This window comes from Hyaena hyaena, unplaced genomic scaffold, assembly GCF_003009895.1.
Source record: "Hyaena hyaena isolate Hyena2069 unplaced genomic scaffold, ASM300989v1 scaffold_1045, whole genome shotgun sequence".
NCBI classification, from domain to species: Eukaryota; Metazoa; Chordata; class Mammalia; order Carnivora; family Hyaenidae; genus Hyaena; species Hyaena hyaena.
Genome location: NW_024081679.1, coordinates 70569 through 214747, shown reverse-complemented (window position 1 = coordinate 214747; position 144179 = coordinate 70569). Strand labels below are relative to the sequence as shown.

At 36.8% G+C, this 144179-nt stretch overlaps 1 protein-coding gene and 1 non-coding gene across 3 annotated transcripts; one reads left to right on the top strand and one right to left on the bottom strand.

Moving 5' to 3' along the window:
- The first annotated feature begins 45931 nt into the window (after nucleotides 1-45931).
- Nucleotides 45932-137250, top strand: FAM83B (family with sequence similarity 83 member B). Of its 2 annotated transcripts, none has more exons than XM_039222050.1 (5): nucleotides 45932-46269; nucleotides 65693-66213; nucleotides 122686-122850; nucleotides 123605-123729; nucleotides 130693-137250. In XM_039222050.1, the coding sequence occupies exons 2-5, from the start codon at nucleotides 65758-65760 to the stop codon at nucleotides 132992-132994; spliced, it is 3048 nt and encodes a 1015-aa protein (XP_039077981.1). In that variant the 5' UTR covers nucleotides 45932-46269; nucleotides 65693-65757; the 3' UTR covers nucleotides 132995-137250. The 2 variants fall into 2 exon arrangements, with proteins under 2 accessions (XP_039077981.1, XP_039077980.1); XM_039222049.1 differs by lacking the exon at nucleotides 45932-46269 and adding an exon at nucleotides 46316-46369.
- On the bottom strand, nucleotides 119675-119805 carry LOC120223820. The gene has a single exon (XR_005526374.1). It is a non-coding gene; the product is annotated as a small nucleolar RNA SNORA51 (small nucleolar RNA).
- Nucleotides 137251-144179: the final 6929 nt, after the last annotated feature.

Sequence of the window (144179 nt, the reverse complement as noted above, 5' to 3'; positions counted from 1 at the left end):
TCACTCTTTTTCATCTTCTTGTGAATTGTCTTCCTTCCTTTTGAAGTCCCAAAACGCTATCTTCTGCTTAGCTCTGGATGACCTATAAGCCTCAATTGCCTGACTACCTATAGGCCTCATATTCTTATGGTGCCTCTACATATATAATTAAATTTTATTTTCTCTTGTTAATCTGTCTTATGCCAATTTAATTCTTAGACAAGCCAAAAGGACCTTGAAGGATAGGAACATTTTCCAACCTAACACTATCTTTGTTAAAATGAGGTTAATTACATGGCACTGTCTTATAAGAGTACTACTCAAGGGTTAGCTAATTACTTGTCTTAAAATGGATATAATATTTCAAATAAAAGAGGCTAGGACCACAGTTCCTGGGTAGCTCAGTTGGTTAAGTGTCTGACTTCAACTCAGGTCATGATCTCACAGTTTGAGTTTGAGCCTTGCATCGGACTCTGTAAGCTCAGAGCCTGGAGCCTGGTTCAAATTCTGTGGGTCTCTCTCTCTGCCCCTCCCCTGATCATACTCTCTCTCTTTCAAAAGTAAATAAACATAAAAAAAGAAGCTATGACCTTAATGTAATTTAGAAACCACAGGAAAATTTATATATATATATATATATAAGAATATATATTATATATAAGAATATATATATAAGAATATATATTATATATAAGAATATATATATAAGAATATATATTATATATAAGAATATATATATAAGAATATATATTATATATAAGAATATATATATAAGAATATATATTATATATAAGAATATATATATATATATAAGAATATATATATTAAGATCAATATCTTCTACTCTGACTTTTTTGACAAGGGACTGGAGGAAAAAGTTTCTATCCTAGTATACGTTTTGCATAGTCTTAAAGTGGGAATGTTCCAACCCTGAAGGCATCTCTATCCTTGATGCCTTTCTACTGCTTTCTTTACATCTTTAGCACTGCTGAGATATGCTCTTTTCTTTATTTACTATCAAAAGTCATGAAACTTATGTCACTTCAGTAGAACCCTTGACAGGGGCTGTATATGTTGTTTGATTTAAGAAGGTTGAAAAATCCTGCTGCCAGAAATGCCTTTGTAGTGCCAGAGATGCTAGCATTCAGATCAACTCTTTGGATCAAGTACACCTTCCAACTGACTCCTAATCAAACACATGCAAGTTGCGATGATGAAGATGAGGAGCCTGGAGAAAGAGCACTCAGTTGTACACATTTTGACCAGAACTTTGAAAAAAAAAAAATAACTCTGAGTGAACTTGACATAGAACTATAATTGGATGGCCTGGTACATAGGACACTATGTGGGGAAGGTAAGACAGCCAGAAGCATGATAAAGTTGGCTGTAGCAAGCAAGAAAGTAATATGGAGACTATGGAAAGAGAAAGAACCCAACTATTCAGACAACTCACTAGAAAGAGAATTTCTTAGGAGGTTGCCTGAGAATTGTGGCCAACTAACATTCCACACATTTGTGTCAAATTCTCAGTTTCTAAAGGGCGTCAATATCATCTGGATGCAATTCCTTAATTAGAAAAGGCATAATTAAATTCCAACAAAGGAAGGGAGACACCAGTTAAATAGAAATAGGTGTAAATTGACTTTGAGTAGCAAATGTCACAGTGTCCCTAGGGGCTGTTTCAGGCTTTTAAAATAGTCTTGAGTTTTTTATAGCTAAACTTAATATGCAAGTATTCCCATGAAGCCAAATTATTATTTTATAAGTTAAACATAAACAGTATTGAATATGCAAAGTTAAATAATAACACAAGTCAGTGCTTAATTCAGGACCAAGCAGGTCATAGAGCTAAGGTAACTGAGTATTATAGTCACAGACAGACTGAGAATTGAATCCTAATCCCATCCCTCACTAGCTTTGCTATATTGGGAAGGTTGCTTAGCCTGTATGATTCTGAGTTCCTCATTTTTAAAATAGTTAAAATAAAATCTACCCATCAGGGTTAAAGATATATATGAATTTGCATAGTACAGTGCTCAATAAAATGGTAAATGATTATTATTGTTGTTGCTGTTACAACTACCACTTTAATTTTTTAAACTATTAAATGCATATTTTTTTCTTTCATAGTTTATTGTCAAATTGGTTTCCATACAACACCCAGTGCTCATCCCAACAAGTGCCCTCCCCCATGCCCATCACTGCCCTTCCCCTCTCTCCCCCCATCAGCCCTCAGTTTGTTCTCAGCATTCAAGACTCTCTCATGGTTTGCCTCCCTCTCCCCAAATATTTTTTCTCCTTATCCTCCCCCATGGTCCTCTGTTAAGTTTTTCCTGATCCACTTATAAGTGAAAACATATGGTATCTGTCTTTCTCTGCCTGACTTATTTCACTCAGCATAACACCCTCAAGTTCCATCCATGTTGCTACAAATGGCCAGATTTCATTCTTTCTCATTGCCATGTAGTATTCCATTGTATAGATAAACCATATCTTCTTGATCCATTCATCTGTTGATGGACATTTAGGCTCTTTCCATGGTTTGGCTGTTGTACAACTGCCACTTTTAGAGAATAAATGTAACCAGTATTGAAAGAAAGTATAAGGTTCTGTGAAATTCAGCATCCTGGGTCAGTTTCACAGAAGAGATAGCTTTGTGCCACTGTTTGAATATTGAGTAGATTATGTATAGGCAGAAGGGATTCTGTGAATAGGAGGAGACTTCATTCCATTAAAGGGGTGATAGTATAACTGTGCAGATAGAAATATCCCTGACATGATTTAAGAAGAGTAGACTGATCTAATAAGGAATTCATTTTAGGGAGGTATGGATAATAAAGAAGGAAAGGTTAACTTGGGAACTAATTATATTATCTTAAATATCTGTCATCCCTTGGGGTCTTTGTGAATAATTGATAACAGGTTGGGTTATGATTAATGGACCAGTGTAAACCAGAAGAGAGATGTGTGGTCATAATCTCTAAGACTGTTCTCATCACTGACATTTTGAGTGGGTTTTCAAAGACCTAGCCTGCCATAATTAGGCAGAGACTCTCTCTGGAGCAAAAGAATTGAGAGCTCCATTCTGTTCCTCACTGAATAGACCACAGTTGAAGCGGGGGAGCACATCCATAAAAGAATGAACGTAATAATTAAGAAACTATAAACCTTTGTCATTGAAAGATCAAAAGGTTTGGGTATTGTCAGAGAAGAAATTCAGAGATAATTTTGGAGAGCTGAGTAAAAGTTTTTTTCTTCTTAATATATAACAAATGTGAGGGAATCCAGATTTCAAAATAAAATAAAATAAAAATAAATAAAAATAAAATAAAATAAAAAGAGAAGTATTTAAACCATTTATAGTATAAATATATATCATATGTATTATATTTTATATGTGCTATAGCTTATATAGAATATTATAGTACTTCTGCTCTGTATTTGTCCTTCAAATCATTAAAGTAAAATATTCCAGCTGTGTTCTGTTCCAGTTATTTTGATATAGACCAGGCATCCCTGTGTTTGATAAAAAGAAACAAGTATTTTCTGGCTTGTGTAATGATCCAAAGCCCTCTGAGTCTGTTTGTAAACTGTGCCTTTCAGGAATGCAAGTCATTTAGAAGTGTAAATTTTTTCTGAGCTATAGAATGTGACAAGTTCTATGCCTGGCCAGGGATGGGCTAGGCTATCAGCAAACCATCAGTTTTTCTTTTTCTTTTTCTTTTTTTTTTCTTTTTTAATTCTATATGTTTAGCTAGGGGGAAAGAATCCTCAGGAAGCCCATGTTAGCAAATATTCAAGAAATTAGGTTGTCATGTGAAAAAGGATAAATTTATTTGCAATGTCACAGGATAGAACTAGTTCTGTGTGTATAGATAGATAAAGGCCAAGTTTAGCTTTACATAGGAAATATTTTATATAATTGGCTGAAAATAGCTTAGCTTGCTTCAGGACGATGGAAATAGTGAAGCCAAATGTAGATGATCAGTTGTTTGAGAGGTAAGAAGGAGCTATCAATTAACTCAGTAATTTTCATTCTGGCTGCACATCAGCATCACCTGAACGTTTTTTGTTACAACTACATTGACACTGGCCCCCTTCCCTGGACCAATTCATCAAAATCTCTGATAGTAAGCCTATGGGCATTGACATTTTCATTAAGCAGCAGGGTTGTGAACAACTACATCAGCTTAAGGTAAGTTCAGGTGGTCCCCCAACATCCATCCTTTCTATAACATTAATTAGGAGAGTGCCAAGGAGAGTCTGTTAGCATGGGCACTCATGGTATGGTGTGAAGAGTGGATTGAGGGTAATCCAGTTTTGAGGCAAGTGAGACAAGGAAGGGGCTGCTGTGAGTACAGCTGATACATCGTGAAGAGTTCTGCAATAAATATGCATTACTTAATAATCAGAAAAGTAACTTTGAACTTTTTAATGTCTAGTTAGTTTTGAGAGAGAGAGAGACAAAGTATGAGTGTGGGACAGGCAGACAGAGAGGGAGGCACAGGTTCTGAAGCATGTTCCAGGCTCTGAGCAGTCAGCACAGAGACTAATGGGGGGCTCAAACTCATGAACTGTGAGACTGACCATGAGCTGAGTCAGTCAGACACTTAAGTGACTGAGCCACCCAGGTGCTCCAGAAAAGTAACTTTAAAAAAAAATTAACAATAATATTAAAGAAAAAAATGAAAATTTGGAAGTGTTTTCTAGCTTTATCTTCAGTCTCTCATGAACTCCCGCCTCTTCCCCCAACATATTCTTGTGTTCAGCTGCAATGGATTCCTTAAGTTTCTGGGAACACTAGATTTTCAATTGTTGAGACTTGTCTCCTTGAGTAATTGCCCTCCTTCACCACTTGGTAAAATTACTTTTCTCCAAGACCTTGTTCAACCATCACCTCCTCAAATTTTCCCTGGAAAATTTGGAATTACTTGTTTACTCTTTTTCTATAGTATTTTTAACATAGTCCAATGTATTTATTGCATTGCATTTTAGTTATTTTTATTCATGGTTGTTTTCCTATATTTTTGCTTTGCTCTTCTGAGCAACAAAGAAGAGAGAGAATTTTTTTTAAATTAAGCTTTTCTTCAGGGAACTATAAAATCACTGATGGAATCACAGAAGTTAATTGAAGATATTTTAGTTTTGAGGCAGTGGTTGTGTGCGCATACAAATATACCCTGTAAGTGCTTGGAAACTCATTTCTGAAGAGCTTTTGAGAAATGCCAGGGACAGAAATCTAGGCTCAGGATTTATTCACAGAGAAGAAACAGTTAAAAGTCACTTATGTATATATTCAACAATTTTATTCATTGCCTTCTATATTTAAAAGTACGGTGCTAGCAGCTAAGGATACATTGGAAAACATATGACTGGATGATACTCTTCTTTGGAGCCTGTATTTCAGGGCAAGGGGGTGAGAGGGTGGAAATGAATTTCTGAGGCTGAGTATGCATGCAGAAAATAGCAGATGGCTACTATGTGGACACTAGGAAATGCTCACTTTAATAAGCAAGAGGAGGAAAATGAATTATTCACAGTGGAGTAAGAATAGAAAAACAGTTGAGGAAGAGTCATAAACTTTAAAAAATAATGAAAACCTATTAGAGAATAAAAGATCATAGTTCTATTAGCTTAGAGATTGTTAGAAATAGATTTTTCAATGTAGGAATACTTGTGTGCAATATAGACGTGATTATTGTTTTTCTCTTAATCCTTTCCTCTTAACTTCTCTCTTTCTTTCTTTTCATTTTGATAGGCCTACCAAGTTTTCCTTGTTCTTATTTGTGGCCCTGTGGTAATTCCCTGAACCAACCTCCATATGTGTTTGGAAAGGGTGTCTATTCAGGCACGATCCCCTCTTAAGCTTTGCAGCTTTCCTATGAGGATTTTAATTCTTCTTACAGATACTTTAACTATGGAAGCATTTGGTACTTGCTGTATTCAGCAACTTAAAAGAACTCTAATCCAAAACTCAACACTGGCTTTACTGCTACTAGATAGAGGACTGGCCACATAATTTGTGGATTCCAGTGAAAAATGATAATGTTACATGTCTTATTCAAAATCTTAAAATTAAATCTTTGAAATTAAAATTTTAAGATGGTGACTAAAAAGCATTAAACAAGTATGAATGAACCTCTACACGACTATACAGATCACTTGATCCAGCCCTGAGTGGATGGTTGCCAAAAACTCAGTTGAAGAATATTCTTTAGGCCATTCAATCCACTACCCTTCCTTCAACACTGTAACATATTTCTCTGGATTAAGCATGGCCAACTGAGAACTTTATGCCAAGTAGAGTAGTTACATAAAATATTGCCAGTCCAGTTAAAGTAATTTTCAGATAAATGAAAAATGATCTTTTTAGTATGTCACATGAAATATTTGGGGGCATACTTAAACTAAAATTTATTTGTTGTTTGTCTGAAATCTATATTTAACTGGGAATCCTATATTATTAGTTGCTAATTTTGTGAACCCTAATTCCAAGATCACATCATTTGACTCTTTGTAAAGTATGTTTAATATATTTTTCTTCAGACTATTGTCCTATATATAGATAAATTATGAGGGGCAAAGCTAGTAATTTGACACAGTAGCTTTTATAAGTTTCCTATTAAAGATATTGTTTCTTCCATTATAAAATGTTGTTAAGGGAATCCAAAAGAAAACTCTTTCAGTAATCATTTTTACATACATTTATGCCTTATCAGTGTGTTTGTATCTTTAAGACATAAATGAGATACCTGACACCATCATGACCATTTGGAAAACTTATTTCCTGATTTTATCTCATCACTCTTGTGGTTGTATTATCTTCTTTCCAATATGCTCATTTATTTTTTTATAATTTTATTTTATATCATCATTTTGTGTGTGTGTGTGCATATATGTATAGGCAGTCTTTTCTGGAAAACAGCAGGTAGTGATTAACAAATCAAATACTTAATAAACAAAGAGACTTCCTGGAAGATTTACATATTGTTAGTAATATTAAATTTCTTACTAACTCTAAAAGTATTCACCAAAAACAGAGTTTCAAATAATAGGAAAATCAAATTGAGCAATATTATTTAATGGAAGACCTTTAACTTGAAGTTTAGATATTTGATTGATGTTATAAACTCATAAAAATTATACCTGTATGTGATTATTCACTCAACAAATACTTATTATTGATTTTATTAGAAGAGTTCTAAGTCAGTAAGAACATCAAATATTTACATAAATTTTAAAAAGCTACTCAATAATACTCAATAATACAACTTTATTGTTCATCATGTAGAATTGAGTTGGTCTATGTTATGTAAAATAAAAATAGCTGTTTAGACCAAATTATTCATTCTCTGTCCCAACAAGATTGGTACAAATCGTTAGCTTTTGAATTGAATTTTATTTCACTCTATATCCTAGCCAAATATTAATAAATTACACATATTGGCTCATTTATAACAGACGTTTGCTGAATAAAAATTTTTATTCATCAGGCAGATTTCTGCCACAGTTAGCAATACACAATTTTAATTAATCTTATTACCAAAGAATCTTACCATCTAGGAGAAGAATGTTTGCAACCTTTCAGCTGTAAGAATAAATCTCTCCTATATAAGAACAAATAGATTTTTTAATGTTTATTTATTTATTTTGAAATAGAAAGTGAGAGCTCACACATGTACAGATGAGGGAGGGGCAGAGAGAGAGGGAGGGAGAGAATCCCAACCAAGTTCCATGCTGTCAGTGTAAGGACCTACACAGGGCTTAATCTCACAAACGTGAGATCATGACATGAGCTGAAATCAAAAGTGGGATGCTTAACTAACTGAGCTACCCAGGCACCCCATGAACAAATAGAATCTTAAACTAAAAACATAATGCCATTTACATTAGCATACCACAATGAAGTATTAGGTATAAAGTCCAACATATATACAGGTTCTATATGAAGAAAACTATAAAACTCTGAGAAAAAAATCAAAGAAAAATTAAATAAATGAAGAGATATCACATGATTATGGATAGGAGGACCAAATATGGTCAAGATTCAATTCTTTCCAAATTGATACATGGATTCACTGCGATCCCAATTAAAATCCCAGGAAATTATATTATATATATATCCACAAATTGATTCTAAAATTTATTAGGAGAAGCAAAAGACCCAGAATAGGGAATATAATATTGAAGGAGAAGAATACAATTGGAGGATTGATGCTACCTGATTTCAAGACTAACTATAAAGCTATAGTTATTAACACAATGTGGTACTGGCAAAAGAATAGGCAAATAGATCATGGAACAGAATAAAGAATCTCAAAATAGACATAAATATAGTCAATTGATCTTTGGCAAAGGAGCAAAAGCAATACAATGGAGCAAAGATAGTCTCTTCAACAAATAGTGCTGGAACACTTGGACATCCGCATGCAGAAAAATGACTTGACACAGACTTCACACTCTTCACAAAAATTAACTAAAAGTAATCATCACCTAAATGTAAAACACAAAACTATAGCTCTACTAGGAAATAACATAAGAGAAAATTTAAATGTTCTTGGATATGGTGATGCCTTTTTAGACACAACACCATAGACACAATACATGTAAGAAATATTCATAAAACTTGGACTTCATTAAAATGAAAAAACTTTGGCTCTACAAAAGAAAATATCAAGAGAATTAAAAGACAAGTCATAGATCAGGAAAAATGTTTCAAAAGTCACATCTGATAAATAGCTGTTATCTAAAATATAGAGAATTCCTAAAGCTCAACAATAAGAAAACAAATAGCTCATGTAAAATGACTATATGACATTAATAGACACATCACGAAAAACGATATATATGGCAATTAAGCCTATCATGATCTACATCGTATGTGATAATGGATATATAAATTAAAACAATGAGATACCAATGCATAACTATTAGAATGGCTAAAATGTGGAAGACAGATGACACTACAACACTAGTGAGGATGCAGAGCAACAGAAATTCTCATACATTTCTGGTGGACATACAAAATGGTATACCCACTTTGAAAAACAAGTCAGAAGTTTCTTATAAAACCAAATACACCTTAGCCATATGATCCAGCAATTATGTTTCTTGGCATTTACCCAAAGGGGTTGAAAAGTTACTGTTCACACAAAAACTTGCATGCTGACATTTATAGCAACTTTATTCATAATTCCCCAAATTTTAAAGCAATCAAGCTCTCCTTCAGGAGGTAAATGGATAAATAAACTGTGGTACATCTAGACAGTGGAATATTATTGAACAATAAAAAGAAATGAGTTCTCAAGTTCTGAAAAGAAATGAAGAAATCTTAAATGCATATTACTAAGTGAAAGAAGATAATCTAAGAAGGCTATGTGGTGTATTAAATGAAAATGGGACATTCTGGAAAAAGCAAAATATGGATATAGTAAAAGGATTAGTGACTGGGGGATGGGACAGGAAGGGGCAGGAGAGATGAATTGGCAATACAGAGAGAATTTTTATGAATGAAAATGTATGATATTGTAATTGTGGATATGTATCATTATATATTTGTACCAAACTATTTAATGTTCAACACCAAGAATGAATCCTTAGACAAACTATGGACTTGGGTAATTATGATGTGTCAATGTAGGTTCATCTTTGGTAAAAAATATAACATTTGGTGAGTAATGTTGATAATTGGAGAGTCTATGCATGTGGGAAAACAGAGAGTATATGGAGAATCTCTGTACATTTTTCTCAATTTCATTGTAAACCTAAATTGCTCTAAAGATCATAGTCTTTAAAACAAAGAATAAATCTCCTATTTAATTTTTATTTATTATTGAAGTAGAGTTGACATGTTGTATTAATTCAAGGTATACAACATAGTGATACATTACTCAGTGATCACCATAAGTGTAATCTCCATCTGTCACCATACACCACTATTAACAATATTCCCTTTATTATACTTTTCATCTCCATAATTTGTTTATTTTATAATTGGGAGTTTGTACCTCTTAATCCTTTTTATCTATTTCACTTATACCCCTAACCACCTCCCCTTTGGCAACCACAGTTTATTCTTTGCATCTGAGCCTGTCTGGGTTTTTTTTGTTTTTTTTTTATGTTTTTTAGATTCTACATATAAATGAAATCATATGGTATTTGTCTTTCTCTGAGTTATTTCACTTAGCATAATACCTTACATGTCTATCCATGCTGTCACATATGGCAAGATCTCATTCTATTTTATAACTGAGTAATATTCCATTGTGTGTATATGTATATATACATGTATAAACACATATTTTTTCATATATACACATATATTTGTACATGTATATGTATATATAAATATATCATATCTATATCCATTTGTTACTGATGGACACTTGGATTGGTTCTATATCTTGGCTATTGCAAATAATGCTGCAATAAACATAGGGCTATATATATCTTTTCCAATTAGTATTTTCATTTTCTTTGGGTAAAGATTCTGTAGTGGAATTACTGGATCATAGGGTATTTCCATTTTTAATTTTTTGAGAAACCTCCATACTTCTTTCCACAATGGCTGCACAATATACATTCTCATCCACAGTACACTAGGGTTCCACTTTCTCCACATTCTTGCCAACACTTATTTTTTCTTGTCTTTTTGATACTAGCCATTCTGACTGGTGGGAGGTGATATCTCATTGTGATTTTGATTTGCATTTCCCTGATGATTAGTGATATTGAGCATCTTATCATGTGTCTATTACACATCTATAAGTCTTCTTTGGGGAAATGTCTGTTCATGTCTTCTGCCCATTTTTTCATTGGATTATTTGTTTTTTTAGCTCTGAGTTGTATAAGTTGTTAACATATTTTGTATATTAACCTCTTATCAGATATATCATCTGCAAATAACTTCTCCTGTTAAGTAGGTTGCCTTTTCATTTGTTGATGGTTTCTTTTGCTATGCACAACAAAGAATAAAATACCTAGGAGTAAATTTAAGCAAGGAGGTGAAAGACTCAGTCTCAGAAAACTATAATACATTGATGAAAAAAATTGCAGATGACACAAACAAATGGAAAGATATTCCATGCTCATGGATTGGAAGAGTTAATATGGTGGGTTGTTTTTTAAATTCCAGCATAATTAATGTACAAACTTATACTAGTTTCAGTGTAGAATATAGTGATTCAACAATTCTATACATTTCTCAGTGCTCATCAAGATAAGCGTACTCTTAATCCCCTTTACCTATTTCATGTATTCCTCCACCCACCTCCTCTCTGGGAACCACCAGTTCATTCTTGAGTATTTTTGTTTGTTTGTTTATCTGTTTTTTCTTTGTTTTTTTGTTTCTTAAATTCTACGCATAAGTGAAATCATGTGGTATTTTTCTTTCTCTGACTTATTTCGCTTAACATTATACTCTTCAGATCCATCCATGTTGTTGCAAATGGCAAGACTTCATTCTTTTGGAAGAGTTAATATTGTTAATATATCCATAATACCCAAAACAGTCAATTTACGGATTCAGTATAATACCTATCAAAACACCAACAGTATTTCACCAAACTAGAATGAATAATATACAAATGTTTATGAAACCACAGAAGACCTCTAATAGCCACAGTAATCTCAAAAAAGAAGAAGAGGGGTGCCTGGGTGGCTCAGTCATTTGAGCATCTGACTTCAGCTCTGGTCATGATCTCACAACTCATGAGTTCAAGCCCCACATCGGGATCTGTGCTGACAGCTTGCTCAGAGCCTGGGTCTCCTTCTCTCTCTGCCCTTCCTCTGCTCATGCTCTGTCTCTCTCTGTCTCTCAAAAATAAATAAATGTTAAAAATTTTTTAAAAAGAGACAAAGAAAAACAAAGCTGGAGATATCACAATTCCAGATTTCAAGGTAAACATGAAGCTATAATAATCAAAATAATATGGTACTCACACAAAAATAGACATATTAATGGAACAGGATGGAAAACCCAGAAATGAGCCTCTACTCATATGATAAGTCAATCTATTGAAAAGGAGATAATAATATACAATAGGGAAAATATAATCTTTTCAATAAATGGTATTGGTAAAATTGGACAGCTACATGTAAAAGAATAAAGCAAGGTCACACTCTCACACCATACACAAAAATAAACTCAAAATGGATTAAAAATCTAAATGTGAGACTTGAAACTATAAACCTTCTTGAAGAAAACATAGTGATCTCTTGTATAAGAGCTTTGACAGCATTTTAATAGAGGTCTCCTTGAGCCATAGGTGGGCATGGGGAACTATTTGGGACTACACCAAAATAAAGATTTTACTATTTGAAGTTATTAAAATAGGAAGATAGATTTCTACAAACTCACTATATGTTAAGAAATTTAAATGTTATATCACTAATTATAAGAATAAACACATTCTTTACCTGTCAGTCTTTATCATATCTATGCGTGCTAGAAGCATCTTATTTTTTCCCCAGAAGAGATTCTTTAATGTCAGTATAAGCACAAAGTGAGACTACTTTTTAAAAAAATGAAGATTCTTTAGACATTCTAATCCATTCAACCTTAAGGCAATAACTAGGAACCTGTATCTCAATAAGCACAAATCACTTGGCTTATAGTCATTCTCCAAGTGAATTTCAGATTGCCTGGGAGAAACATAGCTCTGCAAGTATGAATCATGTTTGTAAAATATCTTCAGTATCAAAGTCAGTATGCTTCTCTGTGAAAACAGCATACAGTTGACCCTTGAACATGGGTTTGAACTGTGCAGGTTCACTTATACATGGATTTTTTTTTAAATAAATACAATACAATATTGTAAATGTATGTTCTCTTCCTTATGATTTTTCTTTTTTTAATGCTTATTTATTTTTGAGAAAGAAAGAGGCAGAGAGGGAGACAGGATCTGAAGTGGGCTCTGCACTGACAGCAGAGAGCCAGATGTGGGGCTCAAACTCAGGAATCATGAGATCATGACTTGAGCTGAAGTTGGATGCCTAACTGATCAACCCACTCAGGTGCCCCATCTTCCTTATGATTTTCTTAACATTTTCTTTTTTCTACCTGACATTATTGTAAGAATATATAGTACATAATGCATCTACAAAGTATGTGTTAATTGATTGTTTGTGTTATCAGCATGGCTTTGGATCAACAGTAGGCTATTAGTAGTTAAGTTTTGGGGTCAAAACTTATTACATTGGTCTTTGACTGCATGGGTGTCATGTTCTTCGAGGGCCAACTATAACCCAAAAATATTGATATTTTTTCACGAGATTTCTTTGACCAACCATATTTATAATATTCTTAAAAGTATTGTAATGAGTTAACTATTTTAAATTTTTATGTAATGTTCAATTTATTTCATTATTCTGTAATGCTATGATTTTGGTTTTCATTACTTTCCTATCCAGCTAGGGTAAGGATCCATAGATGAACAAAACTTCCCACCCCAAAATGTGTCTCTTTGGAATGTGGATTGTTTAAGCTGATTATTTTTAAGAAACAGAGCCTTTGACCTTTCCCTTAACTGCCTAAAAGAACTTAGATAGAGGACCTACTATGCCAGGAAGGATAACACCATAGATAACAATTGCATACATTTGACCCTTGAGCAATGTAGAGGTTAGGGATGCTGACCACCAGGGGGTCAGCCGTTGAAAATCAGCATTTAACTTTTGAATCTCCACAAATTAACTAAGGCTATCATTGGCTTAAAGCTTTACCGATGCCATAAAAAAGTCCATTAATACATATTTTGTATGTTATATGTATTATATGTATTATATGCTGTATTTTTACAATAAAATAAACTACAGAAGGGAAAATGTTATCAGGCAAATCATAGGAAGAAGAGAATACATTTACAGTACTGCACGGTAAAAAATCCACATATAAGTGGATTCAAACCCATGTTGTTCAAGGGTTAACTGTTGTTCAAGGGTTAACTGTAATATGAACTAGGTGTGGTAGACAGGGAGGAACTAAGGAGAATCTTAAAATTCCTCTTTATGTCCCGTTGTTTCTGTATGGTCTCACAGCAGACATATGTTTACCAAATATTTAATCTTTTTCATCTTCCCACGAATTGCCCTTTGAAGTCCTGGACCCCTACCCCTTTCTCTCTTAGTTCAAGATGATACATACACTTCACTTTCCCACTGTCTTTCAATTCTTTCATGTTTATGTGGATTTCCTATATGTATGTAATTAAATTTGACTTTCTCATATTAATCTGTCTCATGCCAATTTCATTCTTAGACCACCCAAAAGAACCTTGAAAGGTAGAGAAATATCTTTTTTCCCTTACAAGTCATACCCATAATTTAGGGTAACTGACAGGCCTTTATGATCCAAATAAAATATAGAAAGACAGGCCAACTATTTTAGAATAAAGTAATTGGGCAGGAAACTTTCACTTTCACTGAGATAAAAGGCCTGATTATCTTAATGCTTCACCCTGAGAGTTATTTTTCATTGTATTTGGCTTTCATCAGACATATTTAAAGACCTTTTCACCTCAACGGGGTAAAATTTAAAAAAACCGAGCAGCTGACAAACCAAGTGAAAGGTTTGAATTGGGCCAAGACAATGACATATGTGTGGAAGCAAACAAAGTCATTTATATGAGAAGAAAGTGTCACTACAAAGAATCTTCTGGAAAGATCTGGATAGAGACAATCAAAGGAACTACTACTCAAAGTGTCATAACAGAAGCTACTAGTGGAATGAGCTGGATGGTTTATAACAGTCACTCCTTATTTCTGCTCAAGGTGGACTCTGTAGATGACAATAAAGGTTTTGAACTTGAGATAAAAGATAGTTCAACACAGCTTTCTGGACTCCATCTGAGAGCTTGGTCACTTCAGGATTTTTGTTTTGTTTTGTTTAAAATAGACTACATGATTTGGCCATATAGGTTAAGAAAATAGTAAAGGAATAATGTTTCTTATCAGGAAAGACTGATTAGCCAACTTGTTAAATTAAGATCATATCACAAATTAGCAATAATATATTGAGTAGTGGTGATACTACTTAGATATTAATACTATTTGGAGTAGTAATGTTAAATTATTGATAGTTTCTGCTTAAGGATCTGCTATATGATTCTCATTAAATGCATCATATTAAATCCAGTTACATTTAAATCAAGCATTTATGGTTTCAGGCTAGAAGAGCAATGAAATATGATGTAATATGACTCAGAGTCCTAGATTCTAGCCTTACTGCTAAGATTTTATTCTAATTAGTTGTGTGACCTTTGGCAAAGTATTTCACATTTCTTGAGATTGTTTCCTCGTGTATAAGAGATAACATCACTTTGCTCATTTTTCAGACATATTACCAATATGACACAAGATCATTTACACAAAAATGTTTGTGAGCTATAGAAAGCTCTACACATGTAAGTTATTATTTTGACAACAAGCAATGTAAGCTATATATAAAGAGAAGATTTTTCATGCATTTTTTTATTTTAATCATTTAAAAATAATTAGCTATTCCAAGTTAGAAAAGCTTTCTTGGAATAACTAGTTATTTTAAAATGTTTATGAAGGGCACCTGAGTGGCTTACCTAGTTAAGTGACTGACTCTTGACTTCGGCTCATGTCATGATCTTACGTTTTGTGAGTTCAAGCCCGACATTGGGCTTTGTGCTGATGGTACAGAGCCAGCTTGGGATTCTCTCTCCCTCTCTTTCCCCCACTCCCCTGGGCAAGGGCTCAAATTCATGTTCTGTGAAAGCATGATCTGAGATGAAGTCGGACGCTTAACCAACTGAGCCTCCCAGGTGCCCCAGGTACATCCATTGTTCATGGCCAGTTCTTTAACTTAGGACCTTATAAGAATCACAAAAAAATTCATTGAAAAAAAACTGAGTAGAATATAAATAATCCTCAGAGACCACCGTGGAAAGTCCCATAAATAACTTGGAGAGACAAAGTGTGGGATTGGGTGAGACTCTACTTTCATTAAGGTTGAGGCTACCATATATTTAAAAAAAAAAATTAAATATTTTATTTATATCTGAGAGAGAGACAGCGTGAGCAGGGGAGGGTCAGAGAGAGAGGGAGACACAGAAACCGAAGCAGGCTTCAGGCTCTGAGCCAGACATCAGCACAGAGCCCGATATGGGGCTTGAACCCACTAACTGTGAGATCATGACCTGAGCCAAAGTCGGAGGCTTAACCGCTTAACCGACTGAGCCACCCAGGTGCCCCAAGGCTACCATATTTTGTAAGTAATAGTTATGTGGCTTTCCTCATTTCCACTCATTGGTGAAGAGGAGTTTACCTACATACAGTAAATTCTATGGACTATAAAATGTGTTATTTTATCAGTCTGTAGTGCTTCCTTATAATAGACCTTCAGAAAAGTCTCACCTAAAGTGATAGTCATATCTGGTTTAATTCCCTTTCCCAGATGTCTCATACAAGTCTTGCTTTATGCCACTTGGTCTATTGAAGGTATATCAGCTCTTTCTTTTCAGACTTTTACATCTACTTTTTTTTTAAAATTTTTAATGTTTTATTTATTTTTGAGAGGGAGAGAGACAGTGTAAGGAGAGTCAGAGAGAGAGGGAGACAGAATCTGAAGACAGGCTCCAGACTCTGAGCTAGCTGTCAGCACAGAGCCCAATGTGGGGCTCGAACCCATGAACCATGAGATCATGACCTGAGCTGAAGTCAGACGCTTAACCAACTGAGCCACCCAGGTGCCCAACATGTACGTTTTTCAATGGATTTATTCAAAGTGGTCATTAGCAGGTTTCCTCAGAAGTCTTTCTGTCTCTCCAAAGTGATCTGACATATACTGGGTATGGCTGTGGGTGCTGCAGCTCTCTGCATCTCTGAGACGAGAGCCCTTGAGTAGTAGTTTACAACATAGAGGGAAAGGGTTGCAGTACAAAGAAAAGATTAACCCCCTTTGGCTAAGCAGTTCACTTCCCAAAAGAAGTGGTATCAGAAAATAAGTGTGCCATTATACAAGCTTATTGAAGCATGACCCGAGAGCCCAAGCCATGCACCACCATGGTGAAGTTTAGACCTGAGTGTTAAGAGTCACAGGTGGAGCTGTCCAACTGAATGGGTACCACTTGTTTGGACTGGAAGCTGGGAAAGACCCCCACATTAGATGCAGCTTCAGCACTGTACAAGACAACAGACTCGTCAGGATAGTCTTCATCCACTAGGAACCGAGATTGCTATGGAAACTATGGAACTATTTTCTGAACCAAATAAGCACTTCAGACTGCATGGCTGTACAAACTCAGGGATAGAGAAGGAGCTCCTGAAAAAATATGGATAGAGGTAGTGCCAGTTATATTAAACTTGATTTGGACAATCCAAAAACACTGTGTGACACCACTTTCATTGTTGTTGTTGTTGTTGTTGTTATTTGTGGTAAGAACACTTAAATTGAGATCTACCCTTTAAATGTTCAGTACAGTATTATTAACTATAAACACGAGTTTCTACAGTAGATCTCTAGAACTTTCTTATTTGCTCTTTTAATGTTATGAGGTTATAATAAACTAAGATTAAAAATGAAATACATTTTTCATCCATAATATTGGCAAGAATAATAAAGACTTATAATATTTAATATTGATAATGGTGAGAGGAAATCGGTATTATTATGCATTTTTGGTGAAAGTGGTATATTTTGAAACGTAATGTTCTGGGTTACTAATATGGATCTATCACAGTTATCCCAATAGGACCCCCTGCCTTGGACCTCTCCCATCAAAATTTTTAAATATTGGAAATAGGAATTACTCACCTAGATGGCTCCTTGACAGGAACTCAGTATGTTGGAGAACATGGTTTCAAAGACAGTATATTGCTGGCTTATTTTCCTCCAGGCTCATTACTGTTACCCATCTGTTAGAAATGTGGTGAGAGCTGGCCATACCAGCTTTATCTTATTCAATGCAATGTTCTTATAATGTTAATTTTTAAATTTTCTTTACATGTTCTGTTTTCCTAAAATTATATTCATAGAAGTGAAAACAGCTTGACACTGATTTTCCCTTTTCTGAATTGAATAGGTCATGTTTCCTATTAATTTGTCCTGTATATTAAGCAAGTATGAAAGCCAAAGAAAGTCCACATTGCCCAGTATCCCCATGGACCCAACCCAGTTATGACTCTAAGAGTCAGTTTCACTTCCCACATTCTTTAAATTTCCACAATTACCAATGCATTTGGTTACAATATGGTTTATTAAAATTAGACGAGATATTAACAATCTGACAATAATATTGAGTGAAATAAATATGAAAAATCAGCATGTTCTTTTACGGTCTATAAAATTTGATTGTATCTAAAAATGTATAAGGCACAGCGTAAAGTGCTGTATAAACATAATACTATTCCAACTTCTTTCGATTAGTTACTATTTGCATGAAATAGCTTTTTCACATTCTGTCACTTTCAGTCCATTTGTCTAAGATGAATCTTTTGAAGAGCATAAAAATGAATCATGAGAGATTTTCTTGTTTCTTTGGGGTTTTTTGTAAGCCATTCTTCCAATTTGGACCTTTTTATTGAAGTGTTTAATCCATTTAAACTTATAGTAAATATTGGTAAAGAAGGATTTACAATTGCAAAAATATACTTTATTACAAATTTTATATTTGGGTTTTACTTACATGATTGTCTTCAGTCATTGAAATTTGCCTAGTTAACATTGACATTTTCTGATGAGAGGACTTACTCTTTCATTTTAAAAATATTTTTGTCTATTTTTTACAAATATTAAAGATCTCTAAAGCATAATCATGTTATATAAATTATATCTGTTGAATAACATTTCCCCATTTCCCCCTTCCCTCTTCCTCTGGCAACTACTATTCTCTGCTTCAATGTTTTTGACTATTTTATATATTTCATCTAAGTGGTATCACACAGTATTTGTCTTTCTGTGACTGATTTATTTCACTTAACATAATGTCCTCAGGAGTCATCTATGTTACCACGTACGGTGGGATTATCTTCCTTTATTTTTAAGGCCAAATAATGTTCTATTGTATGTTTATACCACATTTCCTCTGTCCATGCAGCTGTTGATGGAAATTTGGATTGTTTCCACATCATCACTATTATAAATAATCCTGCAATGAATATGGGAGTACAAATATTTTTTTCAAGATCCTGATTGCAATTCTTCTGGATAAATGCCCAGAAATGGGATTACAGGATCATATTTTTAATTTTTTTGTGGAATTTCTGTTTTGTTTTCCATAGTGACTACACCATTTCACATCCCCAAAAATAGTATACAAGAAAAACAAAATAGTATACAAGTGTTCCAATTTCTCCACATCCTCATCGACACTGTTGTCCTTTGCTTTTTTGATAAGTATTGTAACAAATGTGACATGATATCTCATTGTATTTTTATGATTTATTTTATTTTGAGAGAGACAGCTTGTGAACAGGGGAGGGGGCAGAAGGAGAGAGAGAGGTTCTTTTTTATTTTTTTTTAAATTTTTAAATGTTTTATTTATTTCTGAGAGAGAGAGAGAGAGATAGCAGGGGAGGGTCAGAGAGAAAGGGAGGCACAGAATCTGAAATAGGCTCCAGGCTCTGAGCTAGCTGTCAGCACAGATCCAGATGCAGGGCTTGAACCCATAAACCATGAGATCATGACCTGAGCAGAAGTCGGATGCTTCACCGACGGAGCCACCCAGGCACCCGGAGAGAGAGAGAGGTTCTTAAGCAGGCTCCCAACACCACCTCAATACCATGACTCTGGGATCATGACCTGAGCCAAAATCAAGAGACACTCAACTGACTGAGCCACCCAAGTTCCCCCTCATTGTAATTTTGTTTTGCATTTCCCAGATGGTTAGTGATGTTTAGTATATTTTAATATATCTACAGGCCATTATGTATTTTTTGAAGAAACGTCTATTCATTCATTCACTCATTCATTTATTCTATTCATTAGTTCATTTGTGTGTATGTGTGCTTCTGAGTTAAAGAAGATTTCTTTGGATATTACCCCTTGTATGATTAATACATCAGCTAATATATCATATATACTCTCTTTATGGTTTTCAAATGTTTTCTCCCACTCCTTAAGTTGTATTTTCACTATTAACTGTTTCCTTTTTGTGCAGAAGGTTTTAGATTGACATAATCACAATTGTCTATTTTTACTTTGGTTTCCTGTGCTTTTGATTTGATATCCAATAAATCATTGCCAAGACCAATGTCATGAAGGTTTTCCTATATGTTTCTCTTAAAAGTTTGATAGTTTCAGGTACTGTGTTTAAGACTTAAATCCATTTTGAGTTGATTTTTGTGTAAAAGTTAAGATAAAGATCCAGTTAATTATTTCAGACATGAATATTCAGAACACCATTTTTTGAAGAGGCTGTCTTTGTTCCATTGTGCCCTCCTGTCACCTTTGTCAAAGACGTGTTGACTTTAAGCCTTTCCACGTTGTATTAAACAAAGGATACACTCTCTGAAAATCTTCATGAATTTTAGGGCTTGTGATATTATTGATTTTATTGATAATGCCTAGAGGTATAAAACAGAGATTAAAATATTGGTAAGCACAGCATCCACAGCGCTGACAGTCTACTGCCACCAGTGGGTAATTTATGGCTTTTTCTGATCTAATTAATCCCTCTGCCTTTTTTCCCCACATATAATTGAGATAATGTATAGACCGTGCTCTGGGATACTCAGATGAAAGATGTTATTAAATGTATAGAATATTTTACAGATATAATCTAACTAACCACCACTTCACTTCTTGGGTTAAGTGTCCCTAATTATTTCTTTGTAAATTTGTAATCTAGAAATGATGAGGTTAAGTGATGTGCTGAAGGTAATGTTGTAAATTACGCACAGTGTTAGAAATACAGCCTAGTGTTATATAAGTTACTGTTATAAATCTGAACAGAATCAAAGAAATCCCTTGACTCTGTTAGCTAGATTTTTCTGACTGGCTTGGTTTAACAAGAATGTCACTGTAATGTAATAAACAAGAGTATTATAAAACTTTTTTTTTCTTGCAAAGTTCTTATATTTAATATTCACTGCTATTATAGTTATGCCAAATTTGGGGAAATTCTAGAGACAGAATGAGATAGTAATCCAGGAAAGGAGTTAAAATGAAAATGCTCTTGGGGCACCTGGATAACTCAGCTGGAAGAGAATGCAACTCTTGATCTCAGAGTCATGAATTCGAGCCCCATGTTGGGTGTAGTTAAATAAAACGAACATGCTCTGGGTGCTAATGTGAACAGTGAGTTTAACATCTAACTTCTATTCCCCTGTTGAGAAAAATCATGAATTTTATACATCCTGAACTAAAATATTCGTTCTCCATCCTTTTTATCTCCTGAATGTCTTCTTCAACTTTATTCTGTACATTTTTGGAATGTCTCTTTTATATACTATTTTTCTATTGCTGTAGCAACAAATTACCACAAATTTAGTGGCTAAGAACAACACAGATTTATTGTCTTACAGTTCTGGAGCTCATGAGTCTAAAATGGGTTTCACTGGCCTAAAAGCAATCTGTCAACAAAGCTTTGTTCTCTCTGGAGTCTCTAGCGGAGAGCCTCGCCTCTTCCAGCTTCTTTTTTTTTTTTTTTTAATTTTTTTTAATGTTTTATTTATTTCTAGGAGAGAGAGAGAGAGAGAGAGAGAGAGAGGGCCAGAGAGAGAGGGAGTCACAGACTGAAACAGGCTCCAGGCTCTGAGCTGGCAGTTAGCACAGAGCCCGACGCGGGGCTCGAACCCATGAACCGCGAGATCATGACCTAAGTGAAAGTCGGACGCTTAACCAACTAAGCCACCCAGGCGCCCCGACCTTTTCCAGCTTCTAGACGCTGCCCACAGTTCTTGCCTTATGGCCCACTTCCATCTTAAAATCCAGCAATGGCTGGTGTAATCTTTTCCATGTTGCTGTCTTCCTGGTTATCCCTCTTTTGTATCTCTCTTACACCTATAATAACCCTTCTGATTACACAGTGACCCCTCATAGGTAAAGAAGGATAATCTCCCCATCTCAAGGTGAAGTGATTAGCAACTTTAATTCTATCTGATTCCTAATATCTCTTTGCCATGTAAGGTAACATATATTCCGCAATTCTTGGAATTAAAACATAAACATCTTTGGAAGACCATTATTCTGCCCACCACAGATGCTAAGAAATAAAGACCCTCCAATGAATAGTAGATATAGCAAACTGTTGCCATAACTAATCTTATTAATCTCAAAAGTTTTAAGTTCTTTTTAGCATGCCTAAATATCATTTTAGTTACTTAGGAAATATTTTTTGAATATCAAGCTTTTGTTTCTTAATTTTTTATTATTAAGCAAGATGAAAATATTTCTGGCTGATAATTATCTGAAAATATGCAACAAATTAAATCATGTAATTATATGTGACTGATAACAATATCAGCTTGTCAGCATACATACATAGAATTCGTAGATATGACCAGTAATAAGAATAAAATCTTAATCCAGGAGAAAAGTGGGAATTTTAAAACAGAAAACATAGCCTTCTAATAATGGTGAATGGTTCCTTTCTTACAAAATTATATTTGAAAGTGATCACACACACTTCATGCACCTTGATAACTGTTTTTCGTCTCCTTTTTATTTTTCTAATCAATAAATCTCTGCATTCAAGCAAGAGAGAAACTTTGTTATAGGCAATTACAGAATTATTTTAATTATAAATGTAATTTGTGTCCATATGATTACCAAAAAATATCGATTGAAATAAATACATTTCCAAAGAAATTTGCCAAATTACCCTTTTAAAAACATGAGTCAGGGGTGCCTGGCTGGCTCAGTCCACAGAACACATGACTCTTGATCTCAGGGTTGTGAGTTCAAGCCCCATGTTGGGTATAGAGCTTACTTAAAAAATAATAATAAAATAAAATATGCTAAGCTCTAAGGTATTTGATATTCAAAAAAAGTAGGTCCTTTCTGAATGTCATCATTGTTTGTTGAGGATTGCCATCTTCTTCTAGACACTCAGCGTCAGCATGTACACATTTGTTTCCTTTGTCCAAGTATCAAATTTTTTTATTCTTGTTCTGGGGGAACGACATTATCACAGTTGCCTTTCATGAACCTTAATCAGTCTATACCAAGATTACTATAAGAACATGTCTAAAGGATTAGTCTACATCGATTTTTTTATTTGAAGGCAAAGGGAAAAAATCATCTTACATATATTGAACATTTTACCATGTCCTAGGCTGCATTCCAAATGCTTTAAAATATAAAACTCATTTAATGCTCACCTGGCCCTATGAGTTAAGTGTCCTTTTAACCTTGTTTACAGATGAGAAAACTAAGATACAGGGAAGTAAAATAATTTGCTCAAGCTCGGGCAAATATAAGTAGTAAAGCCAGAATTCAAAATCAGATAGTCTGGCCTGAGTTTTCACCACCCTGCTCATGATGCTATCTGGAAAATTCTATAAGAGGCAAGTGACTCTCTTTGTGTGTTGGGGGGTTTGTGTGGCCAACCATACTAATTCCAATATGGTCTCACTCCAACAAATTCCACAGGGAACTGGAGGGCATATTTAATAGAGACAAGGATCCACTGGATGAGAGGGCCTCCATTACCAAGGGAGGAAAGAGGAGGAACAAGTCTTACCTCAGTCAGACACAGACCAGCAGGTCCTGCCTCGTTCTCCTCCTCTGAGCCTGTTAGACAGTGCTGCCAGGTGCTCCCATAGCACCTCTTACATCATGTTATTCTCCTACCCAGTAATCTAAACTGACTTGGTAATGCTTACAGGAGCAAGTCTGAACTACTCATCTGGCAGGAAACATTCTTATTATTCAGATGCATTGTATTTATCTAATCTTCCACTTCTTTCAAACACAGATTTTGTAATTCCAAAACCTGAGTCATCTTCCACTCCTCTCTGTCTCTTACATCTCATAGCCAATCTATCAGCAAATCCCACTGACTCTAACTTCGAAGCATAGCCCAAATTCAATCATTTCCCAACACCTTCACTGCCACCACCCTACACCATATAACTATCGTATCTTATTTGGACCATTGACGTAGCTGCCTAACTGGTCCAGCTGCTTCTTGCCCTTACCTTTCTACAGAATCTTCCAAAGACTTCACTGGAAACACTGCTTTAATATAAATTACTCCTCTGCTAAAACCCCTCAAGTATCTTCCTATATCAACTGTATAAAAATCTAAAGACCTTACCAGAGGGTGAAAGGCTTTGCATAATCTGGCCCCAGCAATCTACATGACTTGATCTCTTTCCACTCTTATGCTTGATTACTTTGTATTAGTAATCTGGTAATGGTTTTGTTAGTAGATGTATATTTAGGAGCAAATTATGAAAATAGAAAATCACTCCCTGGAGTGTTAGGATAAAATAAAATGGAAACCTTGAGTTTTATATAAAATTATTGGCTGAAAATTCTAGGGGTAAAAACAATTATCATTACAGTTGAACTAGTAGTCTTTGAAGAAATATAGTTTTTTATACAGTTCTGTTTATGAAAAAAACGGGTTAAAAGTCATCCTGAAACTCTCATCTAAATTATAAAAAAATATATTTTAGCTAGATATAGTGTATTAAGGAAGAAAAAACATAACATGAGATGTGTTAATAAATTTTCATTTTCTGAAGGGAGAGAACTTATGAAAAGAAAAATCTGACCCTGACTTATCTTTTATCCAGTTTGAATTTTGGTAATACCTAGCACAAAATGAGCCATGTGGGTAGCCCCTCCTTTTCCTTTTCTGAAGTAAAATTACTATTAAAATTAATAAAAGCGGATTTTTCTTATCTGCCTCTAAAATAGACATTTCGGAAAAGTCTTCATAATTTTTTAAACATTTAAAAAATAAATTCCATTTTAATGCTAAATGCATTAGTACAACTCTGAATAAATAAATATCATTAGCATTTATTATTCAAAATTGGCCTGGTTCTTGCAACTGAACAATGGATCCAATATTGAAATCAACAAAATGAAACTATAAAGCTTATTAAATGATATGAGAGAGTAATTCTGCTTTTTTAGTTGTGGTAAATATGCATAATATAAATTTTAGAATTGTTATTATTTTAAGTGTATAATTCAGTAGAATTAAGTGCATTCACATGGGTGCCACTTAATTCCATTTTCAGAACTTTTTATCATCCCAAACCAAAACTGTACTCACTAAACAGTAACTTCCCAGCTCCCTCCTACCAGCCCGTGGCAAACACTACTGTACTTTCCATGTCTGTGAATTTGCCTATTCTAATTACTGCACATAAGTAGAATCATATAACAGTTGTCCTTTTGTTCCTGGCTTATATCACTTGGCAGGATGTTTTCAAGGCTTATCCATGTTGTATCACGTATCAGAATTTCTTCCCAAGACGCCTGGATGGCTCAGTCAGTTAAGCATCTGACTTCAGCTCAGGTCATGATCTCATGGTTCATGAGTTTGTGCCCTGCATCGGTCTCTCTGCTGTTAGCACAAAGCCTGCTTTAGATCTTCAGTACCTCCCCTCTCTCTGCCCCTCTCCTGCTGTCTCTCTTTCTCATAAATAAGTAAACATTAAAAAAAAATTCATCCCTTGTTAATGCTGAATGATATTCTATTGTATGGACATACCACATTTTGTTTATGTATTCATGTGTTGATGGACATTTGAGTTTTTCCACTTTTTGGCTATTGTGAATAATGTTCCTTAAATATCATTCAGATTTTTTATTTTAATTCCTCTGTGTATATACCTAGACGTGGACTTACTGGATTACATGTTAATTCTCTGCTTAATTTTTTGAGGAAATGCCGTATTGTTTTCTATCGAATGCTTCATATTCCCATGAGCAAATGCACAGTGGGTCCAGTTTCTCCATATCTTCTTCAACACTTACTCTTTTCTGTTTTTTTTTTTTTTTTTAATAGCCACCGTAAGTGGTATAGGAATGATTCTCTTTTTTTTTATCCAGTTTTCTTGGGAAACAATTGGCATACATCACTATATATGTTTAAGGTGTACAACATTATGATTTGATTTACATATATTGTGAAATGATTACCATAATAGGTTCAGCTAACATCCATTTTTTCATAAAGATACAATAAAAAAGAAACAAAAAGGAAAACAAAATTCTTCTTGCTTTGAAAACTCAAAATTAACTCTCTTACCTTTGCTATATATCATCCAACAGTGTTAGCTATAAGTCATCATGCTGTACGTTAATCCCTAGTCCTTATTTATCTTATAACTGGAAGTTTTACACCTTTTAGCTACCGTCTTCCAACTCTCCCTGCCCTATTTCTCCACCTCTAGTAACCACAAGTCTAATCTCTTTTTCTATTAATTTGTTTGGTATGTTTTCTTTTTTTTAGATTCCACATATAAGTGAGATCATACCACATCTTTCTCTGCCTCACTTAATTTACTTAACACTTATGTCACTCAATGGCCTTAGATCCACTCAGGTTGTCAAAAATGGTAGGATATCCTTGTTTTTCAGTGCTTAATAATATTTTATTATTTATGTATACTACAACTTCTTTATTTATTTGTTGATGGACACTTGGTTGTTTCCATGTCTTGGCTATTATGGACATGGGGGTGCAAATATCTTTTTCAGTTAGTGTTTTCATTTTCGTTTCCTTTGGATAGATTCCCAGAAGTGGAATTGCTGGATCATATGGTAGTTCTAATTTTAATTTTTTAAGGATGCTCCATACTGTTTTCCATGGTGGCTGTAGCAGTTTACAATCCCACCAACAGTGCACATGGTTCCCTTTTCACCACATCCTATCCAGCATTTGTTATCTCTTGTCATTTTGTTCATGGCCACTCTAACAGGTATCTCACTGGGGTTTTCGGATAATTTTTTTTTAATCTGAGAATGAGAAAGACTCTTTCAAATATAATACAAAAAAAACCCCAGAAGACATGAAATAATATATTGATGAATTTCATTACTTTAATATAAATAAATTAGAAAATTATTGTAACTTTCAAAGAGTTAATTTCCCTAATTAAAAAAAAACTCTTCAAACAAATAAGGAAATAATCATCAACCAATTGAAAGGTGAAAGTTAGAATAAAAAAGGCTAGCAGAAAAAGAAATGCAAATGGATCTTAAGTATATGAAAAGATAGTATGTGTCTCAGGTATCTAGTTCAAAATTGTCTAATGATATTAATTGCATTAGGCTAATATACAGAATCAATGGTAAGTATTCAATAAATTTTGTAAGTTTTATTTTTTAAAAAGTTTTAATGTTTGTTTATTTTTGAGAGAGAGCATGAGGCAGGTAAGGAGCAAAGAGAGGGAGACACAGAATCCAAAGCTGGCTCCAGTATCTGAGAGGTCAGCACAGAGGCAGATGTGGGACTGAAACCCACCATGGTGAGATCATGACCTGAGCCAAAGTCAGACACTCAACTGACTGAGCCACCCAGGTTCCCCTTGTATATTTTAATTAACAATCTAGAGTCTACAGGAAATAGAGCCACACAATCTACTTAGGACTAGGACAAAAGAAAATAAAAATTCTGAACTTGGAACTCGGCTTAAAAAAAATAATTTCCTTAGAAGCAAGGTAAGAGATAAACAACAACTCTAAGGTCTTAAAATATGAGCCAGATTACTGATTTCGATTAAGTCAGGATAGTTTCAGTATAGTTGTAATTACAGAACAGAAAGAATATGGGGGAATTTTTAACCAAACATCTGTTTCTAGAAGAAACCTTGAACTTCTTAGATATTAGGAATAGAAAATTATTGGAAGGAGAACCATAAAAATCTCATTCAATACTCTTATCATCAAAGGTTGAAATACTTAATCACATCATTCATATACGTGAAGATTTCTAAAATCTTTTGCTTACCATAAAATGTGGCATTAGTGAGTCTGACTATTTAAATATAATTCTAAGAATCCTCATTAACTTTGAAAATGATTTCTTCTTGAGCAAAACTTCTTGGTAAGGAAAATCTATTTAAATTTCATAAATATTTGATATGGGAGGTATGTGTTTAACTGTCTTATTCCACATCAGGAGATCAGAATGATCAAAAGCATTAACATGGCAGCACTTCTAATCTCACCCATGAAACCATTATTAAATCAGTAATTAATATTCTTATAAGTGTATACAGAAAAGCAAAGTTAATGGACTCAAAAAATTATTTTCTCCAACAGATTTTAACTTTTCCCCACCTCCCATTAATAAACTTAATTTACTCTCTCATTATATCCTGAATGCCTTCTTTGTACCAAATGTGATTCGTCACAAACGTGATAAAGTCCCTGTCCTTGAAAAGACTACACACTAATAGGAAGAGATCACAAAAATAAAAAAGGAACAAGAAAATAGTAATATAGGAGTAGGTTTATAAAGAAAAGTAAAGGAGGGTGAAAGCAACAAATAAATGAGTGAGGATTGTTCTCTTGTATAAAGTGGTTGGGAAAGACCTCACTAATGAGGTCAGATGTAGGAAGCCATGTGAAATGTTTTTCATAGGGAAGCATAGTCTAGCCAGAAAGAATCCTGGGTTCAGAGGCACTGCAGTAAGGCTATGTTGTGGGATGTATGAGCAACAGCAAGGAGGATACTGCATGCGTAGAATAGTGAGCATGGGGAGAAAGCCAATGGAAAATTAAAACATAGAGGTAACCATAGGAAAATGTTTATATGACCTTTCAGGTTATTGTGAGAACATGAGCTGCTACTCTGAGTGGGATGAGATGACATTAGAAAGTTTTACGATGAAGAATGATATGATCAGATATATTGTTAAAATTTCATTCTAGCTGCTCTGTGCGCATAGCCATTAGGGGGGCAAGAGTAGGGAGACTGGCTAAGAGGTTCTTCCAGTAATTAACGTGATAATCTCTTTCCAGTCATACAGTGACTAGGTATCTGGATGGTTGTTTCCAAAAACAGCTACAAGTGCTAAAGAATACTCTATAGGAAAGTGTGGCAGAAACTGTTAGATGCCTCCCAATAATTACTTTCCTCTTATTCTTCAGTAATAGATCATTAGCTCAACACATCCATGGAAGAATGCACATACTTCTCCACTTCTCTTATAATTAAGCATGGCCAAATGACAAAATTTTGGCTAATAATAAGTGAAATTTGATGTGAAACTCCTTAAGGAGTAGGAATAAGGTCTTTTTTGTAATTCCCTCCACCCCCACATCCCACCCCTGCTCCTCAGAATACAGACTGGTGCCAAGGCTGAAGCAGACATCTTAAATTGTGCAGCAATTCTCCTAATATGGTGGAACAGTGTGATAGAAGTCCCTGGTAACTGTGGAACTTCCTGGAAATTTCTATCTTGTTCATACCACTGCTTGTGTATTCCTATTAAATATACTGGAATCTAAGCTTAGTGACCATAGGAGCATAGGTTATTCCAAATAAGAAATGACCAGAATTAGAGACAGTAGAATATCACTGTCCACTCTATACTAGAAAATAAGTGGAGAGATTCAGAATATATTTTAAAGAACAATCCAATAATATTTGTTGGTGGATTGAATACAAATTATACTATAAAAGGAGAAATCAAACACAAATCCATATTTTTAGCTGAAATAAAAAGAAATGGAGTTACTATATACTAATTTGAGGAAGATTACAAGTAGGGCAGAATTTTGTTTCATTTCATTTTGTTTTTGAAGTCTTAAAATAACCAAGACTTTATTTTGAATATGTTGGTTTTAGATGCTTTTATATTCCCAAATTGAAAGATGGTGGGGGCATCTGATAAATAATTCTATAGTTCAAGAGAGAGGACTATGCTGGAGATAAAATTATGGACTCATCAGAGATCACTAGGGAATAAGTATAGATAAAGAAATGATCAAAGGATTAGCTGAGAAGCATCAGTGTACATGAATACAAAATATGAGGATGAAGCCACAAAGAAAAATGAAAAGGAACAGCCAAGGAGGTGTCTTAGGGCCAAAAGGCATGGGGTAGGGGATAATGTTCCAAGGAGACTAGAGTCACCAACTGTGACAAATGCTGCTGATTGAGCCAGTTAAATGTAAATCAAGAATTGACAATTGGAACTGGCAGCACGTATGACATGGACATCATGGACATGGATGATTTTGTCAAGAGCTGTTTTTGTTAAGTGGGGTGGGTGAATGGTGGGTCGGGGTGGGGTCCTCATTGGAATGGATTTCATAAAGAATAAGACAGGCATTAGAGACTCCTGGTACAGACCACTCTTTGTAGTACCTTTGTTATAACGAGGAACAGAGAAATGAGGAAGTCACTTTTTCTTAGTCTTCTTTCATATGAGAAATACTATAACGTGTATATGTTCACAGAAAAGATTCAATAGAGAGAATCAGTAGAAAGAATGAAGCAGCGGAGAGAGAGGAAGGATGTCCTGCCTTTGAGTGGGTGTCAGGGGTTGGAATCCAGTGCACATGTGGAGGAATTGGCCTTTACCAGCAATAAAAATAGCTCATCCAAAGGTTAGAGCAGGATTTTATTTTTAAGTTTTTAATATTTGGTTGCTGGAATGTTGGGACATTTTCTTCATATTTCTTCAGTTCTCTCAGTAAAGTAGAGAAAATGTCATTAGTCAAGATTGGAAAGGTATTTGAGGTTCAGGGAGAGGGAGAACATGGGAAATAAAAATATAGTGTGGAATGAATGATAGAAGGGGAGTAGGGGAGTTGTTCTAGGTGTTTCTGGAAGTTAATAATCATAAAGGTAAACAGGGACCAGTCAGCATGGTGGTGAGTTTTTCTCCAGCTGTAGTTTCTCATTGGTGTAGGTGTAGAATAGGTGTAGGGTTGTATTCACTCAGGATTGAGCTCTTGGCCAGGATAATACAATGGAGGGAAAGAGGGCAAGGGAACTGGGAGTCTTCATAAGGAACAACTGTAATGATGGACTACAGAATCTAAACTGGAAGGAGAAAAGTGAGGGATGAGGAGGCAAAGAAGAAGAAGGTGTTGGAGTTGATGAACTGAAGGTCTACTAGAGTTAGAGTCTTAGATATCAGAGGTGTAGTGGGAAGAAACAGAAGAATGAAGGTAGTGGTTAGAGAGTATGATGTCTGGCACTGATATTATGGAGGGGGCATCATTGAGGGCAATGGCAAAGTGCAAGGTATGACCATGAGAGTGGTTACTTTAGGTAAATTGAAGGCTAATATTATTGGAAAAGTGATTATAAACCTAGTTACCAGCAGTCATTAGAAAGTTGCTCTATGTGGATATTCATTCACCAAAGAATTAGAGAGCAAAGAGGTGCTAGAATCTTCAAAGAATTAGAGAGGATAACTAAGAAATTTGTGGATGGCAGCAAAAAAGAAAGGTGATAGGTAGCCAAACAACTCATGTACTCCTCAAACTGAACTGCCTGAGGTTCATGAATACACTGGAACTCTGAGATAATCTTGTAGTTGATATAATATTGATTCATTTTTCCTATTTTTATCAAGTGCTCACAATGTACTAGGCACCACAGAAGGAAAGGCAAATAAGGGTGGCACAGTTTCTGATACTAAAGAAAATCATTCTAATAGGGGAGATAAACATGAAAATAAATGGTGATGCAGTGAAAATGCATTCCAGCAATCTGTGGAACATTCACAAGAAATTGTGATCATGGTGAATTGTTAAAATGAAAGCCTTTTGGATCATACAAAAGTCATCCCTGGATGCAGTTCAGATTTGAATCTACCTTTCCTGGATTTTCTCAAAAATATCTAGTGAGTACTACATAAAAGTGTACAAAGTATGGTGGGAGATACAATGATATATTAGATTCAAACCCTGTCTTTATTTTGGATTATTTTATGATGAGTCATGTCACTGGTAAGATTTCCTATGGTTAACCTTTCTTTCCATATAATTTTATTTAGGCAATCACATGAGCTCTGTTCAGCAAGGGCAAAACTGTTCTTTCAGGTTACATCAAACTGTCTGAGTCATGTAAGCATTTATTTAAAATGTAAAGCCAGAACTTCAGCTAAGAAAAATATCAGAGGAAAACAAAACTGGATACTGAAGACAGAATGCACTAAGTGCTATCTCTCTGAACATAGTCACAAGATTTTTACTGAGAACTAAAAACAGTGGGGCATCATTTTTTGTTTTGTTTTGGGGATATTTTTGGGACCAGATAATAGTGTCTGTCAAATGACTCATAATGCCACCTGACGGCTGATATTTACCTCTTAATAACTATCATACTATACAAGTGAATAACCAATACCAACAAGGGAACTTGTTCTCTTCCTGGGATTTATTCCTTACCTTTTCTGTTGAAAGTTAGTATCACAGTTTATTTAAAGGGATTCGATAGTTACTGCTTCTTTAATTTGTAATAACAACTCACTTGAATACCCTTTAAATGAAACATGTAACAGTATACATTAACATTTATTGCATCATATTTAAATTGGGGATAGTAATGTCTATCTCATGAGGTTATAGTGAGGATTAAATGATCACTGTAAAGCTATGAAAAATGCTCAATAAATTTTAGCTGACATGACTCTTATCATTACCATAAAAATTATTATTATGACTACACAGTAATTTTATTTTGAAACATCCAGTTGCAAGTCAACAAAACGCAACTAGCAGTAGGACGAGAACACAATGAAGCTTAATTGATTGTGCTGAGATCAAAGAACGACATAAGGGTTGGAATGGCATTGAGCCTCAGAAGACAATAGGATTAGGCCCAGGAGAGCCATCAAATTTCTCTTTCCATCACTTTTGTTTAGCTCTGCATATCTGCATCAATATTTCATCTCTGCATAATGGCTCCCTCTGCTTTTCTCTGAAAAGGTAGTTTACATGTTATGATAATAGGTTAACTCAGAGGCATTGCCAGAGTCCCTTTGACCTCAAGGGACTCAATGTTGTAGTTTAAACCACATGCCGGGTCTAACTACCTAACTCTCAAAGCCATTTCTAAATAGAAGAGAAAATGTGATCAGTCCAACTGGATTCAGTAATCTCCACCTGACCCTGTTAGGATCAAAGAGTTGATATAATTTAAAAATGACTGCCTTTTCACCCTTATGATGTTTAGGGCAGTTTCCGGACAATGGAGAATTACTGGTAGCACTGCCAAAAAAGACCTACTGTCTCCCACTCTTGATTTCCTACCACATATATGTCTTTCTTTCCATATCTCCAAAAATATTCTACCCGTGCTTCACCTGCTTGATGCACAACAAACACTCTCAACTGCTCCATAACTGGAGGAAACCTGAAATAAAATCTGTCACTTCACCCAGAGGAATGCCATAGGGCATATATCAGGACTTTTTAATTTAAAACTAAAATGGAAACTTATTAAATTATTTAACTGGGAAGTCCAAAGATATTTTTAGATTCAGGCTCAATTAGATTGCAAAGGTCACACAATTTTCCAATATGTGTATCTCTACTTCCACTGCTTCCCTCTGTATATTGCCTTAATATTCTCTACTTCGGAAGGACTTTATCCATGTGTCTAGGGGCAAGAGGTCATTATTTGATTCATGGTTTATTATCCCAGTTTTCTCTCCACTATCAAATATACAATACAGAGAAGGACTCTTCTGATTGATCTTGATTTGGTCCTAGGCCCGCTCAGGATCAGTTGTTTTATTTAAGAAAAATTGTGTTCTGTTTATGGTCAGGCCTGCATCATGTGTTTACCTCTGAGGCTGGACATATATGGGGGGAGTAGGGATATGCTCTATGATTGACAGCTCCACTGGAACCTCATGATTGAGGAAGAACAGATCCACAAAGGTAGAAGTGCTCGTAAAATACTGCCCAACCCATTTTTATATTCCAACCATGGTTGCCCATCATCAGCACTAAGACCAATTATTAAATGTCTTCACCTAACTTGCTCTATTAATTACAAATGTCACCAAATATATACTCATTCCCTCTCTAAAGGGCAACAAATCAATATCACCTTGAGATGGTACAGCCACAGATATGTACTCTCCCTGGATTAGGTCCAGATGTGGGTTTCTATGATATATTTTACCACTGTAACATCTAGAATCCACAATGGGGGTGGATGGGATAAGCCTCCTATTTGTGATAAAGGGAAGAAGAAAATAATAGATAGCTGTCACTGAACCTCAGCATAAATCGTATTCTGTAGGAATGGATAGTAAGGAACCCCTCTTTGGCTGTGGAATAAATTCTAGGTCTGGGATAAATTCTAGGTCTGGACTAAATCCTAATCTGCCTCCCTTTGCTCTCACTGCTAGGGGGTTTGCAAGGGTCCGTTTTCCACAGTGGCTGTGTCTGAAAGGATTCCCTCCATAGTATTGTAATTGCTTAATCTACCCACTTTCTGTAGATATGGTCATAATGACCTGAGTGTTGAATTAATGGTTGAGCAACAATAGATCCCTGTTTTCCAGGCTTGAGGGTTCTCTGAAAATTAAATTTTCTAAAATTCCCACTCCTCTTCTACTTGTTAACTTATTTCTGAAATTTCCACGTGGTAATTAGCAGTAGAAATCCTGGATTAAGAACACTGAACCCACTGATCCCAATGATTGTCCTGATGCTCTGCTGATCTCTCAACGTCACTGCTACAGGGCTTCCACTTAGCCCTCAGCTGATGGTAGTAAGGATGAACCCACCTCTGCCCTGTCCTACTACATCCCAGAAGATAATGCTTTCATTATTTACCTCGTGTATTAACTCTGTCAGGCTGGGTACAAACATTAGGAGATGTTTGGAAGATGAAATGTAAAACTTAAACTACTCCTGGATATCAATCTTATTTTCTTACCTTTCTGCTTTCACTTGTTCTAACTTTTGGGAGGGACAAATACTTTTTGTTTTATGATTAACAAGGCACTGGTTTTCTGACTGTAAGCCATCCCAGATTCCTGTGTTGTGATTTATCAACAAATCTAAATGTTGTTCTCTTTCTGCTTGCAGATTTCTGGCTCCAGAATCCAATATTGCCCCATTCTTGCAAGATCTCACTGCAAGGCTGTTAAATTTGCTACTATCCTCATATATTTGCTAGGTCCCCAGAGGTTTCATCTCAGGAAGGCAGGGGATCTGAATTCTAGGATATACCAGAGACTATCAAATACTTTTGCCTATCAATCCAGAGACACAGATCATTGCTGCTCACAATGACATATGGACTCAACTTCCTATTTCAGGGTCTTATTACCTGTATAATTCCTTTTCAAAACACCACTTAAGGTGTATAAGGTGAGGATTCTTTGAGGTGCAATTATCAAAACTGGGTTGATGCTTTTATACTTGGTTGTATCTAGAACTCAGTCATCATGTAAAATCCCCCCCATTTATGATTTATTTTTCTTCATAAATTAGTTTAATTTTCTCCTCTAGCATTCTTTCATGCAGTTGAGAAAGAAGGAGTCCAGTACTCCTGGCTCCTTCACCTTAGTTTGACAATCTCAGCAGAAAAACAGCGTTTAATCTCTAACTGCATTCTGATATTTGGGTATAGTTTTAAGCTTTACAACACAATCCTGTATCTGACCTTGGGATGCATGCATATGTGAAGAAACAAAGTCTCAGGATAGACATGAGAATGAGAAACAGCTAATCGGAGAGTGTGATTATCTCTGCGAGACTACAGGAGAATAAGCTGTGATGGGCTACATAGGAACTTTTGCTGTATTGGTTTATGTGGATCCTTGTTTTATTCCTTATAAATTTTAGTATGCCCGAGGTATTTTATAATTTAAAAAAGAAAAAATTTCTGTTAATATTGGTAGTTCAATTCTAGAGACAATCTCTGATTGGCCCTATTTAGGTGATTTGAGCAGCCTGTTCTCCCATTTTTTCTTTTCCAGGAACATGTGGAAGGCTAGGCCATGTGCTGACATCATGCATGTGGGTAGAATGAAGAGGTACTGCGATTCTCAGCCCATTAGCTACAAAAGGAACATGGAAAATATGGTTTTTAAAAAAAGGGGGGATTATTGGTTGGATAAAAACAATTGAGGGACTTTTTAATGGGTTAATTTTCCCCAGATGAAATTCATTCCTTCTGTGGTTCCCTTGAAGCCTGTTCCGGTATCGGTTTTTCACCACTTTATATATCATGACCTAAAAGTATAATATTAACCATGGTCAACATACCTGATAAACATTGATGGGGAAAAAAACAAGATGAGTCATTAATGAAGTAAATCTTAATCTTTTACTTGTGCAGTGCACTTCAGGGCCACCCCCGAGATGAGCATGAGGAAGGCTCCTCTGTGTGTGGGTGTGTGTGTATGCACACACATATAGGCCTTCAAACACCCCTTACTTCCTGGTGGTGCTTGGATTTGGATCTGAGGGTGACCCAAGTAGATAACACTCCCCACGCTATTTGTTATCATGGCTCGCTGTTCCTCAGAGTTTCACACTTCCCTGAAACCTCCTGAACTGTCATTTTGACTTCATTTTGGGGAATTCAATTTGTTTAAAAAACATTTCCACAAGACACTGACTATCAGGATGCCCTCCAAACCCTATTTTACCATCAAAGCTCCCTTCCTGTGATCATGGGCTGTTACCAATTTTCAACCATCCCCATTTTTCTCTGCTGATGGGCCTCAGTCACAGATCATGATGGGTAACGATGGGATTCTTCTTTACCAGGACCCCATCCTGGCCCTTTCTCCTGACAATGTAGTGATGGAATGAGCTTTACACTGAAATGCAGAGATCATTACTATCAGAAAAAAATATTGGAAGGCTGTTTTAAAGACATAGGAATGCGAGAGGGTGATCAGGTTTGATATATATGCACCCAAAATTTGGATTCTGTAGTTTTTTAATCCGTGCATCAATCTTATCCATAGTACCTGGTAAATCTACCTGCTATAGTTCACGTGATTCATGATTTGTTGTTGTTGTTATTTAAACCTCAAATATTTTAAATAAGTGACCCAGGTTTTCTTTATATGCTTGCAGGTGAATGAAGGACTGAAGTGTATCCTGGACTAAAATTAAAAAAATTTCAGGGTGCAAACAGCACAGTCCCACCTATGCCATTATTTGCTACTATTTCCACTGATGTTCATCATTGGTAGGTGCTCAGACTAAGACTCAAGAACCAACAGATAATAGTTCAAACAAATACTTTATTGTGGTATGGTATGGACTAGCAATTTCTTCCTCTGGGGTGAGAAAGCCCTCTCAGAACCTGACCCTTTACTGACTTAGCCAGTTATACATTCTCTGAAGGTCTATTATTCTCAGCCCTTCACCTGTTACTAAAATGAGTCATTAGTTAGAATTTCATAGATCACAGCAGCAGAAACCAGCTTGTATTGACAAACATAGGAATGGAAAATATATTATGAAAATGGACACATATTTCCCAGGGTCCCAGGGCAGGATTGCATTCAAGCCCACAACAGTATCTAGCTAGATTTAGGAAATGGAAAACAACTGGGACAATTGATATCATCTTTTGTCCCTACTTTGCACTGCCCTTTTGTATCTCTGTCCTCTTTGCAAATCAAGTTTGTTTTTCTCTCTCTCTATGACAAAATACAGTTACTTCACAGACTGATTTGATAGCTCTAGATGCTGACGTTGTCTCTAAATTCCAAGAGAAAATCTGATTTGTTTAAGACAAATGGCTTCCCCTACTTCATAGGTTGTGCAAAGTGAAACATTTTGAAACATCAGATGGCCACTTTAGAACATGATCCTTCTAGATGAAGCATCAGAATGGAATTCTGAGACATAGATACTAAGACTGTGTTTCTGTTTTAATTCATCATAGAGCTTGCCTTGGCTTTGATGTTTGCAATAGATGCGGAATGTCTGTAGTAATGATATCCATAGTAATATCGGACTTTTGTATGGTAATTGCAGGTTTTCTAAGCTACCCAACATCGATTTAAGGTCAGTCAGTATTATTATAATTATACCAGATCTAGGGATATGGAGACACAGGAATTTAAGTTGCCCTGCTAAGGAGTCATGAGTCACCCAGGATTTGAATGAAAATCAAGTGGCTCTAAAACATGGGCCCAGTAAATTTAAGTAATGGTATTAGACTTGAATCTCTGTTCTATCTGAATTTCTATTTTCTTCTTACCATTTTTTATGCCAGCTGCTCAGTATCCCAATAATTGCTTTTCATAATAGATTTTTTTTAAAAATTTTAAAAAACTGTATTCCTTATCTAATAACAAATACCAATGTAATCTGTTTACAGAAAGAGTATTTTATATGTTTTTGTAACTTTTTTTTCCCTTTGGTTAAACATTCTCCCTGAATTCCTTTTTTCCAGCTAACAATCATAATGATGGTGGATTTTATTTTGCCTATGTTTGTTAGCAGAATGGGAGCCTTAGGGAACATCTGCTTAAGTGAAGTTTAGTGTATTTAAATTAAATTCCAGTTTAACCTCCACTAGGGAAATATACTTTGGGTTGTCATATGGGGAGAATGGTGACAAAAGAAAAGGGCACTGTTTGAAAGTGTGTCTGCTTGTATTTATGTATAACTTCTCTCTAGTGATTATAAAAATGACTAAGAGATAGATTTTGATATTGAAAGTTTGATATTAAAGAATGAAGAAGTCACATCTTTGAAGCTCACAGTCTCTTCCATTTATCCTTTACACTCTTTTTTTTAATGTTTGTTATTTATTTTTGAGATAGAGACAGCGTGAGCACAGGGGGGTCAGAGAGAGAGGGAAACACAGAATCTGAAACAGGCTCCAGGCTCTGAGCTAGCTGTCAGCACAGATCCAGACGCGGGGCTTGAACCAAGGAACTGTGAGATCATGACCTGAGCTGAAGTTAGACGCTTAACCAACTGAGCCACCCAGGTGCCCCTATCCTTTTCACTCATATCAATTTTCCATTCGCAGAAGGAGAGAGGAAATGTCAGCTATAGGAGTTGTTAAGAGATAAAAAGGGAGAGCATGCCAGCATTATTTGTGACAATGAAAGACAAGGCGTACTCAGGTACAGCACTTGATGTATTCATTTACTTCATTCATTCCCTCATTCATTCTTCATCTATGTATTGAGCCCTACTATGCACCAGGGGTACGGTGATGATGGGAACGGATGGATGGGTGTTCTCTGGGAACAAGAGAAGTCAGGCTTTGCATAAATTAACCTACAATTAAAATTTGGATAGTTTTTTTAAAAAATGTTTTATTGTTTATTTTTTGAGAGAAGGAGACAGAGTGTGAGTGGGGGAGGGCAGGGAGAGAGGGAGACACAGAATCCAAAGCAGGCCTCAGGCTCTGAATTATCAGCAGAAAGCCCAACATAGGCTCAAGCCCACAAGCCGCAAAGTCATGACCTGAGCTGAAGTCGGATGCTTAGCCAACTGATCCCCCTAAGCAGGAAGGCTTTCCTCTGATGAAAGCATCATTTAACTCTGAAGGAGGAACTCATAGATTTTTTTTAATTAAAGAAATTTTTTTAAGTTTATTTATTTATGAGAGTTAGAGACAGCAGGAGTTGGGGAGGGGCAGAGAGAGGGGGAGACACAGATCTGAAGCAGGCTTCAGGCTCCTAGCTGTCAGCACAGAGCCCAAGGTGGGGCTCGAACTCATGAACCGTGAGATCATGACCTGAACTGAAGTTGGACGCTTAACCAACTGGGTCACCCAGGAGTCCCTCATAGGTTTTTTTTTAATATACAATAATATTTAGTCCAACATTGTGAATAATAGAAAAATATCATCAATATAAAACTCTAATAAATAGGAATGCCACTTATAGAATAGATACCCTCACAAAAGAATATTTTGCACCCATTAAAAAATTATTTGGAGCTTTACTTTTTGACACAGGGATTTCCATGAAGTGATATTGAGTAAGAAAAGGAACATTTTTTTAAACAAACAAGTACAATAATAAGTTTACAGAGTAGGTTTCTCAAAGTAGAAGAAGGGGAGCATGGTGGAAACAGTTTTCCAGGCAAAAGGAACAGCATTTGCAAATGCCCTGAAGAAGATAATCTGTTGAAACAAATTGACTGAAAGTGGGTGATAGGGCTAGATAGCAAAAACTAGCAAGTGTATGGGGAATGGGGGCGGGGGGTTCAGTTGGTTAAATGTCTGACTCTTCATATCAGCTCAGGTCATGATCTCACAGTTCATGAGTTTGAACCCCACACCCAGCTCTGTGTTGACAGTGTAGACCTGCTTGGGATTCTCTTCTCTCTCTCCTTCTTTTCTTCCTCCTCCACTTATGCTCTCTCTCTCTCTCTCTGTCTCTGTGTGTGTGTGTGTGTGTGTGTGTGTGTGTGTCTCTCTCTCTCTCTCAAAATAAATACATTTTAAAAGAAAAGAAAAAAAAATGGTGGGTTGAGGGGGCTAGGGGAGGAAGAGAGGGGATGCTTTGTGAAGCAGAGTAGACAGGCAGGAATATCCATGTGAAGGACTTTGTTGTTATCATTCAGTAAATGTATTATACTTTTGAACTCTTCACTCTTTTATCATTTAGCAGCTGTATGCCATCAGACTGCTGGCCCTGCAGAGTCCTGAGTATATATTAGAACCTAAGGTACCATGCCTGGTACAGAGGATTTCCTCAATAAATCCTAGTTTTCTACTTTACTTATGCCTCCTTAACATCTGCTTCTCCTGTAAAAGTGTGTGTAATCTGGTTCTGTGGTTCTCACTCTCGGACCCAATGCCCCTCTATGATTCTGAACAAATGAGGTTAATAAAGATAATGTCCTCTTATTATAAGGAAACAAAATGAACTTTCTTGATAAAATAACCTATACACATATTTTTAAAAAGTAATGTCATGCCTAATTATAAGTATAAGCAATTTATAAAAAAATGCTATTTGTTTTAGTGTATAAATATTCACACCCATCTAGGACAGAAAATATGAAGTTGTCAGATGTTTGACCTACAGATGTTAAAGGAGACTCATGAGTTTTATTGGTAACTCTGATGCAGTTCCATTAGTACTATGATTTAAGAAAGGAAAGAGCAAATGTCTAAATTAAAAAAATACCTTGTAATTGGATTCCTAGGATTTAGGCTATGTTCAAATGGAGCAAAAAAAAAAAAAAAAAAGTCTTGTATTTGTAAGTAAAACAGAGAAGTCCTAGTCTTAGGTAATTATAAATGGCATTTTCATCTTCATTATGGTAGGCAAGACTGCTGTCATTTGTACAAGACACAGGGTAATTTTCCATTGTGAAGGACATAGTATAGGACATATATCATTCCAGGCCTTGTTCACCAAGTTCCTGTAGAGCCCTCAACTATTATAGCATTTTCCAAATGTCCTCTATGGGTTGGTATCTCTTCTACTGAGAACCATTGATCTGATTGGAAGACAAGGTGAGACAGGGGGAAGATTAAATTATACCAGAAGACTTCAATAACAGCCTAGAAAAAAACAACAATCCATAAACAAAGACAATAATAGGGATGTTACAAGGTCACATATCTTCGGTAGCGAAGTAGAAAAGGGAGTAAAGCTTATGCATTTTAAGGAGCCCACACCAGTCAAAGCGAACATTAGACAGTGGTGGAACAGAGGTGAGTCTTCAGTGATGGCCACCCCGCAGAGAGGCAGAAAGGAGCAAGTGGGCATCACAGGTTGGAGATCCACTGAGCAGGGTGTGCAAAGGCATGAAGTGCAAATAAACCTGCTAGGTCTGGGAGACATCGGTGATACAGAATTGCAGACATCTCCAAATTAATTCTCCAGAAAAGGCAGAGGGAATTGGTAGTTCAATGATTCTCCCTCTCCTCTCTCTCATTCTCTTTTACTTTAATTACAAAAGTACAATTTATATTGCAGACCTCAGTTGACCTCTGTGAAACCTAATCTGGGTAAGGATTGCTTCTAAGACCATCTAGAATGATCACTGCTGATGTATTTCTTCATAATTTATACAACATAGGATAACAATGGATGCCTGTGATTGTGTTAATAATGTTGGTGATAATGACTATTACACACTGCCATGACCAAAAAAAATACCTCTGATTATGGCATTCACATTCATCCATAACAATGACAAAAAGCTCATGACTTATTTAACACATATATATATATATTTTAATGTTTTTTAAAATTTATTTCTGAGAGAGAGAGACAGCGTGAGCAGAGGAGGGTCAGAGGGAGAGAGAGATACAGAATCTGAAACAGGCTCCAGGCTCTCAGCTGGCTGTCAGCACAGAGCCCAACGTGGGGCTCGAACCCACGAACCATGAGATCATGACCTGAGCTGAAGTCGGACGCTTAACTGACTGAGCCACCCAGGCGCCCCTAAAACATATTTAAATTGGACAATATTCCTATGTTTTAGCAAACGCTGGCAATAAAAGACTAATAATAAGTATTTAAAACATTGAATCATAACAATAATCAGTACTTTATATCAAGTATCTTCTATTAGCATCACTTCACTTCTGTCTCTCCACCTAATTGCATGATTATGCACTTTACCAGTAATACTGGCAATATTTTAAAAATTCTTTGTGTTATGAAAAATGTAAACAACCTTATACATATTTTCATATATCTGATCTGCTAAAAAGAAAGAGAAGAGGGAATGTCTTCATGTGAGGATAGGATCTAATGAATTTAGCTAATAGAGAGGACCATGGACCATGGTTTTCTCCTGTTTGTCATTTTATTTCTCTACCCCATTCCCTGAAATAATTTGTTATAATTATCTAACATTTTAGATACTTACAGATTTAAAAAAATCTACACAGTACTACATAATAATTTTGAAGAATGAAGGAAGCACAAAGTATAATAATATATTTTTCAGGGCATGTGAGTAGCTCAGTTAGTTGAGTGTCTGACTTCTGCTCAGGTTGTGATCTCCTGGTTTGTGAGTTCAAACCCCACATTGGGCACACTGCTGTCAACATAGAACCTGCTTAGGATCCTCTATCTCCACCCCCTCTCTCTGTGGCTCCCCAGGTCATGCTCTCTCTCTCAAAAATAAATGTATTTTTCATTCCTTCTGATGGAATTTAGTGATGGAAAATTCAATAATTATTAATCTACATATCTAATTTTATTTAATTATATATTTTTCTATACCTCTTTTTCATAACATACTCTAACATTTTCGTGTACTTTTTTAAGGTTTTTACATCTTTGTGGACTTTAAGTTGTTCCACACATAAGCGCGCACGCGCACACACACACACACACACACACACACACACACACAGATAAGTTAAGAATTCAGATAAACAAGGATGGTTCCTAGCTATATCTACTATGCTTTTTAAATCTGTTTATCCTCTGCCTACTGTCTGCACAGACTTTCCTACAGAAAACTCTCTTTAACTATGTGTTGAACTAGTAAAACTTACATAATACCTTATGTAACAATTTAAATGTGGCAGATATATGAAATGATTATGAAGTTCTTGTCAATAATTTTCACAGTAGTCTTAACATGAAATGCCTTAAGAATATTAAACTGTGATGATTCAGCCAGTAGTAGGTTTTGCCAACACTATTAGCAATTTTGCTTTTCAACTTCCCTCAGACTACTTGAGGAAAATGTTGTGTTTCTTCTTAAATGTTTGTATATTTTTGAGAGAGAGAAAGCATGAGCAGGGGAGGGGCAGAGAGGGAGAAAGAGAATCTCAAGCAGGCTCTGGGCTGCCAGCGCAGAGCTTGAACTCGCTAACCATGAGATCATGACCTGAGCCCAAGTCTGGCAGTCAGCCAACTGAGCTACCCAGGAGCCCAGGAAAATGTTTTTGATAAACACATCTAGTTTTGTTACTGTGTGTGTGTTTTGGAAGATTATATCTATCTATCTATCTATCTATCTATCTATGAATCAAGAATCCCAAGCAGTTCCACACTGTCCATGAAGGGCTCAAACTGACACACTGTCAGACATGTGGCTCACATGGGGCTGGCACAGGGCTTCCATGGGGTTCAAACTCAGGAACTGAGATCATGCTCTGAGCCAAAATCAAGAGTCTGATGACTAACCTACTGAGCCACCCAGGTGCCCCTAGTTTGTTATTGTTATATGTGACATTCTTTCTGTAAGGATGGCTTTGTCTGCCTTGAAGCCATTGTCTTAAACTACATTACAATATGTATATTTTAAAGCTTTTGGAGGGACACAGTTTACTCCATTGATAATGGATTTTGTCATTATTCAATTCACATCCCAACAGCTCTGTGAAGTTCCATCAGCAATCCTTAATGATGTAAGCAGTTATCATTTCTTTCTCTTACCGGTTAAATAAAGACCTATGTGCTTTCACTTCTAGCTTCTCACACTGGCTTGAAGTATTAGTTCCCTTTCCTTGAGCATATGTTCCCTCTCTTCACCTGGCTTGTAGGTTCCTTAAGGGGTCAGGTCAATTTTACATCTTCCATCTTGCTAAGGACAGAAAGGCTTTAGCATACCACCTTTAATGGATTATCCATCTCCACTTACATTTTCCTCTCTTTCATTAGCTATTTAATAATTGACACTCTAGTAGATATCCTTCTTTGAGATTTCACTAATGTATGAATGAATAGCTTAAGGAAATTAGACTTCATATGAGCCCATTTTAACTTGTTTAGTCTAAATATTCTTGCTATTTTTAAGTAAGTGTATATTTATGAATGCTCATAAGAAACATTCAGAATTATTTTTGAACATTGTGAAAGCAAACCAGTTAATGAGGTACCCACACAAATAACATGTATTGAGTGAGTAGGATGAATGCGTTTCAGAAATGAAGACCAGGATTGCAAAAATATTGGGGCACCTGGGTGGCTTTGCAGGTTAAGCATCCAACTTTGGCTCAGGTAAATATCTTGTAGCTCGTGAATTCGAGCCCCACGGTGGGATCTGTGCTGACAGCTCAGGGCCTAGAGTCTGCTACGGATTCTGTGTCTCCCTCCCTGTCTTCTCCTCTCTGGCTTGCACTATCTTTCTCTCAAAAATAAACATTAATTTAAAAAAATACATTAAAACGTTAGACATGTAAATTACAGAAACAGAAGAAAAAAGTTACATACATAAAAAACAAGATAATTCTCTAGATACTGTTAAAGAAAAGAAAGGATAAATCACAGATACCACAATCTGGAAGCCTACCCTCCTTCTGTTTTGGAACTTGCTTTTACTTTCTGACTTAATCCTTCGCTCTGTGCTGTTTCAGCATCTAGAATATGTAAATCTCATCCTCCAGTCTAAGTCCACTCATCAATCAAGACCTAATTCAAATCCCAATAGTTTCACATTTTCCCCAAGTGTTTTATTCAGAGCAAGATATCCATAAAAGTCATTTTTAAGGTCAATTCCATTTTATGATAATTTGCATATCATGCCAAAAGCTTAAAATGTGCTTATTACGACCCTAGGTTTCATTTTTCCGGTACCAGGCTGCATTTTTAACGTTTGCTGCAAGTGACTATATTTTGAAGATTATATGGTTATACAATTACTAGAAACATTCCTAACAGATTTACCGAGATGTAGACAAATTTTTAAATAAATTTTATTTATTTCATTGATTTTAATTATTAACAATTGCTATAATTATTTTATGTTAAAGCCAAATTATAATGCCTCTATTCCCCTAACCTTCGTACACAGCATTCCACCTAGAGTGACGTGCTTTTCACGCAGGTATTCCTATTTTAAAGAGTATCTTTTCATCTCAAGTCAGCAACCAGCACAGGCCAAAGTCGATACCAAATCTTTGCTGATGTTTAAAATCTCTCTTTTACACAAATAGATACATGCACAAGTACTGTTTCTACCACCTTTCCACCTCCTGCCCTTTTCCAAGCCTGGAAACACTCAGGCAGTTGGGCGGGGGTCTGCATTGCTGGCCGCCGACTGGAATTATCTACCGCAGGCTCAGTCGGCCCCGCATCTCCCGATGGTACAACCCCATCCCCCGCTCTAACCCTGCGGCCCCCTCGCCCCCTCCCCCCCCCCATCCGCATTCCAGTGCCGGGGAAGGAGGAGGGTGAGAGCTCAACCGCCTCTTCCGAGGTCCACCCCCTTCGCAGGTAAGCAGGCGAGTCCTGGGCCTCCGCTCGCCGAGGCCCAGGTGTCGGGACTTGCAATCTCCAGAGACCCTGGAGGGCGGACGGGGGAGGAAGGCTTTATACTTTGCTGGTGGAGGGTTGGGTTTCTGAGTTCAGACAGGTTCCGAGGCGCTTTCTGGCTGCGCGGGGTTCGGCGTGACACGACTTCGAACTTGTTGCAACTGGTCCGCACACCCGCCCTCGCTCAGCTGTGCACTCGGGCCCGGGGAGGCGCGGTCGGCGCCGGAATCAGCTTCCCTCCGCCGACCTGACGCGCGGCAGGTAACTCCCCTCCCCTCTCCTCCCTCCGCCTCCCCGCTTCCTGGGAGGCAAACGTTCGGCGGCGGGCGCGGCTGCGCGTGGCTCGGGGGCGCTCCTGGCCGTAAGTGGGGCTCCCGGCTGCCCTCCGCGGCCCCGGCGGGCGGGAGACGGGCGGGCGGGGTGCGGCGGGGCCCGGAGGCTGCACCCACCTTGGGCCGGCCCGGCAGGGGGAGGGAAGGGGAGCACCCCTGGTGAGCCCGCGCGGGATCGGTGGTTCTCCAGGGTGCACATTTCGGTCTTCCCTGTTGGGCGTGTAGGTGAGAGTGCGTCGGGAAGTTTGAAAAGTTGTCTCGGGCTGAGTGTGGCTTCTGGTTCCCCAGGGGACAGGCGCCTCCCACCGTGGACGTGGGATCTGTTTCCCCTTGTGCTCTTGGGAGCTGGTGGCGGACCCCGGGAGAGAAAGCGGTAGGAAGGGTGTGGGAAGAGCCTTGTGGGAGGAAGTAAAGGACGTGGTCAGGCTGGGGGCAGGTTGCGGAGGGGGCGTCCAGCAGAAAAGTGGGGAGCATAGGCTGAAGGAGGGCGTGTGTGTTCTTGCGATCTCCCGTGGCGTTTGCAACTGGGAAAGGAAGACAAAGTTACTCTTGACTAAGTCTCGTTTCTTGTTTGTATCTAATCCTCTTCTGTCCCCAAGTCAGTTGAGACTTGTGTTTTCCAAACGAGTCTGCCCGAGTCTGGGTGTGTGTCCTTGGTTCCCTCGTAGGTGTTTCTGGTACACTCCAGATTATGAGAACCACTGCTCTAGAGGGAGAGGAGATTTGTTTCTGGAAAGGTACTTGGAGGCTTGAGGCCTATTCTTTGTGACGCGTTGGGAGAATTATCACCTGTATAAGGTGTGTGAGTAGGCAGACAATATGCCTGTGTGTTCAGGCTGCTGCGTCCATGAGTGTGTAAAGAGACAGTGGTGCTTTATAGGGAGGAGGTTGTGGAGACACAGGATTCCATGCTGTGAATTCATGCTGTGGGAACACAGGATTCATGCATGGAGTGATGAGGTTCTAGGTCCTAGGGTCTCCCACCCAGAAGTGGAGATAAGAACTCAGGAGGCCAGAAGAGTAAGAAAAAGAAAAAGCCATGCTGGTGGCAGGAAGTCGAGGCTGTAGACCAAGATGGCCAGCGACTCATTTCCAGATTCCCAGTTGGGACACATTTTGCTAGGTTACTGGCAGGCACCTCCCCTCTTTCCCTTTCTCATCCCCAACCAATGCAAGAGCCCCAGGGAAATCCATGACTGAGGCTGAATCAGTCCTGACAAGAAATAGGACAAGGAGATAGTGATGAAAGGGAGGACCTTAGAAGAGAAAACTATTAAAAAAAAAAAAAAGTTTTTTTTTTTTTAATTTGGTTTTTCAAAATAATTCAATAATGAGAATGCTGTGAAACAGGATGAGGTGGGTGTTAGGGGTCGGTCTTTATTTTTGTTTTTTCCCTGTCTTGCTGCAGTTCCCAGAATGGTGACAGTCCCCACACCTTCCAGTTTCAGATACCACCCCCTGGCTTTTGGGTTTAGGGCACACGTGGTGGACACACCTATTAAGACTGCTGGCTGCACCCTGCAGAGACTGCCTGAGGGGCTGGGTGGATCCTGCCTTTAAAACTGGCACATTCTAGACCACAGATGCTCAGAATTTATTGTGGGAAGCTGTACCTATTGAACAGTTGCTGAAAGGGATTGCATAGATGGAGACAAACCACACCTCTGGTGCTGACTCAGTGATGTCTTTTGTGATTACTCTTTGGAGATTATTACTGTAACTATAACTGACTAAACTCTTTTGGGATGGGTTAATTAATTTTACTATTCCTTCTCTTGTATTTCCTCCTGCTACCGTGTGTCCCCTTACTGTTTATACATTGAGTGTTTTCTTGATCATGACTTCCCCTGCAGCGACACACCTGCTTTGTTTCTTATTCCATTCCATTCTACAATAATGAGTTTCCAAGATGTAACAGTGTACTTTAAGTCTTGAGAAATCTTGTGGTGAAAGTGTGATCCCAGAAAAGCAGGCCTCTTCTCCATATCAGGTTGGAGGAGAGCTTTTGAATAGGCCCCGCTTACCTTAATTTAACTAATTATTTGTCAAATGACAAGTTGTCCTTGTTTAGCTCGTTAGGTAAGTTTGCATATCTGTTCCTCTGTAACTCGTAAAATATGAGTGCTCCAAGGATGTTTCACAATTCAGAGTCTGTTCCACACAATGTCTCTGCTAGTTTTGCAATGCACTTTTGTTTATTGAATTGTTTCTAATCTGGAAGTGGCATGTAGTTTAGAATTTTGTTGGTGAGTTTATCATTTGAGAGTCAGAATACATTCTCCTCAACACCCCCAAATAGTGTTCTAAATATGGATTTTGAGGTACCCTGGGTTAAATTCTATGCAGATAGCACCTAAGCTCCATTATAAATTAAATCTACTGATCAGTTCTTCGAGAAAACACTCTGGAGCCTTCGCATGCAGCTTCCTTCTTACTGAGATAGGCCAGTTGGCATTAGCATGGTTTTGTGGTATCTGTGTCAGCTTACAAGGGGCATGGGTGGAAGTAATGTGGAGTGGTAGAAAATTGGCTCCAGGTTGGGGAAAAATGGTTTATTAAGGAGGCTGAAAGCTCACACATATAAGGGGCAGATCAAGGAGGCAAAAGATGTTTCTAGCAGCTGTGATGCCATGGGGAAGGTGAGACTGGATTGGAGAGATGATCCAAACATAAGGGTTACTTACCCATCGGGTACATCTGTGTTGGGAAGTGTTTGAATCCTTTGATCATGTCTGATATGAAGAACCTTTTCCTCTGGGGACATCTAATTACTATCCAGTTTGTAATTTTGTTTTATTTTCACACTGCCCTTAGGAGTGAGGCCAGATGTCCCCTAAAGGCACATGACTTTTATCTTTTGAGCTGTGTATCAAGTAACTTGTAGAAGGCACCCATCTCTGGGGAAGGGAAGTTAGGGATGGTCAGCCTGTTGAGAACTGGCATAGAGTCAGGTGTAACCTCCATGTTACTGGCAGTGGCCTGTTTTAAAGAGTTTACACAAAAGTTAGTCCTCATATCTAAAAGTTATGACTCTATCCATTCATTACACATGCATGTATTGACTACTTTGTGCCTAGCAATGTGTCCCGCTCTGAGTCGGAAGGTAACAAGATACTGTTCCTGGATCTTAAGCTGGTGTTTAGGGATGTAATAACAATTACAAGCGCAAACTGAAATGAATCTTGTCCATTCACTTAGTGTTTCCTTCCTATTTTCTCAAAGTTCCAGCAGATGCTGTGTGTGTTCATTAATCTTCTGTGAAATTGAACACTAGCAACCCTGACTTAGTCATGATTTGGGACAAAGTGCCTAAATTCTTTTGGCATCTCAGGTTTTCCACTGGTGTGTCCCATCCTGCTCTGAAATTCTCTGTGATCTCTTTCTATTGAGGGTACCATAAAATAATGTTATCTAACATCTCCCTGTAGTGTCCCTGGGAAGCTCATGATTTTCAGTTCTTTTGTCAGATTCTCATTTCAAAGGGTTTTAGTTCTCTATCATCAAGTTTGCTTCTCTGATTGTATAAGCTTTACTCATTTAGGGAAGAAAAAGCAGTTTTCAGACCACCAAAAAGTGCTTCTTCCACCTCAGTGGCCACAGGAGAGTCACTCAGGGGCCTGTTCAGGATCTCCTTTATTTCCATGCACAAGCAGAGTTGGCTTTCATGGCTTTCGTCCTTAACAGGACACGGCTCCGACTACTTAGCCTCCTCTGACATTCAGCAGCTGTTTCCAGATGTTTTAAAAGGATTGTCTTTTCTTGATAAATGTGACTTCTGAATGATTTGTTAGAGAAGGGTGAAATAAAGCTAAGCTGTCCTTAGATTAAGGAGCTACTGACTGCATTCCCCACTGACCTCTTGCTTCAGGTTCATTCCTTCCTTTCCTTTCTCATCTCTTGAGGTTCCTCCAAACTTTTGTCTGATCTTATGGTTTCTGGCCTCTTTGTTTCTCTGTGCTTCTCTTCCTTTTCTGTATTTTCCTCTGTCTTCCCTTCCTTCTTTCTTCGTCCCTTCTCATCCTTTGGCTCCTCTTCTTTTTCTGTGCCACGTTTCATCTTTTCTTTTTCCTTCTCCCCCATTCCTTCTACTTGTCTAATTCTCCATCTGTTCATCTATTTATTTGTCTTTATTTCTTTCTATCACCTCCCAATAGCAGTACAGTTTTCTATTCTTGTACATTGTTTATTTTTTTTTAATGTTTACTTCTTTTTGAGAGAGAGAGAGAGAGCATAAACAGGGATGATGCAGAGAGGGAGGGAGACAGAACTTGAAGCAGGCTTCAGGTTCTGAGCTGTCGGCACAGAGCCCAACGTGGGGCTCAAACTTACAAACTCTGAGATTATGGCCTGAGCTGAAGTCAGATGCTCAGCTGACTGAGCCACCCAGATGCCCCGATTTTGGCACATTGTTGATTTCTAAAATTCTGTAAAAATTCAAATAATGTTTAAATCAAATAACATATGTTATGGAGGTAATTCTGTTCTCTAGTAGTTAAAATACATTCTAAAAAAAATTGCCAGTTATATTCTAAATGTTTGATACACTAGTCAACAGTACATTTCTGGCATTCTATATAAAAAATACTCTTTTCCTTCACAGTGGAACATGTGTACAATGATCATCAGATTAAAACAAAAGATTGGCCTCACTTGCCATTTCAGTAATTTCCATCTTTGCCTCTGTTACATTCAATTTATTAGATAAGCATTTTACTACCATCGAGACTTTCCCTTTTCTATTTTCTGAAAACTTAGAAAGTTCAAGCTGCAATAAAATATTCAAGTAAGAGTACAAATAAGGTAATGAAAAAGAAGGATATTGATGTTACTGAAAGTGGATATTGACATATCCATAGCCTCACTGTGCAGTAAGTTGAAATATTTGTTAATTAATGGATTGAAAGGTGGATTTATCACAAGAAAGTTACTTTGAGTGTCATTGTCTAATGTAGGATAGTTCAAACGTCAAAAGAACTAAGTAGAGGGCTACAATACATATAATTGAACTTTAAAAAAATCTCAATAGGAAAATAATACCAACAAGAATTAAAATTATAGCATATGTCTACAATATCTGTGTGTGTGTAATGTCAGGCAAAAAGCATCAATCCATATACAATGAAAGTAACATAAAATGTGCTTTAATGTATGAGTTTTATTTCTGTAATACTAAGCCACTTCTTGTACACTCACATTTGTGAAGGTGTTCTTTGAGAAGTCAGTCACATCTGTATACTCAAAGCCTTGATTCAGGACCCTCTTATTAAGATAGGGTCTTCCTAATATGAGGTTCTGTGTTCTGTTTGTAGAGTAGATTTACTTCCATTTATTGGGTTAAATCTTACATGCAGAGGAGTTAAACATGAAATATTGAAGGAAAAGACCATAAAATCTCTCTAAGGTTTGGATATAAACTATGAGTGTGCCAAAGTTTGGACAGGAGCCCATGAACATCCTAAGTAGGTCTGTGTATATAGCACACATAGAAATGACTGATAAAATCATTAATTATTTGAGTGAAAGGAACTAATTATTATCTTTGGTTTTAAGATCCTAACATAGTGGTAACATTAGTTGGGATCTCTCCCTTCTCCCTCATAGTTACACTAATGTGGGACTTAAGGACAAATGTGAATAAAATAGAACTCTCAGGTACAGTTTCTGGTTCAGGTGTAGAGCTTTATAAACACCCATCTTCACTGAGTCATTGCAGTTGCCCAGGGTATAAACACTGTTATAGGAATCAAGCACAATTGTGAGGAGAGGTTGCAGGGAACGCTATTCACAAGTAATCCACAGGACTTCGAAATCCATCTGTACAAATCCAGCATTTTACACACTTAAAAAAATAAGTATTTCTTCATACTTTTTTGGTTAACTTCCACGTGTGTGAGTGAGAGGAGCCAATGAAGAAAACAATAAAAGGGAACTCGAGTGGGCTAGTTTTCCAATCTGAGTTTTTTGGGAATTTCTGAGGGAAAATAAAAAAGAGGTGCTTCATTTCAACCGTGATAGAGCTATCTAAGCAGGCTGAATTAAAAGGGAATCCTGAGAGCAAAGACTAATAAAATATTGCTAGACATTGGATTGCTTTCCGTGTTGTGTTTATCTATATGGCTCTTTATTCAAATCAAACCAAAATCTTTCGAAACTACACATATTATTGACATTTAATTTGGGGGGTTAAATAAACTCATGACTATTTGAGCAGTTTTCACAATTTTATTTCTGTTTTGAACCTCTGCTTTTTAATAGTCCAAGATTTTTGTTTTTGCTGCTAAATGTATAGAACCCTGACTTTTGATGGCCATTCCCAACATACATAAGGAAAGTACATTTTCTTAAGACATTTTGTTTGCAGACTTTCAGTTTAGCATAGATGAAGCACACTCTTTTTGTTACACGTAGTTGGAAAGCCATTTTCATAGTTCATATTGGAGGATATGCTTATGATGATTTCCTACAGCTCCTGCCCCTCTATAATGTCAGTGTGCACAGAGATTGGCTTTCTATTGTCTTAAGTAGACTCAAAAGGTGGACTAGAGGGGCACCTGGGTGGCTCAGTTGGTTAAGCATCCCACTTTTGTTCAGGTCATGATCTCCCGGTTCATAGGTTCAAGCCCTGCATCAGGCTCTGTGCTGACAGCTCAGAGCCTGGAGCCTCCTTCAGATTCTGTGTCTCCCTCTCTTTCTGCCCCTCTTTCACTCATGCTCTGTTTCTCTCTGTCTCAATAATAAATAAACTTTAAAAATAATTTAGAAAAAAAAGATAGAAGACAGTGGGTATGACACACATGCAGCATTTCATTCTTTAAGGCCCTTGTTACCTGCAGTGTGCTCACCTAAGTGTATACATATTCTACAGAGGTTCAGAGCTGAGGTCCAAAGATCCCGAATCCACTCCCTGTGGTAATGGGAATTGAGGGTGGGTGTTGTGAAGTGGGGAGGGTTGGTGAGGCAAAGGAATGAAGGGATAGATAGATCCCTAGTTATTTCTCCTTTGTGATTGATTACAAGTGAGGGAAGAACAGATCATAGATACCAGTAGACTTAGCACGTAAGACAGTGGGCCTTATCTATGACAGCAGTGATACTCCAAATGAGGAGTACCCAGTATGACTGAGGCACAGATAAATTAGAATAAACAGCTTGGGGGCCTTCAGGGAACTTCTGTTTTGGTGAGGGGGATACAGGCAGTGGCAAGTAAACAGATACCTTGATTATTTTACATGATAATAAGTACTAAATGTTAAATAAAACCAGATAATGGATTTAAGCATAGTTGAGAAGGTAGGTCTTTAAAAATTTTTTTAAATTTATTTTTAGAGAGAGAAAGAGAGAGAGAGAGAGAGAGGGAGAGAGAATTCCAAGCAGGCTCCACATACACTATCAGCATGGAGTCCAACATGGGGCTTGAACTCAGGAAGCGTGATATCCTCACCTGAGCTGACATCAAGAGTCTGATGCTCAACCTACTGAGCCACCCAGGCCCTGGTTAGGTCTTGTCTTGTCTTGTCTTTTCTTTTCTTGTCTTTCTTTTCTTGTCTTTTCTTGTCTTTTCCATTTATTTTTGAAGGAGAGAGATAGAGCATGGGAGGGGGAGAGAGGGAGAAACAGAATCTGAAGCAGGCTCCAGGCTCTGCGCTGTCAGCACAGAGCCCATTGCGGGCCTCAAACTCAGAAGCCATGAGATCATGACCTGAGCTGAAGTCAGATGCTTAATCAACTGAGCCACCCAGGGGCGTCCATTTTAAAATGGGTAGTCTGGAGGGCCTTTCTAAGGAGGTACCACATGAATAACATAAGAATGAAAAGCAAGAGAATTCCAGGCTGTTGGAATGACTAGTGCAAAGATCCTGAAATGGGAATTAACTTCGCATGTTCAGTGTAAAAAGGGGAACCTTTTAAAATAGTCAGGGAAGGTGTCCAGAAATGAATATATGAGTTTGGAACCTAGAAGAGCAGTCCTTTCTGGAGATTTTCGAGTCATCAAAAATTGATAGAGAATATTTCCTGCTGTAAGACTGAATGGCATTATCCTGGAGAGAATATTGACAGAAAAGAGTAAAGGTATAGATAAGGAAAGCTCCCAAGTCCCAAGCCCAGACAACAGGAACGTAAGAAGTCTTGATAGCATTTGAAAGACAGTCTTAGCCTCCTGTCCTAGAACCCAATATTGTGGATATCTCAGCAGTGATTTTCAGATACCATTGGCATTGACAGGAGTCAGTTTTAAAAATCACTTCCCCTGGTACTATAGCATTCTCAAGGAAAAAACAAGCAAAACAAAACAAAAAAAAACAGTAGTTGCAAGTTTTGACTACCTTTAGAGTAGAGAGATGGATAGGCTTCTTGAAGCCAGAATCTGGGTTTGCATCTGGATGATGTGTTGGATAAACCTAAGCATCACAGTGTTCTGTTTTACCATGTTGGAAAATATGGACTTTTAAGCTTCTCAGCATTGCTCTGGAATATACAGTTTACCCTAATTGCACCTTAATGATATACCAAACATCTATAATCATAACCTGTTTAAACACCCAGTGAATCCTTCCTGCTGAAATACGTTCATATAATAACAGAACTGATATCAAAAACAGAGGAGGAATGAGTCCTACTTTATAGCTAATATGTATCATTATGTTGAAAAACAAGACTTAGAACTTTATTTCATGAAGATTAATTTAAATACACAGAAACTATTTTCAGAATGACTTTAGCATAATTAAACAGCTCAAAAAACAGTTCTTAGGAAGAATTCCCAAATAACACTTGATAATATTTCTATCCTTCTGACAGAGTGCTCATTTGAAATTAGTATTTATGTTTATTTTTAATAGAGATCTATGGATTTATCTAATTACTTTTACAGTGCTCAGTAGGTTTCTAATTATTCTTTTACAAGTCCTTTTCAACGGGTAATATTTTGTATTATGAAACAACTAACCTCCATTTAATTAAAACAAATATATGATTCAGTCTTAAAAAGTTCTGCATGGCTATTATTTTTTTTTCTTTTTTATTCCCAGGTTAGTTAACATACAGTGTAATCTTGGCAGGAGTAGAATCCAGGGATAACATTTCTTATATATGACACCCAGTACCCATCTGAAAGAGTACCCTCCTTAATGCCTTCCTTAATCATCCATTTAGCCCACCCACCACCACTTACTAACAGCAACCCTCAGTTCTCTGTATTTAAGAGTCTCCTATGGTTTGCCTTCCTCTCTGTTTTTATCTTATTTTTCCTTCCCTATGTTCATCTGTTAAGTTTCTCAAATTCCACATATGGGTGAAATCATGTATCTTTCTCTAACTTATTTCACTTAGCATAATACCCTCCAGTTCTATCCACATTGTGCAAATGGTAAGATTTCATTCTTTTTCATCACTGAGTAGTATTCCATTGTGTATACACACACACACACACACACACACACACACACACCACATCATCTTTATCCATTCATCAGTTGATGGACATTTAGGCTCTTTCCATAATTTAGCAATTGTTGGTAATGCTGCTATAAACATTGGGGTGCATGTGCCCCTTCACACTAGCATTTTTTTGTATCCCTTGGATAAATTCCTAGTAGTGCAGTTGCTGGGTCATAAGGTAGTTCTATTTTTAATTTTTTGAGGAACCTTCACATTGTTTTCCACAGTGGCTGCACCAGTTTGCATTGCCACCAGCAGTGCAGTAGAGTTCCCCTTTCTCATAAAACAAGTAATCCAGGGAAAAGATGAGCAGAATATATGAATAGACCACATTTCCAAAGAAGACATCCAGATGGCAGACATATGAAAAGATGCTCAACATTGCTCATTATTAGGGAAATAGAAATCAAAACTACAGTGAGATACCACCTCACACCAGTGAGAATGGCTAAAATTAACAACTCAGGCAACAACAAATGTTGGCGAGGATGTGGATGTAATCATTTAAAAGAATTTATACTTCAGGATTTTTTTGGCCTATCCTATTTAATCAACTCATTCTGTTATGCTGAGTTATTAAAGCAGTATATTATTAGCTTGTTATGTAACACTTATGCAGTGAGCATTGACAATTGTGCTCACCATAGATAATCCCGACCATCACAGAGCTTACAGTATAGTGAAGAAGATAGAGAATAATGCATGTAAATAATGCATGGGAAGTGATAATATGTGCAGAAAATGCTGTGGGAGCTCCTTGGAGTGGCTCTGTTCATAGCCCCTGGGAGTTGGGGACAACATGGCACATCAGTGAACTATTTACTCAGACTTCATTAAGTGTGTGCAGTTATTTTTTTTTTTTTCCTTTTTGGTCCCTGAACCCATATGGCTTTAGTTTCTCATATTCTGTACTTGTTCATATGTTTTGCCGTAAGACTTACTAAACTGTTTTATTTGCAGGGTTTTGAATTACATATGACAGTCAACTTAGGGCATGAATGGAAAAAGAGGAGGGTATTCTAACATAAAAAATAACTAGTGGAGTAATTCCCTTAAAAAATCCTTTTTTTTCCAAAGTGAAGGAATATAGATAGATAGACAGATAGACAGATAGCTAAACATTTGATAGAAGCAGAAAAGTGTAAAGAAATTTTAAAAACTTACCCATAAAACAACCTCTCCAAGGCAGCGACTCTTGTTTTTATGTATGTGTTTTTATTTTTGGTTCTGGATGAATTTTCTTTCATTACAATTCTGTTCTTACATGATTTGATAGCTTTATCATTCATATAGCATCATAATATAAGCATTTTTGCCTGCTACCAAAACTACTCTTGGCAGCTTTTGACTTTCTTGGCTTTTTTTGTTTGTTTTGCATTTGAAAATGGATATGTAGAATGTGCTTTATTTAACTTCAAAAAATGAAGCTAGACTGTGAAGGCTGACTTAGGAGAAACTGAAGACAGCAGGCCGTTCCTTGTCACAGTGGAGTAAGAAACCCTTTCTTTGGGCGCCTGGGTGGCTCAGTCAGTTAAGCGTCCATCTTAGGCTCAGGTCATGATCTCATGGTTAATGGGTTCAAGCCCTGCATCGGGCTCTGTGCTGATAGCAAGCTCAGAGCCTGGAGACTGTTTCAGATAGTGTACCTCCCTCTCTCTCTGACCCTCCCCTGCTCGCTTGCTCTCTCTCTCTCTCAGAAATAAATAAAACATTAAAAAAAATTAAAAAGAAACCCTTTCTTCCTTCCTTCTTCTTCCTTCCTTCCTTTTCTCTTTCTTTCTTTCTTCCTTTCATTTATTTATTTTGAGAGAGAGAGAGCAAGCGAGCGAGCGAGCATGAGTGGGGTAAAGGCAGAAAGACAGAGACAGAGAGAGAATCCCAAGCAGGTCTGTGCTGTCAGCGCAGAGCCAGATGCAGAGCTCAAACTCAGTAATCATCAGACGCCCAACAGATGTAGCCACACAGGCACCCCAAGAAGCACTTTCTTTACCACCTCCCTCTTTCAAACAACATTAGCAAGTTTGTGGGTATAACAGACCTTTCCAACAGGCAAAGTAAATATCATCTTAGAATTTTGAAGCTGAGGGTGCCTGGAGCCCAACTTGTTAAACAGTCTAGGACTCTTCCAAAAAATATGTCCTCTGCTTGATTACATACAGAAAGAGGATACTCATTAGGAAAGTAAGAGAAATATCCTTATTATTAAGTCCAATTCTCTCCTATGAGGCTGTGACCAGGGTGTGGGGGTGCAAGAGCACCTCTCTTGGGGGTCCTGAACAGACCAAATTCGGCCACTGACTGCTCACAAAATCCAGAGGTAGACGAATGAGTAATGGTGAAACAAGAAAAGAGTTTATTTCGGTGAGGCCAGCCCTGGGAAGATAGCGGATTTGCCAGAAAACAGTGGATCCTGAAGACTATCTCTAAAGGGCGACAATTACCGCCTGGTTTATATAAAGCAAATGTGGGACAAAGGTTAGTGGATACTTGCTGGTAGGCAGGAGAGGTCAGGCCCATCCTTGTCTTGAGGCCAGTCACGAGGGTCTTGCCGGCTCAGGGCCGACTTTATTGCTTGAGAGCATAGTTTCTTTTTCCCTGTCACAGGACGCTTTGCCTGCAGGGTCTTTTGCCTGAGTTAACAGATAAGCTGGAGAGAAGAATCTTGTCAATTAGAAAGTGCGCACTGAGGCCAAAATGGAAGTAGTTGAAGTTTTCTTTCATTACTATCTAACAATTTATTTTAGTGGATTTTAAGCTGATACAGAGTTGAGAGCCTCTATCTCATTAATCCCAACAGGAACCCTTTGCCTTTAGTACTGTTATTTTCACCATTTTCTTGCTAAGGGGTGTAAGGCTTAGAGCCCTGAAGTCGCGTGCCCAGAATCTTAAGACCTATTTGTGTCAGAGCCAAAGACTAAACTTGGGCCATCTCACCCACTCTGAGTCCCTGAGCCAACCAGCGATTGGTCACCCAGTCCTACTTTCCCACTTGACACAATTAAAGACTACTCTTTTGTGTCTCCTTTAAGTGTTCTCTTTAGATGAAATGCTCTAATTTTTCATCTGTCCTTCAGGATATAACCTGTCCCAAACTCTGCTCAATCCTGTACTTGTATGATAATTTATTTTTTTTATTTTTTATTTTTAAAGAGAGAGAGAACTCTAAGACTACATCCCCAGGGCAGGGCTGAACCTATCATGGGGCTCGATCTCTAGACCCTGAGTTCACGACCTCCTGAGTTGAAATCTAGAGTTAGACACTTAACTGAGCTACCCAGGTGCCCCTGCCTGATTAATTTTTATTTTATATTATTTTTTAAATTTCTTAATTTTTATTTTGAGAGAGAGTGAGAGAGAGCGAGTAGGGGAAAGGCAGAGAGATGGAGAATTCCAAGTAGGTTCTATACTGCCAGCGCAGGGCCTGACACAGGGCTCAGGCCTTGAACCCATGAACCATGAGATCATGACCTGAGGCGGAATCGAAAATTGGATGCTTGACTGACTGAGCCACCCAGGTGCCTCCTGTATGATTAAATTTTAATGTGAATTAATAATTTCACATTTATTGTATTGGAGTTAATCTTGTTCATGTTGATTTATTATTTCACCACTTTAAGATCATTTTTAATATTAATTCTGGCATCTGATGTGGATGCTGTTGTTTCTGCAGACTGTATCAATGCTTTTCTATTTATTCATCTGAATGATTGATACATACATTGATCAGGATCAGGATAAGATGGAACACTTCACAGCACAGGATACCACCCCATTAGGATGACCTTATCCTGTTCATTGGAGCTTCTGGAGGGCTAGTATCATGATATAATGCAATGTAGGAGTAGTTTAGGTGTTGGTAAAACTGTAATTTGCTTTAATTCCACTTGCATTTTAAGCCATGCCTAGAGGACTCCTCTACAGTTTGACTATCTAGTATATGCTCTCTGAGAAAAGGGTTTATTGTTTTCTGTGTGTTTTTCTTCCCCCCTGTGGATTTCTCTGCAGGAATCACTCAGTGATTCTAAACATCAGTGAATGATGATGTTTTAATGTCATTAACCTATATTGGGGGCCTTTATATTCTTATATCTGGACTATAGTTTAAACTGGGGATGGAAAGTATATTGAATAATAAGTATTAAGATTTTTTTAAATCTTCATTTATTTTTGAGAGAGGGAGTGAGAGCAAGTGAGAGAGAGAGAGAGAGAGAGCATGGGCGAGGGAGGGACAAAGAGAAAGGGAGATACAAAATCCAAAAAAAGCTCCAGGCTTCGAGCTGTCAGCACAGAGCCCCACGCGGGGCTTGAACTCATGAACTGCGAGATCATGACCTGAGCTGAAGTCGGATGCTTAACTGACTGAACCACCCAGACACCCTTTGAATTATGGGTATTTTAAAAATTATTTTGATAAAGCAATTTTGTCATACCATCCTCCAATGAAAAGAAATAAATAAAAGTTTGGATATTGAGCAAATTGAAATTTTATTGGGGATTTATAAAATGAGTTGGAGGTATTTAGTTTCCTTTTCATGAGTTTGATAACATGGGCAATTCTATTTGTGATCTACACACGGAGACATTTGCATCCAGACCCTTGAGTGCTGTGTGTTCGTGTATTCCTTGGCCTCCTGAAAAGCATACCCTATGGAAGACTGTAGTCTGTACTAATGGATCATTTTGTTGTATGATTATAAAGCCAGCTGAGAAATTTTTATTAAGTTTGGAGACCACAATTTGATATCAAATTGCATTTGGCAGCTTGAATATTATAGTAAATTTTTAATTTAATAGTATCTTCTTTAATGTTTTAATTGTCAGCTTAAATTTCTGGTAATCAAATTCAAAGTCAAAGACAATCTTGGCAGCTAAAAATTCAAAGGAAAAAGAGATCTATAATTTTTAACTGTTGTGGACCATGGATTATGATTTTATAAGGCAGAGATGTTCTGAAATACTCCTTAATGAAACATCTTCTCATATTCTCTAGGTAGATATTTTGACATATAAAGTCAGTTACCCCCTTCCAAAAAAAGATTGAGTTAACTTTTTTGTCAATATTTAAAAGACATGTTCTTTAATAATTTTGTTCAACCTTAAAGTTATGTCAGAGACCTAGTTTTATATCATCACATAAACTAGAAAAAAAAAAAAACACTTGGAATCATTTCTGGGTGGGAAATTACTTCATAAAAATCTCTTAAGTACCTTTATTTAAAAATTTTAAGGTTTAAAAAATAAAGATGATCTTTATATACATTTGTGTTAGCTTCTTGGTGCCGCTATATCAAAATATCACAAATTTTGGCTTAAAACAATGGAATTTATTTTCTCATAGCTCTGGAGGCTAGCAGTTCCAAGTCAAGGTGATGCTAGGACAGTGTTCTGTCTGAAGGTTCTAGGGAAGAGTCTGCTCCATGTCTAGTGTTGCCAGTAATCCTCAGCTTTTCAGTTTCTGCTTCTGTAGTCACTTGGAATTCTGTTTGTTTGTGTCAACTCTCTCCTTATAATGGCACCTGTCATATGGTGTTAGGCCCCACCCTAATTAAATATGACCTTATCTTAACTTGATTACATTTACCAAGAAGACCCTATTTCCAAAGAAGATCACATTCACTTGTACCAAGGGCTTCTGGTTCAACATACCTTTGTTAGAGGACATATTTAATCCATAACAGCATTTAGTAGTTTAATAGAAACAGCCTAAGACAGAAGTTGGAAAATGGACCTCAGAGACAACAGCAGCTGTGATCCTTTTTGCATTTTTTAAAGTTTATTTATTTATTTTGAGAGTGGGACAAAGAGCATAGGAGCAAGAGAGGGGCAGAAGAAGAGGGAGAAGGAGAGAGAGACAGAGAGAGAGAATCCCAAGCAGGCTCTGCACTGTCAGTACGTAGCCCAACAGGAGGCATGAATCCACAAACCATGAGATCAAGGCCTGAGCTGAAATCAAGAGTCAGTCACTTAACCAGCTGAGCCTCTCAGGCTCCCCTTTTTGTATTGGTTTCAAAGTCTTACCTTTGGGTCATCTGCTTCCACTTTGCTAATCATAACCCCGGACTATTTGTGATTTAAGGAAGTTTTCATTTCTCCTTGGAGCATTTATCCATTGACATGTCTTCAAATGAATCTTCTTCTCAGACAGAAACCATAAACAAGTATGTGATTTACATAGTTTTATAATGAAACTGCTGAATTGTTTTCCAGAGTAGCCCATGAATTGAAGTCTGGTGTTTAATATCTTGTTTTACATTCTTTGTATTTACGGATTTAACATTTGGAATTTATACTGTCCATGAATGACACGCAAAGATTCGATATGAAATGAATTTGTGATGCTTTTGAGGCATGGATTTGAATCCCATATTTTGTAAGCCTGTTTTTTTGGAATGAGTCACTTAACTAGCAGATGAGCCTAGTGATCTGTTCAGCTTTTATATCATAGTGAAATTTTATTTTTCTCTACTCATTAACTCTATTACGTATGTTTATATACTTTCTAGGAGTTTTTAATGGTTATTAATAAAATAATACACCTTTGCATGTTTAAAGGCATACCCAATTAATTTTGTCCTCAAATTAAGCCCTTAAAATGTTCAGTGATTAAACTCTTGAGCCGTATTAAGTCTGTAACTAAATATAAGTGCTATTTTATTGCAATACCCATTTATGCAAGTGCCATTACCTTACTCTTCTCCCTTAAAATTTGTTTGTAAGTGATTCCTTTGCAATTATCCCTTGTATACAGCTCTTATGATAAATGCTGGTCTTTAGACAGTGGTTAGAGGGCATAGCTTTTCTAGCAGGACAACATCAAGCATATTTTTATTTTATTTAAAAAAAGGTTTTCTTTCATGTTTATTTATTTAAAATGAGAGAGAAAGAGAGAGTGCACCCATATGCAAGTGGGAAAGGGTCAGAGAGAGAGAATCCCAAGCAGGCTCCACACTGTCAGCACGGAACCAGATGCAGGGCTTGATCTCATGAACTGTGAGATCGTGACCTGAGCTGAAATCAAGAGTCAGACATTAACTGACTGTGCCACCCAGGTGCCCCAAGCATGTTTATTTTTTTTTTTTTTATCCTAACTCTTTTACATAATATCTCAACTTTCTTGCTTATGGCTGTAGCATATTTTTCTATGATGTATTTTTCTTCATTGTATCTGGCATTCCCATTTGATTAGTCCCATTGTGTTTTACTTTTTTATATCTTCATTTATTTTTTTCCCTCATAATCAACTTTTCATGTATGTCTTTATGGTTTTATTTTGCTTTCATGGTCCTTTTGATCTCTCTGATTTCTCAGCTTACCCATAGCTCAAGAATGAATTTTTACAGTTGCAGAGTGTACATTTACCTAGGTAAAGCTCAGAAATCAATACAGTTTTCAAGTACTGTCATGCATTTTAACTTACAAGTAGATAATTTTAGTGTTTACCATCGCATTACAGGAATTCAAAAGTTAAATTTAAAACATTAGGAAATAAGTGCTAAGAAAATTTAAAAGTTTTGTTACAAACCAGTAGTTAACTCCCATCTTAAACAATTACAAATAATAGATGTCATTTTCATGTGATCACTGGATGTCTGTCCCTTCATGGACTGGAATTGTCCAACGAAAACCACACCTCGCTAAACCTTAGGGAACTACACTTTAATTACACTTTAATTAAATGGGTTAATTCTATCAAGGAAATAAAATCCTATTGCTTTGTTAAAAATGAGTCTAGTATCATGTGCAAAAAAGAACCTTAATGAACATCAGAAAGGTCATAAGTTCGTAATATGATACTACGCATATTAATTGAGCAACTTGATGAAGATTTCTCAATTTTGGGTCACATAATATCTTAATGCAGGTGGCTGTCCTGTGTATCGAAGTATATTCAACATTATCCCTGGCCTCTGTACACTACATGCCAGTAGCATAAACATGTTCTACTTTTTTTCTTGTATCAGATTTAACCTTTAGGCTTTCTATACTTTTGGACTTTGTTGGTGAAAATTTTGAGCTTAGGGGACAGGATTGTCTCCACTAAAAGAGCCAAGTGGACCCTTTTATCTTCTTTCTTCTTTAGTTCTACCTTAATCTGTGTTGATTTTTTTTCTGATCCACCCCCACCCTTTCAGCAAAACTTGTGGCAATATTTTCCATTCCTTCACAACTTGTCTGTATGATTAGTGACTTGTTACATCTTTCGAGCTAAGGAGTTAATAAATTGTTACGGCTTTGTGGGTTATCCTCCCAAATCAGATTTGAGTTTCCATAGTCCTGAGTCTGAAAAGGCTGGATTAAGTGGAGAATTTTAAATTAAGACAGGGCCCTCGACAAAGATGTTCTTGGTCAAATTAGCCCTTTAGTGCCTCATAGAGTTGTATTTTGTTTGAATCTGCACAACGGAGAGCATGGCTTAAAAAGATTGGACAGTCCCTTATTTGATTGAGATAAAGTCTAGTTGGGTGTCTTATGCAGTGAATGATTGAATGAATGACAGTTTGTGAGCATTGCGAGAGTTGGGGTATGAGCTTAGGCAGATTTGGATTCCTAAGAGAAGTCCCTGAATCATCTTTGATACCTTAAATTTCTTCATCACCTAAATGCTGTCAAAGCATCTAATCTCAAGAGTTCTTACTTTGAACCAGCTCACAAATGTTGTCACTTCTTCACCGGGTGTTTGAACACTGAAAGATCTAGGTACTTGTCTATCCTCAGTTCCCCCAATACTGCCAGACTAATTGTTTTAAACACTGGTTTTGTTAAATCGCAGAAATCTGTGTCCCTCCACCTTGCTGTATTGTGTCTATTCAAATTTATCTCCTACTTGCAGTGAAAGGAGCATACTTTCCAGCAGACCAAGTTTTTTTGTTTTGTTTGTTTTTGTTTTTATTAGCTCGTAAATATACCAAGCTCATGCCTGTTCTTTGCTTTTGCTTATGTTTTTCACTCTTGTTTGGCATTAAAATATTCCTTCTTGCTACCTGATCATATTCTTACTCATCATCCTAGGTTCAGCTGAAACCTAAGTCCTGCACAGGGCTATCCATAGCTCATTTATTCCATATTGATATCTACTTGCTTTTATCTGAAAGCATTCAATAGAAACAGTACGCATTTTGGTCCTCAGCAACATATGGCTTTGTTCAGAGTGATAATAGATAGCTTTGTGTGTACATTTTGTTTTGCATCTTCATCTAATTGATACATTTCTGGAAGGCAAGTATTTCATGCTTTTTATATTTTTAATATGGGATTATATGCATCACAAATACTTAGTAAAAGCTTCTATTAATGGATGGCTAGGTACTGATTGTTTCCTATTAAAAAAATTGTAAAACCAAAATCAAGAAAGCTTATAGAAACAAACGGCCATACGTAGTCTCAGATTAAAGTTAAGAAGGCTGACCTTTCTGGATGTCAGAGAAAAGAAGGTATATTTCCTTAGGTGAGGAACTGAAAGTAGGGGTACCTTGGAAAAATGAAACCAACTAGAGACCTGTAAAAGGGAATTTGGGGGTGCCTGGGTAGCTCAGTTGGTTAAGCATCCAACTTCAGCTCAGGTCATTATTTCTCTGTTCATGGGTTCGAGCCCTGCATTGGGCTCTGTGCTGACAGCTCAGAGCCTGGAGCCTGCTTCTGACATGTGTCTCCCACTGTCTCTGCCCCTACCCTACTCACGCTCTGTCTTTCTACTCTCAAAAATGAATAAATGTTAAAAAAATAAATAAAAGGAAATCTGTTTAGCTTTTTTGTAATACATGTGTGAATTAGGGTGCAACTAATGTCACTTTGGATGTGATGTCTTATTGAGCTACTGGTAGTGGAAATGAGTAAATGTAAAAATAATGATTGATGTGGGTCATTAAGTATTTCGTTACAGAATTCTAACTGATCTTCATTTCCTTCTTTTCAAGCACCCACATACCTCTCGTCACTGCACAAATGGACATTTGAAAGTGTTTGAAAGTACTGTTGTCAAATGCTCGCAAGCATGGAAACCTCATCAATGCTGTCCTCACTGAATGATGAGTGTAAATCGGACAATTATATTGAGCCTCACTACAAGGAATGGTATCGAGTAGCCATTGATGCACTGATCGAACATGGGTTAGAAGCATACCAAGAGTTTCTTGCCAAGGAACGAGTATCAGACTTTCTAGCTGAAGAAGAAATTAATTATATTTTGAAAAACGTCCAGAAAGTTGCACAAAGTACGGCATATGGTACTGATAACTCCTACGACGATACCTCATCTTCAGGGACCTACTGGCCCATTGAGTCAGACGTGGAAGCTCCAAATCTTGACTTAGGCTGGCCGTATGTGATGCCCGGACTCTTAGGTGGTACCCATATAGACCTCCTCTTTCATCCACCAAGAGCACACTTACTTACAATTAAGGAAACCATTCGGAAGATGATAAAAGAAGCACGAAAGGTAATCTTTTCCATTTCTAAATGAAATTGTTTCTCAGTGAAACTTTTTTAAATTGAAGTATAGTTGACATACAGCGTTACATTAGTTTCAGGTGTGCAACGTGGTGATTCACCAAGTCTGTACCTTATGGGGTGCTCACCATGAGTGCAGTTACCATCTGTCACCATACAACACTATTACAATACCATTGACTACATTCCCTACATTGTACTTTTCATCCCTGTGACTTACTTATTCCACTCTAAAGGAAAAATAAGAAACATGGAAAAGCATCAAAGTAGTGTAACAGATATGTATGTTAAAATAATCTCTGTATGTGTGGACCATGCCTATTATTCTCAGGAAATATACCTGGGAATACAAATACATAGGAGGATCATACTTCCCGTATCTCTGTATATTTAACAGAGTGGTGTTAGGATCCTGCTCTAGGTGGGGATTTCCTTCTCTTCTTACTGTACATCCACCTTCTTCTGCCCGTGAAGGCTATAGTGTGTGGACTGGGAATGAGATGATGGGACACATTGAGTCAAGGCACTTACATTTTCCTTAATCTCTGAAAGGAAATGTGTTTTTGGTAAATCAGTTGAAATGTGTTTTGAACTCAAAAGGACTGAGCCCTAACTCTTGCTGTAGATATAGTTGATGCTCTTAAATAAACCACAGATGTACTTATTTATTTCCTCAGTTTTGTGGAAACAGTATAAAATCAGGCATGATAATGTAAAACTCTGAAATTACATCCTGAAGTGCTTAGCATTTTAGGGCCTCTGTGCTCTTAATTAAAATTTTTAAAAAAACTTTTAAATTTTTTTTTAATTTTTTTATTTCTGAGAGAGAAAGACAGTGTGAGCAGGGGATGGGCAGAGAGAGAGAGGAAGATACAGAATCTGAAGCAGGCTCCAGGCTCTGAGCTGTTAGCACAGAGTCTGATGCGGGGCTCGAACCCACAAACCATGAGATCATGACCTGAGCCAAAGCCGGATGCTCAACCCACTGAGCCACCCAGGCACCTCTCTTTATTAAATATTTCCATTGGCTTATAAATCTCAGAAATTCTATTTTAGAGCTACGCTAGAACTGTAGAAATCTTCTTTTAATCAATCAAAGTTACTGAGTATTTTCTAGGTACTCAGTATCATGATAGATAGTTTTGAGATTATAACAAAATTTCCCAAGGTGTTTATTAAACTCAGCCTAGAGTTTTGCAATGAAGAGATAAAGAATTAATATTTTTCACTATAAATTGTTAATTTCTTGTTTAGAGATACAATATAATATAGAAATGTGACCTAAAAGGGACCTGAGGATCAACACATATATGACATCGCTTTATTTCATGTCAACAAGACCCAGAAATGCTTCAAAAGCTTGCTTTTATGAAGTAGAGAAATATAAGACCCTTGAAATCCACAGTGACATTGTAGTTTGCAAGGTAGGCAACTAAAAGCCTCACAATCATGTTAGGGAGACACAATGTTCTGAGGCTGATGTCAAATGTAGGCTTTGCAAAAGTAAGGGGATTTTTTTCCCCCAAACCTTTTGAATTCAAGCAATCAGACTTTTAGCTCTGAAGTTAACAGTACTACATTAAAGAAAGTACTAATCTATCCCATTTGATAAAAATTAACTACATAATCAGGCATGTGGTAGGGGTCCAAATTTATTGAATGAATTGAACTGTCAGTTCCATTTTCTAAATTGAACTATGAGTATTTTTACAACCATACTATCCTATGCTCTTTGGATGAATTATACAATTGTATTTTGTAAAACAGCAGAAGGAAAGTCAAGAGTATAGATCAATCTTAATAAAGGTAAAATAACAAATATCTTGTACTATAACATTTGCTAATTTCTGTTTGGGGACACAGTATGTTTTTGAACTATAATAATAATTGAATATTGAAAAACACATCAATGAGGGTTAATATTACGATGATAATTTTAGTAGTTATGAATTCCTCAGCCTACACCACAGCTAGTTTCCTTTGGAGCATTGCATTTCTGTGATGCACAATGAAATTCAGGAGACATCATTAGTTCTTGGGTTAGCATTCATTAGAAACTGAACATAGTCATGAATGTTTGTTGTAGTTTTCTTTCTAATGTGGCAGCTATTTATTTAGTGAGCCTCTAAAAGTAATATCCTCTGCCTGGTCATCGTCTGCTAGGAATTCCCACTTGCACTGGCAAGATGGGGATCTTGAAGTCCATACTGTATAACAGTGATCTCATGTTCTCCTTCTCTTCCACAAAGTCAAAATGGCATGACGTAAGAAAGAATTCTTCCTGTATTTGATTTTGTGTATACATATACATGCTAAAGTCAAAGAAAGAATTACTTAAACCTTGTAACTTGAGTGTATAGCAACTGAATATTAATCATACTAGATAACTTGGAGTTTTGTCTCAATTTGTTTACCAAAAGCATTGGAGGACATTTTAATTTCTACCCAGATACATTAAATATTGAGGTCAAGTGGTCTATATATGTATATAATGTATATTTCTCCAGTCTTTTGGAAATATCTTCGTGTGCCACAATATCTATTTAAAGATGTTTGGAGGATCCAGTATTCCAGAAAAGGAAGTTATTGACCCCATTTTTACAAAATGTTATACTATTTAGCCTATATCAGACAAGGTCTTGTGAAAACATTGTAAAGTAACAACAAATAGTATTTTGAAGTGAAAGCTTATCAGAACACATTGCTTTGTAGATTAATTGTGGTTTTTTTATGACTGTCATTTACTCAGTGGATATAAGTCAAATTATTATAATTTCAGAATGAATGGAAGCTTTTTAGATTTCAGGATCGACTTCCTGTTTTCTAACTATTTTCAGAAGACAAATTCTCTTTATTAGCTCACTCTCAATGAATTGTCATGGCATTATGAAGAGGATGGTATTTTTTTTTCATAAAGTGAGTGATGTATATTTTGATGAATAGAACAAATTTTCTTGCCTTCACATTTCTCAGGCAGATTTTTTAGGTAATCAACATTATACAACTGTTGAGATAGGAGGCCAAACAAGTAAGGTTAGGAACCAGCAAAGCAGAACCCATGAAGTGATCTCAGGGAAGAATTTAAGTCCATTTTCATCGTTCTGTTTGCAATTGACATAAGATATTGTGAAAATAAAGGTCATATTATGGAGAAATCTTAAAATAATGAAAAGAATCCAAAGCATTTTCCTTAGAGGTCCAAGCATTAGAAGTCTAACCACCAAATTAACTCTCTAGTCCCTTGAGAATGGAAATAAAAATGATACTGTATCATATCCATCTTTAATGGCAATATCTTGTTTTTAAGCTTCACTAATTTATATGCTCTTGTTTCTATCTAAAGTAACACAGGCTCTGAATCATTCTACTTTGATAAGCAGAATATAATCTTTATTGTATTTAAAAAATCCATAGATTTGTTTTTATTCTCTTTTTTTTGCCAGTTGTCCCTTAGAAGTTGTATAGAGGTTAATTTTTCGTATTGTTTTCTTGTTTTTTCCTTTTGTTTGTTTTTTCTTTGTATGCCTATTTCCTTATTAGAGAATTTTCCTCTGGGAAATTCCAGTTACAGGTAACTTCTTACTTGTGCCCTAAAGGGGCCATATTTTCATTTACTGGCTCTTTTCTCTAACTCTTTCCTATTTCTCCCTATGTGCTTGCCATAATTACGTTTGGGTCAACTTTATAAAGTCTGATAGCATCTAGCAAGACTTTTCCCAGATAATTACTTGTCTCTCAAGAGGTGTTCCCAAGATGATATATGCATGTATTCCTAATTACTGTGAATACCTCTTATGAAAGCATCCTGTCTAATTACTTTAAAAAGCCGTCTTTCATTAAAGTCATTTTTTTTCTAACTATTCAGTGGTGGATATCCATAAAGTTATAATTTCTAATAGTCTTGAATATGTTAATGCTTAACCAGAATGCTATTTGCATCTGTTTCCTTATTCTAGGCTAGCTTCTGTGACGTGTGAATCTTACTCTTGTGAAATATGGACTCAGGAAGACACATAAGCAAGAGTCTAGTGAGAAAGAGGGCAGATTAGTACCTGAGGTGTTCTGTACTGCCTCTCTCAAGTTTAAGTCTTGATTCCTCCCTGACTCACTGTTGTTGGGTGTGGCTGTTATGGCCTGAGGAGCTATTAGTAATGCAGAGAAACTTTAACCACCAATTGGCCCATGGCCACAAATGGAAAGATGAGCAGATGATGGGGCTTTTCCTGGGATTTGCTTAACATTATAGAAGCAGTACTAGACTAGAGGCTCTTTAATCAGGGGTCTGTCACTAACTAGTTTGAAATTGAACAAGTCATTGCCCCTCCCCAGGTATCTTCCTTTATTTAGTGAAAGACATGAAGCAAAGCCTTTTAATGTTTTGTTGTTGTGTATTTAAATTCAAGTTAGTTAACATATAGTGTAGTATTGGTTTCAGGAGTAGAACTGAGTGATTCATTGCTTACGTATAACATCCAGTGTTCATCCTAACAAGTGCCCCTCTTAGTGCCCATCACCTGCTTAGCTCATCCCCCACCACCCTCCGTCCAGCAGCCCTCCATTTGTTCTCTGTATTCAACAGTCTCTTATGGTTTGCCACTCCTCTGTTTTTGTCCTGTTTTATTTTTGTATCTTCCCCTATGTTCATATGTTTTGTTTCTTAAATTCCACATATGAGTGAAATCACATATTTGGCTTTTTCTGACTGACTTATTTCACTTTGCATAATATACTCTAGTTCCATCCACATTGTTGCAAACAGCAAGATTTCATTCTAATGTTCTTGTCCACATCTCTAATATTGCTTATCAATCAAGATTATTTCAATACATTATACTCCTTGCTGAATTAGTTCATTATATGAATAATTTTAATTGCGTCATAGTGTGTCACTTACATCTGTATGACTTTGTGATCATATCTTGCCCAGCTAAGTGATATTGATGTATTTATCAGTGCCTTTATTAGGCTAGGATCATCACTCTCCTAATGTTCGCAATTTTTATTAAGACTTTCCTCTTTGCCCTCCCTGTTACAACTCTCACTATGAATACTTTAATGCTTTGAATTTGAGTCAAAATTATTTATTTCCAGGAAATGTGTTTTGCTTAGTCAGATTTAATGAAATGTTTTTTATACTGTGACATTAATTCAAATACCTCTTCTCTAAATAAAATGTATTCCATGTTCATGTGTATATGTGTATATACATAATATATATATATGTATATACATACTAGTGTGTATGTATGTGTGGGGGAGAGAGAGAAAGATCTTGTTAAAATTCCACAGACTTTGCTGTGCTAACCATTGCTGTGTCTGAATGGGAATACTCTTTAAGTTCCTGGTGCTATACAGGAAGAAAGCAAATTCCGCATTTTTCTTATTTCATTCACCCACTCCTTTCCCTTTCTATTAGTAATTCTGATGATGTTAATACAATTTTTAACATAGTTACTTAATTTTTGAGAGACAAAGATCAAGAGACAGAGCACAAGCAGGGAAGGGGCAGAGAGAGAGACACACACAGATTCAGAAACAAGCTCTAGGCTCTGAGCTGTCAGCACAGAGCCTGATGCAGGGCTCGAACTCAGGAGCTATGAGATCATGATCTGAGCTGAGGTCAGAAGCTTAACTGACTAAGCCATCCAGGTGCCCTTAACACAGTTATGTAAAGGAGAAGAGAGAGGAAAGAAAACACCATGTGGGGACTCTGACCTTATTGCAAGATCCAGTTTTGGGCTTCCTTAATTGACTTGAAAACTTTTATGGACAAGAAACTATAACTTCTCTCTCTTTGTCTCTCTCTGTTTCATTCTCACTCTCCCCCTCTTATTCTCTTTAAATTACCCAAATTCAAATAAGGATCTTTTTCAAATTAAGTTAAATTAACTTATTTAATATAATTTATTATCAAGTTGGCTAACATATAGTGTATGCAGTGTGCTCTTGGTTTTGGGGGTAGATTCCCATGATTCATCGCTTACCCACAACTACCAGTGTTCATCCCAACAAGTGCCCTCCTCAATGCTCATCACTCAATTTCCCCTCTCTCCCCTCCCCCGCATCAACCCTTAATTTATTCTCTGTATTTAAGAGTTTCTTATGGTTTGCCTCCCTCCCTCTCCTTAACTATTTTTCCCCTTCCCCTCCCCCATGGTCTTCTGTTAAGTTTCTCAAGTTCTACATATGAGTGAAAATATATGATATCTGACTTTTTCTGACTTATTTCACTTTGCATAATTCCCTCCAGTACCATCCACTTTGCTGCAAATGGCAGGATTTCATTCTTTCTCATTACCAAGTAGTATTCCATTGTATATATGAACGAAATCTTTATCCATTCTTCAATTGATGGACATTTAGTCTCTTTCCATAATATGGCTATTGTTGAAAGAGCTGCTATAAACATTGGGGTACATGTGCCCCTATCCATCAGCACTCCTGTATCCTTTGGATAAATTCCTAGTAATTCTATTGCTGGATCATAAGGATATTCTATTTTTAATTTTTTAAGGAACTCCCACACTGTTTCCCAGAGTGGCTGCAACAGTTTGCATTCCCACCAACAATGCAAGAGGATTCCAGTTTCTCCACATCCTCGCCAGCATCTGTTGTTTCCTGATTGGTTCACTTTAGCCACTCTGACAGGTGTGAGGTGATATCTCAGTGTGGTTTTGATTTGTATTTCCCTGATGATGAGTGACATTGAGCATCTTTTCCTGTCTGTTGACCATCTGAATGTCTTCTTTGGAGAAGTATCTATCTGTTCATATCTTCTGCCCATTTCTTCACTGGATTATTTGTTTTTCGGGTGTTGAGTTTTGTAAGTTCTTTATAGATTTTGGATACTGACCCTTTATTCAATACATCATTTGCAAATATCGACTCCCTTTCCATTGGTTGTCTTTTAGTTTTGTTGACTGTTTCCTTTAAATAATGCTCTTGTTCAAAGAGGCTTCACAAAATGGTATGAAGGCTCTGAATCTTGGAGTCAGTTAGGGCTAGGTTGAATCTCAACTCAAACAGCTGTTTGTATTAGCTATTCTACTACAACTTCTCTAAACTTTATTTTTCCTATGTGGAAAGGGAGATGCTTACTTCCTAGGGTCCTTGTGAGGATGGAATGAAATATTTGACATGTCTAATATGACACATACCACACATTTAATACAGTATGTGTGCTGTTGACTCTTCCTCCTTTTCCTATCACCCCTCTCCTCTTACTACATTATTATTATTATTATTATTATTATTATTATTCCAGGCCTTTCTTTTTTAAAAAAAAATTGTGCGTGTGTGTATTTTTGTGTCATTGTGATTTGGCATTTGTTCTTTAAAAGGGAGAACAACATTTGATCGAGTTTGATATCCGATGAGATAGTGTGTTACTAGGAATGCCGGCTAGGATCATTAGCTCTTCTTGAAAAGCTTATTCCTGAAAAGACTTAAACCCATTTCTGAGGTATTATAATGATTATGCATACCATATCAGCTGTAGATCAATGCAGCATTTCCCAGTGTTTGCTTAATATTAATTAAGGGGTAATATTGATTCAATGTAAATATATTTGAAAATAGGACCTACTATGAAGGCAGCTTCAGAATGTGCAAAGAAGGTATCCTTTTTTTATAGAAAGTTGTTAAATATTGAAGAAAAAAATTCTAAATCATACTTTCTTACCTAAAATCTGAAACCTTGAAAAGAGATAGAGCTCTGGTGAAAACCTAACAGGTGGGGGAGGTACATATTATTATAGATTAAGGGAAAAAAATCATTCCATTTTCATCTAGAATTTTAAAGTGATAATTTTATTAGATTTTTTTTTTTGAGAGAGTGGGAGGGGGAGAGAAGTGAGGGGGAGGGAAAGAGAAATAATCTTCACCAGGCTCTAGGTCCAGCATAGAGCTGGGTGCAGGGTTCAATCTCACAACCATTAGATCATGATCTGGCTGAAATTGAGTCAGGTGCTTAGCTGACTGAGCCACCGGGGTGCCCCAATTTTATTAGATTTTTAAAGAAAGACATTATACATGGTTTCATATTATGAACAAGAACAACAAGATTTTGTAACTTTTAAAGTTTATATTTATTATAGAACTGACATTTGGTATCAAATTTGGTTTGAGTTCATGAGACAGTATCACTTGCTGAATATTAAGGAATATTATTTAAGGCTTATCATAATTAGTCTTCTTAGATGTTATATCAGACAGTGTGTTATTAGGTAAATCTAAAGATCACCATGATTTTTTAACAGATTTTAATTTGAAAATAGGCAACTTAAAAAGACCTTAGCTTTTAATAAGGAAAATTAGAAAAACTTAACAGGGGATAATAAAGAAACTCTGTCTTGATATATTAACCTTTATCTCCATTAATAGTTGGAAGGGAACAATATAAAACAATATAAAATCTGACTTATTTCAAAGTGCATTTGACTTCTCTAATTAGGGGAAATATATATATTTATATACATATATATGTTTATTTTTGAGAGAGTGAGAAGGAGCAAGATCAAGGGTGAGCATGAGCAGGGGAGGAGCAGAAAGAGAGAGGGAGAGAGAATCTCAAGCAGACTCTGCACTGTCAGCAAAGAGCCAGATGAAGGGCTTGAACTCATGAACCCTGAGGTCATGACCTGAGCGGAAGCCCAAAGTCCGATGCTTAACCAACTGAGCCCCCCAGGTGTCCCCTGAGGAAATATTTTTAAGACCATTTTCTCTACTCATTCATTGTCCTTTGGTCTTCTGTTTTTGTCCCCTCCCCCCCCCTAGCCCCCCCCCCCCACACACACCCAAAGTTATCCATGAGAAACAATTCCTGTAGCGACTACATGTGGTATATACAGTCTGTCTATTGAACTTTTAAGGACAGTTATTAACATTTGTTTCTGTATATTCTGGGATCTCTGAGGTAGATGCTTATTTTTTATGATCATTTCCATATAGTCGTTTTCCTTCCTGTCACAGGATTAAAATAAAAACCAAATACTTATGTATTTATTGAAATGTGTAATATTTTCCTGATAACACTCTTTTAGTAGTTTGTTGGAATGGCTAAGCTAATTGTCACTAGAAAACATCATGTCCCTAAAATACCAGTTTTCCTAATGTCTAAATAACACCTAAATTCCAAAAGGATAGAATTGTAGAATCTTACAAACTCAGATCCCTTTAGAACCAAGCTAGAAAATGTTATGAATGAAGTGTAGCTCATAGCTTAATGGAGTAAACCTGGGACCTGGAGTGTACTTTGAGGCATCTTGTCAAAATTAACTTATATGAGAATAAGAGGATATAACTGTCCTTTACTTATCTGTCTTTCCTAATGAAATATAAAATATAATGGAGGTTTACTACAGGATCCTTTTGAGATGGTGAAGGCTGTAACACCAGACTGACATTTTGTACATAAAGGATTCTGTCTGCTCTTCTCTACTTACCACAGATTCATCATGTGCTGTATACCTTAATATTAATTTTTCTTTTTTTGAAACTAGTTACTCTTCAAATTATTTCATAAAACCATAAAACGTTGTTGGCTTTTATCATCAGGACTGAATCAGGGATCTGATTTTGAGTAATGGATTTATGTTATGTAATCTAGTAACAGTATCAGGTATTATTTATTGAGCACTTTTGTGTCAGGCACTGTGTTAAGCACTTTGCATTCATTACCTGAAATTGATCTTGACAACCACTCTGTGAATTATGTACTTTTTCTCATCCATACTTTACTGATGGATAATCTGCTTTTTTTGTGAGAGGTATCACTCTAGTGAGTGGTAATGATCCTGAGTGATCATAATTGGAAAGTAGTGATAACAGACAATTTCTAAATGGAGGTTTCAGAAGATATGGTTGAGAGGATCTAGAATTAAGACCAATTGCTGGAGATGTGGAAGCACTGGTTTCTAAATGAACCACATACAAAAGCCATTATAAGGTTGCTATTAGAAGTCAGAGTAGTGCACCTGCCAGTGACAGAAGATTATGTTGATGAGATGTGCCTCCATCAGGAGGCACTAAAAAGAATTGGGTTCTCTTGAGTTCAAATACAGGTGGTCTCTGAAGCAAGAGAAGGGCACTCTGATAATGAAGTTGTCCTTTGGTCCCTCCAGGCTTCAACTATGAGGTGATGATCTTTGGCTAACCTCATAGGTAAAAAATATTGCAGGGTGTTCATTCATTCAAGCCAATATTTAATGTCTACTGCATGTCAGATACTGTTCTCAATTCTATGGATACACACATAAGAGTGTAAAATACAGAAGAAACCCTGCCTTGAATGGAGCTTATATATACATGAGGTACATAATAAACACAAGAAGTGAGGAGTGCTATGAAGAAAAAGAAAACAAAACACAAATATTGTTGGGTAAGGAGGATTTAGAGTGGTGGTGGATTTTAGTCTGCATTTTAAATAGGGTGTTCAGAGTAGGCCTCATCAAGAAAGTGACTTTTGAGGAAAGAGGAAATGAGTTCTGCATCTGTTTACGGCAGAGGAGGCTAGATATTGGGTAAGATATAGGCCAGGAACAAATAGGCTTCCTAATTTGTTAGAGGATGCCAGTAAAGATGCTGATTGCTCGACCCAAGAAAACAAAGGGGAGATGAGTAGATGACTTTAGAGAAATAACATGGAGGTTCTCATGAACCATTGTAAGGGTCTTAGTTTATGCTTTATGTAAAATTGAGAGCCACTGGAGAATTTTAAGCAAAAGAGACACAATCATTTTCAAAAATGCTCTATTTTAAAAGAATACATCTGGATATGTAATGAAAATTGACTGTAGGGCTTAAGAATCAGTATCAGAGGATTTTAAAATAATTCAAGTGTGAGATGATACCTTAGTTGGTCAGATGGCAGCAGTGATGGTTAGATTTTTGGATATATTTTGAAGACAAGGGTGTGAAATAAGTTAATACAAAATCTGAGCAATTAGAATGATGGCATCGTCATTTGCAGTTGGTGTCAGTCATCAGAGAGTTGGAATCAAGAAGCACAGAGACCAAGTTACAGAGGCCTTGAAGTTACTGTTTTCACCACTTTCCTAGGATGGTTGACAAGTAACCTCACCACCAAGACCTGCAGACATCTCTCAGTGGAGATTAGGGTTCACATTTGAATCTAAAAACAGAGAGACTGGACTTGGAGATCAGTCCTGAGCATGAGGGCGTAAGAGAGCGATGGTAAGTAACTTAGATAAGATTCAGATAAAAAAAAGGTTGGTGAATCCAGAGTGAGAGATAAGAAGACTGGCTGGTTCCTGACCCAGGACCTGGGAAAGCAGGAGCTTACTAACCTGCTGAGAAGTGGAACCTCCCAAAGGCAATTTTTTTTTAGTAACTCCCCATATACTGGGTCAGGTGAGTGAAAGGCAGAGTAAGTTATTGGAAGGTGTCTCGTGAGAGGTCACTTTTTTCATTGGTCATTTGGGTGAATAAATTTGGCATTTTCAGACAGTAGGGAGTGGTGAGGCAAGTAAAGTAGGTTTGAAAAAGAAAGTTAGGGGTCAGTGGGAGAGGTTGATTGACATCATCACATCTTGGAGGTCTTTCATACCGGCTCAGTGGGTTTGGCTGGTAGTAAGTCATGGAATGTTTTTGAGTAAGTCAGTGATGCCAGCAAATCTGGTCTTGGACATCACAACATTTAATTGGTTAGTTGAAACAAAGGGGAAAAATATAAAACAGGTTGTATTATATGCTGGGATAATGCTCACAACAGGCTAACAATAGCTTGAAGTGGCTTAAAATTCATTGTAAAATAAGATGTCTTTTTGAAGTGAAAATATATGTTCTGTTCTCTTCTAGAATAGAAAAATATAACTACTTAATTCTATATAGGAAGGTGATTTTGAAGTGTCTTAAAGCTATTATTTAAATGTCTTAATTATCAGATTTTAAGTCAAATTTTATTTTTGTGCAAAAACTACCTGGGGGTGCCTAGGTGGCTCAGTCAGTTAATTGTCAGATTTCAGCTCAGGTCATGATCTCCTGATTCGTGGGTTTGAGCCCCGAGTTTTGTGCTGCCAGTTTGAAGCCTGGAGCCGGTTTCAGATTCTGTGTCTCCCTCTCTCTCTGCTCCCCTCCTGCTCATGCTCTGTCTCTTTCTCAAAAATAAATAAAACATTACAAAATTATTTTAAAAATTCAAAGAGTTTACTATACATGTATAATTTAAATCTGTATGGATTTAATGAATGCCTGCTATGTATAAGACACTGTTATGTCATATAAGTGGAAAAGGAAACACTTCAAGTGGTTTACAATCTTAATATTTGGAAGCTGTGCTAACAGATTCATGGAGATATATAGATCAAATGCTGTGGGTATATGAACATGTGAGTGACATATGTATTATGTTTGGATATGATCTGGATTTTTTTCCATGTTTTTACTTTTGGATATCAGCAGATATCAGAAAAATTGGAGACATTTCTGAAAGTTTCAAAGTAGAAAAATTTTTATAAAAGTAAAATCCCTTCACAATATTTATTGGCAAACACAGCTTACTAGATCAAGAAATGTATTTTAAAATGGTTTTTTTTTTCTTATTATCAGAGTACAAGTATTCCTTATAGGAAATATAGAAAAATACAGGAAAGAGTTAAGGAAATAAAATTAAAAATTTTTCTTCTCTGTAAGGTAAATGGATGGATAGAGAAATCCATGTGCTCACAAGTGTGTATGTGTGTGTGTGTATGCATTTTAATGCTTATGTAGATCTCTGAAATAGAATGTTTATAGGTAATATACTTGAGACCATGCTTGAAATTATGCATAAAAATTTGCCTCCTTTTTTTTTTCACTTAGGGTTTTTCTCATAATAAAATAATTGAGTTCCTGTACTGATAAGCAATGGCTTAACCAAACAGCAACAGTGGGAGCTTCCTGCCCTGGGTGCAGGTAATAAGGAAGTTCATTATCTCTAGGGAATTTAAAAACAACAGTAAGATTCACTGAAAGACAGTCTCCTTTTTGTTATATGCTGGCAGTTGTAAATAATATCGGTGATAATGCTACTCCTCATCAGGGCCAACCATGCTGCAGGGAGGCCAGATCCCCTCCATCCACAACCACCCTGACCCTTCCTACCATTCCTTGATACACCAGTGCTAATATGATGAGAATCTCATAGTACTATTCCTTTAGAAAGTAACAAAGCTTTATAACTGTTTCTGTCTAATCATTAGACACTCAATAATTAGTTGATTCACGAAGCTTCAAAAGCAGAAAAAATCAGTAACTGTATATTTTCTTTCACAAACTAAAACTTTCCTTTGGGCTGTATTAATTTCTTACTAATATTCACCTTTTGATTTCCCCCTTAAGAATTTAAACAAATATTTTAAACAAGTAAATAAATGTGTAAAGCAAAAACATTTCCATTTGGCTAAATATCAATCCAATATGTGCTACTGGAAAATCCATAATCATGAAAAAAAAATCAGTATCTGTGTCATAATAGTCATATTGAAGCCTGCTAAAATTCTGGAGCAGTCACTGAAAAAAAATTTTTTAAAAAAGAGAATCTGGAGTTTGTGGCCATGTACTCTTTTTACAAATGGGCAGTTAGAAATTGAGAAAGTCTAAAAGTCCAAAGTCACCCAACTGATTGGTAACTATTCGGGCAAATGGTATTCAGCTTCTTAATTTCCATTACCAGACTTTTATATTATGTTGTTTCTCTGCTGCAGAGGAGAACTAAATCTTCACCACATTAATAACATCTAATGTTTATTGAGTAGTATGTGGCAGGCAGTGTTTTAGGCCCTTTGTATGTATCAACATATTCCCAGCAGCTCCTTTCACAGAGGTAGGATTTAGAAGTAGGAAATGGCAATACTGATATTTGAGACCAGCAGGGGGCACAGACCGGCCTCAAATTACCTGTATTAGACTTATCAGTGTTAGCTCTAAAAGACTATTTCGTGTTGGTATCATGCACACCAACTGAATGCACAGCCACACTTTGCAGGCACCATTACATTTGATGCTTGATGACCTACCAGATAGAGTCCACCTCAATAAGCATGGCATATGTGAGGCTCTTCATGTTCAAAGAGGCTCTTCATGCATCCTTACATTTGTGCTTTAGCTCCTTCCTCCTTCCATCAGTTGCCTGAAACTCTGGTGTTATTTAAAATTTTTTTTTAATGTTTATTTATTTTGAGAGTGATAGAGAGTAAGCAGGGAGGGGCAGAGAGAGAGGGAGACAGAATCCTGAGCAGTTTCTGCACCGTCAGCATGGAGCCTGATGTGGGGCTCAAACCCACGAACTGTGTGATCATGACCTGAGCTGGAATCAAGTGTCGGGCACTTAACCAACTGAGCCACCCAGGCACCCCAAACTCTGGTGTTATTGAATTGCCATTTTCTGGGCCTTTGTAATTTTGTCATGATTATTCCCCTAGTTGGAGCATCCTTTTTTGTATGTTTTTGTCTCCTATTCAGTTTTTAAAAATCCATGTTAAATTTTGCTTGTTTGACTGAGCCCTGATGATCAATTCTCTTGCCAGACTTTGATTAGTCACCTCCTATGATACTGTCACCTTTGACCTTGTTCTTTGATTTTAGATAAGATAGATTCTCCATTCTATCATAGGGCTTGGGATTCGTATTTTTTCTTTTTTTTTTAAACTAAGTTATTTTTTTTTAAGATTAGATTCATTTTTTAGTTGAAATATAATTAGCATACGTTGCTATATTAGTTTCAGGTTTACAGCATATTTATTCAGTAGTTCTGTACGTTGCTGAATACTCACCGTAAGTGTAGTCACCATCTGTCACAATATAGAATTGTTTTTTAAATTGATTTATAATAACTTTTTTTCTGATTTGGATATGAATTCTTGTTAGATACATGTGTTGCAGATATCTTCTGTGGCTTACTTTTTCACACTGGTAATGGTATTTTTTTGATAAACAAAAGTCTTAATTTTAACATAGTGTAATTTGTTAATCTTTTAAGATTAGCTATTTTGGGGGTTCTTGGATGAAATATTTGCCTACCCTAAGACTTACTGGTTTTCAGAAGTTTTATATTTGGGTATACAGATCCTTCTAGAATTTATTTATGTGTATGATATGAGGTCAGGGTCCATGTTAATGTTTGTATGAAGTTCTGGTTGACCCTGCATCTTTAATTGACAAATCATGCCTTCCATGTTGTACTGCAATGTCATTATTGCTATAAATCAAGTAACCTCTTATACACTGGTATATTTCTGGACTCTGCTTTGTTGATCTATTTTCTATCCTTGTACCAAGACTGAGTATTTTAGTTACCATACCTTTATAGCAAATGTCTCTGTGTAGTAATGTGATTCCTCTGGTTTGTTTTTCTTTAGTATTACTCTTGCTATTCTAAAGCCTCTGTTTTTCTATAGGAATTTAAAAGTCATCTTGTCATTTCAAAAAAATCTATGATTTTCAGTGACATTACATAGAACAGTTTGAACAGAATTAGGCTTTACAATATCGAATCTTCCTATCCACGAGCAAGGTATGTTCTTCCATTCATTTAGTTACTAGTTTCTAATAAGTGAGATGCTGTAGTTGTCTATATATAGTTCTCATGCTTCCTTTGTTTGGTTTATTTTTGATTATTTGCTATTTTTCATACTATGGGAAATGATACCTTAAAGTTCTTTTGTTCTGGGGCACCTGGTTGACTCCATTGGTTGAGCGTCTGACTCTTGATTTCAGCTCACGTCATGATCCCAGGTTAGGTTGGGGGATCGAGCCCTGCATTGGGCTCCATGCTTAACATGGATTCTCTCTCTCTTTCTCCCTCTATCCCGTGCACTGATGAGTGCACACTCTCTTTTTCTCTCTAAAAAAAAAAAATTGGCTTTTGTTCTAATTTTTTGTCTTCTTTGCTACTATATAGAAATACAGTATGTTTTTTGTATTTTGACTTTAGTCCAATTACTTGATAAATCACATACTCATTCTAGTAGATTGGGGATTTTTTTAGATATGTCATCATATCTGTAAATAATGCTACTTTTATTTTTTCGTGTAACTATCATAGTTTTTGATTACCTTATTACATTGCTAGCTCTTCCATTACAGTGTCGATGATAACATGTAATATGAATAGTACTGTGGAATTTTTTTTAAGTTTGAGAGGGAGAGAGAGAATCTGACAGTGCAGAGCTCCATCTCATGACCCTTGAGATCTTGACCTGAGCTGAAATCAAGAGTCTGGATGATTAACCAACTGAGCCACCTCAGGTGCTCCGTAAACAGACTCATTTCAGTTATAAAGTCATTTCATCTTTAATGTTTATTTAAAGATAATGTATTTTTTTCTGTGTCTGATTTTTGATTTTCTTTTCCTCTCATTTTCAGTAGCTTTAATATGATGTAACTACATGAGTACTTATTTTTCAATTTTTTCCCTCTTGGACGTAGTAAAGCTTCCTTTTTTAATGTTTTTATTTATTTTTGAGAGAGACAGAGAGAGAGTACAAGCAGGGGAGGCGCAGAGGGAGAAGGGACAGGGTATCTGAATCAAGGTCCATGCTGACAGCAGAGAGCCCAATGTGGGGCTTGAACTCACAAACCATGAGATCATGACCTGAGCTGAAGTCAGACACTTAAGTGACTGAGCCACCCAGGTGGCCCTGGACATAGTAAAGCTTCTTAAATCTGTGTATTAAAATACTCCTGCTGCTTTGGCAATATCTCAGCTACCATCTCTTCAAATATTGCTTCTGTCTTATTCTATTTCTCCTCTTCTCCTAGAAATTCTAAATAGAGGTATAATATACATCTTTGTTTCTTTATTTAAAACGTTCCATATAAATTTCATATTCATTTTTAAATTTTCTCTCTACTTCATTCTGGATAATTTCTGTATACCTAGCTTTAAGTCACTAATCCTACATTTAAGTATAGTTTACTTTTAAACTCATCTGTTGAGTTCTTAATTTTGGAATTGGTATTTTTCAGTCATATAATTCTTGAATGCCTAAATAACAGTTATTTTAAAGTATGTTTATGATAATACCAATATCTGGATCACCTGGTCTCTTTCTTCATTTATTTTTCTCTTTGTGTTTGGTCATTTGGTTCTGTCCCTTCACATGTTTGGGAGTTTTTTATTGAATGCTGGATATTTAGTATTAAAAAATGCAGCAGTGGTCTCCTGTAGAGAGGATTTAGTTTTCTTTGGGTTGATAGCTAAAGTTAGACTCCCTTCTTGCAGCTAGGGCTTGAGATATAATGAGGCTGAGAGCTAGTCTTGTAGAATAGTGGTCTGTCTTCAGTTCTGAGATCCTCTCTTTCTTATAAGAATCCAAACTCCAAAGTGAGGTTCATAAACTTTTTTAAGCTTTCTCCTCCATTTATCAGTTTCTTTCTCTTAGGTTCCTCATCCTTTTATTCAGTGAAAAATTTAAGATGTGGCAATGTCTTAAGGACAGTACTGTAAGGAATTTTGAGATCAGTTTATTATGATCCCCTGGGCTCCATGATTAGCAGTTTATCAAGTCCTTTTTACCTTTGCGGTACTGGACTCCAGTTCTGTTTGTTTGTGTCTTTTCTCTATCCCTCTGAGATTGTTGAAAGGTCTTCACCATAAATTACTGTTTGGTGTCTGTGGCTTGCTCTGTGAATTGGCAAAGCTCTAAAAAAGTGTTAGATGAAAAAGTGGAGGGAAAAATTTTGTTTCACGTTGTTATTTCTCTTCCATCTATGATCTTGGCTCCACAAATCCTGGCTGCCTTTATTATTTTTTTCTAGACCTTATTATTTCCAATAGGAGAGTTGGTCCAATAAAACTATCATTGTCTTGTATTAGGGAATTCCCTTTTATTGTATATGTAATGCATTAGTATGATTAAATATCACAAAATCTATATGTGAATTGAAGAAAAAAGCACATAAAATACATATTAAAAGAGTTTAAAATAAAAACAAATGATAAGCTATCATTATTTTAATGTTTAGAAAAATATTTAAAATTTATGTCTGGTATTAAAATACAGATAATATTCAGCTAAAGGCTAGTTTTATTTTATTCTTATTTTGAACATTTTTATGAATGGAAACCATCTTGTATCTTATTTTTCCTTCTCATGACTTTACAGTGTTTCTCTGTGTAGTAGAAGTCATGAAACTCATTATTTTAACCATTATCCCAATGAAATGCTGTATATAATCCTACAAATGATAAATTCTTTTGTTTAAAATATTACTCAAAAGTAATATACATGTGAGAATGTTTATGTATACATATGATATCTAAGAATAGACATTCATGTGTACTTAATGAGGGTATGTGTATAGACTTCCAGCTTCCCAATTTTAAAATATTAGAGAGAGACCTGCAAGTCCTTGAAACACACGAATGTTTAACTGTTTGAGAAATTTAATAGGGTTTAAGTTCTCCAGGTTTAAAGTCTTTAAAAATTACTCCATGTGTCATGAATGTTATATATACGTGTGTGTGTGTGTGTATAAAACTTCTTTGTTTCAGTTAAGCTTATTTTTTAAACAAAAATATGTAATGCCATAATCTATTTAAAACGTGATGATGAAAACAAATAGCTCTGAATGAAACCAAAAACAAGAATTTTATAGCATTATATTCTTCACAGTTGAATTCTGGAAAACATGAGTTTGGGAAAGTGCAATATTAATTTTTTTCAAGTGTATGTTTATTTCCCCTTTTTTTAAAAAGAAAAATTGCCACATTCAAACAGTAAATGTATTCACTGAGCCAAGTATACTAACCTTTTTCTCTTTGGAAGTTACATTCCAAATAGTTTATTTCAGTTAACAATCCAATTTAAAAAACCATGCAGCTCATTCTCAACATAAAAGATTGCCCTGTCAGCTGCCATTTTATGTTTTGTACAAGTAGACCCATTTTGATTCAATCAGTGTAGCTTTTAGGATTTATTTACATAGTTTCACAGCAGCAGAATCCCTGGAGCTCAGAGTCACAAGTCTCCCAGAGCTTCGCTTCACTTAAATGTGTACATCCCCGCTGTTTTATTTTTAAAGGTAAGATCAAAGAAATTGAGAGGCCAAACAATTATTTAAAAACAATATTTCAGGAAATGTGCCCCAAAGAATGCACTCCTGTGTAACTCATGTGAAATTCTCCTCCCAACATCAGAAGTAAAAAAAAAAAGGGGGGGGGTGCATTTTTTACCTGGTTACTACTGAAGAAACTGCTACAGATTGCTATAATCTGTGTAACAATATATTCAACTCATGTAGTCCTATTACTGAGAAGAAACCTTGATAAGAACAACTTTTAAAAACGACACGTTTATCCTGGGGCTTAACATTTAAAATTGGACTGAACATCTTTGTTCTCCTCGAATGCCAAGGGCTGCTGTGATAAAATCCCCGGAGCTTCCTTGCCAATTGGGGATTTTCCAGGTGAATTCCTTTATATTTCCAGCTTTTTCATCTCAAATGCTACCCTCTCTTCTGATCTGTTTTCTTCAGAGGAAAAAAATAATCTGTGATCTTGACCCCCACCCCTGCAATTCTGTTACTTTGGTTTTTTGTTTGTTTTTTACTCTGGTTGATACATGATGTTAGATTAGTTTCAGGTGTGCAACATGGTAACTCAACGACTTTACATATTTTGCTGTGTTCACCCCAGGTGTACTTCTCACTGACACCATACAACACTGTTACAGTATCATTGACTGCATTCCCTATGCTGTGCCCTTTATTTTCTTGATTTATTCATTCCATAACTGGAATCACAATATCCCTAGGTCCATCCATGTTGTCACAAATGGTAACATCTCAACCTTCTTCTATGATCAGAATATCTGTATCTATATCTATATCCATATTTATATATCTATGTATCTATGTATGTATCTATCTATAGATATCTATCTATATCTATATAGATAGATACATACATAGATATAGATATCTCCCATCTTCTTTATCCATTCACTTTATTGACAGACATTGGGGTGCTTCCATATCTTGGCTATTGTAAATAATGCTGCCAAAAAATAGGGGTGCATATATCTTTTCAAATTTCTGTTTGCATTTTCTTTGGGTAAATACCCAGTATTGGAATGATTGGATCATATGGTATTTCTTTGCATATTTTTTTGAGGAAACTCCATACTGTTTTCCACAGTGGTTATACCAATATACAGCCCCACCAGGAGCACATGAAATTTCCTTTTTCTCCACATCCTTCCTAACACTTGTTATTTCTTGTCTTTTTGACTCTGGCCATTCTAACGGATGTGAGGTGATATCTCATTGTGGTTTTAGTTTGCATTTCCTTGATGGTTAGTGATGTTGAACACATTTTCATGTGTCACTTGGCTGTTTGAATGTTTTTGTGTCTTTTTTTGAAAAATATGTATTCAGGTCTTCTGTCCATTTTTAATTGGATTATTATTATTGTATTTTGGTACTGAGTTGTAGAAGTTCTTTATATATTTTGGATATTAACCCTTTTTTTGGGTATATCATGTGCACAGACTATTAGAAATAACAAATGAATTTAGTAAAGTTGCAGGATACAAAATTGACCCCTAGAAATCAGTTTTCTCTCCCTTTCTTTCTTTCTTTCTTTCTTTCTTTCTTTCTTTCAGTGAGAGAGCATGAGTTGGGAAAGGGGAGAGAAGGGGGGAAGGAATCTTAAGCAGGCTTCACACCCAGCATGGAGCCTGACATGGGGCTTGATCTCATGACTGTGAAATCATGACCTGAGTCAAAATCAAGAGTCTGACAACCCGTGACTGAGCTACCACAGGTATCCAAAAATCAGTTGTTTCTGTACAATAATAATGAAGTAGTAGAAAGAGAAATTAAGAAATCAGTTTCTTTTATATTTGCACCAAAATAATTTTTAAAGAAAACAGGAATAAACTTAGCCAAGGAGGTGAAGGACCTGCCTGCCTATACTCTGAAATCATTAAACATTAATGAGAGAAATTGAAGATGGCACAAACAAATGGAAAGGTATTCCATGCTCATGGATTGGAAGAATTAATGTTGTTAAAATGTGCATACTACCCCAAACAATCTATAAATTCAGTGCAATCCCTATTAAAATACCAATAGCACTTTTCATAAAACTAGAAAAAATAATACTAAAATTCATATGGAACCACAGAAGACCTTGAATAGCCAAAGCAACCACGAGAGAGAACAAAGCTGGAGGTGTCAGAATCCCAAGTTTCAAGATACACTACAAAACAGTAAGGTATTGCACAAAAATAGATCAATGGAACAGTATAGAATCCAGGAATAAGCTCACACTTATATTGTCAATTAATTTGTGACAAAAAGAAGGCAAGTGTATACAATGGAGAAAAGATGGTCTTCAATAAATGGTGTTGGGAGAATTTGACAGCAGCATGCAAAAGAATGAAACTGGACCACTTTATTATACCACACACACACACCCTCAAAATGGATTAAACGTGAGACCCAAACGTGAGACCTGAAGCCATAAAAATCCTAGAAGAGGATTTAGGCAGTAATTTTTTTGACATCAGCAATAGCAATATTTTTCTAGATATGTCTCTTGAGCCCAGGGTAACAAAAGCAAAAGTAAACTATCAGGACTACATCAAAATAAGAAGCTTTTGCACAGTGAAGGAAGCCATCAACAAAATGAAAAGTTGACCCACGGAATGGGAGAAGCTATTACTTTGATTTTCGTACCTTTAATTTGTAATTCTGATTATTTCCTTTCTGCTTTCTGATATGACACCCCTCTAGAGCGAATTGTCTCCTGCTGCCTTCTGCCATTTTTTATCTCTTACTTTGTAACCATTATACTTCCTTAAGAAACAGTTTCCATCAAGTTTACTTCTTGTTTTTCTTTCCTCCCATCTCTGCAGTCTGGATTTGTTTCATTCTTCAAACCTGGTGCCTTCTAGGTCACCGTTTTTCCCCTGGTTAAGACATTGGCGACCTTTTAGTAACCCTCAGTTCCTTCCACTTTGCTGTCACTAGTGTCCACTTTTAATTCTCTTGCCACCGGTTTCTGTGATATTTCTGTCTTCATTCTTTTCCTGTAGTTTTAACCATTGTTTCTTAATGTTTCCTGAAAGTGAATGTTTAAGAGGTTTTTGTCCTTGGGTCTGTTCTCACTCTGCATTTTATCCACTTAAAATGGGTAAAATGCTGCTTTCTACTTCCACACCTTCAGCCACCAGTGCTGTTTACACTCTGGTGTGGCCTGTCTCCTTAACCCTGGCCTTTCATTCTAGCTGACAGTCCAGCATCTGCCTGTTTGGCCCACTGAACTTTCAAATGCAATGTGTCCAAAATAACAGCTAGGAGTTTATGAGCTTCACTATACTCTCTCTCCTATCTTCTCTCTGGGAAAGGTGTCATCACTTTCTGACACTGAGGCCATAATACTTTGGCATCACATATCATTCATCTCTGTCTCATCTTACACCTCCTGTGCTGTGGAGACTGGACTTAGTGACTCCCTTCTAATGAAAAGAACATAGCAGAAGTGACGGTGTGACCAGATTATAAAAGGCATAATGCTTATTCCTTGCTCTCTTTTAATTACTTTCTCTGGGGAAGCCAGCTTCTGTGACTTGAGACCACTCAGCAATTTATATGGAGCCCATGAGGTAAGGAAATAAGACCTCATAAAACAGGCCTGTTTGTAAGTAAAGCCTCTTGAGAGCAAGATACTCCTTCCCAACCAATTCTAGATGACCACAACCTTGATTCTGAGTCAGAACTATCCAGTTACACTTCTCTCAAATTTTTCGCTCACATAAAACTGTAAAGGAATAAATATTTATTATTTTAAGCCACTAAATTTGTGGGGTAATTTGCTATGCAGTGGTAAGTAACTAATAATCTCTACTAGTGAGATGAGATTACTCCTTAGAATTCTCTTGATTTATACCACGGGCATGTTCCCTGCCACTGTCTATTTGTATTGTAGTTATTTGTCAATAAGCTTTTTACTTTGGTGTGTTAGGGCAAATCGCTTTCCAAGTGTAAGCTGTATAATAGCTATGTAAATATATCAGAGCTTAAAATAGGAGTCAAATTTCTTTATCATTTCAGTAACTTAACACTTTATGTCTTCAGAGATTCTATATGTGAATGTTTACCATCACCTGATAGATCTTAAAAGACCTATCTTAAGTTTTGTATTTCTAATTATGTTGTATGTCAATACCCATGAACCAGTGAAAATATTGTGATTCTACTAAATCACAGTAACTTCTAAATATTGTGTAACTTCTAAATCAAGTTACTGGTTACATACAGAGCCAATGTCTTAATTAAGTCTAAGATTGAATATTTGAACAAAGTGACATAGATGGGAAGTGATTCTTTTTTATAAAAAACCTTCAAAAGTCTAGCACCAAAAATTCTCCTTTGATAACATTTATAAGCAGAGAAATGTAAAAAGGAATCTCAAAGAGTACTTTATAATGGGCATTTTCATGTGTGAGTCCTCAATATTTATGACTATAGTCTTCCTACTTCTCCATTTTAGAAGTGATTTGACAATCTAATCACTTGAAGTGTTACAAGTGCTAAAGTATAATTGGTTTTTGTCATCTTATTTTAACCTGAATCAGTATGTTTTATGGTGGTCAGAGAACAGTACTCTTTAATTATTTCGTGAAGAAATCTCTTCTTTTCCATTTGGACATTTATATTTGTAGAAGGTTAGTTTAAGGGTGAGGGAGAAGAGTTCTTTCTAGGTTCATATTTAACAGTGTGTCTTTAGCTCTTCAGTCACATTAATTCTGTAGTACATGCAGCCTGTGGCATTCGATGACTGTGGTGTCCGTTGCTTTAAGTGGCTCTCCCAGGTATTCCATATCTCAACTTAGGAAGCACTTGATCTACCAATAACTTTCAAACTCCCAAGTCCTAGCACCATTTTTTTCCCTCATAGAATAGTGGTCAGATGGTACACATAGTCTGTTAGATTCTGATGATTCTCTTGATTTCGTTTAGGATGACAGTCTCCTTGATAAACAGAAGAAATATAAGCTACTTTCTGCACCTTAACATATGTGTGTGGTGTCTTCCAATAAAAAACACGTATCTCAAGGATATGGACAGATATAATCTAGTTTATGCAGGTGTCTTACATTTGAGAGAACATACTGGAAGTGATTTTAATTAAGAATATGTGTCATCTTAGGGAACTTAACACACAGAACTCTACAGGGGTTTGTCCTCAGCCATCTGGTATTAGAATTAACATTTTTGTTTTTGACTGGAATAGAATGCAAAGCCTCTTCCTCAAGTTTTAGTAGATGATATATTGGCAGGGATACAGCCCTTGGAATTTAGGATTCTAGTGGAGAGTGGCATTGGCCAGGAAAGGCTTAGAAATCAGCAGGGACAAATCTGATATTATACCTTTCAGAGAGAAGCTTCCGAATATCCAAGTATATGTGGCAGCACAGGATAATGGTTTTGAGCATGGTCTCTGGATCCAGATTGCCAGACCTGAATCTCCGCTCTACCGGCTTAGCTTTTACTATGTGCTAGGTATAGTGCTTTGTGCCTAAAGAGTATTTCATTTGATCCTTGAATACATGTACGAGTGTTTTATGTTCCCATCGTTCAGATAAAGAAACTGAGATTTCAAGAAGTTAAGTAATTTGACCAAGATTAACCGCTGTTACACATAGGTGATCAAAGACTGGAACCTGTCCCGGACTTATTGCCAGAGAGTTTACAAATACTCCATTGTTGTAGACTTTGTAACTCTGAAGGGATGTGGGAAAAACAGTAACAACAATAATATCCAAATGCTGGAGCAGTGAGAAGGAGCATTACAAGGAGCTATTGAAGAAAGGATCACTCTTGAGCTGGAGAAAACAAGTTTTGGTTTGGAACAAGCATTTTATTTGGAAGGTAAAGAGATGTCCTTTAGTTCTTATCATTTTAGCCTTGCATAAAATTCTATTATACATCTTTTACTTCTTTGAGACTTGTAGGTTTCTTTTTATATTTGTGTATCTTTTATATATTCAGGTAGATCTGTAGGATTGTGGTTCTGGTTTTTACTTTCACAAGCAGTATGTGTTCGAACATAGTTGTTTCATCCGAGAGTTTTAATACATACACACCAAGACAACACATATTCTGAAAGTAAGCATGTGAGGTTCACATTCATGGTTTTTAGTTTGTATGGGTTGTATATATTGTGTATAATGGTCTCTATTGAGAGAGACTTTTTTTTTTAATGTTTTATTTATTTCTAGGAGAGAGAGAGAGAGAGAAACAGCATGAGCAGGGAAGGGTCAGAGAGAGAGGGAGTTAACAGACTCTGAAACAGGCTCCAGGCTCTGAGCTGGCTGTCAGCACAGAGCCCGATGCGGGGCTCGAACCCACAAACCGCGAGATCATGACCTAAGCGAAAGTCGGATGCTTGACCGACGAAGCCACCCAGGTGCCCCTATTGAGAGAGACTTTAATTAAATTAGGAAATGGTGATTTTTTTTTAATGTTTATTTTGAGAGAGACAGAGCACATGCATGAGCAGGGGAGGGGCAGAGAGAGAGGGAGAGAGAGAATCCCAGGCAGGTTCCACACTGTCAGCACAGAGCCCAACTCGAGGGCGCAATTTCATGAACTGTGAGATCACGATCTGAGCCGAAATCAAGAGTTCGATGCCTAACTGACTGAAGCACCCAGACGCCCCAAGAAAAATGGGTTTTAAAACCAATAACCAATAGTACGGTGTAGATTTTAAAAAATCGTTGGTTAAGACACCTTATCAATTGCTTAAGCCAAAAGTAGACACCTAATTGCTGCCTTTCCAGACTTGGCTGCCTGTTTATAGCATCTATCTAGAATGATGCAGGGAACCAAGAAATCCTATCAGTACTGAAACAGCCAAAATAGGTATGACAAAAAACAAGTTTTTGTTGTAGCAGGCCTCCTGGTCCTCCCCCAGAGCCTATTTACCTTTATTTTACACACAATTAAACTCCCTAATCTTTCCCAGCCTAGATCAGATTACAACTATTAAATTAGAATACAAAGAGCCATACTGACAAGGAAAGGAACGATTAGCTTGACATCTTGATAGCAAGAGAAAAACTGTACAGAGCACACAAAAGAATACCAGGAGGATAGCAGTTAAGGTCCTAAAATACAGTGATTGGCACTATAAACAATTTTATTTATTTATTTATTTAATTTTTTGAAAACATTTTATTTTTTTAAGAGACAGAGAGTCACAGAGCGCTACCAGGAAGGGGGAGAGAGAGAGAGAGAGAGAGAGAGAGAGAGAGAGAGAGAGAGAGAATCCAAAGCAGACTCCAGGCTCTAAGCTCTCAGCACAGAGCCTGATGCGGGGCCCAAACCCAAGAATTGTGAAAGCATGACCTGAGCCGAAGTCACTCAACTGGCTGAGACACTCAGATTTAAACTAATTCCATTCTACTTTGCTTGAAAAGTCAGGGAGGATTATTCTCTATGTAAGAATGTTTTTTATTTAAGAACCATAAAATTATTTGGGTACTTAGAGTCACATTTCTACAACTGTCAGGAAAACTCACCTGATTTGAGTTTATATATGTTAGCCAAAATCCTTAGAAGGAACTTCTGTAATAACAACCAATTATATTTGTTAAAAATTAAACATGAATATTATAGTCAAGCCTAGATTCTTAGAGGTCAGATGGAAAATAAAGAAATACAGAATAATATAAAAATACATTTGATACCATTCTGACTTAGTATTTAAGTAAAAATTGCCTGTGGATTTTTTTCACTTGGGTCTTCTCTGTTGTTATTCATACTTTATTTAGTTTTCTGCTTAACACTGTCTCCATCCCTTCCCGTGTCCTCTCCCTGAGACCTTTCAGACTACTTACATCTTTCCAACCGACCTGGAACAGCCTTACCTGCTAATTATACTGCTACACTGGTGGGGTAATAACCCACCACGTGACCCACTGGAAAACGATGACACCTGGATAGTAAGGAAACCACAGATGGGAGACAGCTCTGGGTACCATGATTAATCTAAAATAATATTTATAATCTCGCTAATAACAAAAGTCTTCATTTCATGACTGTGTATGCTCAGTAGTTTAAATATTATAAATAGAAATCTGCTTAAAGAAATTTAAAGTTTTTGACATTTACTTACATAATACTGTATTCTCTCTGAATAGAATATAGGGGTAGAGGGTTAAGGAAATCTTCTTAGAACTTTTGACAGAAATCCTAGTAATTTCCATCTGAAATATTCTGCAGATGTCTGGAAAAATACAAAAGAACACAAAAACCTAACTGCTAAGTTAGCTGTCAAATTCAGGTCAGAGTGGTTAAGCTTTCGTTTGGTAGATTTGTGTTCTAGAACTTCTTAGTAATTCTTTTTTTCTGGACTAGTAGGATAATGTGAGCATAAAAACGACAAGGAAGTATGGAGGTAACATGAAGCTATCTAACAGAAGAACTGAACAGCTCACTTCCCCATCAGCAATGGTTTTGGCCAGCGGATAGGAATTAGGCATGTGTGTTAGTTATGCCGAGAGACACAGAGTCCAACCCAGACCACTGAAGCTGAATTAAGGGAGTCTTTACTACCGGCCGGGACTGCAGAGTTAACACAGAACTCCAAATGTGTGGCCCCGAGTCCAAGGACTTCGGGCTTTTTATAATCAGCAAGCAGGCAAGTGGGCAGTACAAAAGCAGAATTGATGAGTTATTGTAAAAAAAAAAAAAAAAAAAAAGACTACAGAGTGATAAAGAGAGCAGCCTTTATCCTGGTGTGTAGGAAAACATTTGTCATCCTGAAGGCAAGGTGTAGGGTCATAGGGGGGCCTCAAAGGAATAGCTATTACCTCAAGGCCAGAGTATGCCAGCCATGTCATAAATAACCATTAACAGGGACCATTAACCCTTGTCTTTTTACTTGTTTCCTTGTTTTTTTCTTGCCCCTGAGGATAGTTATGTCACCCTCCAAGTGTAGACCCAGAAGGTAAACTCTGGCTCAAGATGGAAGGACTGAGGCTAAATTCATGTGCAAGCATTTGTAAAATAGGAACAATGCCTGTATTGTTTTTCAAATCAGCCGACCTTAAAGTTTAAGGGAGTTCAGTGTTACAGCACAATCAAGTAAAATAATCAATTATTTGTACCAAAAGAAGACCGGAATTAAAAAAATATCTGAATTAGTATATATTTTTACCTAGTGTTATGAGACATTTCCAAAATCATGGTATCGCCTACATCTCCTTCTTCTACTGAGGTTGGCCTTTCTTAGAGTAGCTAAAGTTATCATCTTCCTACCCCTTTGGATATTCAGCTACATTTGGTTTTTTCTTAAGTAGTATTTCCATGGAACCAATATAGCTTTCTCTCTCTCTCTCTATCCCCTGGGACCTAATGCCCGAGATGACCAAGAAGCTTCTGGCGTATTCATACTCGCCTCTTGCTCTCCTCAGTTGCTCTTCTCCCACAATGCCTCTAGCTCAGAAAAGAATTCTCTGCCAACTCCCGAGACTGTGTAGGAATGATAGGAATCCTTAGAAGACACATCACTAGCCGTGTTCAGGTGTGAAGCAGTCTTGAGTTCTCATTATACTTTGTGTAGACTCAGACACGGAGATGGCTGGTCTCGTAGGTAATTTGTTTCTTGTTGCGAATTGGGACAAAAGCAGAAAGAACAAATTGCTGCCAGTCACTAGTTCATAATCATGGTCTTCTGGCTATCTCCACCGGAGTGCCTCATGTATCCCGAACTTAGTCCTTCCTGAACTCTATCTTTACCCTTCTTTCAAATCAGGTACTATACTTACATGTTCTGAGTAGGGTAATGGTATCACGATCTTACTAAGCATTCAATATAGTAACCTTCCAATCAGTTTTTTAACTCCCCCTCTTTCATATACCTTCCTTTACCCCCATTTAAAATTTTAATCAAGAACTGTGGATTCTCTCACCAACGTATGCCAAATTGGTTTTATCCGCTCTGTCCCCAGTACCATCTGCTCTACTCCGGGCTCACATGGTCTCTTGCTTGTATTGTTTTGGGAATCTCTTATCTTCTCTCCTGCAGTGTTCCTTCCTGCTGATTTCTTCTTCACTTTCAAGCTTTAATTAATATGTCTTCTCTGCTAAGCATTTCCTGAACTCCTCACTTTAGTGCAGTATTATCTTACAGGCTCCCGTGCACATCTTTGTAGTTCTTACTCATACTGTGATTCACAGCTTTGTTTATGCCTCTGTGTCTCCCAACTAGACTTTGAAGTCCTTGAGAATGGACCTTTGTCTTGTATACTTTAAAATTCCCAGCCCATAGTAAATGCCTAGCATGTTCTTAAATAAAACTGATAAATAGAAAGGATTCTGATTTGTTATGAAATCTAAAATTAGTGGTATAAATTGATAAAGTGGAAATTAGGAAGGCCTTATTATTAGATTTTAAGCAGACATTATGTCCAATGTTTATGTGAATGGAAGAAGTTCCAGGTTTTCCCCGACATCTCTCTTTTAGGTATTTTAAAAATCACAAGCAAAGGGTGGCTTAGTAGGTTGAGCGTCTGACTTCAGCTCAGGTCATGATCTCATGGTTTGGGATTTCAAACCCAGTGTCAGGATCTGTGCTGACAGCTCAGAGCCTGGAGCCTGCTTCAGATTCTGTATCTCTCTCTCTCTCTCTCTCTCTTTCTCTCTCAAAAATAAACATTAAAAAAATCACAAGCAAAGGTGATTTTACACTGTGATTTTAGGATGTAGGAGTAAATGCAGCAACTCTCTGCCTGAATTGAAATACACATTTTATCTTTTGGCATATCTCTCTCTCTCTCTCTCTTTCTCTCTCAAAAATAAACATTAAAAAAATCACAAGCAAAGGTGATTTTACACTGTGATTTTAGGATGTAGGAGTAAATGCAGCAACTCTCTGCCTGAATTGAAATACACATTTTATCTTTTGGCATACCTAATATTCTACTTAGTTCTTTTTTTTTTTTAATGTTTTATTCGTTTCTAGGAGAGAGAGAGAGAGACAGCATGAGCAGGGGAGGGTCAGAGAAAGAGGGAGTCACAGACTCTGAAACAGGCTCCAGGCTCTGAGCTGGCAGTCAGCACAGAGCCTGATTCGGGGCTCTAACCCATTAACTGCGAGATCATGACCTAAGCGAAAGTCGGACGCTTAACCGACTAAGCCACCCAGGCGCCCCTCTACTTAGTTCTGTTAGTGTGTTTCAAAAGCTAGGAGAAATTGTTCAACTGAATGCTTTTCAAGTGTTCATTCTCGGATATTGGTGACTGAAGATAAGTTGAGCTCCAGGGGCCAAATGACCCAGGGCACACTTTTTAATCCTAATGAAATGAAATCATTCAGGTAAAAAGCAAAAGTAAACAAAAACAAAAAGTAAAACCTGTATGTGAAACAGTTTTTTAAAAATTTTATGCCATGTAGTCATTTATTCCATGATAAATAGTTTATAGATGATTACAAAATGCAGTTTCACATTTAAAATCAGCTAAAACTTTGTGAACAGTTACATTGATGTGCAAAATGTAACTATGCACAGGAAGTTATTAATGTAATAATTATTATAGCATACCTCAGCTTAATGGTAAGGCTTTACACCTTTTAGTATCCCCATGCAAATTACAAGGCATGACTTAAAAGCAAGAAATAGAATATATCTTTTTTTTTAAGTTTATTTATCTACTTTGAGAGAGACTGAGAGAGCACAAGCGGGGGAGGGGGTGGGGTGGGTAGGGACAGAGAGAGAGGGAGAGAAAAAATCCCAGGCTGGCTTTGTGTTGTCAGCACAGAGCCCGAGAGGGGCTCAAACTCACAAAACCTTGCGATCAGGACCTGAGCCAAATTAAGAGTGGGAAGCTCAACCTACTGAACCACCCAGGCTCCCCGAATTTCTCTATCTTTATATCATTGCCTTTCAGTGGGGTGGAAGAGAGTGAGTCATTCCCAGACCCCTTCCATCATGACAGCATATCAGAATCTCTGGGAGCCTCTTTAAACTTCTCATTCTTCCTGTACCCAGTAGGAATTGCCATGTGTAAAGACAGTTTTTTCTTGACAGAAGTGTGGTGTTCATAAAATAATTTCAGTGCGACAGATTTTGTTTTCTTAAATAAATGTTGGTGACTGAAGAGATAAAAAGGGACATATTAGTGATAATATGTGCCTGTACCATATACATAGCAAATAAAATGCTGGACATATTAAGGTGTTCTCTGTGCTTGTAGCTAAATGGTGGCATGCCTCAAATATATTCCTTTAATAAGGAAGTGAGAGAGGCACCTGGGCGGCTCAGTTAGTTAAGCGTGTAGAAAGAACTGGGAATCCTGTCTCTATATCTAACCAAACTAGGATTCTTGAATAGTCTGAGAACAAAAAGCCTGAAGGTTTAAGATGATAAATGTCTCAGAATATAATCTATATTGCTCCTGCTTTTATTTTGAGGCTATTACCCTAGAAATCTGTTGTCCTCCTCGTAATACATTTACCACATTTTCCTAGATTGGAAACACCAGTTGGGACTGTGTGGTTTGACAAACACCTAGCTCAGTATAGTATCTCATCAGCAAAATGTATCAGGTTTACAGGGTCACTCATCTTTATGAGAAATTGTGTATTCTTATCCTCTTGAAGCAAATGTAGTAAAAAGCCTGTTACGATAAGGCAAAGAAGTGATGATCTTATTTCCTGAAACCATTGTGTTAAAGAATTTCCTGTCCTATGAGGGAATATGTAACACATCACATACCCACTGAAGGAAGCTTTTAAAAATATTGTGGTTTGGGGCGCCTGAGTGGCTCAGTCGGTTAAGCATCCAACTTTGGCTTAGGTCATGATCTTGTGGTTTGTGGGTTCAAGCCCCGTGTCAGGCTCTGTTGACTGCCAGCTCAGAACCTGTTTCAGGAGCCTGTTTCAGGTTCTGTGTCTCCCTCTCTCTCTGACCCTCCCCTGCTCATGCTGTCACTCTCTGTCTCTCTGTCTCTCTCTCTCTCTCTCTCTCTCTCTCTGTCTCTCTCTCTCTTTCAGAAATAAATAAAACATTAAAAAAATATTGTGCTGACACAGCATTGGCATGATAAAGGGAGTTAATAACATAACATGTAGGTTCTTATTAAAAATGTAGCATTGCTTCCTTCATCAGTTCCTTCAGTCTCAAAACGAAGAAAAGCAACAACAGTCACTAGCTAAAGTCATGCTGTTGCGGTAATACCAAGTTCTACCTTGGAATGACTTTGAAGAAAAGTCAGTATTTCACATTCAGATCATTTTTATTAACCAGCATTATAAAGAAGTAATTTAAGGTAATTAAGCACTTTCACTCTGACAGGTTGATGTTGTTTAGTGACAGGTGTGCCATGTGTATGGCAGCTAATTTGATAGAGGGCATTTTCTTTCCAGAGTCCCTCTCCTGCTTCTAGTCTTTAGAGATCCAATGTCTTCCCGTACTTAGGTCTTTCTTATTTAGAGAAGATAAGACTGACTTTATTTGCATTCAGAATATGTGAATGTTGCCACCACTTGCCTGAATCACTTTCAGGAAAGTTGTTTATTTCATCTAATTTCATGACAGAGGGATTGCCTTTTTGGGTCAAACATTCTTTCCCGTATCTCTCTGTTTTGTTTCTGATGCTGAAATCAAACTGCAGGTTGTGAGATAGCAGAGTAATTGTATTTCATGATGTTGACTCCATAATTAGAAGACTGTGTCCCCAAATGCCCCCAGATATCTACTTCAGAGGAATATGTGAATCTATAAATCCTGAATTCACTTTTAGTAATTTTGGACCGTATTTCCATTGCTTTTGACTCTACCGACTGCCAGAAGTAGAAATTTTGTAAATCTAATCCCCATATGGAATTTCATCTTATCTAAGGACACATTAGTAGTAATTGTCCAGGTATCTCATGAGAGTCTTTAGCCGTATTGTGATAATAGTCTTTCTGAGAATTCTAACCAGTTTGTCTTGGTTATTGGAGACACTTCACTTGCCCTTCTTAATTACAGGTCTCTTGTTTTTGACAGTTTCCAATACTTTTGTGTTCCTAAGATAAAAGAACTGCAGAATTCCAAGCAGAACTCCCTTACTTTGTGCGAGAGTAAGATTGTTCTCTTCATTTTACTTCTACTCCACTAGTGATGTCCAAAGTCTTTTATACATGTAACCTATAGTTCACTCAGGCAGAAATAAGTCTCATTAAGACACAATTTTTCTGAAGCCCCTGGGTGGCTCAGTCAGTTAAGCATATGACTCTTGATTTCACTCAGATCATGATCTCACACTTCACGGGATCCAGTCGAGCCCTGCATCTGACAGCGTGAAGCCTGCTTGGGATTTTTCTTGTCTCTCTCTCTGCCCCTCCCCAGCTCATTCATGTGTGCCCCTCTCTCTCAAAATAAATAAAGATAAGCTTTAAAAAAGAAAAAAACACAACTTTTCAAAAGTGTTTTTTCAAATATGCAAGTATATAATCTCTACATCTGAGGAATGTATCCCCTGAGGCTACGCCCAGAGAGTTGGTCAGGGCTGGTAAAAGAGTATCCTTTGGTCACCTACTAACTGAAAAGAACATTGTCAAATTGTCATCTAGGAAAATTGTTCCAATTTGTACTCCCGCTGAGATTTCATATGAGTACCAAACTGTTTTCTTCTCATTACCTGCCAACATTGAGTGTTGTCAATCACTTCAGTTTTTTGACATGATGATGGGTAAAACGTGACAGCTAGTTTAATTTGCAATCCTGTCCGCTGTTGAGTTCTTGTGCATCTTCTCCTATATTTATTGGCTATGTGTATTGGTTTTAATTATTAGAAGTATTCATCTTTATTTTCTTATTTCCTAGCTCCATTAATGTAATACATTGTTCTTTCTCAACTGTTCTATAAACATCTTTATCAAGAAGCACCTTGAATGGGTTTTTCACTCATTCTTCTTTCCTTTTTTTCTCCATTCCTTTCTACTAGTCTATTTTTATATTGTTAGTAACATACTATTTAATTTTAGCAAAATATTATGCCTCACAATTCCTCAGATTTTTGTGAATTTTTCTGTATATTCACATCTTATTTTCCAGGCCAGCATTGAAATCATGATCCATATGTTTATAGACCATGCACATATAAAGTAGGTCCTAATAGCACTACCCATTTCTCCTTCCCTAAGGAATTAGTGTCAACTCTTATTCACTATGACTAAGGGAAGAGTTCTTTGCTAGACTGATAATTATCTCATACACCCTAGTTGGTTATTGTCCCACCCCATTTGGCCAAGATAATTTGCTTCTTATTTTAAAGCTCTTGTGACTAATCACAAATAGCTTAAAGTCTTTGTTTACATAATGTTCAATGTTTAATTATTAAGTAATGAGTCAGTTTTTTTAAAGATTATTTATTTTGAGAGAGAATGAGTGCAAGTTGGGAAGGGGTAGGGAGAGAGGGAGAAAGAATTCCAGTCAGGCTCCATGCTGTCAGCACAGAACCTGATGGAACAATCCATCTCACAAACTGTGAGATCATGATCTGAGTTGAAATCAAGAGCCAGATGCTTAACTGACTGAGCCACCCAGACACCCCAAATGAGTCCATGTTTTTAAAAAGTTATAAGTGAAAGACTCTCTTTCTTATAAAAGGCTCTAAAAAGTAATTGTTTTTCTCAGATATTTATAGCGTTAGGGAGTAATGATCAGTAAAAATGTTGATAGGAAGGCGCTTAACAATAAGTTCACCCGAACAGACAAAATTTGCTCACAAGCATTGAGGAGCATTATCTTCCAAAAGCCCTAAGGCAACCCTGTCAACTCAATTTACAGATATTACCATTTCTGTTTAGAAGTAGCATTGCCCCCAAATTAAGTATTGTTGTTATCTAGATTACCTCCCTACTCTTCTAAGATAATTTAAGGTAAACAGTCATCTGCACTGCTCTGCCCACCTTCCTGCTCCAGTAATACCTCTCACAGTGTCTGACAGAATGAAAGCTCCATACACAGCTGGTTTTTTTGTTTGTTTTTGTTTTATTTTACAGTGCAAGAGAGGAGGAGAGAAAGTATGTGTGAACAGGAAAGGGGGCAGAAGGAGGGGGAGAGAGAGAGAAAAAGAGGGGGAGAGAGAGAGAATCCTAACCTAACCAGGCTCCATGCCTAGCACAGAGCCCAATGTGGAGATGGATCATAGGACCCTGGGATCATGACTCCAGCCAAAATCAAGACTCAGATGCTCAACTGACTGAGCTACCCAGCTCCGCCCCCCGTTTGTTTGTTTTTTTAATAAAAAGTAAACAGATGGACATAACCCCACCTCTGTCCATTTCACTTATATTCGTGTTTGTTTCATTGGTGGGCTTAAGAGATTCTCGCTGCTAAGACATTAAGAGATTCGGAAACTGAACCTGTAGACAACATTCACACTAGAGTTGTAAAGCCAAGAATAGTAAGACTCCATGTTTAGCTTGGGCTACACGAACCTTACGCAATCTTAAGTTGCCAAGTGGCAGTGGGAGGCAAAAACTAACTTGTCGGGAGAAGCAAAAGAAAACAGTATATCCAAAGAAAAAGGGGGAAAAGACAGAGAAACAAGTGGAAGAGGAGGAAGAGACGAGAAGGAAGGGACAGGAGGGAAGACCGATAGCTGTGAGCAAAGAGGAGGATGTTCGGGCAAGGCCTGGGGAGGATGCCCAGAGGCAAAAGCCCTGGTGGAAGGCAGGGATGGAGTAGAGGCCAGGGTGGGGCTGGAAGGCAGGGGGAGAGTACAGGCAGAGGCCATGCTAGAAGGAGGGATAGCAGAAACCTGGAGGAGCCGCACCTGCCCATGTCATGCTGCTTCCTCATTGTAAAGTCTTCTGTTTCCACTCAGGGTAAGAGGGAGAGGGTAAGCAGAGGTCTCATAAGGCTTTGGAGCAGTTTGAGGCCACTGTGGGCTTCAGCTGTGCACTGCAGAGCTGCTCTCATCGTGATCACGTGCCAGGAATGGATCTGCTCCCTGGGAAACAGGTCCCGCCCCCAGCCCTGTTGCTCAGGTATGAAGCGATCCATGCCCATGCGATTGTGCTGACAAAACTCAAGGAAGAATCCGCATCTTGTTTCAACTAACCATCCTTTTCCATCGCTGTAGAGAACCTAAATTCCACTTAAGTGGAACTTTAAAAGGACTGCAACTTACAGAATGTCTAACTCAATTTAGAAATAAACGGGGTCATTTATACTATTAACAGATAAAAGCACCAGAGCCTGTGACAGTTATCCTATATAGGTAATATATGGGCCTAACTGAGCTGTCACTTTATCTGTTTTAGCTCATTATATCATCTAAATTGACAGGTAAAAAAATCAGTATTTTCCTATGCTTAGAATCTAATCTAGATTCGGTATTTTCCTACACTTGGAATCACAATTTAACGCTGTACTGTAGACTGTATGGTCAAAACAAAACAAGTTATTAACCATTCCCGCAGTTGCTGTAGGTGATTTTTTTTAATAGAGGTTTGATACAATGTTAAGAATTATCTTTACATCTTGGTAAACTATAATGACTAAATAACAAATGGTAAAATACCCATCCACAGGTATAGCAGGGATTATGCAATCTCTTTCATCCAATATATATTCATGAGCCCATTTGGTTAGACATCCTTTTCTGTTTATATTAAAATCATTCTCTTTTATGAAGTACCCATTTCCATTTTATTTTATTACTGCTATGTATTTAGAGTAAACAATACCATCAAATACTAACTTCATTACAGTTATGTGGGAAAAGCCTACTTTTTATTCGATCTGAAGAGAAACCAGAGTATAAAGCCTACTTTTTAATATGCACCTGCATTCATTTTCAGTCTGTGCCTTTTCTTGAATGCTGGTTAAGTGTAAAAAAGACAAATGTTAGAAATATATTCCAGCCTCTTTTATTGTTGGTATTGTTTCTTTAGTGCTGTATAGCCATTATCTAAATAAGTCTTATTATATTTTTAATTAGACTAAAGAAGATTATTCATATTTTATTCAGTGAAATAGTATTTACAAATGTCTTAGTGTTCTTGTATTTACTGATCTCAATTGTTTGGAAATGTTACCATGGAGAACAGTCAAACTCCAAAGCATTGTTAAAATGTTGCTAAAATATAGAAGTAAAAAGTTTCATTCACTATGGCTAAAATTTTTGAGTAATGTTAGCCATTCTCATAAAGGAAATTCTGTATCTCTTCAGTTCCTTATTCCTTTTGCTCTCATTTTATCTTTACTTTCAGCTTCTGTACCTAACATCTCATTAGCTTGTAACATAAGGAGCCTACTGATAGCATGAGACCAAGGAAATAGAAGTCTTGGTAATACTTTCATAGGGAATGTGTTTTATAAAGTTGTTTTTTTTTTTTAATAGAAGCATGGAATCTCAGAGTTTGAAAGAATTTCAGAGGTCAGAATTGACCTAATTTATGGCTTTGATCAATGAATGAATTTCTTGCAGGGCTCCAGTTAAACATTGTAGTGTAACCAGATTTCAGAGAAAGTATTAAAATTTGAAGGACTCTTACCCGAAATCAAATTTTACTATATATATTAGCTAGCTAGAATTTAAATAAACACTTGAAATAAAATTTTTAAAGGAATCTCAATTTCTAAAGGTAATACATTTTGTTTTTTTTTAATGTATGTATAATAGCTTGGAAAGAGACCAACTATCATAAGTGTTGTGGAAACACATTTGAGTCACCATATGATTTTTGGAGGAGGTTTATTCATTTATTTTGAGAGAGACAGAGACAGAAACAGTGCAAGTGGGGGAGGGGGGAGTGAGGAAAAGAGAGAGAGAGAGAGAGAGAGGGAGGGAGAATACGAAGCTGGCTCCACACTGCCAGTGCAGAGTCCCACTGAGGGCCCAAACTCATGAAACCACAAGATCATGACCTGAGACAATATCAAGAGTTGGACACTTAACTGACTGAGCCTCCCAGGCTCCCCAGAGTCACGTTATTTTTATCAAAGGAATGGCATTAAACAGATGTGATACTGAACCTATTATGAAAGAAAATCCACTAAAGTGATTAAAAAAATTACCATTACTTATTTAAGGCTCTCCTTTACCAAAATTTAGAGGAAGAAAAACATAAGTGGACTTGATACGTGCTACCTCATTTGTTGATCAAATAGAGATCTTTGTCTTCTTGAGATTTTGTGGGGGAAAAAATGCCTAGCAAATGTTGGCAAAGATGTTGGGAAATGATAGTCTACTAATAGAAGTTGTAGTCATTGATTTCACTTACTTTCATATTCCTTATTCCCTCATTCCACTTTTTCCCCCTGCATTTCTTTATTAGAAACAAAGCAGGTTCTTTCATATCCCATTCTGTTTATACTTTTGTATTTCTGACTCCTTAAATAGGTGAGGTTCTTCCATTTTTAGAAATTTTCTGAGGTATATTTCTACCACCAAAGAAAAGAGCTCCTTTAAGCATTCTGAAACATGTCTTATTAAAATATCCTATGAATTTTTGTAAGGATGAGCATATAATTCATTCTGATTCCCTGACTTTTAATTTTTAAATTAATGAGATAGATTTTTCAAATAATCACTTTTCAAGCTACACTTTTTTAGAAAAAAAATCTAGCCATAATTTTCATATCTCATATAACTTAGGCATATATTGGAAATCATCCATAATGGGTTTATGTACATCTGGAATAGAGCCTCTTAGACTAAGGCTCTGTCCCACGGTTGCCTTAGATATGGCTCTACATAGACTATAAAGTAGAATTAAATAATAGTTATTAATTCAATAACATGGATAGTTATCAGAAGTTTTTAAGCAAAATTCAGAATGTATGGTACAGTTTTATTTCAAAAATGCAACTCTGCATCAAACTATGCTTTGTCTCTTATTATCAATGAAGCATTTAACCACACAACTGGGATCAGGTTGGATTCTACCAACAGAGATGGCCACCATGTCCTGGAGCTCTCTCAGGTTGCACATTTCCCCCTGATTCAGTCAGGACTGGGGTGATAGGGCATAATATTAGACTGCTGAACTAAAAGAAAATTAGTTCTCATCAGAACTTCATCACTGTGTGATATTAAATACATTTCTTCATTTCTGTGATCTTTAGCTTTTTGTCATGCATGTCATTGGTGTGTGATACTACTTGCCCAGCCCAACTCATAGGGCTGTTTTGAGAAATATGATTCTTATTAACACCTTCCACAGTGCAAGTGTTATTATTCCCAGCTTACTAAGACCCACATTTTTTTTTTTTAATTTACATTATTACCTTTGGCAGTTATGGAATATTTCAGGGCATACTGTATTTGCATCACAGGCAGATAACCTTTAGAAATCTTCTAGCTTTTTGATACAAGTGCACATACATAAAATATTGCCTATGAACAAAAGAGCAGCAAGCATAGTAACAACAGCATTTGACATGCTCGACCCACATCCTTCCCAGAACTCTGTCAGTTTTAAATGAAAAGCGCCATGAGATGTTTCTGAGACAGCACTTTATTTGGAAAATCACAAGAAATTTGAGGAGTTCAAAAGAAGAAATGTAAATGTTCATTTAAAATATTTGCTTGTTTACTGTTTCAAAATAACTATACTCAATGCTTTGGAGAAATTGACAGTAATTTAATAAATGTAATTGAATTCTATTGGTAAGTTGATGGGGACACAAAAATTATTGAAGTATACCTCCCACCTTCTGGTAGCTTATTACTTCCTTGAAAGTAATAAGTAATCAACAGGGCTGAATGAAATAAATGTTATGCTAAAAGTATAAATAACCTAAAGATGGACTATAAATTAGGATCCGGTTAATTTAGGCTCAGGGAATTGGTCAAGGCTTTGTGAAAGGGGCCTGCAAGTAGACTGAAGTTTGAAAGATGGGATTTTCATAGAGAAAGGGGGAGATAGGGATTTTAGACTAGAGAAACTGTACAAGTACAATATGAAAGATGGTGTAAGAATATGGTGATCAGAGGAGCGCCTGGGTGGCTCAGTCAGTTAAGCGTCCTACTTGGGCTCAGGTCATGATTTCATGGTTTGTGAGTTCAAGCCCCACATTGGGCTCTGTGCTGACAGCTCAGAGCCAGGAGCCTGCTTTGGATTCTGTGTCTCCCCCTCTCTTTGCTCTTCCCTTGCTCATGCTCTGTCTCTCAAAACTGAATAAACATTTTAAAAAAATGATCATCAGATGGGCATGCATGGATATGCAGAGATGTATGATACTAAGAAGAAAAGTAGTTAGATGGTGAATGCCCTTGTGAAGAATTCACATTTGATTCTATAAGTGATTTTTAAATAGTCTGAAATCTAGAATGGAATCTATGAAATTGGAACCTTTCTTCTGAACCCCAGACCCCAAAAACCAGTAGCCTACAAGGGTTTTCACTTACTGGGTCATAGATTGCTGAAACTCAATGGACCTGAAGCCAAGCTCATTCTTTTACCACCTCCCATCTGCCTGTTTCTGTCATTGGCAGTACCAACTACTCAGTCACCCCAGTTCAGAAATCTGGACGTTTTCCACATGTATAATCTCCTCATGTACCCTGCCATCCAGTCGACTGTCACATGTTGTTTTTGTCACCTACTTCCTTAATATCTCTGAAATCTGGCTTCTGCTCTACATCTGTGAGCCTGTTAGCCTCTTGCCCCCTGCTTGTCAGATCTGTTTTCCACCTTTCTCTGCCCTTTGGTTTTCAAAGGCTGGTGCAGTAGACTGCATCACCTGGGTCCTTGCTGCCTACATTCTCTTGGGTGTTGGGTGCCCATTGGCAGACACCAGCAGGAGAGCAAACACATGACAGAGAAAAGTTCATTTTCTGTTTGGTTTTCGCCTGGTACACTCCCTGCTTAAGTGCCACGTTTCTGTCTCCCTTCTTGGTACCCTTAATTGTGCCCACATTTCTTTTTTTTTTTTTTAATTTTTTAATGTCTATTTATTTTTTAGAGAGAGAAACACAGAGCAGTAGCAGGGAGGGGGCAGGGAGTGAGGGAGACACAGAATCTGAAGCAGGCTCCAGGTTCTGAACCGTAAGCACAGAGCCTGATGTGGAGCTCGAACTCACAGACAGTGAGATCATGACCAGACCCGAAGTTGGACACTTAACCAACTGAGCCACCCTGGCATCCCTGCCCACATTTCTATAAATAGTCTTTTCATAAATTTGTCAACATTAAAAAGCTGAAGGAAATTTATTTTCTTGCCAGAACTCTGAAGATAGAATCCTCTCTGCCAATTAGGTTTTGGACTTTTGGGGTGGAATTTTAAGTGGTCTTTCTGTGTCATGACTGCGTTCTTCACGTTGGAGAACTATCTTTTCTGAACAGTTTGTATAATAGGAGAATATTCTCTAATTACCAATATATGGCATTATGTGAATAATATGATCTCAGTTTTGTAAAAAAAAAAAAAAAAAAAAAAAAATGCATACTCCAGAATGAAAAGGAAATGCCATTGCCTCTGGCATAATTGTGAAAATCTTGCCATTTTTCTTTATTTAGCCTGTTTTTGGTTCATTTTGTTTTATAATTTCTACTCTGTGGATAGAATTAGACAAACTGTATTTGTATAATAGACAAATATTTTACAACTTTTTTGATATTATAAGAATGTTGCTAACTGCTGGTATGTTTGCTTTGTCATCCAGATGCTAGAATTGAAAGAAATGCCACTAAATTTTACTTACAAGGCTTGAGTTCAATTAAAAAAGGGCAAATATAACTTTAAGTGTAAAAAAAAAACCATGAGATGATCTTTTAACTAGATATATGAAGTAGAGTTGGGAGTTTTTTCTAGATTCTCATGAATTATAATTTAACTCAAAACTAAATATGTCACTTAAAGTGAAGGGATAACCAAACGGAGAGAGAGAGTGGACGGCAAACCATAAGAGACTCTTAATGGTAGAGAACAAACTGAGGGTTGCTGGCGGGGAAGTGGGCTGAGAAATGGGCTAAATGGGTGATGGGGACTAAGGAGGGTACTTGGGATGAGCACTGGGTATATGTGATGACTCACTAAATTCTACTCCTGTAACCAACATTACACTACGTATTTACTAAATGGAATTTAATTAAAGACTTGAAATTAAATAAATGAATTAATGAATTAATTAAATGATGCTTTCTATCAGATATTTAAATTCCCAAGAGTATTTTGCATAACCCTATTCTACACTCTTCTCAGAGGACAAATTACTTTGGATCCCTTATCAGTTGGCAGGCTTACTGCTGCATTTCATTAGCTCAACAGTGAAAGCTTCAGGTTGGATTTCTTATTGAATTGCTCCACATTTTAATGATTTGGATAATTTTTTTTCCTGCTCTGATAATCTGAATGTTTTAATGCCTTTCTGGTATAAGTTTCTTTTGCAGTTTGATCTTTTTCCAGAAATGAATTCTCTCAAGAAACCTATATTACAGGCATATTAAAATTTTTAAAAAAATATTTTAGTTGCGGGGCGCCTGGGTGGCTCAGTGGGTTAAGCTTCCGACCTTGGCTCAGGTCATGATCTCACAGTTCGTGGGTTCACGCCCCGCATCAGGCTCTGTGCTGACAGCTCAGAGCCTGGAGCCTGTTTCCAATTCTGTGTCTCCCTCTCTCTCTGCCCCTTTCCCGCTCCTGCTCTGTCTCTGTCTCAAAAATAAATAAACTATAAAAACATTAAAAAAAAATATTTTAGTTGCCCAAATTGAAACTCCAGTCTGACTTTTGTCAGAATGGAAGTACAGATTTAATATATTTTATTCCAAGAAATATTTTGTATAGTTTCTCTCCTTGTTGTCCTGGTCTCATTTTGTTCCTCTTTAATCATTGACTTTCCTTTCGCCTCTATTTACAGCTTTACTGACTGCTTGAGGATATATTATATGGAACACATTTTATTTTTTAAATGACATATTTATATAGAATATCAATCAAAGGTGATATATAAAGGCATGGAACATTCTTAATTTTATAGATGAAACAATTGGGCTTAATGTAATGAAAATCGTTGGAATAAATGTGATTATTTCAGCTTCTGATGGCAATCTCATTTTGATAAAACCCCAACTTACAGATGCAAAATAATATAATAAACAGAAATGGTTTTACGTAGATATCTGACGAGTCCCTTCTTATGAACTCCTGTAGGAAAACAAACAAGTTATACTTTGTAATTTCCTCAGCAGAGAAAGTGAAGATATTCACAGTAGGATTTTAATAATATTGTTGAAAACTTAAAAATAAAATAACTGCTAGTAAAATACAAAATCTGTGTCTTCTTACTAGAGCCCAACTGAAAAACATTTGCTGATTTGTGTCTCTATTTTATTTATCTGTATAAAATGACTGCCATTAGGTGTTCAAAATGCTTAAGAAACATGAAGTTTGTGGGGGCAGGATTACACAAGAAATGGTCCAAGTAATTGGCTAAAACTTTTCAAATTAGCTTGATGGTCTCCTGAAAATTGTTGTCCCTATCTGCTAGCTTTCAGAAACACTGTTACCTATACCATAGGTATGCTGTCTCACAGCTTTCAAGGTCAAAAAATAATACACAACTCACAAAAGTCAGTATTGTGAAAATTACCCAAAAGAGAAAAGAGGAGTAGTCAAATAATCAGGGAATGAAGTATAATTTGACTATAGGGTAAAGACATTGGAATGATGAGGTGCATTAGATACAAAAGCCACCACAATTATTTCATGACTTTAATGGAACTCCTTGATATTTAAGCTCTTATTCAAAGAGAAATTACTAGAATAAATAGGATTTGTGATATTTTCTCCATGAAGTAGGTTTGACTTTCTTGTATTATGTTAATTAGTTTATAGTGGACATTAAAGTGAAATCATTATTGCCCAATTTAAAAATGCAGCCTCTTAAAGCAGGAGTAGAAAGTTTTGTTCTCTTTTGTGGTAGTTGTTTTAATTATTCAGGAATAATTTGGTTAAGGCCAACACTATCAATTAAGAGAATAATGAATTGAGATATGTAAAACACTTTCCTCATCTTCTTGTTAAATTAGGAACTATGAGGTTCTGCTCAAATATAACAAAAATGTCTATGCTTCAAGCTATGTTATCACCAACATTTTGTCTCAATAATAGAACTATTTAATGATCCATTGCCATGTGCTTATGACACTTATCATCCTTTATCATGGGCCACTTATCAACAACTTGATATACATCATTTTATTTTCCCCAACAATCCATACAGGATGGGAGTTATTTACTTGGTTTTATAGATGAGAAATTTGAGCCTTAAAGACATTAACTTTCCTCTCTGGAGTTCACTCAGCTAGAAAGTGGCTGATCCCAGATTCAAATAGATATGTAGGGACAGACATTTGTAGAAGAAAAGGAAAACTCAAAATGTGACGTAGGAAGAGTGAGTACAAAAATAAATGGAGAATTTAGCCTGGATGACATGAGCGAAGAAGATAAAAATAGAAAAAAAAAAGATAAGTGATAAGATGGATCTAGTTAAAGTCTAGATTACTTAATGATAGCTTATCTTGTTAGGGAAGTTTTCAAACATACATAAAAGAAAATAATCCAATGAAACTTCATGTACCCACCACTCTTTCAATAATTACCAACTAACCGTCAACTTTGGCTCTTTCAATTTGCCACTGCTGCTGAATTAAGTTTTAAAAAAATCACATACAATGTCTTTAATGGTTTCAGTTTCATTCTCTAAGACATAAGGGCTTTTTTAAAAAAACTGCATTATCAAACCCCCAAAAATCATTATTTTATTAAATATCTAGTCAGTATTTGGGGTGCCTGTGTGGCTCAGTCAGTTAAGCACCTGACTTCACCTCAGGTTATGATCTCACAGTTCATGGGTTCAAGACCCACAGCAGGCTTTGTGCTGATAGTGCGGAGCCTGAAACCTGCTTCAGATTCTGTCTCCCTCTCTCTCTCTCTGCCCTCTCCTGCTTGTGAAAGTAAGTAAACATTAAAAAAAAAAAAAAAAAAAAGTCCAGTCAGTGTTAAGTTTTCCCTATTTGTTATATAATGTCTTTGATAGTTGTTGAAAATTGTTGGGAAATTTCTCAAAAACTTGCTAAAATGTCAAAGACAAGTGTACTTTTTTTTTTTTTATCCTGGTTGGTCTTTCACTGCGGACTCTTTTCAATTCCCCTGAACTTCTTAGAGGATTCCTGAGAGCAGCTCTTTTTCATTCCCATGCAAACCCATTGTCTGAACTCTTCTTAAGCCATATACCTAGAGGAACACTTTACCTCCAACCCTGAAGTATTTGGTGTTTCTTTCAGTTACCACCCGTTTTCTTTTCCCTGTGGTCTTAGCACTTTTGTGTAACCTAATTCGAAGGCAGACTTTTTCTCCTGTGATCACCCCATCCCATTCTAACACCACTCATCTTATGCTATCAACTGGGTCACCTCTTACCTAATTTATTCTTTTGGTGTCCACCCAACATTTCCAGTGTGCCTAATAATGCTTAAGTTCCAATGGGGGAAAAAAAAATAGAACAATACATGGAGGGATGGGTGATGGATAGATGGATAGACGGACAGATTGTGAATGGATTGATAGGAACATAGAAAAATCAAAGAATACAACTGTTTTAGCACATTGTTTATCACATTGTATTGACTTTCCTTACATAAAAAAATGAAGCACTACTTTTGAATTTTAAGTTTTCTTATAATGGTGCAATAATCATCCCTTTAATTTAGGTCTCATAACCCTAGTGATCCCTGTCTAGCTGCTCTGTGTTCTGTTCTTGAAGCCTTCAGCCATTGAGTCTTATCAAAACATCCTTTGCAAATTTACCTCCACCCCTAATTTTTATTCCTGCTATCACCATCCACATTGGGATCATATACATTTATACTGCATTAGGATTGAAACACCCTAACTCCTCTACCTGCTGGTAGATGTTCCAGTTTCTAACTCATCCCATATATACCAACATACTAATCTTCTCAACTATTGTTTTGATCACATCATTCCTTGGCTATAAAGCTTTAACTGTTTCCCCTTTGTGCCTTTTGGAATCTGTGATTGGACTGGCATTCAAAGACTTCCCTCTGCATTCTGGGCCAAATCGGCCATTGTAGTCTTGCTGGCCATATGTGTAATCTGCTGAGGAGGCTCAGCAGATTTCTGTGTCTTAGCAAAATTAGATCATTAGCTATTGCCATTGTACTGCTGCCTTGCCTCTGAGCCTCTCTTATGATTCAGCTCCCATTACCCAACCCCTGCCTCCTCTTGAGGCACTATTGTACAAAGCTCCTAACTCACCTGGAGTTTTACTGTTTCTCCTCTCTTTCTCTTTCTGACTGCAGGGCCCTTCACTCCTTTCTTCATGACAGACACCCATTATATTGCAGAAATTCACATACACAAGCACATGGATGATTCTGTTTTAGAATAAAAAAGATCTCCCCAGAGTCTCAGGAAAGTGTTAATTTTAGTCAACTTACCAGTATCTGAACTCTGGACCTTAGACTTGAAAGCCTCATCCATTTCTTTCTTTCTTTGTTTTTTTTTTTTTTTTTTTTTTTTTTTTTTTTTTTTTTTTTTTTTTTTTATAGTTTATTGTCAAGTTGGTTTCCATATAACACCCAGTGCTCATCCCAACAAGTGCCCTCCTCCATGCCCATCACCCCCCTTCCCCTCTCCCCCACCCCCATCAGCCCTCAGTTTGTTCTCAGCATTCAAGAGTCTCTCATGGTTTGCCTCCCTCCCTCTCCCCAACTATTTTTCCCATTCTCCTTCTCCCCCATGGTCCTCCTTTAAGTTCCTCCTAATCCTCCTATAAGTGGAAGCATTGGTATCTGTCCTTCTCTGCCTGACATTTCACTCAGTATAACACCCTCAAGTCCCATCCCATTGTTACAAATGGCCAAATTTCACTCTTTCTCATTGCCATGTAGTATTCCATTGTATAGATAAACCACATCTTCTTGATCCATTCGTCCATTGATGGACACTTAGGCTCTTTCCATGATTTGGCTATTGTTGAGAGTGCTGCTATGAACATTGGGGTAGGTGTGCCCCTATGCATCAGCACCCCTGTATCCCGTGAATAAATTCCTAGCAGTGCTATTGCTGGGTTATAGGGGAGTTCTATTGTTAATTTTTTGAGGAACTTCCATACTGTTTTCCAGGGGGGCTGCACCAGTTTACATTCCCACCAACAGTGTAGGAGGGTGCCCATTTCTCCACACCCTCGCCAGCATCTATAGTCTCCTGATTTGTTCATTTTAGCCACTCTGACCAGTGTGAGGTGGTAGCTCAGTGTGGTTTTGATTTGTATTTCCCTGAGGATGATGGACGCTGAGCATTGTTTCATGTGTTTGTTAGCCATCTGGATGTCCTCTTTAGAGAAGTGTCTGTTCATGTCTTCTGCTCATTTCTTCACTAGATTATTTTTTTTTCGTGTGTGGAGTTTGGTGAGTTCCTTATAGATTTTGGATACTAGCCCTTTATCTGTCATTTGCAACTATCTTTTCCCATTCCGTCAGTTGCCTATTGGTTTTATTGATTGTTGTCTTTGCCGTGCAGAAGCTTTTTATCTTGATGAGGACCCAATAGTTCATTTTGGCTCTTGATTCCCTTGCCTTTGGGGATCTGTCACTTAAGAAATTGCTGCGGTTGATGTCAAGGAGGTTGTTTCCTGCTTTCTCCTCTAGGGTTTTGATGGTTTCCTGTCTCACGTTCAGGTCCTTGATCCATTTTGAGTTTATTTTTGTGTATGGTGTGAGATAGTGATCTAGTTTCATTCTTCTGCATGTTGCTGCCCAGTTCTCTCAGCACCATCTGTTAAAGATGCTGTCTTTTTTCCATTGGATACTCTTTCCTGCTTTGCCGAAGATTAGTTGGCCATACATTTGTTGGTCCAATTCCTAGTTCTCTATTCTGTTCCATTATCTATGTGTCTGTTTTTGTGCCGATACCATACTGTCTTGATGATTACAGCTTTGTAGTAGAGGCTAAACTCTGGGATGGTGATGCCTCCCATTTTGGTTTTCTTCTTCACTATTACTTTGGCTATTCGGGGACTTTTGTGGTTCCATACAAATTTGAGGATAGTTTGTTCTAGGTTTGAGAAGAATGCTGGTGCAATTTTGTTTGGGATTGCCTTGAATGTGTAGATTGCTTTGGGTAGTAATGACATTTTAACAATATTTATTCTTCTGATCCATGAGCATGGAATGTTTTTTCATTTCTTTGTGTCTTCTTCAATTTCCTTCATAAGTTTTCTATAGTTTTCATCGTACAGATCGCTTATATCTTTTGTGAGGTTTATCCCTAGGTATTTTATGGTTTCTTTGTGCAATGGTGAATGGGATCAGTTTCTTGATTTCTCTTTCTGTTGCTTCATTGTTGGTGTATAAAAATGCAACTGATTTCTGTATGTTGATTTTGTACCCTAAAACTTTGCTGAATTCATGGATCAGTTCTTGTAGGCTTCTAGTGGAGTCTGTTAGGTTTTCTATGTAGAGTATCATGCCGTCTGCAAAAAGTGAGAGTTTGACTTATTCTTTGCCAATTATGATGCCTTTGATTTCCTTTTGTTGTCTGATGGCTGATGCTAGGACTTCCAGCACTATGTTAAACAGCAGTGGTGAGAGCTGACATCCCTGAGTTCGTTTTTTTCTACCATCACTGACTCTGTCTAGATCCACTAGCACCTCAGATTTGGTGGCTCATGTGGAAGATGCTTGTCATGCCAGACACAGTCCTTAACAGTGGTGCAGAAGTATAATTTTCGTTATATAATACAGTGTAAAAAATGTAGGAAATAATTTTTGCAATGTCTCTTTGGAGTTCTCACACATGTATGCTGCTTCTGTAAGTTTATGTTGTAGCCATAATATAGCCCAAACATTCCCCTAGGTGTTGGGTAATTGGGAGTAAATCAACAGTTGTTGAAATGCAGAATTTTAGAACTTAATAAAATGTAATATCTTCTCTGATTTATTTAATATATAATATAGGTCATTGAGCTCAGAATCATTTCAGTGATTCCCCACGGTCAGTTAAGATGGACCAAACAAATGATATATTAATAACAGCTATTAGTATAGGTACTAAAATACCTGCAAAAATTAAGATATTCATAATGTAATGCTATAACTTACTAAACAATAGTAGATTGCACACAATATACTATATATAAAATCTTACATAAAATGAACATTTTTACTTAGGTTGCAGAGGATAAGGACCACTTATTCTTAACATCAGCCTCTCTCCTTTCTCTGAAATCCACTTAGCTCATTGCTTTTGACAGATTTTACAGACTCAAAAGTATATATTCCCTAAGTGATCATTACTCTTGATTTCTATTACTCAATTCAAAGTTTTCTAATTGTGTTGAATTTCATTAAAAATATAGCTATTATAGATGTCCATTAATTTATTATTATTTTTAAAAATTTGAACTTCTTATTAGCTTTTCTTCTGTTGGAAAAAATAACCCTTCCTGTATCTATGCAGGCAATTACTAAGGAAGTTGGAACCCTTTCAAATGGTGCTTAGTATTTTGAAGCATAAAAGTCACAATATTCAATTTTTCAATTTTGAGGATGATAATGACAGTTCTGTGACTACAGAACATTAACCCAAGGTATACTTACATTTCATGAAGTATCTAGGTCATATTAGAACATATTGCTAATAGCTTTCTTTCCTAATGGTTACAATGAGAAAAATAAGATGGGGCTCAAAATTAACAGTTTAAGATTGTGAAGCATGTTTCTAAGGAAATGCAAGTATTGAATATTAACATTGTGATAAACATCCTCTATCAAATCTGTCCAGAAGTTTTAGTTCTTTTCATCCTATCACTAGGTTCTACCTTACCTTTTTTAAAATTTTTTGACGTTTTAGTGCATTTATAAATATGAGCATTACACTAAGAACAGTGGACTTCAAAATCTCCAGTCAATATCACTCAGTGGAATTTAGATATTTGAAGTATGAATACTGCTATCAGACTCATTTTCTTGACACTATTTTGACCAGATATTTAATTTTTCAGGAATTAAATTGCACTCCAGATCAAATATAAACATGTGTCAGATTTACAAGACCTTTCATAACCTCTATAAATCCTAACCAAATTTATTCCATATTCATAAGTAATGACCTTGTGTTTAACTTTAGGTTAATTCCATAAACATTTTAAAAAATATTACTATCATTTTCATTCTAATCTTTGCCTCTTTATCTTTGCAGTGCTGGTCTTCCAGCTTGAATGACTAAAAATAATCTTCATCTTTTTAAAATTAATGAATTAATTAATTTAGAGTGAGTGGGGACAGGTAGAGGGAGTGGGAGAGAGAATCTTAAGCAGGCTCCACATTCAGCAAAGAACCCAAGGCTGGCCTTTATCTCATGACCGACTGTGAAATGACTGAGACTGAGTCAAACACTCAACCGACTAAGCCACCTATACCCTCCCTTTACTCATATGTAAGGCTTATCCATGAAGCTCTGTTAGTCTGTTTTCTCTGCCATGGACCCACCTCTAACAACCTTGCACATATGGAGCATTTGTTTTTCTTCCTCTGAATAACTACTACAGTGTATTACTTAATTGATTATATAATCTCCTGAATGGCCTTGAATTATGTCATGATTATGAGCTTATGAGAAATTTATTGCCAGTGTTTATATTATTTTAATTTGGCATGACCTCCAGAGTTTGGGTCAGTTTGGGAGAATTTGCTACAGTGAGAAAGGTTGATTGTACACCAACATTGAGTCAGGTTTTCAAACTGCTAAAGCATGTGAAGTTTTACTCAAATCTCTTTTTTCATTTTTTTAACTTGTATTAATTTTTGAGAGACAGAGTGCAGATGAGGGAGGGGCAGAGGAAACAGAATCTAAAGCAGGCTCCAGGCTCTGAACTGTCAGCACAGAGCCCGATGCGTGGCTCAAACCTACAAACCACAACACGAGATTATGACCTGAGCTGAAGTTGGCTGCTTAACCAACTGAGCCACCCAGGCTCCCCTTCAGTCAGATCTTAAAGATGACCCAGGACTTCTTTCTAAAAATGTTCTAAGTCTCATGTGGCTGATGAATGCATTTATTTGTTTACTTTTTCAGTAAGAATAAAACAGGAATTAGTGAAGAAGCAAAAGGAGAATTTAAATAGTATATAATATCACGGTGGTTTAATGAATACCATTTAACGTGACTGGTTTCTTTATTGACTTATAAAGTCAATTGATGTACCTTTTGAAAAGCCTTATTCTAATCAGGTATATAATTTTTCTTTCATTATATATAGTTATTTCTACAGAGCAGTGTGATTTTAGGTAACTGGGAATATAATACTTTCAGATCAGCTTTGGCACACTTCCTTTGTAATTATTATTCCTTTCCAGGAATATAACCCACCATAAAAAAATGAAATGAGCTACATTTTATTTTGGCTTTCTTGGCATAACTGAAATTTTCTGTAGACTTTATATAATTTTCCATCTAGTGAAGGTGCATGAAACCAGAAGTCCCGATAAGCTACCTGACTTGGTTGACATCAGATAAGCTTGTCAAAGATGTATAATCTAGTCTCTTGGATCCTGATCCAGTGTAATATCTGTCACGCAAGAGAGACTGTAATTTGTTCTACATTTAGTATGCTAGAATCATCCATTGGCTGACTGACTTCAATTACTTTTTGCAAACAGATCTTTATTTATCCTGGTAATGTGTTTTGTTCATTTCCAAAGTCTTAATTAATTTGTTACATGAGACTCTAGCAAATAAAAGATAAATTCTTCAGATGTGCTGATTAATTTCTTAAACAATACCATGTTGCATAATAGTATTTCTTTAAGAAAAAGTCCTCTAGTTAAAAAGACTATTCCAGACATACAATTTTAGAAGTTACTATGTAAAATAAGTTTATAATATGGACATTTCTTTTCCTTATGTCAGTGTTCTCCATCATCATACCACTTGTTATTTCACAATCAATGCATTAATTAATAATCTTGATGTGACTGGAAGGTTTTTCACATATTTAGTTTTATAAAGAATGTGCACAAGACATGAATGAGGTTGCTACCACTATCTTTTCCTTCTTCTGGCACCTTCTATCATTCATAAATAAGAAAGGAGTCATGTGAGGCTCTTTAAATGATTGAAATTGTTCTTCCTAGAAAAAAATCTGATTGAAGTATGTTTCACAGGTAGTTTGAAGACTGTCACCAACTTGTATAATTTGGGTATGGTCCAGTATTTGGTTATAATATCATATTAGATTAAATAAAAACAAATTTACCTGTTATCCACGGCTTTCTTCATCTTCTAACATATTCACAACATGTCCATGACATCATTCTGTCTGTTGTTGGGGCGCCTGGGTGGCTCAGTCAGTTAATCATCAGACTTCGGCCAGGTCATGATCTCATGGTTCGTGGGTTCGAGCCCCATATCGGGCTCTGTGCTGACAGCCAGCTCAGAGCCTGGATCCTGCTTCAGATTCTGTATCTCCCTCTCTCTCTCTGCCCCTCCCCTGCTCACACTGTCTCGCTCTCTTAGGAAAAAAAAAAAAAAACATTTTGGCTATTGTTGCCATGTTTGTCTTGCATTCCCTCTCATTTCTTGACATATTTTGTTTCTTGGTCTCTATTACTCTTTTCAATGCTACTCCTGTCTCAACTGTATATTAAGAGATCCTTCTAAAGACCAGTTCCTTGCCGTCCATGATCTTGGCCTACCTACACCTCACCCATTGACTCCCAGTCATATCCTTGATAATAGCATAGCCTTAACTGCAAATCCGATATAACCTAATTCAGGTATCCCCATCTGACTATCACTTGTACATATATTTCTGGCTTATTCCCTCTGATATCTACTAGTATCCAGTGTTTCTTTATTTATTCCTTTTTTTAAACTGTATGCTGTGGAAGCTTCCAAAGAAAGAAAGTTGGTATATAGAACTCTTATGTACCATCAGCCACTTTCAACAATTATCAATTCATTGCCAATTTTGTTTCATTTACTGTAATGTGAAGTAAATACAAGGTAACATATAATTTAATCTTTATATTAATAACTACATTTAAGAAATGATATATTTATCTTTTTTATTATATTACTAACAACATGAAGAAATTATTGTTAATTTTTAATAGGTAACTGGTCTTTAACCCCAGCAAGACTTCAAATTCATTGAACCTGACCCCTATTTTACTGCCTCTCACATCCATGACATCCTTTTTCTTCTCTTTGTCTATTTTATTTATTTATTTATTTATTTATTTACTTATTTATTTATTTTGAGAGGGATAGAGAAAGAGCAGGGGCTGAGAGAGAAGAGAGAGAGAATTCCATTATAACATAATCTCATTATATTCTCATGGCCACAGCTACATCCAGGGTTACATCAAACTCTTAGCCTGCTCCATGTCTGCATCCCTACAGCTGAATAAAGCCGGAAAGTAATTGACAACTACATTGACTGTTTTCATTTTATTTATTTATTTTCCTTGTCCTCCCATTCACAGTACAGACCAGGCAAAGGGCCTGGGCTGGAATGTATATGGGTGGATTTACTCTGCCTCCTCTTTCTGTACAGTCAGTGTAGGAATACAGCCTGGGATAATCACCATGAGGCTGATGGTTCTAATTTAATTTTTTTTTTTAATGTTTACTTTTAAGAGACAAAGACAGATGAGTGTGAGCGAGGGAGGGTCAGAGAGAGAGGGAGACAGAATCTGAAGCAGGCTACAGGCTCTGAGCTGTCAGCACACAGCCTGACACAGGGCTCAAACCCATGAACTGTGAGATCATGACTTGAGACGAACTTGGATGCTACATTGACGGAGCAATCCAGGCACCCCTGACTGTTCTCCTTTTAAATTCATTATTAGGGAGTCCTTAATACTGCTCTGTAATTATACTATATTTCTGTAGTCTTCTCTTATCCCTACCATTCTATTTAATACCCCTTTCTTGACCCTTTAACATGTCTTCCATAGTCTAGGGTGTTCTCAGATGCCGATCTTGCTTCCCAGTTCATGGGAAGAGTCGAAGCATTCACAAGAGAACTTTCATAGCATCACTACCACACCTGCCTTACCACCAGCATCTGCACCCTCATAGTTGGCCTTCTGTCTTGATGTTTGGGATGATCTTTTACTGGTATTTATTTTCTGTGCTCTGATTACTTTATGTTTACACTGGATTCTTTTATTACATACTAACAGACATTGCTCCAGCAGTTCTTTCCTTCCCCACCCACCTCCCACCATCTCTTGCATCATGAATTTTCACTCTTTACTGGAGCATTTGATTAGCATACAGACATGCTGTTCTCTCACCCTAAAACAAAACAAAAAAGTAAAACTCCTCCTGACCCAGCTTTACCCATGGCTACCTCTTCATCTCTCTGCTTCTTCTTATAGACAAATCACTCAGAGTCGCCCATACCTGCCATTTCCTGCATCTGTCTTCCCATTCCCTCTCACACCCCTTAGAGTAAGGCGTTTGCTCTTACCACTCTACAAAAACTATAGTGGCCTTTGCTGCTTCCTTCCCTTGTCCTAAGGCTCAGTCCTTGGTCTCCTTTTCTATTTATCCAGTCTCCCTTGGTGACTTGAATTTAATTGTCATCTCTACACAACTGACACCCAGTTGACATCTCTGGCTTAGACTTCTCCACTTAGCATTCCACTTGGCCCCTCACACTTACCTAAAATTTAGTGTAGCTGTATTCTTCCTTCTCTCAGTTGATGACAACTTGGTCCTTCAGGTTGTGAAGCTAGATATTTTAGAGTCACTCTGTTTTCCCCCTTTTTCCTCTCCCGTCCTATGTTCAATTGACTCAGTAATCCTGAGACTCAAAGGTATCCAGCTTTTAGCCATTCGTCTTCATCAGTGATGGTGACTAGCATAAGGACCATCCTTCTCCTGGCTACCATCACCCCTCACTTAAATTGTTCCTTTAGTTCTAACTGGTCTGCCTGTTTCCCTAGTTCCTACCCTTAGGATCAACACAGTAGCCAGAAGAATCTTTTTCTAACATAAATCAGATCATATTATTACCTCAGTTTAAAAGCTTCTAATAGATTACAGTCTTATTCAGGATGGAATGCTGAAGGCTTTCTAATACCTTCAAGACATTGTGATTACTCCATTCTCATTCCATTTCTGTTATCTCCTTGCTGTTTCTTGAATATGCCAAGCAAGCTCCTAATGCTGAGCCTTGCACTGCTGGTACCCCTTGTTAGGAACCCAATTTCTCAAGATATCCATGTTGATGACTAACTCAATTCCTTTTTATGTCTCTGCTCAAAGGACACTTTTTCAAAGAGACCCACCAAGAAAGGCCCAAACCCAACCTTCTCAATATCCAGGGGCTCATAATCTCCCTTATTCTAATTTTTTCCCAATAAACTTATCATATGATAGCTTATTACTGAATTTACCTATTTGTAGCTTCCGGTTTCTTCCCCTACCTAAAATGTAATCTTCACCAAGGGCAGGGATTTTGTATTGTCTAGCACATAGTAGGTGGTCATTTGAATGGTTCTCCTTTTTTTTTTTTTTTTACCAGCATTATTTCATTCCCACTGCTCCTCAGAGTCAATAATGGTTCTGTTGTCAACTGTTAGCTTGAACTCTTTCCATTTTACAGGCCTGTTTTTAAAGAAATTTCTCTCTTCATCATCTTAATTATATGGCCTTTTTGTCATTTTTTTTCTTTTACTTATTCTGTCTGCTAAGCTCATTTTAGTCAAATGTGTTTAACTTCCTGGTTTTTAAGTCCTATACCTTTTCTCAGCTTTAGCCCCTTCCTAGCCATGTTTCTATTTCTGTGAGATTTTTTAGTGTCTCTTTATTTATTTTGAAACAGAGAGGGGGGGAGAGAGGGAGAGAGCAAGCAAAGGAGGGACAGAGAGAGAGGGAGAGAGAGAATCCCAAGAATCTGACAGTGCAGAGCCCAATGCAGAGCTTAATCCCACAAACCATGAGATCATGACCTGAGCCAAACTCAAGAGTAGGATGCTCAGCTGACTGAACCACCCAGGCACCCGTGTAAGATTTTCTTCTCTGTCCCAGTACCCCCAAGACATTTATTGTTAACAACTAGTTTCGGAGAGCTTGCTTTTCCCTAGAAATGTTTCCCACAAAAAATCCTAACGCTGGTGTCCACCTTCTGTCTACCTGTGTCATTCCACTACCCTACCTGTACACTTGCAGTCTGTAATTTGGATTCACCCTTCACTCAGCATCTTACTGAACTGTAGATTTCCTTGTATTTAAAGCCAGTATGAAAGTATTTCATGCTACAAATCTATAATGACTGTATGTAGTCACTTGTTTATTTTCAATATACTTTTGTACCTTTTAGGAAACTGCATACACATTTGTGTATACATTTATAAGTGGTATGTATTTCATTAGTTTCTGTTTTAGTATTGCTGAGAGCAAGCAATTTCTAAACCTTTCCCTATTGGATATCTAAAATTGTTTTACATTTTTATCTTTAATAGGTCATTGCTTTAGTGATGGATATATTTACAGATGTGGACATTTTCAAAGAAATAGTGGAGGCATCAACTCGAGGGATATCTGTATATATTCTGCTTGATGAGTCCAACTTTAATCATTTCCTAAATATGACTGAAAAACAGGGCTGTCAGGTTCAACGACTCAGGGTAAGAATTCCATGTTTGTTTTTTCTTCGGTTATTTTGTGTACCCTTTTTATCTCTGTTGAATGTAAGGCAAGTTAAGCTGTATTACTCCAAATATATATCTGTCTCTACATATATGTAACACACACATAAATAAATTTAAGGTGGAATAATGATAAATCACAAAAGGATATTATTCTCCTTTTTGGAATGTGACTGAAAACACACATCCTCATGATGGTTTTATAAGATGCTGTTCTTGATGAGGAGACACTTAAGCTTCTGAGTTAACTTTGCTCAATCATAGTGAACACTTCTGTTTCTCCGAGCACATAACCTTGAAACCACTGACTCCAGTGATTCTATCATTCAGCAGATGTTGCTTATCACAATTTTTAGGCATAGTGTTTTCAGTTTCATTTGACTTCTTAAAAAAACAGCGTGGATTTTCATTTTTATTGTGGAATTGTGTCACTATAACCCGAAGGGCTATCTTGCAATAGTATCCTAGGTGATTTATGAGACCATTCTGTATAAGTGTAAAATAATGCCTCCTGCTTATGTTATGCTAAGATACATCTATATTTTTAATGACTTTTTCTTGAGTGTTTTTTGGGGTGATATTTTAAAATTTGCTTTTACTATTTTTTGTTACAGGTTTAAAAAAAGATTATTTCAAGTATACTTTTTTGGTACTAAGATTTTATATTGACATATATTTCACTTTCAAAATATCTCTTTTCTAGTTATAACTTTATATTTACATGTAATTCTAGAATATTCGAGTGCGGACAGTAAAAGGCCAAGACTATCTTTCAAAAACAGGAGCAAAATTTCATGGAAAATTAGAACAGAAGTTTTTGTTAATTGACTGCCAGAAAGTTATGTATGGTTCCTACAGGTAAGATCGTTCTGTTTACCTCCAGCATTATCAACCACTTATAGGATTTATTAGTTTCAAATTTTAATATAATCTGCTTAGATATTCCTTAGAAATAAAAAGGAACCTTTGCATGGAAGCTTGGAGACTTGGGTTTTAGTTCTAGCTGTACCTCAAAAGAACATTAAGACATTGGGCAAGTCATCCAACTTCCTTGTGCTCTAAGTTCTTCATCTCCAAAATGAAATGGCTAACAAATATGTGAGGTTCCCTATAGTTCTCTAATGCTTAAAATGTTTTTGCTCTTTATGAAAATAGTTACAGTACAGGCTTAATAGTAACATCTGTTCGTAAAAATAGAAGCTCTTTATCACTTTGAAGAACTGTCAGATAGATTGTTTTTATTTTAGTATTATTAAGAATCTGATAGTCCATCATGTAGTCACTATGTTTAGTACTACCCAAAATGCATTTCAGACACTGGCTGTTAAAAGCGCCATGGTAGACACTAGACAAGGTTACTTGGGTTACTATTATCAGCATCGTTCAAGGCTACCATTGGCAGAATACCTCCCCTGTTCTAGACTGGCCCTTCTACATACGTCATCCGCAGTCCTTACCACTTATCTACAAGGCAGTTGTTTGCATCTACATTTATCAGTGATGAAACTGAAGTTCCAGAAGGTTAAGTGACTTGTCTACAACCCCAAAGCTAAAGGCCAGCAGCATTGCAGGACTGGCAGCCAAGTCCAAGCTCTGCTTGCTCCAGAGTGAAAGTGCTGCCCTAATCCTCTCTTACAAATTCCGGGCACCAGATACACAATCAGGGACACACAATCAGGTTATATCAAGAGACAGATCAAAATACCAACGAGCACATGTGACCTTCTAGGTCACTAGGGCAGCATAGACTCCTAAGGAGCCAGGAGAACTGTGGGGGTAAACAGAGCAGTGCGAGGGGAAACTTTTTTTTTTTCTCTTAACAACTTAAAAAGTCCACAGGAAGTAGACAATATATTGAAGTGATTGGGGATGTGTCAGTTAGTTACTTGGTTTCTCTTAGGTTTGCTCCTCTATAAAATAAGAATAATCCTTGAGCCTACCTCACATTGTTGTTGTGGGAATTAAATGAGTTACTGCATCCATAACCCCTGGAGTCAGGTTTAATGATAGGCATATTTTAGCCACTAATATCTGGTAACTTTCCCTTTAAGCTCAGAGACCTTTTTTTGCAAGTACTGTTTTGAGTTCTAAAGGAAAACTTGTTAAAAGCAGAAATTACAACCGGTGCTTGAAATTAATGAGTCCCTTTAAAGACTCATTATATGTGTATGTATTTGTTCAGATCCACTTGGCTTTACAGGGTTTTTAATTGAAATTTTAATTAAAATTAGGAGTTCACTTGACTTATAGAATGGTATTTATTAGTTAATCTCATCATAATGAATGCTTTCTGTTTTTATTATTTAACCTGACTTTTAAGATTACCTTGAACAATAAATGTACCTTAACTTTGTTTTGCTACCACTAGGCATTAATAGGTCCTGTATATTGAGATGACTATGGCTAAACTACTTTTGAATTGATACTGGGAAAAACAGACAAACCACAGCAACAAAAACCCTTTAGCTTTCAATGTATATCATAAGCCAGAGGCAGAATTTAAGTTGCTACTTATGGAAATGAGGATAGAATGCCTAGGACTGCAGATGATAAAAATTCGCCAAAACTCTGCTTTCCTTATTAGTCCATGTTAGTTTTAAATATGCTTCTTTAAAAAAATAATGGTTGTCAGCCCTTGTTTTTTGTTTTTGTTTTTTTGTTTTTGTTTTTCTACTAATTATCTTGAATCTTTCCTGTTAACAGGATTCTAAAAGGATCTGGTGGAACAATTATGAACCAGTTTTCATAAAAACTGGTTAAAAATTTAATTGTTTTTGGTTAAAAACAGCATTTGTCTCATATTCCAAGGTTGCCGTCATCTTCCTTATAGCCCAAATCAGAATGCCACTTTCTTTAATTCAAAATTCTTTGCCATAAAAGGTCTTCATACTCTAAACTGTAAGCATTTCCAGAGAGGCTTGATGTCAGCACTCACCGTAGTTACACATTGTGTGACAGTTCAATCATTGTGATGACAGTTTTATTAGGAAAACAGGACAAGTGTTTTGTCATATCATGATACTAACATTGATGAGATAAAACGCATACACTTTGTATCAATGTGTGCAAATCACATTGTGAATTGGATGCCCTTGTTTGAAACTGTCAATGAAATCCGGAACATATATTAGTATTGTCTACACATTTGGGAGAGAATTTTTTCAGCATTTTCTTAAATATTCTGGCCTCTATGAAAGCTACTTTCAAAAGACAAGTTTCACGGAAGTTGTTGGCTTCCAGGTGCCATCTCTGATCAGACTTGAGGACTGTCACATTGAGATCCATGCTACAACCTGTGTGCTGTCACCGCTTTCACTCCTTAGACCTCACTGTATAATCCCCAGACAGGAACTCAGAGTTTTTGAGCCTCATTTTAATATGTAAATTCATACATATTATAATGAATATGTCAACATTCCCAACTTCATGAATGTGACACTGTGCCTGGAGGGAATGGGAGTAGTAAGTTCATTTTATTTTTTATCCAGGTAAATATGTGCACACTTTTTAAAAAATCAAGTATTTCTAAAAGACATTAATACAAAAGTTTTTTTCTCCATCTCTCTCCATTGCTGGATCTTGATCTCCGGGTGCAAGTATTTAATTCTTTGAGCTGGTTCTTCTGATACTTATTCCATCCTCTTACATAATGTGATTATACTGCAAATGCTGAATCTATCACTTTTAGATATCATCTCTTGACTCTCAGGTATGGTGATTGAACAGTGATATTTCTATTCACTCATATCTACTTGCCCTCTGCTTGCCATTTAGCCAATAGTTTTATCACAATTGTTTGCTAAGTAAGAAGTCTTGGTTTACATTACTAAAATTGTGTCAGAATTTATCACTGAGGAGCCCTGGAGTCCTTTGTTATATGCTTCTTTTTTTTATAACAAAGTTAATAATGACCATTTGGTTTTGGTTTTATGCATTGTCTTTGTTTTCTATTTCTCTATTCCTATTTATTTTCCAGTTAATATTGAAGATTTCTTAGCACTTGAACAACTTTTCCAAATGCTCAGTTACTGTCAACAGTCTGTCATGTCCAATTTGGACTAGCAGTTCTTTAACCTGGAAACTGCTGAGGTTCTGCAATTTCCTGTATTCCTGGGTAGTTTGAGCCACATTTTCTTATATCCCATCCTTAATATATCCCATCTTTTAATGCCATTTTTCTTCTTTTTTGTTTTTAAGTCCTAGTTTTTCTCTCATTTGCTCAAGAATACTTTCCATCAGCATGGAATTGTTTTTAAGTCCAGAAATTTATCATTTTAGGGGGTTAATGGCTTAACTGGAGATGGAACTCTAAGCTGAATCATTCTTTCCTCCACATATGAAAGACATTAACTGGCAGTCAAACTTGCTGTTGAGAAGTCTCAAAGAGTTGTTATTTTTATGTAACTTTTTTTTTTTCCTTTCTAGAAATGTCTAAGGTTTCTCTTCTATTCCCTGCTATTCTCAAATTTATTATGTTTCTAGATCTAGGTCTTTTTTTTATTTATTGTTCTGAGCAATCCAAGTACTCATGTCTTTCTATTCTGGAACATATTCTCACGTATTCTTTGATCATTTCTTCTCCTCAGTTGTCTCTATTGTCTCTCTCTCTGGAATTCTTATTATTAGCTGGACATCTACTTCCATTGTATTCTTTTTTTCCTATGATTTGATATCTGGGAGTGGGTAGAATTGTACTGTCTGGAGGATTTTCTCAATTGTTTATTCTGATATATCTATTAGAACTTAAAAAAAAATTTGCTGTCGGGGCACCTGGGTGGCTCAGTTGGTTAAGTGTCCGACTTTGGCTCAGGTCATGATCTCCTGGTTTGTGGGTTCAGGCCCCTCATTGGGCTCTGTGCTGACAGCTCAGAGGCTGGAGCCTGCTTTGGATTCTGTGTCTCCCTCTCTCTGCTCTTCCCCTGCTTGTTCGTTTTCTCTCTCTCACTCTCTCTCTCTCTCTCTCTGTCTCAAAATCTCTGTCTCTCAAAAATAAATAACATTAAAGTTTTTAAATTTTGTTGTCAAATATTTTGAATATCTGCAAATTGTACCATTTCAAAGCATCCTGTTTGTGTTTTATTATAGATGCATGATGTCTATTGCTTTGAAGACCGTGACTATAGTTTTTTCTGTGTCTTTGTTTGTATACACATTCTCACTTATGCGTTTTCTGTTTCCTCCGTTTGTCTTTCTCCTGTTTGTTTTGATCTCTGTTTTGCACCTAAGATTTTAAGCTTTATAAGCTATCTTCTAAACTTTCATTAAATGTCTGCTCATATTTTGATAAGTATTGATAAGGGACTCAAATGCTTATTTGAAATTGAAATGCTTATTTGAATTTGAAATTGTATGGGAAATGCCTATCAACTGTTGGATTTACAGAAGAGTGATTGGCCAGAGTCCCGACAGTTTTATAGGAAGTTCTCTGAATGTCAGTAAAATAGCTCTTTTATTTGGGGGCTGTTTCAGCATTTCCAGAGACTAATTTTTAAATTGAATATATACCCTTGAGTGTTTTTCTGTTATGTGCAGTGATACTACAGTATTGTTTTCTGATTTACCAAAGCAGGCACACTTTTCCGGTTGTAACATATTCCCCAATACCATTACCTTGTCAGCTTCCTAAGCTCAACACCTGGAGATTATTTTATTTCATAAACTATATACATCCCTTAGGACATGCAGATATTCCAGCCCTGTCTTCTTATTACTGGCTCCACATTCTTACTCTTCATTCCAATTTCTACCCTGGTTTAGGCTCTTATCACCTTATGTCAATTCTTTTACTCATCACAGTATATTCAGTGCCTCATCCTTCATGTCTGCATTGCAAAGAGCTCCTGGAAAAAAAATCAGTCCTCAACCATCTTTTTATTTTAATTGATCCAAATTTGGAAACAAATCCTGCACAGACATTCTGCTTTGCTTTCAAGAATCCCCACACCTTGTTCATCAGTCTTTTATATAAATTCTTTACTTCAGCAAAACAGAATTTGTTCTCTCCATTCAACCAAAACATGGCCATTCCTGCTTCCTTTCTTTTCCTATATGTTTCTTCTTCCACATAAACTGTTCCACGCCTTTTGGGTTTGAACTTCTCGGTTATCTGGTCTCTGTCCAAATAGGATCTAACCTCTACTTATCTCCGGGGTTTTTCTCATATGTGATAGCTGACTGTTCATTCCTTTATTTGCTCTTTCACCCAAATTTTGTATTCATATCTGCAGTGGGGTTGAAAATTCCTTTAATGATCCACATTGTATCATTTATTTTAAGTTAGCCTGGTGGCCCACACATCTGTACAAAAAGGGAACCTGGTAAATGATTCTCATACCATGCTTTCAATAAGCATACTAGATAAAATTCAGCATATCAGAATAATAAGATTCTTTTTTAAAATTTTTTATAGTTTTTATTTATTTTTGAGACAGAGCATGAGCAGGGGAGGGGCAGAGAGAGAGAGGGAGACACAAAATCTGAAACAGGCTCTAGGCTCTGAGCTGCCAGCATAGAACCTGATGCAGGGCTCGAACCCACCAACCGCAAGATCATGACCTGAGCCGAAGTCAGACGCTTAACCGACTGAGCCACCCAGGTGCCCGAGAATAATAAGATTCTTAAGTTGTACACTCTTTATAACATTTTGTGTATTTTAAATTCTTACTCTGCACACTCTCTTAGTATTTTCATCGGCCTTTATTACTGTGTTCCCTCTAAACAGTAAGGTCCTTCATTGTAGGGAATGTCTGTCTCCTTTTTCCTTTATTAACCCCTATTATATCATAGACAGTATTTGATACATAGCATATTAGTGATTTCTGTTTTACCTCAGTGACTCTGTGTTACATTATCTAAATTTTTACATGGCAGATTTAAACTTTTATATGAAATTCCAACTTTCATTTTTAAATGGTAGAAATTCCACAAAGTACTATAAAGTAGTTACAAATTTTTAATTTCCTAGAAATTGTATTTTATATTAAAAGATCTTAATTGGCATCCCAAAGCCCTGGCTTCCCACAGTACACTTACTGAGGAAGCCATAGAGATAAAGTGCATGCATTAGCAAAGACCTATCTTGCTTTATAACATGCTACAACTATAAGGAATGGTAGGATTATGCTAGCATTTTGGACATGAGGAAACTGAGGCCCAAGCCCATGTGGGTAGATAGCACAGCAGAAGCCAGGTCCCCATCCTTCCCTCTGATACTGACTTGTTTGCACCCTGCCAGGATGCTGTATATAAAATACATTATTTTTTATTCCATAACATCTTAGTAGGCAATGATGCAGAATGCACATCAAGCTTTTCTTTGGACTTCTAGAAAGTGATATCAGAAATTATGGGTAGATTCAAAGCCAGGACTTGAGTTGCTTTGTTATTTAAAATATGAAAGGAAGCTGGTGCCTGTGTGGCTCATGGCTCAGTCCGTTAAGCATATGGCTCCCACTTAGGTCATGATCTTGCATTTCATGAATTGGAGCCTCGTGCTGGGCTCTGTGCTGACATCTCAAACTCCGGAGCCTGCTTCGGATTCTGTGTCTCCCTCTCTCTCTCTGCGCCTCCCCCACTCACACTCTGTTGCTCTCTCTCTCTCAAAAATATGCATTAAAAATGTTTAAATATGAATGTGGGAGTATGGATGTATAGGTACTGCAAACATGTAATGATTAACAATGTTCTAAATTTTGGCCTGAAGAAAACAGACAAAAATACTCTTGTTGATATAAAATGAAATATTTTGCTTAGTAGATTTATATATTGTCATTAATCCTTTAATAGCAAAAATAAAATTTTCCAATTTTGATTCTTTTTCAGCTACATGTGGTCATTTGAAAAAGCTCACCTCAGCATGGTTCAGATAATCACAGGACAACTTGTTGAGTCCTTCGATGAAGAATTTAGAACTCTCTATGCCAGATCCTGTGTCCCCAGTTCATTCGCTCAGGAAGAATCAGCAAGGGTGAAGCATGGCAAAGCACTCTGGGAGAATGGCACCTACCAGCGTTCAGTTTCCTCACTAGCTTCTGTTTCCAGCCAAAGAAACCTTTTTGGCAGACAGGACAAAATTCATAAACTAGACTCCAGTTACTTCAAAAACAGAGGGATATATACTCTAAATGAGCACGACAGATATGGCATAAGAAATCATGGCTACAAGCCTCATTTTATTCCACATTTTAATGGTCCAAATACAGTCCGTCAGTATCAGTCCAGTCAAATAAATGAAAATTGGAAGAGGCATAGTTATGCCGGGGAACAGCCAGAAACAACACCATACCTGCTGCTTAACAGGGCTCTGAATCGAAATGTTAATCCTCCAGGTAATTGGAAGAAGCCTTCAGATAGTCTGAGTGTGGCGTCCTCATCACGAGGCGGCTATGCAGGCCACCGTAACACACCTGCCCAGAGTTTTGCTGATCGGCTTGCCCAGAGAAAAACAACCAATCTTGCAGAAAGGAACTCAAATGTACGGAGGTCTTTTAATGGGACAGATAATCATATTCGCTTTTTGCAACAACGAATGCCAACCCTTGAACATACCACAAAGTCGTTCTTGCGTAACTGGAGAATTGAATCCTACTTAAATGATCATTCAGAAGCTGCACCTGATTCAAATGGATCGGCTCTAGGTGACCGGTTTGAGGGCTACGATAGTTCTGAAAATGTGAAAGCCAACGCTCTTTATACTCATTCTCGGCTTCGTTCCTCTTTTGTATTTAAACCGACTTTACCTGAGCAGCAAGAAGTTAGCAGTTGTACAACTGGCTCCTCAAATTCAACTGTCGTCGGTTCCCAGGGAAGTGACACACCTAAGGAGGTCTCGGACACCCCTATGAGTGTACAGCATATGACAGACAAGCCCTTGCCGGAATCAACCCCAAAGCTCCCACTGCAGTCTGAGGCACCCAAAATGCACACCTTGCAGGTTCCCAAAAACCACTCAGCAGGCTCGCATCAAACTACAAATGGCCATACAGAGTCAAACAACTATTTATATACATCCTTGTGTTCAAATAAGCAGACAGAAAATCTAAAGAGTCAACAAAATGAGAATCTGCTCAAAAGGCGAAGTTTCCCATTCTTTGACCACTCAAAAGCCAATTTAGATCATGGACACAGTAAGCATTATGTATATAGTACGCTTACCAGGAATCGAGGTAGACAACCAGAGAAACCCAAAGAGGATTTGCTGAAAAGTTCTAAGAGTATGCACAATGTGACCCAGAGCATGGAAGAGGACAGGGAGGCCATCAAGAGAGACCCTCCGAGTGGCACTACTACCAAGTCAATTTCCATTGCTGCTTTGCTCGAAATGAATAAAGATGAACCTAGCAAAGAACTCCCTTCAAAGAAGGAAGTTAAAGGTTCGCCAAGTTTTTTGAAAAAGGGCTCTCAGAAGTTAAGGTCATTACTTAGCCTTACCCCAGAGAAGAAAGAAAATCTATCCAAAAATAAAGCCCCTGCCTTTTATAGAATGTGCAGTAGTTCTGACACATTAGTTTCTGAGACCGAGGAGAATCAAAAACCAAAGAAGTCAGAACCAAAAGTTGATTCATCTCCTAGAAGAAAGCGTTCTTCCTCATCAAACTCTCAAGGCAGTATTCATAAGAGTAAGGAAGACGTAACTGTTAGCCCATGTCAGGGGATCAATTCTCCATCCGATGAAAGTAGTAAAACAATACCTTCTTCAGGTCCAGTTGAAAACAAGTTCTTGGAAAGGGCAGGTGATGCTTCTGCCCCTCGATTTAACACCGAACAGATCCAGTACCAAGATTCGAAGGAGGCTAATACAGTTCTGGCTCCTGAAAGAAAACCAGCTTCTTCTCCAAGGCAAAAGTCCAGTGAGCTTCTAAGATCTCATTCAACCGATAGGCGCATTTACAGTCGTTTTGAGCCGTTTTATAAGATTGAAAGCTCTATTCAGCCAGCAAGCAACCTGCCAAATACTGGTGTGCACCGCCCAGAAATAAAATCCACAACTTTGGGCAATAGTTACGGCAGGTCCAGCCCACTGCTTAACTACAACACTGGTGTGTACCACTCATACCAGCCAAATGAAAACAAGTTCCGAGGATTTATGCAGAAATTTGGAAACTTCATACACAAAAATAAATGAAATACTGTAACATCAAATAGTTTTAAAAATACAAATGACAGTAACTATAAGTTTGTGTCCAGAGAACACTGTGGGTAGTTTTTGTAACATGCCAATAGATTTCTAGAAGGGCAGAGTTTGGGGATATGATATAAATGTTTGCCAGTGTACTAATATATACAGTAAAGTTCTGTGTGATAAAATTAGTTGTGCTTCATTACAGTGTAGATAGAATGCCTCTATACACATGGTTTTTAAATGGTAGTGGTAAAAAAAATGTAAACTGTTTTCTTCAGACTGAAGATCTTTTTAAGTCTCAGATAGAAACTTTAGTGGAGACATGGTGTATGGATTTTAAGCATTTGTTCCAAACCCTTTCCCTTTAAAAAAGGATCAGAATATATCTCAGTGGCCCTTTATAATATATCTTTATGGGTTTTCGTAGCTTCACATTATGAGAAAATAGGACAAAGCCTTTTTGGGTTTTAATTACCTTTAAATTCTACAGGGTAACTTGTTCTATTTCATTAATGTTTTATTTTCCTGTGGAACATATGTGACCGGTTAGGCAGCAACAATACAATTTAAGTCATGTAGGTCAGCACATCTTTCATTTTGACTTCAGTGTTTGCAGACTATCAAACTCATGTAGTACCTGGTAGGAATTTCTGTTCCTAATTTTTTTTAAAAAACCTTCCAGGTGTTGTTTCTTTGCACTCTGGACCAAGGAAGCCTATACTCCAGTCACCAGGGAACTGCTGAACTGTTATAAGCATTCTTTCTTTGAAACTTGGAGCAAGCAACAGATATTTGGGAAACTTGAATTCTAAACTTCTGCATAAATTTTTATCTTAAGAGTAGCAGGACAAAGCTTAGATGTTTTGCTTATAAAAGTCTTTGCTCTTTTTTACACTGTGCCAAATGTAATTTGTGCCAAACAATCTGACTGCATACTGTTTTCATAAAAGTTCCGTGATGAACCTGAGAAGTGATATCTGGCCCCATTCTTCCATGACTATGAAGCCTGGTTGAAAGTTTTAACTCCTTCAATATCTTAATTTGGTGATGATATCTTAATTTGGCTATGCTATAAAGCATAAGATACCCTTTGCCTTTTTTAGAGTAATGAAATTAAAGCCCCATGTCTGTTAAAGAGATTTAACTTATCTTTACTTCATCCAGAAAGTACAGAATTCAAGAAACAATGCATCATTTGAGAAGTGTAAAGTGTTTTTGTAAGACTTTAAATATCTTATATAACATCTTCTGAGCTGCAGTGTGGAGCAGTATGTTGTTTTAAAAAATCAGGGCTTAGTCAAATAATGTCTGTGTCATTAAATTAAAAAAAAAAACAGCATTAAAATACCAGTCATTAGAATAATTTTCCATAGTATTAAAATAGCATGATAACATGATGAGAGAAGACATGTCAGTAGAGAAAATAAACCTAACATTTATTGAGCACTTTTATAGACCAGGTCTTCAGCTAGAACCTATAGTTCCCACAACAATTATTTTAGCTTCGTCCTCATTATTTGTAGGTGATGATTAAGGTGATAAATGAAACTTTGAGACTCAGAGAGGTAAGGCCCCAACTCACACAGTTAAAAGATAATGGTACTCTAGTGTCTAACATGCAGTCACATCCCGTTTCCTCCCAAATGAGTTCAACATTGGCCTCACCTGAACTATTGAGAATTAAATGAGAGAATGTTTATGTTTTCTGCTTCAACAGTAATCAGCTAAGAAAGGTTTAGTTGAATTCCACCAGATAAGAAGGATATAGTGGGGCTTAAAATAATCATAGTAGGTGAGATAGGAAATGAAATTGACATTTATTTCTGATTGTAACTTAGCAGGCCAGTTTTAATTGTTAGACCACCATTTTGATCTTGTGCTGGTTAACCTGTGACAACGAAAAGAAGGAAAAGGAACCATAAGTGAGTTTAACCTGTGTATGTGCTAGGGAAAGCAGTCCACTGGGTGAGAAAGCTCAGCAGGGAATGGAACTCAGTGTTAAATATGTTATCTCCTTACCTCTTCACAATGGCCCTGTGAAGTAAGTACGTCCTTTTTTGCAAATGAGAAAACTAATCCTCAGAGACGTTCCAAAATCTTCTGAGATGTATGGCTCTGAACTGGTAGAACTGGGTTTAAACACAAAATGGGGTGTGAACACAAAAGCCTGTGTTTTTAATACCATTTTCTTTTTCCTTTTTTTTTTTTTTCAGTGAGAGTGACCAAGAGAGGGGTGGGTTGAGGGTGGAGGACAGAAGACCAAAGCTGGCTCTGTACTGACACCAGCAAGCCCGATGTGGGGTATTGAACTCATAAACCACAAGATCTTGACCTGAGCCAAAGTCAGATGCTCAACCCACTGAGCCACCCAGGTGCCCCCTGTAGTTTTAGTAGTAAACCATCCCATACTTTGTTTTGATTGAGGAAGCTTTCCTGAAAGTGGTCTCTCTTCTTTGCTCTATCTTTACAAATTGTAGAAATATACCAGTAACTGTATAGCAATAGCATTTTATAAACACAAATCCAAAATATAAATTCAGTTTAACATTATTCATAAAAATGGGTTTTAAAGACTCTCATTATTGTTATAATCTTATAAGAGTCCCATTGTTTTGGAAAGCTGTGTGTAATAGATTGTACATTTGGCACACTTCCTAAATAGTATAAAAATAAAATTGAGAAAGAAAGTTATTTTTCACAGGCAAAGTAGCCAGTTGTATTTACAAATATTTTGCATTTTTAAAATGACTTTTGGAATGTGCATTTCCTTATAATCAGATAAGAAATTCAGTTGCAATGAAAAAAATCTAATTGCTAGTGGGTTAGGTTTTAGAGTCCTCTGGCAGTGTATAATCTTCATATGTTAGTATCAAATTATTAAAAAGCATTAGAATTGGAATCCAGTGAATGAAAGATATTTTTCATTTTGCTCTTAGAAAATGTCACTTTTGTAATTCTGAACCATAGTCCTTTACCCACTTACCAAAGGTAGAACCCATAGTTAACCAAACCAAATTGACTTTAATATTACCCATTCTTTGTCTGTTAGATGGGGCATTTTTCAAGGCTAAGAGGATAATGGGCTAATTGTCTTTAGACAGCTCTGAAATTGGAAGCTCTAAAATGTAGAGCAGGGTAACTTTGAAGCTGAAATTACATAGACGAGTTTTAATCATGTTTAATTACAAGCAAAGGCCTGTTGCTTTTTTTGTACAGTGACTGCCATCATTTCTGGAAACATAGATAGCTTTTAAATAGTCCCTGAATCCCTCCTCTTCCTAGTGGAATTGAGAAGTGCATGATGCTTTATTTCATCTACCTGTGACAAGTAGCTTGGGCTTTTGTACAGATTTCTTTTCCTCTGCCTTTTTCCCCCCATTTATTTATTTTTTTTCTCCAGAAACCTCTGTATTTCAGAATCTATACTTCCCAAAGTTACTATGGCTGAGAAATTCCTCAGGATTGGGACTGAGTAAGCACATAATACTTCAAATAATTTACTCAGAGTTTAAGTTTCAAACAGATGCTTTCAAACTTCATAGATGTAATCATTTCAAGCAAAACACTTTCTTTTGCTCCCCATATTAATATTGGTGGAAAGATAATGGCACTTAGATGTACTTTCATATTACAGTTTGGTAAGGCAGTTTTTACTGTCTACATAATACATTAGTTTGTAAGCAGAAACTCAAGAAAATAGGTACGATTTCAAAGCAGATTTGGCAGATGTCTGCAGAATAGCTGAAGTGCTTGTATCCTGAACATGCTGGTATCTCTCTACTATAGTGATTGGGATTAGCCACGTTTCTAATGTGGCATATTGAGTAATGGGTTATGTGTTGGCAGTCTATTTTTTATGGAAACAAATACCTTGTTTAATCAAGATGACATCTATTGTGATCTAGATAAGCAAGGAAGAAGTTGAACTCCGGCAACATTCAACTATAACTATACTCAAGATTGTCCAGTTATTCAGCTATTACTCTGCAGATATTTGTCTTTCATGAGTATCTATTGATTCAATGTGACTATGGCCAAGGGATGGAAAGTAGAATCATTGTTTCACCCTAACTACATGTGATAATGTTTTTTAAAAAAAGTTTATCTTAATATTCAGTTTTGTTCTAGAATATTTAAAATGAAAAGGATGAAATTATAAACCAAAGAGTCAATTTTTATATACATAAATGTTGGCAAAGAAATATTCTTCCAAATTAGCCTGGTTTTAGATCTAATAAATAAATATTAACTAATTTTGTACAAACATCAATATATTGTATGTTGTTTGTTTTTTATCTTCATATATATGTATTTCTCCATTTAAGAACATGTTTTTATTTAGCTTATAGCATGAATTTAAATTTTTTGCACACTTTTAATATTATGAATTTTGAAATAATATCCTGAACACTTTTAGTTTTTATTTTTGATTAGCAATTAGATTTCATACAATAGTTTATCCATATTGGATAACCAGTGACAGTACTCTCCCTTAAACACAATATCATATACATTCATTCTCTATTTCTGTTTCTACTGGAATATATAGCTATTTTAAATAACTTGGCACTTTGAAAAATAGAGACAATTTTGTTAAAAAAAAAAAAAGAATAGCTGACCTTTGTATAATGTTTTAGCATTTAGTTTGAGTAAAATATTCTTAAGGTGCATTTATACTAGATCAGTTAGTGACATTAAATAACCTAGAGTCTGAAAGTTATTTAAAACTCAAAATGCATTTTTCCTAGGAAGAAAAACGCCTTCATATCATAGACTAAGATGCAATTCAATACTGTGTATTGGGAATTGAATAGTGTTTTAAAGACAAATATAGGTAAGTATAATTTAAGTAGGTTACTTTAATTTTAAGGAGAAATCTTGTATTTTCCCCCATTTACCATAAATATGGATGTTTAAGAAAAACCTAGTTCAATGGGATGGTAAGGAAAATGGATAAGGTTTTACTTTTGTGACCATGCTAAAGACCAACCTGAGGTAACTGGACTAAACATGAAAGGGGACTGAAAGGGGTGAGTGTGTGTGCTGCCTGTGGGGAAGAATTACATGAGGTGAAATTACCTGAGGTGAAAGCAGGAAGAAACTGAAGCAAGAGATATAGACAGGAAAACCCCCGAGTTAACAAAGAAAATGCAGCATGTCAAATTGGACATTTCTCCCATAATAATCTGTTTCAACAGTCTGGCCCTTTTTTTTTTTTTTTTTTTATGGTCACACATCTGCCTTTATTGTGAACAGCAGGTCGGATGCTTCCAGCAGTAGTAAAAATTAATTTACAAAAGTGGAATTCCATGACGTCTTCTGGTCAGAACCCTTGGGAGCTCAAATGTAGATGGCTACCCTGAGCAGTAAGAAGCAGGACTCCAGGCCCATAAAGAGCAAGGCAACCGAGGAGATGAAGCACTCCTTGCAGATACCCTGACTGTACTTGGCACCTCATAAAGAAAACTAAGCGAAGAACTGCAAATGGTCAGCAGCACCACAGTCAGATGCAGGGAGACAGCCAGGTTCACTGGGCTGGTGCATCTGGTCACGGCCTCAAGCTCCATTTTGCCAGGCCCAGGGGAATCCACTGCTCTGCCCCTGGGATCCAATCTGGCTCATTTTTCACCTAACATACTGGGAACCTACTTTATTCCAAGTATGCAGGTTATAGTAGAATATCAATGTAAGAAAAAAATGAGATGTCTGGGTAATCAGATGCTGCAGCAAGTTTTCATGAGCATTTTAAGAATAGCCCAAACTAACAGCATAAATGTATATGCTTACCCAAAGTCTGTCCAAATTTGTGCCTTGATGTACTCCTAGTGCCTAGCAAAGTGCACAGAAGAGATGCCTGATAAATAGTCTGTGTATGAATCCAATCATTTCCTTAACTATAATTAGATAAATCCATTCATTAAAATGTACATTTTATAGATATCTATATAGCCATTTGTACTAAAAAACACGGATGGGTAAATGCAGCAAGAGTCCTAGCTTAAATTTCTGCCACATTTACCCTGCGATCTGGACATCTTTACAGGTCCAACAAGTTTAGTCTTTTGAGAATACATATACTGGAAGGAAAGGAAACCCCTGATGAAGAATTCATTCTGAAGGAAAATAGAGTAGAGCTGTTCAAATTCAGTGCAGAGACAATCGGCACACAAGAGAAAGAAGCATAACTGTGTAAAGTCATTCAGATTGTCAAGCAAGGTCAGTCGTCTATGTGGGACTGTAACAGAAGAGTGGCTTCTCTAAAATCTCCAAGGATGCTACTTGGAGAGTCAGGTGTCAAGGGCCGCCACCACAGGAGCCCTCGCCGTGACCCTCAGCACACAGCCTTCCATTTTCAGCAGCAGCCTTTTAATGTTAACTTAATGTCAACTTAATGTTAACTTATAGCTACAACTACAGACCCTGGTGAGCAACAATGAGGTACATCTACCACTTGTAGTGTGACCAGTGATTGACCACATTACCACAGAGGGCCAGAGCAGAAAAGAATAGGTACCATGAGGAAGCCACGATCGTAAAACCCTCTAGGGACACCTAGAACATATACACTGGGAAATTAGGAGGGATGGAAATTCCACCAGAACAGGTTTAGACGGGAACTCACTGCTCCCTTATTATTGAACTAGAATGGGTTGGGAAATACAAGTCATATCTATCACATAGCCACAACAAAACATAAAGTGTTTATGACAAAATTCACAAAATGAATTTGATAGAATGGTCTCCACTGTTTTCATTAGATATGAATGGGGGAGAAGCCAACCACCCCCTCAAAAAACAAAAACAAAAACAAGAACCTTTAATTAGGGACTTATTTTCGACAACAACTTTCAGGGTATATCCTGATACCAACACATTTTACCTTTACACTGTTTTTCTAGCTATAGAAATAAAAATTTTTAACAGTCTTTATGTGTCTCGATTACCAGGCACATTCTACTAGATTTAATAGACCATAATTTTTATTTTTCACTCTATTTTTTGAGAGAGAGAGAGGGAGCAAGTGCTCCAGCTGGAGGGAGAGGCCGAGAGAGAGGAGGAGAGAGAATCCTAAGCAGGCTCCACGCCTAGCATGGAGCCTAAGGCTCCATGAACCATGAAATTGTGACCTGAGTCAAAATCAAGAGTCCATCACTTAACAGACAGAATTAGCCAGGCTCCCCTGGTAAACAACATTTTTTTAAAGAAAGCTTTTTTTTGGGGGGGGGGGTGTGTATGTGTTTGCTTTACAAACTACCAAAATTTTATTTTAGTTCACTACTAAGACTAAGTTAGATATTCATTACATTAAAACAAATATTCTAGTTAATAAGATTCTACAGTAAAGCCCAGAATTGGATGTGTTTTTATAAGTGGGATGTCAACTGAAAGCAAGCCAACCTCAAAATAGGCTAGTAAATGTTTTGTTGTCTCACTGAGAACCAGAGCCCAGCAAACATTTTTTCAAATTGCTTTGAGGAACTGCTCTGAAGCTTGTTAGCTACAGGGGGTGATATATACAAAAAGGGGAAAGGGAGATTCATGCTTGCAAGCAGTTCTCCAAATACGTGAGTGTCACAAGGTATATTTGGTTGCGTTTACAAAAGTTAGGGTATCCTGATTTCCACACAGACAGGAGAGCAAGACCCTTAGGTCTTCTCAATATATTATGGGTTTCTTGTTGTTGTTGTTTTTAATAGTATTTAATGGTCCAAAAGTACTGCCTACATGCCTCTGCTTAACTAGTTTTCTGGTTCTGCCTGTTTTTGCTATCTCCTTGAGGTCACTTGACACATTCCCAGAAGCTGACATCAGTTACCTATGGCAGTTTTAGTGCACAGTTCCCCTCTTTGTCAAATTGCAGCCTATGGCAGACAATGGTGACCAAGTATCTCTTTGTCCCAGGGCACTAGGAATGTTTGTGCCTATTGGGATAAATGAGGCAGACATGTCCTAAAAAGGATAACCATCTTCAAACTTCTACATTTGCTAAAGTTTAGGAATTTTGTAGCCTGAGGTAACTCCTGATGTCTGGGTAAAAACAGCCAAACATTATACAGAACTGTATGGATTATTTATAGTATCCATACGTTTGACCATCATTAGCTTAGTTCAAGTCTGAGTAGACTGGTGCCCACAATAAGAACTTAATTTATATAGTAAATATGTTAACAGTAAAAAGGCTAATGTCTTAGCTAGAAACATTAAACTAAGTTTAAAACAAGAATTTTAGAACTGAACCAGTTATCTAACATTTCCTCAAGACTGAGTGTTGGGTCACTTAAACATGATATTTGGTATGATTAGCTAATTCTGGCATAGTGGAGCCCCTGACTTAATCTAGCTTCATGGGGAGTCAGCCACACAAATCTGTCCCATATCTGGAATAAATTATCACCAGAAGTCCTTGTGTTGTGGTTACAAATTAACATTCTCCCCTTTTGACAAGATTTTTTCCCCTTAACATCAGCATTGTCCCCTCTTTTTTAATTTTATGTTTGAGAGACAGAGTGAGACACCGTGTGAGCAGAGGAGGGGTAGAGAGAAAGGGAGACACAGAATCCGAAGCAGGCTCCAGGCTCTGGACAAATATTCAGCACAGAGCCTGATGTGGGACTTGAACCCACCAACTGCGAGATCATGACCTGGGCCAAAGTTGGACGGTTAACAAACTGAACCACCCAGGGGCCCCAGCATTGTTCCTTCTCAGCTGGAGTTTAACTGTACTGTTCTGGACCTTAGGTAAGAGGCCTGTTTCATAGCTCTTGAACCAGTCTTAGTCTTGAGAATAGGTCAGTTCAGTTAAACAGTTGTCTTGTTTCAACAGGTGATCCTACAGATGGGCTTTCAAATAAGCCTACATTGTGCAAGCAGTTAGACTTAATAAGGGGCATTTCTAATGGAAAGAAAAGAAAAGCACAGGTTAGTCAGCAAATTATAGCTCCAGGGTCCAAGTGCTGAATGCTATCAGTGAGATGGCTTTTAGATGTTGACTCAATGCATCTTCAGATGGGATGAGGGCAGTCAGTGCAGTCTGATAGATTTTCCTGGTTTAGTTTGACTGTCTCTGGTGATCTTTCCGTGTGGCCCATATAGCAACTGGCATGAAGATTGTCTGAATATGGCCATTGTGGTAATTTCTGAGAAGTTAACTTCAAGTTGTCTGTCTTCAGCCTGTAGGGCTTCAGGGACGCAGGGCGGTTTAAGTTCTCAATGATTCTAAGTCAAAAGAACAGAAGAATATTGGAAATCTTAGTTTGGAGAGTCATAGCCAAATATTTAAAGAACCCAGAAGAATTCAGGATCCAACCCGTTTTATAGACAAACAACAAACACTCAAAGACAGTTAATCAGGGCTAGAATCTAAATTCACAGAGTTGTGTTAACGGAAACAGATAATTTCTAATATCACCCTCATTTCCACCAAAGAGAGCCAAATGAAGACTAATTGTAAAATAAGCCCAGTTTTAACAATCTTGGCCTACTTTATTTCCTTGATCCCAGAAAGAAAAGTGGCTATATAGGTTTTTCAAATCTGCTTTGATGCAACTTTTATAAAGTATTTCAAATTGAACTTTTAACAGCCCTTTGAGGCCAAGAAGCCAAGCCAAATTCTTGCCATCAGACTTGTCTGCAATACCTGTAGATTTGGGTTATTTCCTTTCTTCTTGAGGTCCAAAGGTTTCCAAGGTTTCAAAGCCTGCCAGTAAATGACCTTGTAAGGCCATTAATGGTAAGCCTCCCAAGAACTTGATAAGTAGTATCAGTCTGATTTTTCTAAGGGGCTTCCACTGGCTGCATAAAATCAGCTTTAGTTCCTTAAAGCTGTCTGGCCATTTTTGAGGCTATGCATGTTTCTCTCAAATATTACATTCCAGTCAAAGCCTTGGTAATATGTGATGTTTCCAATGGTGTCTTCTTACAAGAAGAACAGATTCTTACTGAACTTATGCAAATAGCTATAACTTTCCTGAAAGTGAGAATATGTACTGAGACTTTCCAAATTCTGGAGGAATCAGGTAGGGAGAAACAGAAATGTCTCATATTTGTTTACAAAAGAATATTTTGCCAAATTTCTATAAGCCATAGATATCTTTTTTTTTTTAATTTGACAGAGAGAGAGAGAGAGAGGGAGAGAGAGCATGAGCAAGGGAGAGTCAGAGAGAGAGGTAGACACAGAATCTGAAACAGTCTCCAGGCTCTGAGCTGTCAACACAGAGCCTGATGCGGGACTTGAACCCACAAACCGTGAGTTCATGACCTGAGCTGAAGTCAGACACTTAACCAACTGATCCACCCAGGCACCCCAAGCCATAGATATCTTAAGAGAAAAAGTTTCCTTAAATCTGGTAGAGCAAATATTATAGAACCAGTAAATATTTCAAACAAAAGTCCTAAAGTTATAATCATCTTCCTCAGATCATTCACTGTCATATTGTTAATTCTTGTTCTATTTGAATCCAGGTTTCCCACTGGTTCCTGCAAGTCTTTACCCAGTGTTGTTTTATGATCTTAAGGGTATGAGATACCATCTGTATTTGTCAAACGTCCTTTCTATGAATATCCTTGAAGCTGAAATACATTTGCAAGAGCATCAGAGCAAAAACAATAATGGCAAATTGCAAAGGACTCAAAAATGGCCAAGGTTAAATATCTGATGAGAGTTTATTATAATGCTTTTGGCAAGGACATCTGGTTATTTCTGTGACATGCAATATTTCAGTAATTAGAATTACAAGTGATAACGTTATACCAAGCCATAGCAAAACTTCAGAAATTTCATATAATTTCTAGAACAATTATATCAATAGCATTCACCCATACAACATAATCTAAAAAGGTTTATCATCATTTATCTGACAATATTTCTGATGCAATTTTTTTATGTTTTTTTAACTTTATTTCTGAGAGAGAGAGATCATGAAAAGGGGAGAGTCAGAGAGAGAGGGAAACACAGAATCTGAAACAGGCTCCAGGCTCTGAGCTAGCTGTCAGCCCAGAGCCGGACACGAGGCTCGAACACATGAGCCATGAGATCATGACCTGAGATGAAGTCGGACGCTTAGCCAACTGAGCCACCCCTGCGCCCCTCTTCTGATGTAATTTAACAAACCAAATAAACAACCCTAATTAGTCAAAAATACTTCATTTAAAATTTCAATTTTGTGAAGTTTGTCAAAAATATTTGAGA

Bases quoted from the DNA above. Each gene is read 5' to 3' on its own strand.
- FAM83B (XM_039222050.1), top strand. From the start codon at position 65,758: ATGCTCGCAAGCATGGAAACCTCATCAATGCTGTCCTCACTGAATGAT. The intron at 66,214-122,685 runs GTAATCTTTTCC...TATCTTTAATAG, and splicing joins TGATAAAAGAAGCACGAAAG to GTCATTGCTTTAGTGATGGA. The intron at 123,730-130,692 runs GTAAGATCGTTC...ATTCTTTTTCAG, and splicing joins GTTATGTATGGTTCCTACAG to CTACATGTGGTCATTTGAAA.